This window comes from Castor canadensis, chromosome 2, assembly GCF_047511655.1.
Source record: "Castor canadensis chromosome 2, mCasCan1.hap1v2, whole genome shotgun sequence".
Classification (NCBI taxonomy): Eukaryota; Metazoa; Chordata; class Mammalia; order Rodentia; family Castoridae; genus Castor; species Castor canadensis.
The window spans coordinates 67,278,198-67,422,376 of NC_133387.1; the positions used below are offsets into that span (position 1 = coordinate 67,278,198).

The 144,179-nt window shown below is 44.3% G+C and overlaps 1 protein-coding gene across 1 annotated transcript; it reads left to right on the top strand.

Annotated features, from left to right (window-relative positions):
* The first annotated feature begins 30,626 nt into the window (after positions 1-30,626).
* Positions 30,627-94,019, top strand: Cdhr3 (cadherin related family member 3). Its single transcript, XM_074064966.1, has 19 exons — positions 30,627-30,733; positions 37,656-37,858; positions 44,464-44,626; positions 46,112-46,209; positions 56,772-56,866; positions 57,674-57,778; positions 63,016-63,164; positions 65,330-65,519; positions 72,673-72,844; positions 74,024-74,126; positions 74,878-74,976; positions 77,164-77,390; positions 79,739-79,910; positions 81,379-81,629; positions 84,170-84,351; positions 86,160-86,173; positions 88,032-88,063; positions 89,713-89,761; positions 91,265-94,019. Exons 1-19 carry the CDS (start codon positions 30,631-30,633, stop codon positions 91,573-91,575), a joined length of 2,718 nt encoding a protein of 905 aa, XP_073921067.1. The 5' UTR covers positions 30,627-30,630; the 3' UTR covers positions 91,576-94,019.
* The last annotated feature ends 50,160 nt before the right edge of the window (positions 94,020-144,179 follow it).

The following is a 144,179-nucleotide window of genomic DNA, read 5'->3' on the forward strand; positions in this document are numbered from 1 at the left end:
ACTTAAAAAAAAAAAAGACATAGACTTTTAGGTTTTAGCCTCACAGCAAAATTGAACAAAAAAGTAGAGAGTTTCTACACAATCCTCTCTACCCCACGTACAACCCTTCCCAGCACTGACATCTCTCACCAAACTGGCCCATTAGTTCTAAGTGGTGAACCTACATTGATACATCATCATTACCCAGTGTCCTGTTTACATCAGGGAGAGTTCTTTATGTTATATGTCTATAGGTTTTGCCAAGTGTATGACACTTGTATGACACGTGTCCACCATTATATAGTATGGGACAGAATAGTTTCACTGGCTTATAAATCCACTGCTCTGCCTATTTATCTTTCCCCCCACCCCAATTCCTGACATCCACTGAGATTTTTATTATCTCTGGTTTTGCCTTTTCCAAAATGTCCTACAGTTGGACCTATACTTTATGCAGTCTTTTCTTTCACTTGGTAATATTTACTCAAGATTACTCTTTTCATGGCTTGGCATAATATTTCACAAATGGGACACATTTTAAAATTCATCAGCCAGCTCTTAACTTTTAATCCAGTGCTTTTTGAACTGGGGATTTTGTATCTCTGTTTGGGCTGAAAGTGGACTCTGGAGGGCTCAAGAGCTTTACAATATGAGAGACAGTCCAGCACAAGAAGGTACTCAGTAAAGGTAATAATTAGTGTCAGAATTATGATGAATTTAAGAGAAGCTAAAAGTACAGTGAAGCAGGACTGGACTGAGGCCTGTGTCCATGGGATTCATCCCAGACAGGGGAATCGTGTCAACTGGACTTGCAATCAAAGCTGTTTTTTTTTTGCGTAGGGCAGATTTGAGCTTCCTACGCAGCTGCCTGGACAGTGCCCAGCATTCAAGGGACACGTCTCTTGTGCAGGCGCTGGGCACTGCTGTGACCTGACAATTTCTGACAGCCCCGTTTTTGAAACGTGGACCATTTTCTCATCTTGGGTTTTCTGATATTCTTCTCTTGCTCTGTAATTTTCAGAGATCAGTGTGATTCCTCACTTACCCCTGTGATGGCTTCCTGTCCCTGGGTGTAATTCATGGGGCCTGGAGACCTGGACTCATTTAGAGCAGCTAGGGGCTCCCTGACTATCACACCATCCATCTTTAGCTTCTGCTGCCTCTTAACCATCTGTGTTCTGCTCTACCAGCGCTGGAGACTCTGCTTCCAGATGGCCAGGGCGGCGGAAATTGCAGCTGGGCACTGCTGTCATCTGTTCCACCATCGACCCAAGCCATTGCCTTTCTTTGTTCATCTTTGTGCAGTTTTACAGGTGAGCACACAGCCTTTTCTGTCCTGTCCTTCTTAAGTGCTCCTCTCTCTCCCTACACATTGGAGTGTTCCCAGTGCAGACGCAGATGGTTGCAAGAATTTCCTTTGTGTTCGTATGGATTAGGCTTGCCTGTATTTTCACACTCTCATTTTCTACAGCCCTCTATTTTTCAAGTCCTGTTTCCTTGTAGTGCAGTCTTCTCAACCCTGACTGCACATTAGCATGATTGCAGTAGGGTCCCCAGATGATCAAAAATAAAAAAAGTGTTAAATGGACTGCATTGAATTAAAAACTTTCTTTTCCTTCCTTCCTTCCTTCCTTCCTTCCTTCCTTCCTTCCTTCCTTCCTTCCTTCCTTCCTTCCTTCCTTCCTTCCTTCCTTCCTTCCTTCCTTCCTTCCTTCCTTCCTTCACTTTTTGGTGATGGGCTCAAACGCAAGCCTCATGCTTGCTAAGCACATGCTTTAACACTGAGCTACTGGGGGTTTTCTATTAACCCCCGGTTAATATTAAAAACTGCTAGGAGCTGGAAGCATGGCTCAAGCAGTTGAGTACCTGTCTCGCAAGTGCAAAGCCCTGAGTTCAAACCCCAATACTGGGCTAGTGGAGTGGCTCAAGAAGTAGAGCGTCTAGCTGGTAAGCATGAAGTCCTGGGTTCAAACCCTAGTACCACAAAAACAAACAAACCCCAGTACTGCTAAAAAAATACATACATACAAGAATTGTCAAGATTTGTCCACATTGTTAAGTCCTTTGTCAGATATATGTGTGGCAAATAATTTTCTCCAATCTGTGAATTATTTCTTCTTTTTCTTTTTTGGTAATACTGGGAGTTTGAGTGTAGGGCCTCAGGCTTACTAGGCTGGCATTCTACCCCTTGAATCACACCTCCAGCCCTATCTTTGCAATTCTTAACTCAGTAGTCAAATGACAATTAGCGCAATTAAAAAATTCGCCAAAAAGTTTGGCTACACCTTTCATGAAGGAAAGTATGTAAATGTAAATGATTAATAAATATGTGAAAAAGTACTTAACATCATTAGTCATAAGGGAAGAAAAACAAATGGAGATACCTGCTAAAGTGGCTAAAATTTAAAAAAACAAAATAACAACAACAACAAAAAAACAGACAACACCACTGTTGGCAAGGACACAGAGCAATTGGGACTCCAGTCATTTCTGGTAGGAGTATGAAATGGTATAATCACTTTGGAAACTGATCGGGCAGTTTCTCATAAAGTGAAACATATACCTATCAATGATCAAAAATACTGCTTCCAGGTGTTTACCCAAGAGCAATGAAAATAGACAAATACTAAACGACTTCATATTAATAGCCCCAACCTGAAACAATCCAAATGTCCTTCAGTTAGAGTGGACACTTGAATTGTGTTGTAGCTATACAATAAACTACCAGTCAGTAACAGAGAAGGAGCAACCTATTGACTCACGTGACAACGTGGCTGAATGAAAGAGAGCACACACAAAAACGTGCCATTCATAGAAGGTTCTGGAATAGGTAAACTAAACTATTAAGGGAATTAGAACAGAGTTGTCTTGAAGGTGATGGGGGCAGGGAGACTATGAGTGACTGGGGAACTCAGAGGAGAGTTCCCAGAGGAAAGTTCTCAGATGAGAACTTTCTGGAATGATGGATGTGTCCATATCTTGATAGTGGTATGAGTTACAAAGCATATTCGCTTTTATCAGAACTCATTTTCAAAATGGGATTTTATGTGTTGTATATTTACTATCTATACATTCAACTTATGTAAATTAAAGAACTACAAGGAAAATTGAATTTGAAGAAAAGTTTCCCAGGTGATTTTGATGCACAGTGAGGGTTGAGTGTCAGTCAGTACAATGCTGTCCAGTTTGTAAAATGTCTCCTGTCTTTACCTTGCTGGTTGAAAACCTTCCCTAACTATCCAGGCCACTGTCTGCCACCCAGCCTGCCTCCCAGTCTCTTGGAATTAGAACTGCAGAATAGTGTACTCACTCCCTGAGACTCCTCTCACCTCCAACACCAATCACGCCTCTCTGTTGGACGAAGTGAAGTTGAACACACCATGTCTCCTTTCTGAGCAAGGGACTTGCAGGAAGGTGACTGGCAGTGTCAGCCTGCTCTTCTGCTGGGAGAGGGAGAGCTGTGGCAGAACCTGGAGCTGAGGCCACTTGGTGCTCCTTGGTCTTGGGCAAGGCTGATGTTGCCATACCGAATTTCAGGAAAGCTCCTTTCACCTGCTTCGTCACATGAGCATCTTCCTGCTGCTAGACCTACTGATTTTGATGCGGTTGAATGTGTTCCTATTTAAAAGTGAAGTTCTGTGCCTCTTTTTGTTTGACATACTCCTTTTGAATAAAACATACTTTTAAAAGTTACTATTTCTGCTCTAAATTCCCTCTTGCCAAGACCCAGGGATATCTAGGGGAATGTTTAACCATGAAATGCCTGTATTTTCTGGCTACTTACCACCCATCGCCTCTGCCTTGCCTTATTTTCTGATCTGTGGGAGATGTGGAGATTTGCCTTAGCTTCTATTTTGACGAACTTGTGTCAAATACCTGTGACCAATACAGAAGTAATATATCCTCCACTCAGCAGATTTAACTGTTTAGGGCCCAGCAATTAACTAAAAAGCAAGAAGGAGGCTCAAAGACCCAAAAGCAGTATCAAATCCATTTAGAGATGAGCCATAGCCAATGTACTCTTATTTGGGATGCAGGTGTGATACCTTCACAGCCTGGCTAGAAGCACCAATACAGAAGACAGAAGATAGGTGATCTGTTGGGGGGAGGTGGGGATTAAGGGGGATTGATTGAACTCATGGCCTCTTGTTTGCTGTACAAGTGCACTACCACTTAAGCCATGCCCCCAGTCCTTTTTTCTCTCGTTTGTTTTTCAGATAGGGTCTCATGCTTTTGCCCAGGCTGGTCTTGGACCTTGATCCTCCACCTCTGCCTCTCACATAACTGAGATTACAGTGTGTAATGCCATACGCTGATAACAGAGGCAGGTCTTACAGTCAGATATGTTAATAACTATAAAAGGGCAGCCCACAGGAGAGAAGAGAGAACTCCTTCAATCTTCACCTTATCCTATTAAAATAACAAAGAACTTGGTGGCCACTTGTTTCAGGAACACGCATGTAAAATCATTCTTAATAGTACATTGGAGGTTGGCACCAATGTGCCATTGATAGCAATGCCTTTAAGCCATCAAGAAAAGTCTATCATTAAAGAGATTGCAAAATCTACTGTTAAATTTATATGGAAACACAAGAGGCCACGAATAGCCAAGGCAATACTCAGTCAAAAGAACAATGCAGGAGGTATCACGATACTCGACTTCAAACTATATTACAAAGCAGTAACAATAAAAACAGCATGGTACTGGCACAAAAACAGACATGAAGACCAGTGGAACAGAATAGAGGACCCAGATATGAAGCCACACAACTATAAGCAACTTATCTTTGACAAAGGAGCTAAAAATATACGATGGAGAAATAGCAGCCTCTTCAACAAAAACTGCTGGGAAAACTGGTTAGCAGTCTGCAAAAAACTGAAACTAGATCCATGTATATCACCCTATACCAAGATTAACTCAAAATGGATCAAGGATCTTAATATCAGACCCCAAACTCTTAAGTTGATACAAGAAAGAGTAGGAAATACTCTGGAGTTAGTAGGTATAGGTAAGAACTTTCTCAATGAAACCCCAGCAGCACAGCAACTAAGAGATAGCATAGATAAATGGGACCTCATAAAACTAAAAAGTTTTTGTTCATCAAAAGAAATGGTCTCTAAACTGAAAAGAACACCCACAGAGTGGGAGAAAATATTTGCCAACTATACATCAGACAAAGGACTGATAACCAGAATATACAGGGAACTTAAAAAACTAAATTCTCCCAAAACTAATGAACCAATAAAGAAATGAGCAAGTGAACTAAACAAAACTTTCTCAAAAGAAGAAATTCAAATGGCCAGAAAACACATGAAAAAATGCTCATCATCTCTAGCAATAAAGGAAATGCAAATTAAAACCACACTAAGATTCCACCTCACCCCTGTTAGAATAGCCATCATCAGCAACACCACCAACAACAGGTGTTGGCGAGGATGCGGGGAAAAAGGAACCCTCTTACACTGTTGGTGGGAATGTAGACTAGTACAACCACTCTGGAAAAAAATTTGGAGGTTACTTAAAAAGCTAGACATTAATCTACCATTTCATCCAGCAATACCACTCTTGGGGATGTACCCAAAAGACTGTTACTCCAGAGGCACCTGCACACCCATGTTTATTGCAGCACTATTCACAATAGCCAAGTTATGGAAACAGCCAAGATGCCCCAGCACTGACGAATGGATTAAGAAAATGTGGTATCTATACACAATGGAATTTTATGCAGCCATGAAGAAGAATGAAATGTTATCATTCGCTGGTAAATGGATGGAATTGGAGAACATCATTCTGAGTGAGGTTAGCCTGGCCCAAAAGACCAAAAATCGTATGTTCTCCCTCATATGTGGACATTAGATCAAGGGCAAACACAACAAGGGGATTGGACTATGAGCACATGATAAAAGCGAGAGCACACAAGGAAGGGGTGAGGATAGGTAAGACACCTGAAAAACTAGCTAGCATTTGTTGCCCTTAACGCAGAGAAACTAAAGCAGATACCTTAAAGCAACTGAGGCCAATAGGAGAAGGGGACCAGGATCTAGAGAAAAGGTTAGATCAAAAAGAATTAACCTAGAAGGTAACACACACGCACAGGAAATCAATGTGAGTCAATGCCCTGTATAGCTATCCTTATCTCAACCAGCAAAAACCCTTGTTCCTTCCTATTATTGCTTATACTCTCTCTACAACAAAATTAGAAATAAGGGCAAAATAGTTTCTGCTGGGTATTGAGGGGGGGGAGAGGGAGGGGGGAGTGGGTGGTAAGGGAGGGGGTGGGGCAGGGGGGAGAAATGAACCAAGCCTTGTATGCACATATGAATAATAAAAGAAAAATGAAAAAAAAAAAAAAAGAAAAGTCTAAATGTTCCCTACACCACTCTCCCTACGAAAGCAGAGAGCTATGTAACATAGTTTAGAAAGGTTTCTATCAAATTGTGCTCAAGCGAGGAAGTTGTGGTATCTCAAACTTTGATGGTCCTGGTGCAGTGCCCCTGAGGACAGGTCTGGGGTGATGGCACGACACAGACCTTCTCTGTTATACTTCATAATTAGCCCCTTCCCCTTTGAGGATAGGGAGGTCCTCACTTTATAACTGCAGCCATTCACGTGTGGTTCTGGGTTTCTGATCTGCCCTCTGTTTACTCAGATCTGCTGCATTTCTTTCTTACAGGCTCTGTCAACTGCTTTCCCTGTCTCCTCTTCTACCTCCAAATCTGATTCTGGCTATCTTCGGGTAGACACTACAAATCTGTTTGAGACTCATCTCTTAATCCCACGAATCTGAAACTAAAAGCAGCAATGCATACAGAAGAAATATTGGTGATGTTTGGGGGTGGGGAAGGAAAGGCATAGATGAAACAAGATGGCCACCCTCAGCTGCTGGAGTTGTCAGATGGGTGTCATGGGAAGGAACCACACACACACTCTTTTTTTGTTTGACAGAAAATGTTCATTAAAAAGTTATGTAGAAAATGTGACATCAAGCTACCTCACTTAAAGTTCTTACTGTTATTTTCATGAGATGCTGGAGAGTGTATATTCACTTTACCATTAACCTGAGATCACTTAACATTGTATCCTCAATAATTTCATCCAAGAAATAAAACATCTTCCTTCCTTCTTTCCTTCCTTCCTTCCTTCCTCCCTCTATCCCTCTTCCCTCTCCTCTTCTCCCTCCCCCTCCTTTTCCTCCTCCTTCTCCTTCTCTTTCTTCTTTGTGGTACTGGGGATCAAACCCAGGGCCTTGTGTATTTTAAAGCAAGCACTCAACTACTGAGCTACACCCCCATCCCAATTCAGTAGTACTTCTAAGAGATAAGGTCTTTCTTTAAAAAAAAAATCCTAATTATTTCTTTTACTTCTTTCCTTCCTTCCTTCCTTCCTTTCTGTGGTGCTGGTAATTGAACTCAGAGCCTTACACATACCAGGCAAGTGCTTACCACTGAGCTACATCTTTAGCCCAAAGTCTGTCTTTTAAAAAAAGTAATCATAATACCATCATCACATCTAAAAAATAACAATAGCTTTTTAAGATTATGAGATAATTAGTTGGTGCTCAAATTTCCCTGATCGTCTCACAATATCTTTTTAGTCTTTAGTTTTGGCAGTATGGGGTTTGAACTGAGAGCCTCACACTTGTTAGGTGGATTCTCTACTGCTTGAGCCATGCCTTCAGCTCTTTTTGCCTTTGCTATTTTTTTAGCTTGGGACTGGCTTTGGCCAGTGATCCTCCTCCCTAGGTCTCCTGAATAGTTGGGATTGCTGACATGAACCACCATGTCTGGCTGGTTAGTGTTTTGGTTTTTTTTTTTTTAGGTACTGGAGCAGAGCCTGGCCCTTGCTAGGTAGGTGCTCTACCACTTGATCCGTGCCCCCAGTCCTTTCATTTTATTCTTGGTTTCTTCAAACCAAGATCCAAGTAGAGTCTACACATTGCATTCAGTTGAAATGGCTCGTCTTTTGTAATCTAGAGGCCTCCTTGCCCTCTTTTTTAATTTGGCATTTATTTATTGAAGAAACTGGGCTATTTGTCTTGTCAACATTCTTGATTGCATCCTCATGGTATTGTTTAGCATGTCTCTCTGTCACCTGTTAGCTGATGCTTTATATCTAGAGTCTTATCATTATTCATCATATCAAAGACTTCTAAGACTGGCAATTTCCATATCCTACCATCTGGCCACCATGAGTAAGGTAGGCTTCCAAATTCTTCTAAGGCAACAACAATAAAGAAAAGTTAAGTCTTTGCAGGAAGGTCAAGTCTAGTCTCTCTTCACGTTACAAAAAAAAGTCCCACGATGACTGTGAACTAGAATGTGTTAGGTCTCCCCTCTGGGTGTGGGAATGAGCAGGGCCAGGTGGAAGGAATATGAACTCGGGAGTCAGATAGCTCTTGATATGAATTTTGACTTCACCTTTAATTAATTACACCTTTTCTAGTTATTTGTTTTGTCTCTCAGTCCTCCTACATGAGGATATTGTCTATTTCACCAGGCTGCTGAGAGGCACCTGCCATGGACTGTGAGTTCAGTAATTGCTTGCTTCTTTTCCAGCTTAGGTTAAAAATGGGAATTGTCAAAATCCCCATGAATCCACAGTCTGTTTAGATCCAAACACAAATGTGACGAGTTTGATAAACAATAGAGAAAGTCTTCAAATAAGCTTCAGGAAAGCACACTCAGAAGGGGGAAGGAATGTGGGAACAGGAAATATCACCCTCTTTCCCGCTTTGTAATTAGAACATTCAGGAAATTCTTCCCAAAGAAAGCATGACCCATTTTAGCTTAAAAATGTGCCATTCTCTGGACTGTGCTGGCTTGGGAATGTATTTCTCTTACCAAAAGATGAGTTCACAGTAAATGACTCAGAAACATATGGACGAAATTTCCCTGAAGCCACTCAGGGGATTAGAAATTAAGGGAAAGAGGGTTGGCAAAACATGGTTGGGGTTGTGCCAAGCCTAAACCAACTGAGAAATAGTTAAGACACAAGGCAGCCCTTGAATGCTGCCAACTCTACCCATCTTAGTGGGACAGGGATTTATAATTAGAGTTACTCAGAAAAGCACAGCCTCACGGGATGGCAGAGGACAATAAAGCCTTTGTCCTCAATGTTTCAACGTGGCCGCTGTTTCCCAGATGGACTCTTTACAGTGTGCATCCCCTCTTAACTGTCAGGGTCCTCAAACCACTGCTCTTATGGGAAGATGTGACAAAGCAGTTTCCTTCCCTAATGCACACTTTCCCCTCTCTGTCTCACCTGTGTTACCGTCCACAATGGTCTGCCTTCTGGGAGTTTCTTTTTCTGTAAACTGTAGGAATTGGAGCCACTGTCTTCAAACTATGTTACCTAGAACCACTTAAGGGCCTGGCTGGGCCCAGTGGAAGGTGGGTGCTAGGGAGACTCTGTGAGAAGGGCTGTCTTTAAAAAGCAGGGGGGCTCAAGTGCAAGATTTTGAGTGAACCAAGGGCTCTGGAGTTGACCAATTAGAAAACTCTGAGTCTGGATTGAGCCTCGTGTTCCTTCTGGGTCAACAGTGCCAGTGTTTTCTGCTGTCCTCTCAGCCTCCACCCAGCAAGCCAAGTTTCCCCACTAGCGTGCACCTGTGTTTCTCTCTAGTGCTCATCCGGGGCTCCTACGCACCAGGCATGGTCTAAGAACTGGGCAGGGCAGGTGCAGTGAACAGAACAGATGCAGTCCCCGCCCCCATGGAGCTTACAGACTAGTGGCATTTGAATATGTAAATCCAAATTGAGATTCATGCTCTGTGAAAGACAAGGGCAGGCTCAAGGTGGAGTAGGCCTGGGGTTTGAGACACAGTACTGCAAGTTTCCTGTCCAAAGCATCCTCCCACCTCCAGCCAGACTTGCTACCTGTCGCTCCATGGAATTGCTAATTACTAAGTCATTGAAGGTTTCCCTTCAAAATACACCACATGTACTTGACTGGAGAGGGTCAAGAAACCTGGAGCACCAATTCGCTGATGGATTTAGCACTTGTAACAGCAGAAAGCAGAGGATGGGCCTGAGAGCACCCACCAGGGGCTAGAGATGGGGACTGGAAAAGTTTACAGCTGGGTGGGATGGGAGCAAAGTCAGGTAGGTCACTCAGGAGGGGATGAACGGTCCAGAAAGGAGGTGACCCAAAGTGTAAATGCCAATGACATACCAGACTTATTTCACTGTGGTATCTAGAGCTGTCTTTAATTCTTGTCCCCCTTCCCCACTGAGTGTAATATGCTACACACAGTAATGTATATAGTGTAGATGTTAGCTCTTTATGAGATCTTAATCCTACTGCCACTGCTTTGCCTCAGACTGGCTCTTTTTCTTTTGGTACATTTTGTACAGAGGAAAGGAATTAAAACAGAATCAGAAACAACTTTTGGAGACACTTCCTGGTTCCTACTGTAGGTAAGGTTGTTGGCCTGGCTTCTCCTCCCACAGTGTGGTGAGGGGAGCAGGGCAAATTGAGACAGGCTCTCTGTTTAGAGTTAAGACTCCTGTGGGGCACTAGATGGCAACATTTCCCCAAATCTAAAGACAGCAGAGGCAATGACCTTTGTGGTCAGGTCAACCCTGCACAGCTGCCCATCCCAACACAGTCTATGGAACCCAAGCCTGTTGGAAAGAGGACCGAAACTAGAACTCAGGGAAGGGGATCCAACAGTTCATTGCTTAAGGCCTGGCCCATGGCAAGGGCCCAGTAGTTATCTACTACCACTACCAAGACCCAGCACCACCACTATCATTCTGACCATTACCACCCACAGCCCCGCCATCACCTCCATTGCCATCATTACTACCACCACTGCTCATTGAGTCACTGATACTGCTTTTGTTTTTGTCGATGCATAAAATGAAAACTTATTCAAACTAATTTTGGAAGGAGAGACCCAGTTAGAGATACATATCTTTTTTAATTTTTTTTTTTGCCAATATATGCTACAATTAGATTGACAAACTGCTGCTTGGTATAGAAACTTAGAATTGCTATAATGAATAGATAAGAATGATTTGTATTTGCATATATTTTTTGGTAGATAAGTAGTTGCTTTGTATCTAGTTAAGCAATCTTTGAAAACAGAGTATTCTGCGTGGACTGAAAGTCTCTTCTGGAGCTGTGTTTGCAGTATTGATTCATTTAGCATACTCTTTCTGCTTAGCAACCACTCCACTCTCTATGCCCTGTCCTTTTAATTAGTTACCTGCCACTGTACTTCAGCATTCCTGTTGAGGTACAACTGACCCATGGAGAGTCAGAACATAGCACTTGATACACAAACAAATATTTGCTAAACTTCTCATTTAATTGGGTTGGTCAGGTGAGCTTTTTCTTGTAGAACAGAAATTGAACTTATGTGAAAGAAGGGATCAGGATGTTTGAGAGGGTGGCAATGACAAGAACAGGAGAATGCCAAAGCACAGTGATGGGGCCAAAAGTTGACTCCTGGCCACTTGTCACAGACCAACTCTTTTTGTGCCTTAAAGCCCCTATGCCTCCACCCCCAAAGTCCCTATGCTCCATAGCTGACAGGTTTTTAATAAATAATGATTACAGTCTAACATTGCCCAGCATAGTTTCCCAGTCTCTAGGGATTCAACAGCAAGCAAGGAATCTGCTGCCCTAATGATGCTCCATACTGGTGAAGGAGAAAAACGAATAAACAAATTACAAAATGTAATTCAGGTTTGATGAGTACCAATGAAAAACTAATAGTAACAGGTAATATGGTGTGTGTGTGTGTGTGTGTGTGTGTGTGTGTGTGTGTATGTTTCACTTGGCTAATTTAGATTCATCAAGGAAGGCTACTTGATGATATGGGAACAGACAGACCTAAATGAAAGGAGTGGGGAGAGTCACCTATCATGATTACTGAGAATGGACCTAAGTCAATTTGTCATGATGCACAACTCTGATGAACAGAACCCATGCTCCCTGTGTGCTAAGTGTGTGCTCTACGACTGAGCTACACTCCCAGCCTCACTTAGGTTCTGTTTTGTTGGCAGTAGTTACTGGAAAAGAGATTGAGATAAATAAGTGCTGTACCAAAATTCATGTGTTGGTACCTGAACCTCTAGCTGACGGCTTTAAGAGGTGAGGCCTTTGAGGAAGTGTCAAGTCATAAGGACCCTATCCTCATGACTGGAGTTAAGACCCTCGTATAAGAGGCTTCAGAGAGCTGATTGGCCCTTCCATCCTTCTGTCATGTGAGGCACAGCAAGAAGTGCCAATATGGAAGCAAAGAGCAGACCTCGCCAGCTACTGAAGCTACCGGGGCCTTGATCGTGGACTTCCTGGCCAGTTGGGTTATGTGGAAGCAGGTGCTGAGACTGAGTTTTGGGTGAAAAGTGTTTATCAGGGATTGAGCCCTATCACTGGAAAGAACCATTATTTGAAACAAATGCAAATGACATGAAATCAGTTAATATGCATGACTAGCTACGTCTGCCTTTTAAAAAAGCTGAAAGTAATTGAATATCAAAAGAATAGAGATGATCTTCAAACTTTATTTATGTTCATTACACTTATTTCTCTTACCGGTTTATTAAGAGCACAATATGATTAGGAGTTTATTTATAACCTACAAATTGAAGGGAATTATTAATGGCAAATAATTGCTGTATTTGAATCTGCTTTTGCTAGAAGAATTTAAGTTCAATTAAATTGAAGGCAAATTTTAAAAGAGAGAAAGGGAAAGAATCCAGATTGGGCAGAAGGAAAATTTGAATAATACACGTGACAAATGTATTATTGTGACAAAATACACTGCAGTGAATATTGCCCATCAGTGCCTACCAGGGCTGTCTTGCACTGGGTAAACATGGGTGGTTCTTTTATCCTTCACCTGGCTCAGCCACTAGATAAGGGCTGGGGGCACCTTGTTCTCTGCCACTGAAGCAGATCTTAAAGGAGTGGGCAGCTGGAGATGTCTACAGATACTCCCAAAGCTGGGTAGCAAGTCCTTCCATGAAGGGGGATCTGGGCCATGCATTTGTGTGTCTGCACACTGCTCAGGGACATAAATGGTAAGGAATTAACATATCAGAAACATTTTAGCTAATCCACACATCTTGAATACCTTTAATTTCACCAATGAGTCCATTCCTAATAGTCATCATACTTATTAATGACTAATTTCAACAATAAGAGTCAATTTCTGACATTTGGTATGCTAATTAACAAAGCCTCAGGTATTCAGTGAGACATGGATCACAGGAGCACTTGCCTGGCTGCCTCTGGAGGGGGCTTTTCTGAGAAAATACCAGCACACTACCCTGGAGTAGAATTTTCCATTAGAGCAGCTGACTGCCCTTAGAGCAAAAGCTTAAATGAACCAGTGTGCACATAATATCCTGTCTGTACCTAGCTGAAGTATTTTAGAGTAAATTAGACACCCAATACCCTTGTTAGATATGCTTGTCTTTAAGGTCGTAGATGTTTACTCTCCAATCTTGTCCAATCATACTGCCTTGGGGACTATTTGGTTGGTAGGAACACAAAGCCACATAAACCAGTTGAAATTTAATGGGGTTACTGTGCAGATGCAAGGCTTGGACAGACAACCTCTAGACACTGAGGTCCAAGGAAGGCTCTTTAGACCATTCAGAGTATAGCTGCTGTGTTAAGGTCTCAAACTTTGCCTGTCACTCTCACAGGGCCTCAGGCTCCCTCCCTCTCCTATTTCTCTCTGCCTTTTCTTTTTCTAGTCCTGATTCTACATAATGTTGAGCAGAAGCACGTACCATTATTTGAACACTTCCATGTCTGTTCGGTCAATGTCCTGAGAAAAAAAAGAAAGGTCATCTGTGGCTGTGGGTATGGTATGAGCAGGGTGAAGCTCCTCCTAAAGGCTGTAGAGGACAAGTTCCCCAAGAGGATGAAGATGGGGAGGCTCTGGCCAGTGTCACACCCTGCCCTAGTTATGGTCGTATCGTGTCTTTCCAGAAAGCTCTCTGATATGGATATGCATGCTCCTCTGTGTGTACAAATATATTCAGGCACACTATGTGTAGTTGATTAAGCCAATCCAAGAGCTACTGCTAAGGCTGTATATTTACATTCTGATAGTCAAATGCACACATAACATTGCTTTTCCAACTCAGCTCATAAAGAACTGTCTTCTTGTTACCTTTCTTAGAGGCTTCTTCTGCTACACATTCCGCCTTCTCAGTTGTTACTCAAAGAGGACTGAATGGACTCTCTCAGTGATGGCTACTTCTATCTACCAGCCTGCAGGCCACCGAGCAGCCACTAGACCACCTAGAGTCTCCCTCCTGGACCACACACTGTCAAAGGTCACTGTCAAAGGTCCAATAGTTCACCACCAAACCTACTCTGCAGTGAGCTCTCCAAGGAAACTGCCTCCATTCCAACTAACAACTTATCTCAGTGTAAGCTATCAGCCAGGGATTTGATTCATGAAAGCGAGGCTGTGTGCTGGCCTGAGTGCACAGAAGCCTCATATTGTTCTCGATGCTTCCTTTCATGCTTGTTTGCATCACTCAGGATTTCCCAGGGACATTGTCAACTAATCTAGCCAGTCACACATCCTTCAGCGGGCATGACAATGAATTAAACAGATCCCTGCGTCCAGCTTGCTGGAGCAGGTCCCTTCTGCCCAGGGCAGAGACAGGGTAGCCCTTGCCCAGGCCTGGGTTGGTTCTCTCAGCTTCCAGAGTCCTTTCCTGCCACCTCTATCCCCAGATGGAGGAAACGCAGAAAGGCTCAGGCAGAGAAGACCTCAGCAGGTGGAAAACCTCAGAAATGCTAAGGAGAAAGGCCTGTTGCTTCTCTGCAGATCCCCCCTCGTTAGCAGTAGAAGGGGAGACCTGAGTACAGACCTACATTTAGCCCCCCGCTCCCCTACAAGTTCACATGCCTAGAGAATGCACTGACTTCAATAGTAATGACAATGTGTTTGCTAGAGTACTCTCTCCTGACAGCCTGCTGCAGAAATGTCCACACCTGAGGACACTGAATAACTCTTCCTTCATTTCTATTTGCCTGGCAAGTGTTTTTCAGGCCTGTATCCTGCCCTGGTCCTGTGTGCAGACACCTACCTTCTGCTCACAGCCTCCACCCAAACCCTTGCTCTGACCCTCCCTCTCCTTTTCCTCACCTGCTTCTGATTTCCTGGGGCCCAGGCCTGTTACCAGTTATTTATGGCTTCACTTCCTTCTCCAAGTCTGCAGGCCTCTCCGTCTCTGAGCTCTGCACTGCTCCTTGGCTTGGATTTACTCTCTCCCTTTCTGTCACACACTCTGCCCTGCTTTGTTCCTGGAACTTCTAATCCAACACAGGACTCTGGCTGGCAACCTCCCAGATGCTCAGATCAGGTCAGGAAATCTGTATCTATGAGCCTCTGAAACACAGGAAGCAGATAGGCATGGGAGCCACAATTGAGCATGGTAGGAAGAGGCGCTCTCACCATTCTTGTCTCCATGCACTCCTTCTGTGGACAGCCAGGCTGCTTGGCAGTGGGCCTTTGACTGGTGGGATTCTTAACCTCCTCTTGGTCGGGTGGCTCAGGAAAATGACTCGTGGCTATACTTGTTTTTCTCAGGGGAGACAATAGGCAGCCCTTACTGGTTTGGGGAAATGTGTGTTGACGACCCGACATATCCCCCAGGGACATTAGAGGCAGTGCTCAGCTGACCAGGCCCACAGGGGATAGTGGGGGTTCTTGATTTGGCCCTTCTACTGAAAGTGAAGTGGCAAGTGGGACCATTTGCATGTTCCAGGTGTGAATAGCTCCATGACACTTAGGGTGTAGTAATGTCACCTACGACTGGCTTGAGTTAACCACACACTTGCTGCTCTCCTACCAGCCATCATCCAAGATTTTCTGGGATGCCTCAGAGCTGAGGAGGAGGAAAGGGGACCCACTACAGTGGTGCCCTGCTAGAGAGCCAGGGGCTCTCAGTTCTGCTGTCCCACTGCCACCACAGCACTGTCTCTTGTTCCCAGGTGTCTGTCTAGGTGGGTGGGTGATTCCATACACCAGTCTTACCAGACAGCCAGCCCCTCACTTGGGCTTGTGGGAGTGCAATAGGGTCCATGACTCAGGCCAACCTTTTCCCTCTGCATCCTCTTGTCCCAGAGGGACTAGTAAGGGCTGACTCAGTCATCTGCCTGTGCAGTCTCTCTCCCCAGAACTTTCCTAGGGGTGTACCAGAGGCTGGGGCTCTCTCATCTCCCAAAAAAGCCCACAAAGCATTCATTCACTCTTCCCCTTTCCACAGTCATCTTGGATGGTCCATTAGCAAGTGCTGAGTGGCCCATGAGAGGAGTCCCTGGGCTTAACACACTCAAGAGCCAGGAGCACCCTGACCCAGGAAACGCCTTGCACTCTGCCCTGGTGACCAAATCCTCCCTATCCACCTGCTCAGTGCCTGACAATGGGACAGAGCAGCAAAGAACAAGCAGAAGAAAAACACAGCTTTCATTCTCAGTCCTACAGGTTCTTTCTTCACCCCTGCCACACGCAGTGATTACGGGGATTGGAATGAGGGAACATGGTGGTAGAAGGCGGGGCATAGCCCACATCTGAGGACAAGGGTGCTATGGATGTGTACAGCTGGCTTGGAAATCCTCCAGGGACAGAGGTTGCTGGTATAGTAGCTCAGAAGCCTAGTTTCCTGGGTCTGAATCCTGATTCTATCAATTCCTAGATTGAAAATCTTGGGCAAGTTTCTCGACTTCCTGTGCCTCAATTTTCCCGTCTGCAAAATGGGATATAGTAGAAACATTAGGAAGGTAGTCTCCAAGTGTTGTGAGAATTAGAGAGTCACTGAAGTGCAGTGTCTGGCACACAGAAAGCACCGCGAATAAATGCTTGCTGTTATTATGATAGATCGCTATGACACCGTGTTTTTGTTCCTGTCATTAAATACTTTGTTTTCACAGCTTATAATGACATGTAGGGGGGCAAGTCTAATTTGTAATTTATTTATAATGGGTGCCCACGTACTTTCAAAAAAGATTTAAAGTGAGTGAACAATGACAGAGACTAGAAAGGTCATCAGTTAGAGTCCTGTTAGTAGTTCTTTTGTAAAGGATAATAATTTTTAATTCAAAGTGAAGCAGTTCATTTTTTTCTGTTTGTTTCCACTTGTGATGTAGTGAACCGGGAACCAGACCTTGACGGTAATTAGAACACTGTAGGCACCCAGTGACTCTTTCCAGAATGCAAGAACACCATTTGGAGCACCTATTGTGTGCCAGGACTTTATAAAGATCAATTCTGCAATGGAGAGGCACTCACTGCTTTTATCACTTTTCAGGTGAGAAAGCACTCATTATCAGAGAGGTTAATTAACCTGCCCACAGTCACAAAGCATGAGCTTAGGGAAGCAGGGCTCAAGGCTAAGCCCAACACCAAAGCACACACTTCCTACTCTACCACCACCTACCTTGCCTGGATGAGATGCTGACCACCTCCTGACCACCTGAGTCCCAGGTTCTGCAGAAGAAAATGAAAGTAACTGAACCCTTCTAACTCTTTCACATCTGGATGAGGAAGGATGGGTCTCCTTCTATGGTATCAAGCAATTTAACCCAGATATTCAGTCATTTAAGCATGTAGAGTTCGTATCAATTTTTAACAAGCAGTATGGCTGGTAAACAATGAGCCTGACCTTAATTCAAATACTAAGTGATTATGTTTGACAAAGAGATGTAAACACGGTGCTGATTGATTCATGGCTCACAATTGGCAGTTCATTTGGAATTGTCTCCTCTGTCACAGTCTCCAGATGCCTCCAGGGTCATCCAGACACTCCTGCAGCAGCTGCCACATTGAGCTCAGGCATTCCTTCATTGGTTCCTGCTGTGGTATATGCTGGCCCCCATGCGTGAGCACGCCATATGGGAGTCCTGCCTTCATGGTGCTCATAGTTGGATGGGCTGAAAACAAATGACCTCACAAAGAAAATCATATTGAAAATGTATTGAAGAAACCAGTAATGAAGGAAAGGAGGTGCTCAGAGGGAGAATGACCAGGAGTGGATGGTCAAAGAAGGCCTATCTGAAAAGGATCTGCAAGGTGAAAAGGAGAGAGTCACAGGGAAAGTGCGGGGTGGGGGGAGAGGTTCCAGACAGAAGAAACAGTATGTGCAAAGGCCCTGGGCTAGAAGGGCCCTTAAAGAGACACAGGTCAGTGGGACTGGAGGGAGTGGGGGTGTGATTTATTTAGAAGTTGACAGGAAACACAGGGAAAAGGCAATTATTTTAAACAATATATGGGGATATAATTATTAAAATACAGGTTGTGAAAATAGTCGTAGGGAAAATGAGCCAGGTTAACAGTAAGTAACAAATGCTTGACAAGTGACAGAAAGGTAGAGGGAAATCTATAGCTGAGAGAATTATGAAGTCGTTCAAAGGATGTGGACAAATTGAAAGCCCCTCCATTGCTGGCGGGAATGTAGAATGGTGCGTACTGACCACGATAGGGGCACAATTGTGCTGTGTTAATGGATGTGACCCACCACACACCATCCCCATGTCCACTGTTCACATGTACCCTGGACGGTTTCTGGTGTGGAACAAATTGTGTCTCCCCAAAAGATGTGTTGAAATCTTAATCCCTAGTACCCCCCCTTCAGAATATAACTGTCTTAGTCAGGGCTCTCCAGAGAAATAGAACCAACAGAAGATCAAATGGGTCAAACTGTGGAGACTTGGCAACCTGCAGAGTGGGCAGGAGGCTAGAGACCCAGGGAAGAGCCGGTGTTAGCTCAAGTCCAAAGCACCTACCGCACAGCTCCCTCTTTCTCAGGGGTGGGTTTAATATAGTGGAGACTTTTCTTTCTTCTTTCCTTCCTTCCTTCCTTCCCGTTTCATTTATTTATATTTTATTTATTTTCACTGTACTGCAGATTGAACCCAGGGTCTTGAGCTTGAAGCACTCTATCATGTAAACCATGTCACCAGCCTACTGGAGACTTTTTTTTTTTTTGGTGGGCCAGGAGTTTGAACTCTGGGCTTTGCACTTGCAAAGCAGGTACTCTATCTCTTGAGCCACACCCCCAGTTCATTTTGCTCTGTTTTTTTTTTTTTTTGAGATGGGATCTCACAAACTTTTTTCCTGGGCTGGCCTCAAACTGAGATTCTCCCACTCTCAGCCTCCCAAGAAGCTAGGATTATAAGCATGAGTCACTGGTGCCAGCCAGTGGAGACATTAAATACAGGGTATTGAGGGCCCACAGAGGCCCCAAAGGTTGTTTAAATTCAGCTGCTTGAATTGAAACTTATTTTTAAATGTGATTATCCACCATACAACTGGGCCAGCAAACATATCCACATATAAGAATCTCATATTAAGAGATAATAAGTTCCTGAAAAGATACATATTAAATGATATTTTTGTGGTCTGGAAGTGTGGTTCAAATGGTAGAGCACCTGCCTAGCAAGCATGAGGTCCTAAGTTCAAACTCCAGTTTTAAAAAAAAAGAACAGAAAAAGCCATGTTTTTGTGAGTTGAAATATTTTGATTACACAAAGAGAGAGTACTATTCTTTTTTTTTTTTTTAAAGGAAAAAAAATCTAGGGCTGGAAGCATGGGTTAGTGATACAGCCCGTGCCTCACCAGCACAAGGCCCTGAGTTCAAAACCTAGTACCACCAAACAACAACCTGAAAGCTAGGCAAAGCCAAACTAAACAAATATAAGTAAATTTTTGTCTTGAAAGAACTCATATTATTATTTATTTGCTTTGACAATTAAGGTTCTTTTTCTTTGGAAAACTAGTTTTTAAATATAACATACCTGTAAAGGTTTATGATGAAATAATAAAATGATTTCCTTATGTTAATTGTGAAATTTTAAGTTATTGTTAATATGCAGTGTTTGTGGTTGTATGACACTAGTTAGCATGAGTCCTGATTTACGGGGCTTCTATAAAATCTATTTATGTTTGTGGCTTTGAAAACACAACAGCAGAGAAACTTTGATAATGATGTCACCATCGAGTCAGTGAAGATGCTTCTCATTTGGACACAGACATTTGAGCTTTAAAAACAGAAATTTACAAATTTGTAATAGATCTTCAAGAACAGCTAATCTTATAATCTTAAGACAAAATTAGCATTTTGTAGGACATTAAAGATAAAATGAAAACCTTAAAAGTTGTCAGAAAGATAAGTTTCAAAACTAAAACCAATGTCAGACTAACAGAAAACTCAGGGGTAGGAATAGATATCAAAAGATAAGGACAAAATGTCTTCAAGGAGTGCAGCCTAGGCTTCTATCCCCAGCTGAACTACTTATAAGTGAGGGTGCAATGAAGATTTTTCCAGACACACACAGAGTAAAACACTTATTGCCCATGGACTCTGTCTGGTATAACTACTAAACAATGTAAAGAAGAAGAATAAGTCTAGAAGAAATGACTGAGGTGCAAGAAGCAAAGACATGCAAAGAAATCTGTAAAATATCTTGATTGTACTGACAATATTGCTGGTTAAAAACACATCTTATTGTATGCAAAACTAAACAAGGAGGTAGTAAATTCTAGATAGAAAACAGAAAGTGGGAGAGTTTAAGGGATAAGCTTAAAACTGGCAAAGATCATTGTTTTGAGAGGAAGAAAATAAAAATAAAAAATAGCCCAAATTGCTTACTAGAGGGCTACAGGTGTCCAAAGGACCCTCAGCCTGCCATCGGACTCTCTCAGTGTTAACCTGAGGTCAGGTAAGTGAGGACAGAGCTTTAGGCAAAGGTGGTGAAGGAGGGAGAACACGCAACACTTCATCCTGAAGAATCAGACTTGCCTTTTGCAACCACACAGAGGTAGTGACTGCTGTAGTTCTCTATCTACTCAGTTGGATGCTTTGTGCAGGATGGAATTTACTGTGTAATTCCACAGTAATTGGACTAATATGCATAGAATACCCAGTCACCCTCACCCTTGCAAATGAGGGGACCCAGGGCAGGAAAAACAGCCTGGATTTGATTCTTTTAACGCAGAAGAAAAGTCCCAACTCTTGAATGGCCCTCTCTGGACTGGGGAAAACTTTCCTCCTTTCTTCTAGGTACACTATGGAATGAACTGAACACAGATTTTTTTTTTCCAGTTTAATAGTGCTATCCATGTTTAACTACCCTTTGAATAAGACGAAAAAAATATTTCAATATCCACAATTCTAAGAAGATTACGGAGGGTGCTGGCTAGTATGGTTAAAGAGAACTCTGAGAGTTGTGGGAGGAGATCCATCTGGACCCTACCTCACACAGGACAAACTATTCCAAAGAAGTCAGAAAATAAAGTCATAGATATACTAGAAGAAAGGAGGAAAATATATGTGTTTTTAATGTCAGAGAGAAGTCCTTAATAAGAGGCACACAAAACTTACAACTGTAGGACACAAGATGGTAAGTTCGATTACATAAAAATTTAAAACAATTAAATAGCAGAAATCTCTAGGAACAAAGTTAAAACTCAAAGGTAAACTGGGAAAAATATCTGCAATGCATATTACAAAGTCCTAATTTCCTTAACATGCCAAGATTTCCAGTACACATATACCAACAACCAGTAGAAAAATGGTAGAAATGACTAGAAAGCTCACAGAAAAGAAAACACAGCTGGTTCCTTTATTTCAAACTTTTCAGACTTTTTATTTTGAAATAACTTTAGACTTATTGAATAGTTACAAAAATTGTAGAACAAGTTCCATCTTTTCCTTCATACACTTTACCCATTAATTTTAACTTTACCATGGTCCTTGCCTGGGAAATTACACTCATTTTTACTAATGACATTTTTTTCTATTTCTCTCATTCCTTTTACATTAATTAATTAGTATTTTAATTTATATTTTAGCTGACACATAAAAATATAAAAATTATACACACTAAGGGGACAACATGTAATGTTTTGATACATGTTATATATATGTTGTATAATGTTTAAATCATGTTAAACAAATTTGTCTCCTCAAACAGTTATCATTTCTTTATGGTAAAAACTTCCCAAATCCTTTTTCTAGCTTTTCAAAATGTACAGTTCATTGTTGTTCTTGGGCATCACCCTACCATGCAAGAGCACACCAGAACTCTGACCCCTGTCTAACTGTAACTCAGTATCCATTGATCAACCTGTCCCCTGCTCTGCCCCGACAGTACACTCCTCACGAGGTCCCTGGTCACCACCGTTCTATTCCCACCTTCTGTGAGAACAACTTTGCCTATGAGTGAGATCTTGCTGTGTTGTCCTTTGTGCCTGGCTGATTTGATTTTTACTTAATATAATGACCTCCAGTTCTACTCATGTCTCTCACACAAATGACAGGATTTTGTTCTTTTTTTTTTTCTTTTAATGACTGACCATCATTCCTCTATGCAAATGTACCACATTTTCTTTATCCATTCACCAGGTGAAGAACACCTAGATAGTTTGTGTCTCTTGGCTATTGTGGACATGCTGCAAAGAACATGGGGGAGGTGTGTGTGGCAGATTTCTCTTCCACTTTCTGGTCATTCATTTCCTTTGGATAGATACATAGGAGTTGGATTGTTGAATCATATGGCAGCTCTAGTTCTAACTTTTTTTTGGCTGTACTGAGGTTTGGATTCAGGGCTTCACACTTGCTAGGCAGGTACTGTATCACTTGAGCCTCTCCTCTAGCTCTTTTTGTTCTAAGTTATTTTTGAGATAAAGTCCTTCTTTTTGTCTGGGATGGCCTAGACTGAGGTCCTCTTATTTTAAGCTTCCTCTGTCATTGAGATGACATGTGTGTGCCACTATGCTCAGCTTTTTTCTGTTGAGGTGGAGTCTTACAAACTTTTTTTACCTGAATGGATCTAAAACTATGATCATTCTGATCTCTGCCTCCCAAGTAGCTAGGATTACAGGTGTAAGCCACTGGCACCCAGCTTTCTCTGTGTTTTCTTTACTCTCATTTATTTTCCTCAAAACTGCTGTCTTTAATTCTCTGAGAGTTCTTCCATAATGATTACGTTCTGGTCAATTTCTAGCACTTTGGTAGGCAAGGTCATGGTTTCATAAAAGCTCTTAATGCTTACTGCATGTGATGCTGTCTGGGCACTGAAGGATTAGATATTTATTCCAGTCTTTTAATCTGGCTTTGTTTGTGCTTGTCTTTCCAGGAATTCTAAACTGGCTGCTTATTTTCTGTGAGTCTGTAGTTACTGTCACTGTTTCAGCATTGGATGACACCTGTATCCAGATTTTCCGGGAATCAATTGTTGCTGTGTTCTCACTGTTTCAGTACGAGAGGGCAATCCAAGCCTAGGTGTGTCTCAAATACACTGTTGGTATGTTGTTCAGAAAGAGTAAAGGGAATACCTAGAAAGTGTACTCTGTCCCCAAAAGCCTTTACTTGGGGACAAAGTAGTTCCAGATGCATCATCCACAGTTACTGGTTGTGATCAGGCACTACAGGATTCTGCCTGGCTCTGGGCAGAGTTGTCACAGATGGACCAACCCTAGGTTCCAATGTCATACCTTATGGCTACCAGTGCGGCCAAGGTGTATTATACCCGGAGCCCATGACCTGCCAAGACTACAACAGCACTAGCGTAGGACCAAGGCCCACACTATTATGGGCTGCATATTGCTGAGTTGGACTCATGGCCCAAGACTATTGTGATGCTAGCTGGGAGAGAATTATAATAGACCAGGGCCACCTGTCTTTCCATGGTACCAGAGCTATTTCAAGAGGCTCTGCCTATGGGCAGGTCTGGGGATGGGGGCCACTAGGATCTGCCAAGTGTTAGGTTTCACCAGTCTGACATTAAGCTCCATGGCAAAGATTTTGCTTAGAACCAGCCCTACATCCAGAAAATTGGGTCATGTACCACCTGAGGTTGGGATAGTGTTGGTAAAGCAGTACCTTGATCATCTAGGCTGACACTAAGCTGGGTCACACCTGACTCTCACAACACATAGACCTGCAAAATGTCAGGGTGTATTGAAGCCCATACCAAGGCTGGAGGTGATGCCAGCCAAAACACAAGTCTGTCCTACTGGGACAAAAATCTCTGTTTGGTGCCAGGGAAGTTCTAGATCTTTATCTGTGAGCACTGGCCTGGTGAGAGCTGTGCTGCCTGAGGTTGGAGAAAGAGGGTGGAAACAGTCCCTTGGCCACCTAGACTAATGCTAAGCTGGACTGCACCTGAGTCTCACTACCACAGTGACCTTCCCAGTCTTGGGAGTAGGGTGGGTATTCCCCAGGCCCACTCCAAGGTTGGAAATAATGTCCCAAAACTTGAACCTGTTCCACCAGCACTCAGGTCTCTTCCTGATGCCAGGGTGGGTTTAGAGTCTCTATTTGTGAGCTCTGGCCTACATACAGGGCCTTTGGTTTCTGCTGGGTGCTGGGTATCACCTCAGTGAGGCAAAGTCCTGTGCTTGCTTTCATGACCTGCTCCCCAATGGGTGGAGTCCTGCTCCTTGCTCTGCCACCTGAGGATAGAGGAGGGGTGGTGAGGCCCTCACCTGCCTCCTATTGTGGTTCCAGAGGCTCAGTCTGTGAGTATGACCTGGTGGTAAGGGTCTTGGGGCTTGGCTCTGCATTAGATATCACCATGGTAGGTCCAGTGCTGGGTTTCAGGTCTAAAGTCTGGATTTAATTCTCTCCCTCCTGCAATGCGGAGTTCATCTCTCTCTTCGTGCTAGGCTGCTTGGGGTTGGGGAGAGGCAGTGCAGGCAACTTTTTCTCTCCTGCCTTCTTCAATAGGGCTTTTCAACTTTTTTTTGCTTGTTTGTTTCACTAAAAGTAGACACTGCAACCTCTCACTTGATTTCCTCAGTCTTGTGAAGGTCATTTGGTGGGCGAATAGGTGTCCAACTTGACTTGTCTATGAGAAGATGACCACCAGAGGGTCTTGCTTAGCCACTATCTACTGCACCTCTAGTTCTTTCTCTTTCTTTCTTTTTGATTTTCTGGGATGCTGAGGATCAAACCCAGGGCCTCTAAAATGTTGTAAAATTTCATTCCTGAGAAAAGAAATGCAAATTGAAATGAGATACCTTTTTTTTTTTAACCTAACAGAGTGACAAAAAGTAAAATATTTGATAGTACTGTATTTTTCAGGTTTTGGGGACTCTTCCACACTGTGACATCATTAGTAGGAGTACAAATAGGAGCAACAACTTTGAGAAATATTTTAGCAGCATCCATCAAAAAGTTAAATGCACATTTTCTTCTATTCAACAATTCCATTTTGAGGAGTTTAATCAACAAATATACTCTTACATGTTCATTACATACATTCGAGGACATTTATTGCAGCATTATTTGTAATAAAAAAGGATTGGAAACAAAGTAAACATCCTTTGATAGGAAACTGTATAAATAATATGTGACACAATTATACAATGGACTTCTATACTGTTATTAAAAAGAAAGTGTTGCTCTAATGCACTTATATGTTAGCATTTCCATGATATATTACAACAAGAAACCTAGGTGAAGTACAGAGTATTGAATCAGTTCCTATTTGTATGAAAACAATAAGTGTGTGTTTCTATATGCATAGACCGTCTCCATGAGGATCACAAGACTGTGACAATAATAGTTGTCTCTGAGAGAGAAGAGGAGGACAGGAAGACTTACTTTTCATTGTTGATGCTTTTGAACACTTGAGTTTTGTATTGCATGCATATATTAGCTAGTCAAAAACATAACTTTTTTTCCTTAAAAATGGAGCTCTTTCTGGGTTAAATCACTTGGCAGAATATCTTAGGGTAAACCATGCTGTTTCACACCTTTACACTCTTGCTTCCTTCGGTCAAATGGCATTTGCCTTGCATTTCCCCAGCTCACTCCTGCACTTGGAAACTTGCTCTGACAGCCCCACTCCCAGTCTGGAGTTGATTCTTCTACCCTCCATCAGGCTCTCACAGCCCCACACATACCGTGGACCACTTGATTACAAATGTGGGCTTACTAGTTTGTCTTGGACTAAGTTTGAAGTCCTTGGTGGGAGAACATGTCACAGCAGACTTACAGTCCTGGTACCCAATATAGTGGCTGGCACAGAGTGGGGCTGAACAGGGGGTATGGCTGGCGGAATGTGTGGATGGACAGAGTGATGCCTTTGGTGCAGCTGTTTGGGCTGCCAGGGAGCTTTTGTCTGTTTTGTTCTCTGCTCTATCCTTAGCATGTGTGACAGGGCTTGGTACACAGTAGGTAATCAATATAGGCTGAATGAATAAATGAATGCCACATGGAGGGAGAAAGGAGAAATGATTTGCTGTCATCAAAGTGTTTGAACAAAGTGGCAAATAGGACAATGCCCACAGCTTGGGGTAGGGATTCTAGGAAGGCTGTGGAAGGACACCAGAGAAGGAGCTGGCTTCAAAGCCAAGTTAGACATGAGCCCACAACACTGATCTGGTACAGTTATTATGTGACCTGGCAATTACACTCCTAGGTATTTTCCCAAGAGAAATGAAAACCAATCTCCCTGCATAAACTTGTAGATAAATGTTTGGCTATTATTCATAATAGTCAAAAAATAGAAATAAGTGAAATGTCTATTAATGGACGAATGAACAAATTAAATGTGGGTTATCCATATAATGGAATATTATTTGGCAACAAAAAGGAACAAAGTGTTTATTTGGCTACAACATGGATGAGCTTTGAAAACAGTGAGCTAAGTGAAAAAGCTAATTACAAAAGGCCTCGGATTGTATGATTCATTCACGTGAAATGTCCAGAATAAGGAAGTCTACAGAGGCAGAAGGTATATCAGAGGTCGCCAGGGCTTGGAGGATAAATATGAGACTGTGTGCTAAGGGGTAAAGAGTTTCTTTTGGGGGTGAAGAAAATGCTCTAAAATTGATTGTAGTGGTGGTCGCCCAACTCTGTGACTATACAAAACACAGAGAGTTATACACTTTTGATGTGCACATAGGCCTTTATAAAAAAAAAAAAAACAAACAAGAATGATCTGTGATTTCCAGGAGGCATCTGAAGCCACTGAGTTCCATTCCCTGAGCTCCAGGGAAGTCCTTCTCACCACTCTTCCACACTTGAAGCCAGGGCAGGAGTCCTGCTCCCTCCCCTAGACCTCAGGGCCAGTCAAGGAACGACTCTGGGTTCTGGGGGTGAGGAGGGCAGTGAAATTTCATTACTTCCTTCCCCACAATAGCTAAGAGGACCTAATTGGGTGGGTGACTGGCTGGGGATAGAATAAAGGCTGGCACAGGATTATAAAGTAAATTCAGTAATTCCATAATTTGGGGGGTTTTGTCTTTTTCAGATGAGGTCTCACTATGTAGCCCAGGCTGTCCTCGAACTCTTGATCCTCCTGCCTCTACCTCCTGAATACTATAGCACTGGGATTAAAGTTGTGTGCCACCATGTCCAGCTTTAATTTTTTTCCTGCTTTTTAAAAAGAATTTTTGTTGTGTTTTCCAGTGAACCTAAGGCCTTACACATGCTAGGCAAGTGCTGTACCCTAACCTATACCCCCCAGTCTGGTAATTTGACAATTTTTAGACACTAAATATGCATTTAGCACAGAATGTGAAGCAGTTGGGATTTCTAGAAGTTGTAAGCACTTCCTTGGTCTAGAAAAGCTTGCCAAGGCTGGCTGAAGGTACATGTGGAAGAGCCATAGGGGTGCCGAGCAATGCAGTATGGGTGTTAGGACAGTGGTCCACAAAGAAGATGTGAGAAGCTGGGTGCTGGTGGATCACACCTGTAATCCCAGCTACTTAGGAGGCTGAGATGGAGAGGATCACTGTTTGAAGACAACCTGGGCAAAGAGTTCTTGAGATCCCCATCTCAACCAATAGCTAGGGAGTAACCTGCACCCATCATCCCAACTACAGTGGTGAGCAAAAAATAGTATGATTGCCATCCAAGCCAGTCTGATCTTATCTCCAAAACAACTAGAGCAAAAAAGGGCTGGAGGCGTGGCTCAAGTGGTAGAGCACCTGCCTAGCAAATGCAAAGACCTGAGTTCAAACTCCAGTATTGCCAGAATAATCAAGAAGTGGGAGAAGGGTGCACTTCCATTTCTGCAAGAAGCCTTGTGCTATTAGTGTGACAGCCATTGCTGGCCTGGTTCTAAGGAGGTCATGGGACACAGAGGTGCTTGGATGACAGAACCTAGACGTCATGTCCTGTGGCTCAGATTCTTGGAATCCCACGGTTCCAGGCTGGATAAATAGGACTATGGCCAGAACTGCCTCTTAGATACAAAGGTGATGAGGTTCACTGCCAGCCCCCCAATAACCATGGAACTGCTAAAGGAGCAGAACATCAAACACTCATAGCACAGCTTTCATTACTCATTTGAAGTCTACATTGTTTCAAGTACCCTATAGATTATGCAAGGGTTCATAGGCTACAAACAATCCATCCATTGGAAAGTGTGTTCCAAGTTCTAAGACAACAAATGTTTGGAACACAACTCCTTTGCTAGCATATCAGTTTTAGCACTTGCAAAAACTGATTCCCAGGGGAGTTATCTGAAATACACTGGGGGTCTGGCCATTGCTGGCCAGCCAGGCCTTAGGAAAGGCTTCCTAGATCTTTCAACAAAAGCTGGAGGGGGGCTCCCCCATTCCTCTTCTCTGCCAAGAGCCTGGTGACTGGGACAGCTCAGCATGCTGGAAGTCAGGGGGACAAGAGAACATGGGGCCTCAGGGTCCCTTTCAGCCTCTGTGCAATTCTAACCCATTGGGCTCCCCAGTGCCAGAAACATGTGCTTTTGGAAAGAGATGGGAATTGGCAAATGGGAAACAACCCATCACCATGGTAGAAACAATCTCAGGGCTATAATTACAAGAGAAAAAAAACCAAAACCAAAGCCAAACAAAAAAAGTAACACATTCCAAAATATGACCCGTGTGCTCCCTAGAAGCAGGAAGGGCAAGGGAACGGAGCCTCACTCAATCCCAGTGAAAACTGGGCAATGTGAAAATAACTGTGTAGTCAGGCTGAAAATGAAACAGATGTGAGTTTCTTTAATTCAAAGCCTTAATTATTCTGACGTTTTCCATAACTTAATCTGAGCCATCGCCTCAGCTTTAATTGTGCATAATGAAATGGATTATTTACAGTAACTAATATGACAGGAAAACTGAGGGGTGAGAATCGGTAACTTGGCAACTGTTGTTTATTCCTGGTTTTCCTCAGTCGGTATATTGGGAGTACCTACTATGTTTCAGCCCTTACAGGGACCTGTAGATGCTCCCCTGGGAGAAAACAGCATTGCTAGAGGACATGCTGGGGGCTGGTTTCTTGCACTGAATTATCTCATTGTAAAAATATTGCATGGTAGGCTTTATTTGCTCTGATTTATAGACATGAATAGAACTGAGATTCTGAAAATTAGGTAATTTGCCTAAAATCACAGAGCAAAACATATGATTTTTGCCATCTACCTACTTCAGACAGAAAGCATATAGACTCACATTCCAAATTTTATTACTGTTCCCTGTAAATCTCATTTCCTGCCACTCTCCTGCCCCTAGACTGGCACAGCTGGGGCTGGGACTCATGAGGCATGGGATAGGGATGGCTTCCAGCTGTCTCCTCCCGCTTTGCCTTGGAGTGAAAGACTGGGGAAGGGGAGAGGAAGAGGGACAAGGCTCTACTTAGCTGGCCCTTGCTGTCCTTCTGTGATTCCTTGTAGCTCCTTTGGCTCCACTTACTGACTGGCAGGTGTGGTGTGTTGGTTCACTTGGGGGGCATAGATACAGTTCTTCAGAGCACTGTGGGTTCTCTCCGTTGCTCACATCCCTGATAGGGTGGTTCTGGCTCAACACCTCCCCCACTCCATCCCTGCCTCCTTCTTTGGGCTTCTGGTCTCCCTCCTCCCCCCCTGAGCAGCCAGTTGTCCCATGAGAGGAAGGGGAGAGATGGTTCCTTCCACTGTGTCCACTGCTGTTCTTACTGCTCCTAGTAGAGGAGACAGGCTGTCTGCCACCATCTTCCTTCAGGCCTGCCATTGTCCCTTTTCTGAGTGGAGACTGGAACCCAGCCTGTGATAATTCATTTGTTACTGCTTGTGTCCTGACACAGGGCTACATAAGGCACAAAAGTGTTGTAATGGCCAAACCTGCTCCTAAGGGACAGTCCATAACACTCCCCAGTGGGCAGAAGCCTCCTGACCCAATAATCTTCATCCATGCCTCTGGGAGGTCTGGAGGGGCTGTGGTGATGGATAGAGTCAAAGGGCAGCATCTGCCAGCACATGTCTACCTCAAGGAGGTGTCTGTTCCCACTCAGCTCTTGGCTTCTCTCATTAGAATGAACTCCAGTTTATTCCCAAATCTGAGCCTTATTCATTAGTTCAGGGCAGCAGAAAAAAGTCCCACTTCAGCCTCGCTGTGGGGATGATAACAAGCTTGGCTACAGGGCTACTGAGACCATAATGGGCACGCCACACCTATGTCTAGCTTTTACAATCATCTCAGCATCTTCGCTCTTTTGACTTCTCTTCTGGAGCTCTCTGTAGAGACACATGGTAGATGAGCACTTTAAAGATGGACACTGGGCTGACGAGGCCTGGTTGGCTGGCCTCTTGGGTACCATGCTGTCACAAGAACAGGTGATCAAGGAACAAACAGTCCTGCAGTGTTTAGAGTCTCCCTTAGTTACCACCGAAGCCTTTAGTTGATTTCTTACATGGCAACAAAGCTAGGAGAGGAAGACAGCATGTCTGGAATGGACTCTGGGCCTAAGGTGGATTCAGATCCTGGATGTGAGCCAAGTCTGCAGGGAGCAGTCACTCTCCTGGCTTTCCTGGGGACCCTGACAGGTGGGAACTCTCTTTGCTTTGGAACCTTGCTGGGCCTACTTAGTTTGCAGGATACAAGAAGAAATTGCCACCAAGAGGACTTGTTCCACTGTGGGCTTATCTGCAAAGATGACTGAGAGATAGCAGCTCCAGGGAGGCCTGGGGTTGGGGTGGGGTGTCCTGGAGAAGAGAGATGGTTAGAGAACCAAACAGAGTCCAGGTTGTTTAGACTTCACGTGCCCTCTTGGTTAGCTAGCCTGTGTTGGAAGTCCTTCTGAGACTTAAGGTTGGAAAAATGCTTTTCGTAGCTGAGCTTTGTGAGTGTGTCACGTCAGTGTTTCTGGAGATCATGGGCCTTCTCTGGAGCCTTGTGAGCAACTTGAGGTTGTGAATCATCCTTTGGGGGAGACTCAGATCCTGAAGGGGCTATTGTCTGTGCGCAGAGCAAAGAGAATGCTTTCTGATAGAAGGCATTTATCCTCCCTCATCTTCCTTCAAGAGCTTCAAGAATCTTGGATGATCTTTTTAATATTGTCATCTGGATTATTGAAATGAAGCTTTTTAAATTAAATTTTATTTAGAATAAGTAGTATATGCATAATGTATGGATTCAATCATGTTAATTTGCAGGTTAATTTAGGGCTAATTTAAATCTTTGATGAGTTATGTAGTAACTTACAGGAGTGTGTGGAACACAGTAAATGCTTAATAAATGTTAGTGATGCCTATTTATGGTTTTGAGTGTTCCTAATAAGAGAGCAGGGTTGAGACACTTGTCCAAGTCTTCCCTTGTTTTCTTCAGGAGTATTTTAAAGTTTCCCTCATACCGATATTGCACATTCTGATCGTGGTATTTCTACTTCTTTTACTTTTTCTATTTTTTTTTTTTACATTTGTAAATTAAATCTTTTAACTTACTGTTGTATGATGTATGGAAGTGTATTAATGAATTATTTTACTGTTTATATTTTTTCAGTTATTTTTCATGCATTTCTAGTATTGAAAAGAATGAACATTTTTACTACTCCTCTTCTATTTTCATATCCATTTCTAGGAAGTCTTTTCTGTTGGCCAATTAACCCTTCATGTGGCATCCAAAGAATGGTGTAAAAGGTTTTTACTCTGCTGGTACTAGGTTTAAACTCAGTCTCACGCTTGCTAGGTGCTCTACCATTTGAGCCAAATCCCCAGCCCAATTTTTACTCTTTCTACCATATCACTTTTCTGTCCCTAGTTGGCCTCAGCTCTCCCTCTCTCTTCTTGCCAGTGGTGACCTATTGGTGTCACTCCCAGCTGAAGCCTTCACTTATGTCCTTGGAATTCATCTACTTTTCACTCTGTGGAGTTGGAAAAGTCTTGAAAAAAACCAGCCCTTCTCAGACCAGCATCAGAGTAATGATTCAAGGCAAACACACCTTTCCCTTGCTAAGTATAACCTAGTAAAATGTACAAAATCATTATAGAGTCACCTTTTCTCTGTGTCCTATTAAAGGCTCCCTTCTATTAGTCTTGCCTGGCATGGATCAGCTCCTGCAAAAGGGGCTGGGAGAGCTTCCCATTCAGGAAGGTATCCACGGTGGAAATTAAAGGAATAGGAGGAAGTGACAGAAATTTTGCAAGCATATGCATTTTCCTGTGTGGTACCTGTGCAGGAAGAGAGAGTTCTAGTGGGTCTGGTATTCACCTGCATTGTTTTGCTGAAGCTTTTGCTCCATGCCGACCCCTGGTCAAGGCGTGAAGCACGCGGACTGGTAACGTTGCTTTGTAACCATGCGTCCCAGGAGGTAGAGCTTGCACCAGCTTGTAAGCATTGTTTGTTGATAGCAGCGCGATGGATGACTTGCACTTGGTCTCCATGAAGACCCCGGAGAGCTGTGCTGTTGAGTGTGGCTGTGTAGCAAAAATGTGCCTACAGCAAAATAGAAAAAAAACCCTCCAGCATAGATTCTGTTTTGGGCATGATGGTTCCAAGGTGTTTGCGATTATTCTAATGTGTCCCCCAAAATTCAGGTCTTGGACACTTAATCCCCATTGTAATGCTGTTGAAAGGTGGAACCTTTAAGAGGTGATAAGTGGTGAAGGCTACACCATCATGAAGAATGAGTCATGTCATTTCCATGGGAGTGGGTTTGTTATAAAAACAAGTTTGGCTTTCTCACACCATGTGATGCCTTCCTCTGTGGTATGACACAGCAAGAAGGCCATCACCAGACACTTGATTTGAACGTCTCAGCCTCCAGAATTGTGAATCAAATAACCTTCTATTGTTTATAATGTATCCATACTGTGATATTCTGTTATTGCAATACCAAATGGATTAAGACAGTAGCTAAGCATACACTGGGGTTCCTGATCCAAGAAAGTACATCCAGGCATGGCCCTTAGAGAGGAGGGGACAACAGGAGCCTGCCTCTGCCCCCCCTGGATTTCTTGCTACCAAGCACCCTTCAGCTGTGATGGGTCCTGACTTTAATATTCTTGCTGTACTGTGTCTTTTGTGTGTAATAAAACTATGTTTATAGGCATTGTCATTTGGTCCTGTGAAGTTTCATTAGTAACAGAGCCCTGATTAGCAGCCACTGTTGGGGTGGCACATAGCCCTGAGAGAGCTTCCCTGGGAGCCCCAGCCCAGGGTCACAAAGTCAAGCTGTGGCAAAGGTAAAGCTTGAAACAAGTGCTCTGATTCCAAGTCCTTTGCCCTTTTCACAATACTGATTCCTTTCACCACCCGTGACTGGTTCTGGAGAAAATAAAGGAGAATTTATTGAGTGGTGGTCTCAGGCAAGCACTGCCCTGTGTTCTGAAAGCAGAGCTGTAAGTTAGGCCAGCTGCATCCATAAGGTGAAAAGGGGATCACCCCCCAGCCTGGGCCCACATGGTCACTTTTGGTGTTAGAGACCCAGGGTTGTCAGCTTTCTCCCCCTGAGGCTGGAGAGGCCTTAACTGTCTCAACACTGGCTCCTGGGAGGAGGCCCCAGCAGTTCATTTCTGGAAAAGTTTGTGATTCAGAGGAAACAAGTGAACACACCATGCCCCCAGACCTCATCCCCATGTAAGATGTTGCTATGAGCTTGTGACTGACAAAAGATCTGCTGCAGGCCTTTGCTTCCACAATGTAAGCTTCCAGCAATTCTAATCCAATCCCTAATTAAGACACATATGGAAAGGCCTGCCTCTTTTGTGCTCTCCAGTGTTCAGGCCACAAGAAAGCCTTTTGGAAGTCCAGCCTTGGAGGAAGGCACAGTGCTTAGGAAGAGCTGGCCCTGGCCTCTAACCTTCTGGTGCTCAGCTGGGCTCTGCAGGCTTCTTTTGGGTACAGGCTCAAGTTCATCTGCATAGCGAATGGGTTGAACGTTTGTGAGCATCGTATCTTACTGATTGCTCTATTTTTACTACTATTTTTTTGACAGCAAGGGAGCTAGAGAAACTGGGAATTGAGACCCTGACATGGCCATCCTTCCTTTTAGAGCATCTGCCTCAAAATTTTGGATTCAATTGTATGATCCTGTACATATGACCTTGCCCTGAGAAGAGAGGTTACCAGCAGGGTAAGAACATCTCCAGCAAGAGTATCAGCAGAAAGGTTAAATCCAAGGACAGCTTGGCTTTATCCACAGTCAGACAGGCACTTCCCAATACAAATTGCTTGATCGATCCACTTCCCCTTCCAAAATATCCCCTTCACTGCCATTCAAAACAGGAACATTCGAGGACTATGCAGAGCTCTACAACAGGCAGGTGCCTTGTGTTGGAATGCAGGTTCTTTCATGAAGTTAGTCTCTCAGACCCAGGTCTTATGAAAGTTATGGTCAAGGAAAACAAAATCAGTGGATATGCTCCAAGGAAAACACCAGCGGCTGTTTGCAGGCAATATTCACAGAGCACAAAGTTCCCCCAAAGAAGATGCACAAAGATGGGTGGCCACAGTTTTTGGTCCATTTGGGGTGACGCTATGGAAAATCCTCAGGGTAGTTTAGCAAGCCTGTTATAGCTGAACCTCCATCAAACTCAGATTCCAGCACAGTTCTTTATGTTGTACCCAAAATAGCCTCTTTCAGACCACATCGTCCAGATTTAGCATTTAGGTTGAAGGTCAGATGTCTTAACCAGTCCCCAGAGCCATGTGGCTGCAGTGTTCCCAGCTTCAGTGCATCCCATGTACATGGCTGTGTCACACTACAGAGCAACCAACTCAACAGGTGCTGCCTGTTCTCTGCAAGATCCAGATGCAGTGAAGGCGGGCCCACCTCAGCCGCTTCCTGAGTGTGTGATCTCAGGTGTGTGAAGTGGTGGCAGTGATACCTATACCCCAAGCATGTGTCAAGAGTGGATGCTATTGGACAGGGAAGCCTGTGCACAAAGCCTGGTGAGTAGGAACTTGGACAATGCAAATGGTTACTTGTTTTAGTCTATTCATTTGGGCTTGGCACTACCTTACCTCCAGGCTATTCTTGAGAAAAAAATTCAGCAAATCTTTATTCCTTTTATATCTTTATTTCTTGAGTGGGCAAAAGTCCCTAGGAAGAGTTGGGTGAGAAGGTGGGGGTCCTATGGGACAGATTGCCAACCTTTCATTTTGCTATGGATATCCTTGTCATGCTGAACAGTGAGGAAACACTGTCGTGAACAGCTCAGGGGATGCTCTGGTGATTTTCAGCCGCGAGACAAGATGCTATGAGGGAATTAGGCCTAAAAAATTTGACCAACCAAAGCAATCAATTACTTTGCTCATCCGAAAAGCTGTTTTTTGTAAGCATTTCGCCTCCAAATACCCTAAGCATACTGTTTTGCTCCTGGTTTTTATTGCAAGAATGCTATAATGTTAGTCAATTTTAATAGATGGAAAAAAATCCATTCAGACTCACCTCCCCACTAAACTTCAGCTGTTTGGATATTGAGACCTTGCATAGTCCTTCTTCGTAAAACTCGATAATTTTGTGAGCAACAATAACTTAAGTATTTTTCATTTTAGTCTCTAAACTGAAAGCTTGTATCATGAATGGGCTGATGTTCCCATTTTTCTCACAATTCTAATTATTCTTCTGCAACCCCACCCTCCCTACTAAAAGAAAAAACGTCCTCTTACAAAACTCATCGGTTCCCATGGCTTGTTGGTTGCTAGAAATGTTAAACTTTTGAGTGGGGCCAATCCTTCTACTGTTCCTCTTCACCCTGCTCCTCCAACTGTTCCAAGATTTTCTCAGTGGCTGATGGGGGCCAAGACTGGGAAATAAGACCTCGGTGAAAATGTTGGCTTTGTTAGTTAGTGTTTGCAATGTGTCTTTCAGTTTCTTCATTTTGTTTTTGGCAGTATCGGGGGTTTTTTAACTTGGGATCTCACACTTGCTAGGCAGATGCTCGACCACTTGAGTCACTCTGCCAGCACTTTAATGTGTTGGGTATTTTTGAAATAGGGTCTCAAGAACTATTTGCCCTGGGGTGACTTTGACCCTTGCTCCTCTGGATCTCTGCCTCTTGAGTAGCTAGGATTACAGGCCACCAGTGCCCTGCTCAGTTTCCTCATTTGTAAAATAATGCCATTAATACCTACCTGAGTTAGTATTTTGAGAAGTAAATGAAATAAAGGATTTTACATTATATGCTTACCTGCAGCATTGGAAAAATGGTAATTGTATTCCTTTCCTAGGGCTACCATTGACAAACTAGGTGGCTTAAAACAATACTAATGTATTCTCTGACCTGGCTCAGGAGACCAAAATCAAGGTGTCGGGGCTGATTCCTTGTGGGAGTTCACAGGGAAAATTTGTTCTGTGCCTACCTCCTAGCTTCTGGTGATTGCTTTTTTTTTTTTTTTTTCTCGCAGTACTGGGGTTTGAACTCAGAGCTTCATGCTGGGTTAGGCAGACACTCTACCACTTGAGCCACTCCACTAGCCCAAGTGATTGCTCTTTATTCCTTGGCTATAGCTGCACCATTCTAATCTCTGCCTCTATCATTTCACAGCCTTTTTTCCTCTTTGTGTGTCACTGTGTCCTGCCTTCTTATAATAACCCTTGTTGGTAAATCAGGACCCACCCTGATTTAGTACAACTTCCTCTCAACTAAGTACACCCCAGAAGGCTCTATTTCCAAATAGGGTACACTTTGAGGTTCTGGGTGGACATGAACCTTTGGGGGACACTCTCTATTCAGCCCATAACAGTAACCAGCATTGTGAAAGCATGAGAGAGGGTGGCATCTGGTTTCTCTCCTTTCTAGTGGCCAAGTCTCCCAGAGCATCATGGGAACCTTAGATTGGTCCATAGGCTTTTCTGGAAGAAACACACGTTCTCTTAAATTGTAAAATTCCCTGTTAGTAAGTCCAAGACAATTCAAGTGCCCTCTCCGAGACTTTCATTTTCTCTTCTGTGACATGGGAGTTTATCAATCACTCAAGAAGTATTGATTGACCCTCTCCATGTTGCTCAATAACACAGCATAAACAATAGCTGGTAATTGTCCTCAACTGGCAAGGGACTTCGGAGTTCTTTAGTCACATACACTCAGTTCCCAGGTGACTTCATGAATCAAATATTGCTGCAGAGAAGTTTATTGACTAAAACTTCTGAGCCCTTGCAAGAGAGGGTGTCATTACCAAACTAGGGCTTCCCAGTGGGCATCTGTCTCTCTAGGTATCACATTTCTCTGTCCCTGGCTCTTCACAGAGGCTGGGAGAAGGAGGAGGGAAGCCAGAGGCAGAGAAAAGCAGTGGTTTTATACTGAATGACAGAGCAGGTGTTGTGGTTGGTTGGTGCGGTTGTTTCCCTGGCTATCAGAACACACATTTTCACTTCCAGCACTTAGCAAGAAAGAGTATTGAGTCCTGAGGAGTGACCAGGTCCCATCATTGAAATGAACTGAAGCTACAAACCGGGCCATTAAGTCCCTGTTCTCAGCAAACAGCTTTGTGTTCATGTCTTTTTGCATCTTTTTAATGTCACAGGAGGAGACGCACTGAACCTGATCCACTTGCCGGCTACCAGCAACGTGGCAGAGAACTCTCCACCTGCGACTCTGGTGCACAAGTTTTCTGTGAACTTGTCAGTATCACTGTCACCCGTGATCCCAGGATTTCCCCTGATAATCAACTCAAGTCCCTTCACTGAAGCCTTCAGAGTGAACAGGCTGTCAGGCACTGACTTCGAGGTAAGCAACATCTCACCCTCAGCCCCAGTGACAGCCGAGGCTGGCCTGAAGATGGGATACCTGGGCTAGACCAGCGGTCCTTTCCTCCTCTCTCCCGTTTAATTTCTCCTCGTGGATGATCCAGCAGTCCTGTTCCCAGCATCCTCCAGCCTACTGTGCTAGGTGCCCCTGTAGCCCTTCTACCTTCCCTCCACAAAATACAGTCCCATGAAAGTGATGCTCAATTGCTACAAATGGAAGACTTGTTCCTCGATGCCGACAATGTGCATGTGAAATCAGGTGTCAGGTGTATGTTCGCTAACTAAATTCTTTCAGTGGGATAGGTCGGTTATTGATCTTACTAAGAGTGTTGGTCTTGTATGTGCTGATTCTGCTTTTCTATGATTCTGTTATTTTTTCAGAAGCAAATCTGAGTAGGCTTATTTAAGATAAATACCTTTTAAGGAGAGCTCAAGTGGTAGAGCACCTGCCTCACGAGGGCAAAGCCCTGAGTTCAAACTCAAAAAAGAAAAAAAAAAAGATAGATACCCTTTTATAAAAATATAAGTTTAAATGCCAGTCCCTACTGTGTGAACATTTCCTCTTGGATAATTCAGATCCAATAATTCACATTCAAGAGCCATGTCATCATTGCTCTGTTTTCTAGATTGTCATTTGCATCTTTCTCAAAGTTGTCCCTTCCCCATAGGAAGGGTCAACCTGCTCTTTGCATGTTTTCCCGGGTCACCTCAGAGGTGTTCTAAGGATGTCTTTAGGGCTGGGGTGTCTGGATTTATCTGTACTTTGGTATTCTTTACCCCATCCCTTCCTTACCTGGCCTTGGGTCCTTAATGGACCCAGGGGCCTCCGGTTGGCCTGGCCTGGGCTGGGCTGCTTCTGTGAGTTCCATCCCAGGTGTTCTTGAACCCAGCTCATCATTAGTGTTGGTAGGGGAGCCTTTACAAAATGTGCAGACCTGGGCTTATAGCAAATCTGCAGAACCCATGGAGGAGGCCAGCAGCCAGGCATCTGGTGTTCTTATCACCAGGGCTAGGCCTTCTAGGTAAGGAGCACACTTTCAGTCAGTCTTCACCTCAGCATCTGGGGCACATTCCTAGGCCCCAGGTTCTGCCTTAGGGACTTACCTGCCCTCTCTACCTACTCCTTTGACTTCCTGGCTGGTTTTTACCAGCTGCTGCTTACACTTACAGAGCTCCTTATATGTGTCAGAGACTGCTGAAAGTGCTTTATACATGTCTGCTCTTGTAATCCTCAAAACAACTTAGAATTGTATTTTTAGTATTCTCTCCTTTTCAGAGATGAGGAAAATGAAGCACAGAGAAATTAAGCAATTTGTCCTAGGCTGCACAGCTGGTAGGTAGTAGAGCTCAGATGAAAGCCAGGCAGTCTGGCAGAACTCTCATTTTTTAAAATAGCTTTACTGAGTTGTTAATTCACCTAGCATATTCTCTACCCATTAAAATTGTACAAGTCGGTGGTTTTAGTATATTCATAGATGCAACCATCACCATAATCTAATTTTAGAAAATTTTCTTTACCCCAACATGAAAACTTGTTCTCAGTTGTAGTCACTCCATTTTCCTACCTCCCAAGACCTTGTAAACACTAATCTTTGTCTCTATGGACTTGTCTGTTTTGGACATTTCATATGAGTAGAATCATCTAGTATGTGGTGTTAAATGACTGGCTTCTTTCATGTAGCATAAAGTTTCAAGGGTCACTCGTGTTGTAGCATGTATCCATACTTCACTCTTTTTTTATGGCTGAATAATATTCCACCATATTTGCCACATTTTTTGTATCTGTCCATCAGTTGACAGACATTTGGTTGTTTCCACTTGAAAGCACTCATTCTTAGCCTCTATAGTCCACTGCCTTTAAGGGTGATGATAATTCTTCAAATTTGCATAGAGGTTCTAAAACACATTTTCATACCTGATCTCCTCACTGCTATAACTAACACTAATATCACCACTATTTCAAGAGTTTTAATTCCTACTTTACACATAACTGAGAGACAGCAAGGTTAAACGTTTGTCCAAGATCACATAGCCGTAAAGATGAAATAAGTACTTAGCTCAGTTTTCTGATTTCAGCCCAGGCTCTTTCCCCTTTGTGCACATTGATGGCTGTTTAGTTGAGTTTCCGAATTCATCTTCATGGGACCTGCCCTTCCCACATTCTTTGTGATTCAAGCTGGGCTGTCAGTTAAGGAAGCATTCTTTCCTAACCTCTTGACATGGCAAATTTTTTACCCCCACCCCCAACCCTGCCAGCTACTCTAGGCTAAATTGTTCAGTGTCTTTCCAATCCTGTGCACTCCTGTCCCCAGGCTCTATAGCTGCCCTGGCCCCTGTGCTGTTACAAGGAAGGGCCACAGGCTCACAAGTCCTGAGGCTATTCTTAAGAACTGATGGTTTTTCCTGGGCACTGGTGGCCCACTCCAGTAATCCTAGCTACTTAGGAGGCTGAGATTGGGAGAATAGTGGTTCAAGGCCAGTTGGGCAAATAGTTCGTGAGACCTCATCTCCAAAATATCCAGAACAAAATGGGCTGAAATTGTAGCTCAAATGGGTGAGTACCTGCTTTGTGAGTTTAAACCCCAGTCCCACCAAAAAAAAAAAAAAAAGGATTGGTGGCATTTCCCCATAAATTACCCCATATCATCAACCATTCCTCCAAAGAAGATCTCCAACCTGAAGAGCTCACAAAAGCCATTCCTACCACCTCACAATGCCATCTCTGTGGCAGAACCTGGATCCTCCTTGGGTCGTCTTGATGGATTGGAGGATGATGAGTCTAGAGATGATGACATTTTGGGTTCTAGCCCAGAGGTCTGCTCACAGTTGGCCTTGAGACTCAGTTGTTCTTCCTGGGGGTGAGCGCTGAATCTCGACAGGGGCCAGGCTTCCCTGCTTGGGACACAGCTGCCAAGACTCCTGGGATGGGGGAGGTAAGGAGGATTATAGATGATGAGAGCAAGTCACAGTTGTGGGGCATTTACCATATGCCAGGAGTTTCTGTAAACAAGTTGTGACTTCATTTACCTTTCATAATGATGCTAGGAAGTAGTTTGCTGTTTTATTTGTAGGTCAAAGGTAGGAAAGCTGAGGTGTAAATAGACGAGCAGCTTGTTCAAGTTCACATGGTTAGCAGTGGCAGACTTGAGATCTGGGATCAGGCAGGCTGACCCCAACAGTCCTTGTGGCCCCCATGTTATGCAGCTCACCAGTGACCTGCAAGAGAGATGTCAGAGCCTCATTCAGCCCCACGTGGCTGGTCGTGGTTAGGGATTTTTCTCCTAGAGCAGCACAACGAAGCCAGGGAGAGTGACCACTGGTAGAGCCCAGCAGCTGTGAAGACAGGAGCTCTCCAAGGTCCTGTGAAGGCCACTGCTTGCCCCTCTCTCAGTTCACTTCTGAGCCTGACTCCCCTCTTTTCCTTCCACTGTTGTCCTAAAAATACGCTCAGCCTTATCCAGGATAACTTCAAACTTAACATGCTGAAAGCCAAACTTACTGTATCGTACCAAAACTCTGCAGCTAGATCATCTACGCCAATCGAGGTCCCCCACTCCCAGCTGTGACCTTGGGGGAGTCCCTACCCCTCTGGGTCCTAGTCTTCTCCTATGTGAAATGGAAGGGACGTTTTACCGACCCATGGTTGTGATAATTAAATGCAATACTCCACAAAATGGCCTTGCAAGGGGCAGACACGAAATCATTTAATAAATGCTGATAACAGCAAAACAATTTCTTCCATTTGTATTGATAACAACCCAACTGTCCTGGTTCCAAGATAAAACATTTTGGGCCCTTTTTACTGAGTGGTCTGTTTGCTTCTTCTGGGGTGTTAGAGCTAGTTCTTAAGGAGAAGGTGCTAGCAATATTTAGGGCAAGGGTTTATCTAAACTTGGGGCTCAGAAGAGGGCTCCAGAAAGCTAGCAGGAAGCTAGAGTATAAGTCAGAATCAGGGCAGACCATTGTGACAGAGGGTCTTGCTCTGGTGGACGTGTATTCCTGCAGAATTTGTTCAGCGCCAGGTGGTGTTCTAAATAATTCCTACAGATCAGCTCATTCAGTTCTCACGTCAATCCTGTAAGGCATATGCTATCTTTAGACCCATTTTACAGGTGGGAAAGCTAAGGCACAGACAGGTTATGAAACGGGAGGCTGAGCTTTGAAATCCATCAGTCTGGCTCCAGAGTCGGTGCTTGTGACCGTTGTGTTCTGCTGTCTCACTTTCCACATGTGGAACATAGAGACGATGTACATACGTGTGTATGTAAGCTCTTTCTGCAGAGCCTCTCCACAAAATAACCTCTCTTCTCCCTCAGTCCTCTGTACATTCTTCCTCCACTCACACACATTAACACCTGTGGCTGTCTTCCCTTAGCCAGTGTAGATCTTGCAAATTTACCATACCCACCACCTCCTCCATGTAAGACTGTTCTCTGACTAATCACAGCTCACGATGAGCTCTTCTCCTGATCTTCCACAGTACCTCGACCTTGATCTTTGTTATGGTATGTCAGCTCTTTAACTAGGTTAGGAATTATTTCCCTAATTGTAATCACATGGAAGCTACGATAAAGAGTATCCCCAATAAGAGAGGGGTGGGGGAAATCCTCAGTTTAGCTCCTAATTTCCACATGACTCACAGGCTCTTGAAATCCACAGTGAAAAGCATTTCAAAGAAATAAAGGAAACTCACAGGTAGAAGGGTAGCAGAGATTTATTTATTCAGTATAGCAGGACAAAGTAGGGAGAAACAGAAAGGGAAAGAGGAGCACCACTCACATGCAAGAGGTGGAGTCAAAGAGGCTTGAAATGGCAGTCTTTCCCTTTCCCCCCCCTCCCCAGAATATTTATACCTTCTGAGCTGGGGGATTTCAGTTTGAACTTTCACCTGGGTAAATCAATCATTTTGCTAAATTCCCTTTTTTTGTTGTTAATTGAACATGGAGACAATGGGTCTAGGATGAGTTGGTTTATTATTACCCAAATGTGGAGACAATGTGTGTAACCTTTTGGGGACTTCCTTTCTGGCCAAAGAATTACCTTCTATTTGCAGATTGATTACTCATCTAGAGAGATTGCAACTCTGTACCTAAGGGAGAGAGGGTGCTGAAGAGGCAGGTGATAACTCAATTCCTTGCTCCTGCAGTGATTTGGGATTTAGTTTCTGATTTTTGTCCCACCTCCTGAATCTAGCTTACTTTTTGTATTCATATTTATCTATTTTTTCTAATTACCCTATCCTTTATCCTATCTATCCTGCCTCAGAAAAGATAAAGGGACTTTCTCAAGGTCACTCAGACGTTCAGCAGTGGAAATGGAGAAGGAATCAAGTGTGCTCTCACTACAGCATCCTAAATGTCTTACCACCCGCTCCAAGTGTATTAGTAACCAAAAGTTCTATTAGGACATAGTAAGGGTATGTAAAAAATGTAGTCCTGTTGTCTGCCGTAGTCTGGTTTCTGTTGCTGTAACAGAATACCGCAGAGTAGGTAGTGTATTAAGAAAAGCAGTTTGTTCCTGATCATTCCAGAGGCTGGGAAATCCCGTGTCAAGGTGCTGACATCTGGTGAGGGCCTCCTGCTGCACCAAAACATGGCAAAAACCATTACATGTAAGAGAGCACTCAGGAAAGCAAACAGATGGGAACAAGAAAGAGCCAAGAAGTCACGCTTGCTTTTGTGACAAGTCACTCTCACAATAAGGGCATTATGCTCTTCATGAGAGTGGCGCCTCATGGCCTCGTCACCTCTGAAAAGTCCTACCTCCCGCTCCATCACAGCAGTACTTAGATTTCAGCATGACTGTTTGAGGGGATATTTGAACCATAGCAGTGTCCCAAGGGGTGCTGGGCCTTCTAGAAGTTCCATGGGTGAAGCTGCAGGCAGGATGTGCCTATAGATGTGAGAGGTCACAGGCTGGCACCAGTTAGACTCCACGGGGCGCTCTCACCACGGGAGATGCTGGTGTTATGCTTAGGCTCCATGATGGCTCTCTGGCCCCGAATCTTGGTGTCCCTCTCACCTTTCCAAAATCCTCATGGTGCAGAGGACAAAAGTTCCTGACAGGAGAAGAATGTGGAGAAAGGACCAAAAAAGTGAACAGCATGTTGACTAAGTAAATAGTCCTTGTTTATGGAAATGTGGCCTTAGGAAAATTAGAGAGGATTGACGAGTCAAGATAACTCAGCAGTTCCAGGGAAGTTTATCATCCTTTCTTAATGACGAGAAAATCCCACTGTCTTCACAGTAACTAAGGACCTGTCTAGGGGACTCATGCCAAGTTGTGACATTTTTTTTTTTTTTTAATTCTGAGGCTTTCCATCTCCAGTCTGTTATAGCAGGATGTCTCCTGAATATTTTTCTTTCCGATGAAAGGCAACATCACACACAGGAGTCTCCTTTGTGACGTGTCATGGACTTCCATTGGAAGGATTAAGGCAAAACAATCAGTTCTTGTGACATGGAATGAAAAACAGTCTCCAGGAGGCGAATTGCTGCCTTCCTTGTAAGATTCCTTTGCAAAATGCTTGCCTATAAAGCAGACCTTCTTTTTCATGCTTGCTAAGAATTTTGCATTTTGTTATAGGTTGTCACCGCTGGGGAAGAACTAGATTTTGAAACAGGACCACAAATATTTGATTTGCAGATTTATGTTAAGGATGAGGTGGGTGTCACAGACCTGCAGGTCCTGACTGTTCAGGTGACAGATGTGAATGAGCCGCCTCAGTTTCAAGGCAACTTGGCAGGAGGTAAGACACACTGGGATGTGCAATGCAGCCCAGACGGTGGTATTAGGGAGGACCCTAGGGGACGGAGCAAAACAGGAAAAGTAAATAAACAAGCAGCTGTTTCCCTGGAAAAGGCAGCTGCTTAATGAGCAGGGGATAAATGAAAAGTCCTCCGGCTCAGCACGCCAATCACGCTATCCAGCCGTATGCAAAGCCTCACATCTGTGGCTTCTCTTGGTCCACTCTCAGTTCTAGGGAGGACTCTGATCTCCCGTGGATCATTCTAGAGGAAAATGGGCCCCTCCCATCACAGGCTTATCACTGTTTTGCAGTCATTGACTGACTTGTGTGATCTCCCCATGCATGGATTGTGACTCCTTGAGGACACCTGTGCACAGGATCTGCCACAGCATAGGGACAATAGAAGGAACTGGAACCTAGGGGAACTTCCTACGTGATCTCATTGGGATCCTGGCTTTGAACACCATCTGTACACTGACAACCCCCAAGTCTATTGTTTCAGTCCAGGTTCTCCCCTGAACTTCCCTCTCAAACAGCCACCTGTCCTACTAAACATCACTTGAATGTCTAATGGACTTCCCAAACTTAGTGCACCCCATACCAAGCTCTTGATGCCCACTCCACCCCAATCTGCCTCTCCATTGGCTTTCCCATTTAGTCAATGGCAACTCCAAGTTCAGGTCTAAGATGGTCTGTGTCAGAATTCTGACTCTACCACCCATTAGCTGAAACAGCTCTGTAGCTTGTCTGAGCTTCAGTTTCCTTATTTGTAAAGTGCTAATTGGACTAAAAGAATAATTACAGTATCTTCTTTGTATAGTTGCTATGAAGCTAAAGGAGAAAATGTATGTTAAGTCCTCAGCACAGGGTCCCCAAAAAATGTTCCTTTGACTATTCTCAGAAATGGCAATGCCAGCAAGAGGGTGGTGTCCCCTCAGGCACTGCTGGTGGTATTCAGTGGGGCTGCCTGCTTTTCTCTGTCCCTGATTCCAAGAAGAACTCTGACACAGATGAAACCAGGTTTGGGCCCTCTCCCTGAGCCTGTGTGACCCACCCCCACCTTCTTCTCTCTCCTCTCTGCTCTAAGGCCCCTCATTGCAATGCTAAGTGCTAAGTGCACCTCAAGGGGTGACCTTGGCACAATTTGGGAGCAATTTTCATAGTAAGTGGATCTGGAACATGGAGCAGTCATACAGTGGAGGCACCTGAGGTTGCTTCCTGCCCCTTTGCCCTCCTCATCACCCTCTTTCCCCGCAAATAACAGCACCCAAGGTCACCTCTCCACGGAGGAGATAAATGGAGACGACACCCTAGCACTTCATTCATTGCCATAAATGGATCCATTTGTGAGTGGGCTGCTGCTCTAACTCCTGGCCTCTATTGTTGCTGCTGTCTGTCCCATGACGCCAATATACTTGGTTCCCTTCGGTGGCATTCACTTTATCTAATAAAATGTTTCTTATTTCCCTTTGGACACTGACACAGGCTTAGAACTCTATATAACAGAACGAGAAAACCCTGGATTCATTTACCAGGTTGAAGCCTTTGATCCAGAAGATACGAGACGGAACATAGCTCTCAGCGTAAGTCTCCTTGTCAAATGGAAGATGGGCTTGTCACATGGGCTTTGGCACAGGATGGTGTCCAAGCCTTGGTGAGCTGGGTGTGAGTAGTGGCAGCCACTTGATGCCCTCTTTCAGAGCACAGAGGATCAGGATGGTTGCAATGGGTCGGGGAGCTCTAGAGACAAACCTCCCAGCCTGGATTCATGGCTGTGTGATCTTGGAAAGTTCTTTACCTCTCTGGGCTTCAGTTCCTTCATAAGTAACACAGGAAGGATAATAGCACATAGCACAGGATTCTGAGTGTTAGAGCATAGAAAGCCACTTAGCACATGCCAGGCGTCTCAACACTGATCAGTATTGTTTTCTTCTAGCAGTACTGTATCTGAACTCAGGGCCTTATGCTTGCTAGGCAGGTGCTCTACCACTTGAGCCATGCTCCCAGTCCTTTTTGCTTGCTATTTTTTCATATAGGGCCTGGCTTTCCTGCCCCAGCTGACTTGGACTTCAGTCCTCCTACTTATACTTCCTGTGTAGCTGGCATGACAAAGGTGTGCACCTCCATACCCAGTTTTTATTGGTTGAGATGGGACCTCATGAACTCTTTCTCCCAGGACAGCCTTGAACCACAACCCTAATCTCTACCTCTCTAGTAGCTAGTATTAAAGGCATGAGCTACCACTCCTGGCTACCATCCATCAGCCAATCTGCTTGGAGCCAAATTGGAAAAAAAAAGAAAAGAAAGGGTCCCAGGGATTTTTGGGTATAGAACTAAGGACGAGGTGGGCCCTGGAGAGCTCCTTCACAGTTCAGTCTGCGGCAGATGATGTCACTTCTCTCCCTTTTAAAATCAGTTTCCTTAATTGAGATCCTAGGGGCTCATGTAAAGCTAAGGCTTCCCAGGAGAAGCCTTAGCTGTTCTGCCCCTAGGACCCTGCAAACACACCACGCCAGGCAGCCCAGGCTGGAGGGAGAAATCGAAGCTAACTCTACCCAGCTAACCTTGGAGCAGGCAGCACTGCTGCCAGCTGCCTTACAGAAAAGAGAGCACTTGAATATGGTCCACGAGGAGCTGGCAACACCAGGAGGTGCTTCTGCTGCTTGCTGCGGGATTTGCAGCAACAGGCCCCCCTTCTCTAACAGGAAGAAGCCAGCCTTGGGAATGAACTCCAGGTAGTCTGCAGGGTCTATCACAAAGCTATCACAAGATTACGGGCCACATCTTAAACTTAGGAAATCATCTGTTTTTATTAGAAAATGATCTTTCTGTCCAAAAGTTATTAATTTATTCATTCAAGATTCGTTCATGTCAACATTTGCATGAATATGTGAATGAATATGCGAACACATAATGGGTGTCTACTATGTGCTAAAAACAATGCATGCTTTCAGTGTCAGGCAGTAATGAGCTGGTCTGCAAATAACGGGACTTGAGCTACAGGATCATGACTCGAGGCAGGCAGGCAGGCAGTCCAGGGCTTTTGTGGCTACTACAGCAGGAACCTGGGCTCTTTCTATGCTTCTGCTCTTCCATCCAGAGCGTGCTTATTGGCTTTGTCCTCTTTTTCTTACCTCATGATTGCAAGGTGGTTGATGCACCTCCAGGCTTTACCTCTGAATTCCACGCAGGAAGAAAAACAAAGGAAGTAGAAGACATACAGGGTGAAGGCACAGGTCTGTCCCTTTTGGGGGCAGGAAGACAATAACCCTCATGGAGCCTCTACCTGTTGCTTCTCACTGACCAGAACTGTGTCCTATGGCCACTATTTCATGATGGTGATTGGGGAAAAAGAGATTCTGGATGGAGATTATGTTGGTATCCTAAAGTACAGTACCTCCTTATGTATTTAGATCATTTGTGTATTTACCAAGAACTACTATGTGGCAGGCATTCCATTAGCTGCTTTGGATATAAGCATGAGTAACACACAGTCTGGATGGGAGACACACATGAGCAGGGAAAAAAAGTAGTAGTGTCTTTTCCTCCCTTATCACAAGAGTCATGGCTGACGCCCTATGAACAAAAGACATATTCACAAGAGAAAAGCACAAGTTTATTTAATTAAAGTTTTGCCGAACACAGGAAGCTTCAGAAATGAAGACCCAAATTCCCAGGGAAAACTATGTTATTTTACACATAGGTTCCACAAAGCATGGATAGTCATGTAAAAGTATGATTGGTCAGAAAGGGGGTGTGGCAGAGCGGGTACTAACCTAGGGGACTGTAGTGAGGGCTGTCTGTTCAGATTCTTTTTGGCCTCTGGGTAGAGGGCAGGAGGCCTCTGGAAGGAGGGTCTTAGGACCTACTTTAGGAAGGTCAGAGAATTCCAATATGACCTTGCTTTAGGGGAGAAAAGAGGGCCAAGGTCAGAGACACCTTCTTGCTTCTGTGGTTTTCTCAACTGTCAACATGACATATATTGGGGTACTATGTTCTGAGGCCTAATACACCTACCCCAAATAATTACAATTCAATATGATAATTACTGTAAAATTTGTGCAAGATTCTGTAGGGGACCAAGTAGAAGGAATCTCAGTTGTGAAGACAAACATTTATTCTTAAATCCTCATTTTAACACATCTCCAAACTGTGCAGCTGGCATAAGGTCCTGGCCCTCTTAGCGACACCTCATAGGTAGGGTTGTTACCCTCGAAGAGGAAGGGAGGTGATCCAGGTGGAAAGCACTGCCCTAGGGTTGCTTGCTGCCATCGAAAGGATTCTGAGAGGACCTGGAAAACCTGGAGTCTGGTGGCCAGGATTGTGGCCACTACAGTGAGTTTACAAGTCACTAGGGGAAGAGCAGTCTGAGTCTGCAGCAAGTGTTAATGAAATATTTAATGCCTGCACACCTGCCTCGCCCCACAGCTGCACAGCCAGCCTGCAGGAACAGCTAACACAGTCTAGAAAGAACCCTTCTCAGACTAGAAAAGAGTGACAGTTTGTACTTATTCTGGGCACTTGGGCATACGAGGTGGCACGGTTTGCTCTGTAAAAGTAGAAAAGAGATGGGTTGACTTGCAGTAGACCAAGCCTGTGGCTGTTAATGGTAATTCCACAAGGGAACTTTCAAAACATTCTGGGGACTGCAGAGCTGCCTGCTTGCAAGTGCAAAGGCCAGAGCTCAAACTCCAGTTCCGACAAAAACAAACAAATAACAAAAACAAAACACTCCCATTCTGGGTCCTCCTGGAAAGGCTGATGAATTGGCCTTGGGCATGGCATAGACATCAGGAGCTTGAAGCTCCAGGTGATCTAATGGCATAGCCAGGATTGAGAAGGGTTGCAGCTGTGTTAAGACACTGCCTCCCAGATTGCCCCGCCCCCTCTGTGGAGCTTTGGATTCTGTGGGTCTGGGTTGGATCTGGGAATCTAAACAGTTTCCAGCCATCCTGGTGACTCCTGTGGTCAGAAAGACTTGGGTGGACACTGGCTTGGGAGCATTTCTTAGTGTGTGTTCAGGGATGGGAACATACTTAGGTTCTTTAAAGAATGCAGATTCTTGGAATCTGCAGGAGAATGCTGAATGAGAATGAAAACTTCCAGTGATTCTGATGTACTTTACACTTCAGAACCACTGAGCTGAACAAGCAAGAACAAACTTTAGTAAAACACCAAAGCATGAGCTGGAAGCAACCAAGGCTTGGTTTGTGCCTGTCATCTTGCCTGGTGGTCACCTTGCTGGTGAAAGTAAATAGAAAGTGAAGAATGAATTTTTTTTTAATTTCTTTTTCTGTTTTATTAGCATAAATTAATTGTACAAAGGGGTTTCATTGTGAATATGTTTAGGCTTTACAGAGTGTCTAATTTGGTTAGTCTTAAAAAATTTTTTTTTTGGCAGTACTGGAGTTTGAACTTGGTCTTTGATCTTGCTAGGCAGGAGCTCCACCACCCAAGCCACGCACACCTCCAATCCTACTTGGTTAAAATGAGAATTGTAAAGAAAAAGGATGAATTTTGAACTAGATCTAGGACAGGTCCTGAAACCTAAATCCTTTAAGATGACAAATATTATTACCCTTATCCAGCTTAATGAGGTGAAATTGTCACAGATAACGTAAAACAGGGGCTTATTCAGAAACCACTGATATTTACTCCCTCCTTTTATCCTTTTAAAAGAAATTTTTAAAGTATGTGGTTATACATTGTTTGGACCAACAGTGTTAAGTATTGGACCAGCACTGACCAATGGAGACAGAGATGAGTGCTGTGTATATAATTTTAAGTGTTCTAGTAGCCATAGTAAAAGTACAAAAAAAAGGTTGACATTAAGTTCAATAGAGTTTAACTCAATATATCCAATGTATTATCATTTTAACACATAATCAAAATAAAAGTGATTATATTAACATTTTTTCATATCAGTTTAAAACTTGGTATGTATTTTACACATTCAGACTAGCCACATTTCACATGAACCCAGGCTAGTGGCTGGAATGGGACACGTAGGCTTGGTCTAGTGACACTTCTTCTCCCTGGGCACCTTCTGTGCAGTGATGAGGGTGCAGGTGGAGCAGGGGCTCAGAGGTTGGCCTCAATAGTGTGCTCAAAGCATGAAGAAGGATGATCTGCATGTGAATAATTCAATGTCCTGGCATTTCTTCTCCTGGTGCCCCATCCCACACCTTCTCCAATTCCAGGCTCAGTGAGACCCTTCCCTCCTACCCAACTCCCTCACCCTTCCACCCCCTCTGCCTGGGAAGGGTCCTGTGACTGCAGCAGAGCCTCCTTGGAGACTCAGGATGTTAATGGGTTTCACAGCTGGAGGCAAAGTGATGTAGTGTAGCAGCCTCTCCATTAAGGGGCTTTCTCTGGCCCTTCCATTAAGGAAGAGCTTTTGCATAAAATGAAGTGTGCTTTGTCTTTACAGGGCAGACAAAGGCTTAAATTAAAAGAGCAATAACCTTGCTACTGTCTGGGCTACTGCAAAGGCGACAGAGAAAGTCATTCTCTCTGATTCATCTTCCTCATGGCTCTGAGAACCGGCAACCAGTCTAGACTTTGGGTCTTCCCAGGAGTACAGTGATCATCATAGGCCTGGCCCCATCAAGGTCTTGGAAGGATAGGTCTTTTATTTGTTTTTTGGCATGTGTATGTGTGTGTGGGGGGGTTAGGGGGTTAGACAGGGTATCACTATGTAGCCCAAGCTGGCCTCAAACTTGAGATCCTCTTGCCTCAGTCTCCCCGGTGCTGGGACTGCAGGCATGCACCACCAATGCCTGGCCTCTGGGTAGAGTTTCTCTGGTCCATGAAGCAGGCCTTTCTTCCTGCATGAGGGAAGGAACTGAGGTTTTTGACTGTGCCAGGTGTCTGCAGTGACAGGTCTCCTGACCTGACTCCTGCTCATCCCCTTCTGTCTGAAATTCTGCGATTGGTGTCCCATCCATCCTTTCCTTCCTGACTGACAGCACCCTCACTATACACCTGCACGTGCCCTACTCCTTCAGCTCCCCGGCATCTGCCTGTGAACTCCAGAGTCACAGTCACAACTGAAAGTCTTTGCAAAAGGTGCTCTACTCCAGGTTCTTGTTAAGATGCTTAAAAAAGGAAAAGGCAGTGGGACTGGATAATTCCCACTCCAAATACATGATGGTTGCTTCTGATACTTTGGGAGAGACACTCAGGTGGGGATCATTGTCTTTAAGATTATCGAAGCCTGAGTCATACTCTACAGGATCTAGGCTGCTTAGGGCAAAGGAATGACAGAATGTGACGGAATGGATTTGCTGCCTTATCATGAAGGGATTACATTATCAAAAGCACTTTGCATCTGTCAACATTTCTTAAAAAAACATTCAAGTACTTGCCTGCAACCCACTTAGCTCATCCTCAGAGTGACACCACACAGGCAGGTACTGGGTTTGAGCTGGCGGTGGGTAGGTTTCTAATGGTGGTTTTTCTTTCTCTCTCCTGTCCCCCACCTGCCACTTCTGAGCTGAGCTGGGGATAGATGAGGAAAAAGAGAGAAAGAGAAATTGAAGCTTTTGCAAAATAGCCAGCTTAAACTAAGAAATATAATAGGAGTGCAACGCTGGATTTGTAACTTGCCACAGTCCATGTGGGTGATCCTGCAGGGTGCTGTTGGCCCTCTGGGGTGGCTTGGGGTCCTGGACTTGGGAAGAAAAAGGGCTCTTCCCTCCCTCTGGAAACTTGGCCTAGGGTGGCCTGGATGTTGACTCCCTGTTCTATAGGAGAGGAGAGGCTGAATTCTTGTTGCTTGTATGCACTGCAGGCCTGGAAAAAAGGGATGGTTGAAAGTGCCATAGGTTGAATCACCGGCTTGTAAAGCTCACTGCAGCAGGGAGCCACCAGGTGGTGGCGTGTCCCTGGGGGAGCTGACATTTCTGGAAACTGGGCCAGCTCCCTCTCTCTCACCTTCCTTTCTCCCTACACCAAAGGCACAGTAGAGAGTGAATGGGGTTGGAAGAATGGTCTCCTTGTGTTCTGCACGGAGGCATCCGTGTCCAAGAGCAACCACGAGCTGCAGAGGGGCTGCACACAAGGAACCTGGGAGGTGGGAGAGGAGTACTCCCAGCAGGAAAGCAGGGAGCTTGTCTGACAAGCGTTTGTTAATGGAATTGATCTGATTACTCAGGACTTTACTCAGCCAGGACTGGGGCAGAGAGGGGCTGCACTTGCTTTTCATTCTATTTAATTTCTGTTTTTCAAGAATGAATATCAGGGGAGCAGCTTTGATTAAACAAGTCTTTGAAAAGGAGGAGAGAATGCCAGGTTTTACAGAAAGCCTTCCTGAGCCACTGGCAAGTGGCCATAGGACACAATATTTTTAGTCCATGGATATTGTCTCCTTTCTAAGTACAACAGTGTGAACAAAGTGTGGAGGTTCAGGGGAAAAAAAATTAGTCTATAGCACACACACACACACACACACACACACACACACACACAAATCCAAGATTCCAGGAAATCAGCTTCTTCATAGAAATTAAGAAAATTCTCACATCTCTAGCCTGTGATTCTCTACACCATTTCTATCTGTTGCTCTTCCCTCTCTGCTTTTTTTTTTCTCCCATAGAAGTTATTGAGACTGAACTGGAGGAGATTTCATATCCAAATCTACACATCCAAACAGAGGTTTATGGAATGTTTGGCATGATGGCTTCTGTCCATCATGATTTTCTAGGATGAAAACGTTGGTTTCCCATTGGGAAGGGAACAAGAAGAAAGCTCTGATACTTAACACAGAACAAGTATTTTTTGAGCATCTATTATGTGCTAGCCCCCACTGTGTACTGAGAAGTAGCAGTGAATAAAATGAAGCCTTTTCCCTCAGGATCTTACTTTTTTTTTTAAAGACAGTGTCTCACTTGTAGCCCTGGCTGGCCTTGAACTTATGACCTTCCTGTCTGTGCCTCCCAAGTGCTAGGATTACAGGCAAGTGCCACCATGTCCAGCTACTTTTTTTTTTTTTTTTTAAGATGCTGGGGATCAAACACAGAGCTTTGCATAAGCTAGACAAGTGCTTTACACTAACTGCACCTTCTGTGGCAGGACTTCCCATTCTAACCAGACAGTTGTGGTTAATGTTTGCTGTGGGCTTACCTGTGCCAGGCACTATTCTAGCACCTTTCATGACAACACCATGAGCTAGGTCCCATTATTATTATGACCCTTTGCACAAACTCACAGAGCTGCAAAGTAGTGGACCCACAGTTCAAATCTAGGAAATCTGGCTCCAGAATCACCAAACTTAATTTATCATCCCGATTGATTTGTGGCTCTGGTATTCCAGCTGGCTCTGCATCCTCCTTCACACCCGTCATTCCTCGTGGAGCCTATGTCCCACATCTTCTTTGGTACCTCGGTTGACCATAAGTTTTTGGAGGGCAGAGCCTTTCATCGCTGTATCCTAAAGCCCGACACTGCTTGAGGACAACCAGGATGCAAACCAATCTCCTTGAGTTTTTCAAAATACACATGGAAAGACATCTGATTCAAGTGCATATAGCAAATGCCCCCAAGGGTCTCTAAACCCCTGTCCCCATCACATCCAGCTAGGGTCTCTAAATTATAGATGTGTGAGGATTTCCTGCAGGCAAGGATCAGCTCAGAAACACAGTTCTGCTCTGTGTGTGGGCAGCTGCAGGCCCAGGCAATTGCTGAGCAGGCAGGAAACCAAAGCATTGGTGGGGAGCTTGGAATTAAATACCACACGTTGGACTGCTGCCAAGGCGCCTGCACAACTTGAGGGGTTGGGAGAAGGATGCTCTTTGGCAATGCTCAAATAGTTCCTCTTAAAAATGACCCAGATGACAATCCGGAAAGACTTCGTAAAATCAAAACCTAAGGTCAAAATGCTGTGCCATCGTTCACTAACTAGGCTATAAAATAAGATTTAAGAATCTGGAGAAATGCTTAAGATGTGAATGAAAAGAATCAGATGTTACCATTTTGATTAGAACATCACTTTAAGATTTTGGAAGGGCCGGGTGCTGGTGGCTCACACCTATAATCCTAGCTACTCAGGAGGCAGAGATCAGGAGCATTGAGTTTTGAAGCCAGCCCGGGCAAATAGTTTGAGAGACTCTATCTCCAAAATACCCATCATAAAAAGGGCTGGTGGTGTGGCTTAAGGTGAAGGCCCTGAGTTCAAGCCCCAGTAGCACAAAAAAAAAAAAAAAAAAAAAGAAGGTATAGTTTGCCCAGAAAAGAATAGAAGGCTTTCTTTCACCTAGCTGGTAAGACTCTACAGGTGACTTACATTTAGTGTCTTTAATATTTTTCTGCCTTTCCCAATTGTTGCATAAAAATATGTTCATTACAACCAGAAAGTGAGTATTAAATAGAAACAGTAAACACTTTTAAAAATGGTTTAAAGACCTTATATTGGCCCCAAAGGAGACCTTTAATCTGTTTTCTGTGCTCTCTCTTCTGGTACCAGGAATTTAGTGACAATTGCATAGCAAATCACTGGGTTAGAAACCTGGGCCGGTATTTCTTTGATGATAAACTTCAGGGGATGAGGCTGTGGTTACAAAACCTCCACTGATTATCTGATCCAGAGATCTAAGGCCTTCAGGATAGATAGTCCCTCATCCTAGCAGGAAATAATGAAACCTTCTAACCTTAAAGCACTTTGGAACACATGGATACAAACATCTAAGTCTTAAGTGTTGTTATGGCCCTTCCTGATTTAAGGCCTATGGCCTCCAGTGATGGAGGACAGTTGATGCTCTCATCCTTAAGTTACAGGCAAGAAAGGGATTTGTTCTGGATCATGTGGTGGAACCAGAACTTGGACCCAGCTCTTCTGATCCAGCCCTTTCCCTGCTTATTCAACCCACCATGGGGGGAAGGAAACAATTTCCATGTGTGCTTGTGGATAGCATAGCACAGGCCTCCTGTGGACTGGCCCTTAGTCCACACGCATAGCCTGTGTGTTTATCAGACCAAGAGGTTCTGGCAGGTGATCCTTGAGAAAGCTGGGGTGAGAATTGAGAGTCAAGGACTCTCAACTACCCAGAGATATGGGAAGGACATTCTCAGTGGCCTTGTAACAGTAAACCCTTGGTATCCATGGGTCTATGGTTCCAAGGAAACCGCTGGTGAGGAAAAGCTGAAATGCTCAGGATGCGTGTAGAGTTCAGAGCTGTACTGGAGACACCTGATTCATTTTCCCTCAGTGCTACCCGGCTTCCATTAAAGATGTACCACCTTTCAAAAAGTCTCAGATTTTCACTGTATCACTTACATTAAGTACATTAACTTACCCTGCTTCCTGGTGCCATTTTCTTTTTTGAGAAGCAAGTTTCCACAAAATTAGGCAAGGAAACGCTCAGCAGATCACACAATGATTTAAACGCAACTGATGATAACGACGGACTGACTGAGAGCTTCTTTGCAATCCACTGAGCTGTGTAATGTGCACACCAGAATTCAAAATCTCTGTTTTTGAAATTACTTTTGTTTTTCATTATTTTAATTTTTTTACTGTGCTTAGTCAAAACCATGTGTAATAAATCTGCAAGTAAGGAGGACTTACTGTACCTGGGATGAGATTTAAAAATAGCTCTTCTGTGTCCCCAACCCAGGATCCAACCTGTCCTCTCAGCCCTGCTGTGTGTTTCATTCTCTGGTCTCTTTGCTGTCCCCTCCATCATTTTTGTACCCCTTTATACTGTGAAACATTTTAAGGGTAGAAACAAGATCTCATTCACTTTGGCACAGTCCTAATATTTAATGTGTGTCAGGTGTGTTTTATTAGTGTTGGTTAAAGCCAGGACATAGAGTCAAAGCCAGAAGTTGTCTGGGATCAGAAGTGAGGCCACAGTGACAGGGACGAGGAGAATGGATGCAGAGGCAGAGCCTTCCTGAGCAAGCGCCCTTCTGCACACTTTCCGTAGCTGAAGCAGGATCCAAATACCAGCATCTCAGGGTGTGGTAATCAGAGGCAGTGGCTCATACCAGCTGATCTGGAGGGTTTTTTGCTCAGCAGCCATTAAGTCTGAAGACTGCCCATTTGGACTTCATCCTGACTCATCAAAGGGTTTCATGGGACCTGAACAAATACATCTGGGGAAAGGTGTGTGTGCTGATTTAATTTTATTTTCCCCTTGTTTTTTAGTATTTCTTGATTTCTCCCTCAAAGAACTTCGGAATGTCTGCTAATGGCACCCTCTTCTCCACAACAGAGTTGGACTTTGAAGCGGGTGACAAAAGGTACTTTTGTCAATGACTTTACCTGAAGAATGGTTTAACTGGGGGGTAAAGAAAAGTGAGGGAACACCCATACAGAACCTGAGGGCAGTTGGGACCATGAATGGCTTGCGCCTTGCTGTAAGTTCTGAACCCAGGGAAGAACAGGAAAGAGTCAATTTCCTGGATGGTGTCTTCCTGCTCTAAAGCATTCTCTCCAGATGGCAAGAGTGACAGTGTGGGAGAGGGCCCCACCAGAGGAATGAAGGGCTCACAGCCCTGTGTGGCTTGGGGGCGGCAATACCCATGGGGGTGTTTGAGGGGCATGAGGACAGTGAGTGGGATGAGCAGGCCTCTGAGGAGAGGCCAGGCTTTGAACTGAAAGCCACTGGCCTTGGGTGAGCCAGGTGTGGCCCCTGGCTCTGTACTAGTCAAGAACTAGGGTAGTTACTGGTGCTGGGGACGTAGCTCAGTGGTAGATCACTTGCCTAGTATATGCCAGGTTCTAGGTTCCATCTCTAGCACTGCCATGACCACCAAAAAAAAAAGCCTCATTTCCTTTCCTGAAAGACAGGCACTTTGCAGGGATAGTGTGAGGTGCCAGGAGGCAGAGGGTGTGACTTGCCTGTCCTGGGAGGTGAAGAACAGCTACAGAGTGGGCTTTAGGGTCAGGGAGGGAAGGTGGGCACAGCAGATCTGACTGCTGTAGTAGCGTAAGGAGAGGTGGCTAGAAAGGGGAACCTCTCTGCCTTACTCTTCCCGTCTGTCTTTCCTTTTACTTGAGTCGGCCCAGCAAAGCTTGATTCTGTCCTTGGAATGTTTCCCTGACAGCTTCCAACTTGTCGTGGGAGTGCAGGATAGCAGAGGTCTCAAAGCCTCCACGGTGCTTCAGGTGACTGTTGTGAACATCAATGATGAGATCCCTCGCTTCACCAGGTAGGCTGGAGGGCACACAGGGCTCCCTGGGTCCTCTGACATATTTATGACAAGACGGAGGTATGCCCTTTGCTCTGACCTAGAGGTGAGACAAGAGGTGCCAGCTCTTGTCCTTTCCCTGGGTCTCTGGACCTCCCTTTTCCACCTTTGCCCCCTTCGCCTCCTGTACCCTCACATTCACATGCACCATGGGGTTATGGTATGGTAGGAAAAGGAATGGGGGCTGGGCATGAGGCCTGTGGTGTATGGCTTGTCACTGTTCATGCACAGATTGATGTAAGGCAGGTAGCTGTATAATGAAGTACATCGTGCTAATTGTAGTGGAATTCTAAAGAGAATACTCTCAGACAAGACTCTATAAGGCCACTTTTAGAGGTCATCCTCCAGTTGGGGAGAAGTCTGTCTGAATGGTCTAATACCCTTGCCCATTACTGGATGTGCCAGTTTCTTCCTGCCCTGGTGAATCCAGAAAGACATCTGGCTGTGTCTGCAGTTCCACATGCAGCAGAGGTGAGGAAGGTAAGGCTTTGGGTCTCTGCCACCTGTGAGAGGTGGCTTGGCACCATCTCAGGCCCAGAGGGAGAGTCTAGCCTGCTGTAGATAGTGATTCAGGGGGCAATATGGGATTCTGAGCTAGCAAATGACCCTTCAAATAGCCTGGCTTTCTGATTTCTGCCTGTCCCAGCCTGGCACAATCACCTGCCTGGGTGTTAGCACACTAATGGCTGTGAATAAATTCAGCATGGGATACTCTGACAGTGACAAGTCATTAGGGTGCAAGTATTATTTGTTAGTTTAAAAAATTGAAATTTATTTAAAAATACTATTAGGTTGAGCCAGGTGTGGTGACCCATCATGACTGTGATCCCAGCACTTGGGAGCTGATACAGGAAGACTGAGAGTTTGAGGCCAGCCTGGGCTATGTAGTTAGACCTTGCCTCAGAAAACAAGAACAAACAAGAACAAAAAGCCACTAGGCTTGAAAGCTAGGTAGAGCGCTTGCAAAAATATTCCAAGATTGGGAGGTATGAAGGCCACCCCATCCCCAGACTAACCTGGTGCCTCTTCACAAACACACAAGGATCCAGAAACTTCTGAATATTGACACTGTCTATAGCCCAGTTTCGGGTTATCAATGTGGAGGCAACAGCAGCAAATTCCCACGAAACGCTTGGTCAGCACCTGTTGCCAGGTTAGGCTCAGGAGGGCACCGGGTGTTTCTGCTGACCAATTGTTCCAGAAGCACAGGCGGTTTATAAATAGCTGTGACATCCCAGCCTGGACGCAGGCTCAGGTATTTGCCCACGAGGCTCTGTGGATTCATGAGTAACTCCTAGCAAGATGTTGGCTGTGGGGCTCCCTAGGCTCAGAACTCGCAAACCATCTGGTTTCTCCTATCTTCTAAACCACAGCAATTGACCTGAGAAAGAGAGAACATGACCTCGGTGGTTTGGGGGCCACCCAGAGGTCAGCCTGAATCTCCCTGCTTCTCACTTTTGGTTTGAGAGATGACCCCCACCACACCAACAGCATGGCCTGTGTGATGGTCTGACTTTTTTTTTTTTTAACCAGTACACTTTATTTCAAACAGCATTCCATGGATGGTGGCGAGGGTGGGTCTGCACCAGCCTGTGCTCCCAAAACAGGGCTTGGGGCAGGACGCTGTCTGATTTTGCCCAGGCTGTTCAATCGTAGGCATCCTCATTCCTCAGTCACCCACAATGTCAAAGGACCTGGTGCTGTGAACTGAGGGCCTTTGTGACTCCCTTGGGTTTCTAACCTTCCCCCAAACTAGTGCTAGTACCAACCACAAATTGTTTCATTCGGAAAGCATAAAATGAAATCTTCAAACAGACTCAAGTGTACTGCATCTGACTAGGGCATAGCAATGTAAGATGTAGAAACAGCCCTTCTGTTTTTCCTGAAGTTAATACAACCACAGTAACTACTATTTCTGTTGTTGAAAATGTCTCCCCATGTCATCCTGGATGGTGACACATGTCTGGTGCTTTGTGGGTACATGATATATACCTAGAGAATCTGCTGTTATTAAAGTTGAGCACTTTATTGTAAAAGTACCTGGCATATTCACTCTTTACCTGTGCACAGTGCTTGCTATTTTTACAGAGCACTTTATTTTAAATGTCAGCAAGTGGTGCTCCCTCGCTCTTGCCCATTACTTTGTATTTTCTGGAAGCCCTCTTTCACCTGGGGCCTAGCAGTGTCATGCATACTTTAAGCCCTTACGTAGTACTCACTCACAGGGATGAAGCTATGCCTGGTCCCTCAGAATTCTTACCTTTTCCTGACTGTGACCTTTTGCCCGCCACCTGCTTCTTGCCTGGGTTCCGGTGACCAGTTGTGATGGGGAGAAGGTCATGGGAATATGAGTTATATTAGAGCTTCCTCCTATTGGCTTTAGGTAGGTCTTCACTTGATCAGACTTTTATGTTGAACCATATTTTATAAAGATCCAGATCTCAGATCCTGAAATCAAATAGACCAAAGATTTCCTCTTTTGCCAGACTCACTATCAGGGTAGCCGAGGAGAGGTTGTTTGAGCTGAAGTGCCATGACATCACAGATAGCCTGACCAGTCCCCTTCACAGGGGCCTGGTCTCCTGGCACACCCAGCACAGACTAAAGGAACCTTCAAGCAGTTTCAGCAGCACACCACTGACAGTCTGAGCTGGGTACTTCTTTGTGCTGGGGCTGTTCGTACATTGTAGGATATTTAGCGGTGTCTCCAGCTGCTACCCCTATACCTCAAGAGTCGCTCTCTCCTCAACTTGTGACTACCAAAAATGTGTCCAGATATAATCGCCCCCAGCTGAGAACCACTTCCTAGAAGGAAGAGCACAGGTGAGAGGAAGGGAATTTTCCCTTCAAGGTTGTCCCTTTCTGTTCTAGGGAGGCTGGAAGCCTATAGTGCCCACCTATGGCACCACATTATCCTGATAGTCCTTCTCAAGCTTTTAAGGGCATGCAAATCCCTGGACATCTTATCAACACACAGCTCTTCCTTCAGTGCTCAGGGGTGGATGGGCCTGAAATCTGCATTTCTGAGGGGTTTCATGGGAACACTGGTGCTGTTGGTTGGGGAGTAGCCAGGAGAGCCAGGGCAAGGCTGTGTAAGTAGTAAGGTGTCTTTGTGATCCTTTATCTGGAAGTTAACAGAATCATTCACAGTGCAAAAAAAAAAGCATCCCATGTTAGAACAGGGGCTCTCACCTAGTGGACAAAGGAGACAAGTGGCCATAAGAGATAGGGCCTCTTGCCTTTCTCCTTTGGCTCTGGTTTTGGTCCTTGTCACCCCTGTCTATTTGGCCTCATTCTCTTTGGCTACTCCCGGACCCATCAGTGGTCGGTGTTATGGACCCCTTGAGAAGGAATGTGGTGGGAAAGTGAAAGGAAGAAGAGGCCTGCTCAGCCAGGACACTGGCATGGAGGCCCTGAGCATTGGAGTGACCTCTTGGCAAATCCCCCAGGATGGGGTGCACCCACAGAAGTTCCCACATGGATGGGGTGGGGGTCAGGATCCAGGGGACAACCTGATAAGAAGGGATAGGTGAGAGTCTGGCTCTAGCCTTACTGTACCTGGCCCGACTCTAGGCAGAGGCTCCCTGCTTGCTGGCTAAGAATAGTGAGATAGGGTTGCCCAATCTAAACCCCCTACAACCCTCCCCCCACAATGCAGACATTTCTTTTTTTTCTTTTTTTTATTATATTCATAGGTGCATACAATGTTTGGGTCATTTCTTCCCCCTTCCCCCACCCCCTCCCTTACTCCCCAACCCCTTGCTACCAGGCAGAAACTATTTTGCCCTTATCTCTAATTTTGTTGAAGAGAGAGTATAAGCAATAATAGGAAGGACCAAGGCTTTTTGCTAGTTGAGATAAGGATAGCTGTATAGGGAGTTGACTCACATTGATTTCCTGTGCATGTGTGTTACCTTCTAAGTTAATTCTTCTTGAACTAACTTTTTCTCTAGTTCCTGGTCCCCTTCTCCCAGTTGGCCTCAGTTGCTTTTAAGGTATCTGCTTTGGTTTATCTGCGTTGAGGGCAACAAATGCTAGCTAGTTTTTTGGGTGTCTTACTTATCCTCACCCCTCCCTTGTGTGCTCTCGCTTTTATCATGTGCTCAAAGTCCAATCCCCTTGTTGTGTTTGCCCTTGATCTAATGTCCACATATGAGGGAGAACATACGATTTTTGGTCTTTTGGGCCAGGCTAACCTCACTCAGAATGAAATTCTCCAGTTCCATCCATTTACCTCCAATGCAGACATTTAGATTGAGGCAAAATATACTTCCCCTCAAGGAGGAGCCAATTTAGGGCACTGGGAAAGAGGTGACTATTTGCCCCACTGAAAAGCTTTTGTCTCAGCAAAGGACTTCCTGCAGAGTAATTTTTTAAAGCTAATCTCCCTTTGGTGCATGCATGCTACCCGGTTCACTCAGTTGTAGAGTTAGAACTTCCAGCTTGACTGTCTTATCACTGGCATTTTCTGAAGGCATCAGTGGTCTGAGAAGGATGGGTAAGTTGGAGATTTGGGGTTATCTGGTAGGCAGTGACCTTGGAAAACAGGACTCTGACCTTGTCTGATGCCAGAGGGACTTATTTCTCAGTTCAGAGAGCTGACCTCATGATTAATGCAACTCTGAAAGGTGCTCCAGTTCCATGTGTAAATCCCACATCCTCAGGCAAAAGATAAAAGACAAGGAAGAAAGAAAGAGTGAGAAAAGGTGATAGAACAGAGAATGCTTCTGGCTTCTGGTGGCATCCATGGGGTAGGAGTCAGGCATGAGGGAGGAAACCTGCAGTTCTGAAAATTGTGTCCGGATGGCTTTTTAAAAAAATCCAAACAACTTTTGCACAAAAATTGAGAGAAGGAGGTAAGATAGCTGGATAGGTCAGCCATTTTATTTTATTTAAAAAGATGCTAATGCTAAGCTGATCTGCAAAGGCATTGGGCTGGCGTGCCTAGAGTCAGAGACTGTGGCCCGTGTAAACTGCTGCAGTAGCAGCCTGGCACTGCCTTGCATCCACAAGGATGTGATTAGTGGAAATACGGAAGTCAGTCACCCCTCCTCTCAGCCACTCTGTTCTCCCTCCATGCGTGTTGATGCAACTTAAACAGCTCAGTGCTATATTTAGCACTCACCAAAATACCAACTGCCCAGACTGCACCCTTCCTTGCCCGTACAATGTAGCTGTGTCTGCTGTTTCTGCTCCAGTGCAAGGAAAGTGTACTCCATTCCTGAGGAACTGGGTCCAGGCACCATTGTGGCCAATGTCACGGCAGAGGATCCTGATGATGGGGGCTTGCCCGGCCGCCTCCTCTACAGCATCACTACTGCTAGCAACTATTTTGTGATGAACCAGTGTAAGTCACACATAGCCATCCTCTAGTCCTGCCACTGGGTTGTTTTGCAGTATTTGCCTTCTGATGTGGGGCCCACCTTTCTGTCGAGGCTCATGCTTAGTTACCAGGGAATAAATGTGTTAAAAGCACATTTATTTGTAAAGAGTTACAAAGGTAACTCTTTACCTTTGAAGGAGTAAAGAGCTTTCTTTTCTCACCCATCATAAGGATCATGGTTGAGACCCCCCAAAATCTGGCTGTATTTATAAAAAGCAAATTAAGTCAGGTGTGGTAGTACAGGAAGGAGAATCTCGAGTTTGAAGCTAGCCTGGGCTATGTCAAAGGCAGATTAACAAGAAAAAGGTGTATAAATTTACTTGAGTTTTATGTGACACAGGAGACTTCAGAAATGAAGGCTCAAAATACAGAGAAGTCTGAGTACAGTGGTGCACACCTGTGATTCCAGGTATTCAGGAGGCAGAGGTAGCAGTATCTAGGTCCAAGGCTGGACCAGGGCAAAAGTGAGACCCTACCTGAAAAATGAACTGAAGCAAAAAGGGCCAGGGATGTGGCTCAAGTGGTAGAGTGCCTGCCTAGCCAACACATGGCCCTGAGTTCAAACCCCAGCAGCACCAAAGAAAAAAGATACAGGGGAAAGTGTATTTTATGCTAACTCTGATGAAGATATGAATAGTTATGAAATATGACTGTAGACAAAAGGAGTGTAATAGAATGGTAATTAGCGGGGTGGGGGTGAGGGAGGTGAGGGTGGGGAGAGACTCAGCAAGGCCTGTGTGTTCAGGTTCTTGGTGTTTCTAGGTCTTCCTAGATGACGCTGTTCCTCTCCTCTGGGCACAGGTAGGGCATCCCTGCAATGAAGGGCTAATGATCTTTTTGGGAAAAAGGGAATTCTCCTACGACCTGCTTCAGGGAAAAAGGACAGAAGAAGGGCAGAGAGGCTTTCCTTCTTCTGCTGTTTTCCAATACCAAGGTGCCATATTGTGGGGTGGCATTCCCTGAGCCCCATCACCTTTAAGGAGGGTGGCTCTGAGAGGACACCCTAGGTCTTAGGAAGAGAGGATGTGTACTAGTGCTGAAATAGAATGAAGTTAAATAAGTAATTTCAAAGTCTCTCCTAGTCATTTTTAAAAAGAAACAAGTGAAATGAGCCTTAAGATCCAAAATATTATAATTGAAACATACAATCAATATTTAAAGGATATTGAGATGACTTTCATTGTTTCTTCTTTTTTTGCAGTGCTGGGGCTTGAACTCAGGGCTTTGCGCTTGCTTGCTAGTCAGGTGCTCTACCCCTTGAGCCATGCCCCGGCCCCTTTTGCGTTAGGTTTTTTTTGAATAGGGTCAACATGAACTGTGTGATCCTCCTATTTACACTTCCCAAGTAGCTGAAGCATGTACCACCATGCACAGCTTTTATTGGTTGAGATGGGCGTCTTAAGAACTTTTTTGCCTGAACTAGCCTTAAGCCTCAATTCTCCTGACCTCCTGCCTCTTGAGTAGTCCAGGTGTGAGGCACTGCACCAGGCAATGTTTTACATTATTTTCTTTGATATCAAGTCTTGGAATCATGATTTTATGCTTAAAGCTCATCTCAATTCAGCTTTCAAGTGATTAATAGCTACATGTGGCTAGTAGTAATATATTGGACAGTATCACTCTAGATCAACCTGCTGGCTTGTTGGGAGTTATTTTCCCATCTGAGGATCTCAGTGTAGAGAAAGAACTTCACCCTTCTGCAAAGACCACCTTCACTGGAGACTTCACACCCTGCAAACTTTAAGTTTGAGTGATCCACACACTTCCACCCAAATTACCCAACACAGCCCAATGAACTAACAAAATCCTCATTTTACAGAAGAGGAAACTGAGCTTTAGGGAGAGACCAGGACAGGTTAAGTGATTTGTACAAGCTCCCACAGCTCATAGGTTGTGAAACAGCGATACCAGTCCAAGCCAGCTGATCCCAGAGCCTGTCTTCTTAGCCTCTACTAGATATTTACAGGAACAATCTAAGTTTTATTAAAGGATGTATTTCTATACAAACTATTCTCTGCCTAAGCCAGTTCTTGTGTTAGGATGGTATTCCCAGTTTTCTCCAAGCTTCCCTATACCTTTAGTCTTCATTTGTCTTCAAAAAAGTCATGTTCTAACCTTTGCCTTCTTAGTGACTGGTACAATCCAAGTGGCCCAGCGGATAGACCGAGATGCGGGTGAATTAAGACTAAATCCCACCATTTCTCTGGAAGTGCTGGTGAAGGACAGACCCTCTGGGGGTCAGGAGAATCGCATCCAGATAACCTTCATCGTGGAAGACATCAACGACAACCCTGCTATGTGTAAAAAGCTCACCTTCAGGTATTCACATGTTGAAAGTGGTGCTGGACCTGTCACCTGTGGGTGGTTCTTGAGCCTTTGGCTTCTCAGTATATTCTTAGGAGAAACTAAAGAATTATGGGTATTTGGAGAAAAAGCTCACTACAGTAAGTAGATTTGCACTGTCCGATTTTGTACAGAGGTTTTCTTTTCATCATCCTTTTTCCTTCCCTCTTTTCCATTTTTGTTCCTCTTCGTTATTTCCCTTCTCCACTGTCTAACTCTATTAAGAGTTATTTTTTGCTGTGCTCTGTTGGTAAAAAGTACCACGGGGACTTGTTAGGCCCTCTCTGGACTGTGCCTTTTCTTTATTTATTGCCACTAGCAGCAAGATGGTGCTGTTAGTTAGCAGTGATAATAAATGCTTGAGACTTAGGATTAGTAACTAGGAACTCCCAAAGAAATGTACTACTAGTAAGATGAATAAATGAAACCAAGTACTTAAGAGTAAAACAAAACAAAGCATCTAATTCACCTTATACAACTTAATTGCAGACAAATAAAGGGGGGAAATGTAGATACAAGTGGAACATGAGTTATTATGTACATTTTGACCTGTTCTTTGTCTTACAATCTATTCAATCATTTTAAGATGAAGTCCTTGGTGATTCTGGGTTAATATGCCTTTTTTAACAAGAGCATTGTCTTTCCTACTAGTTATTTTGTCAAAAAGACACAATATTAGTAATTTCTTGGGTTAACTTCAGCTCTGTGGTTTCCTGAAATTCTAAAGGGGACTCTTGGGAGTGAGAAGGGGGAAGAGTCTCAACAGTGACCCTTGTACCTTGCAAAGAGATCACCCAGAAGCACAATCTTCAAGGCTGAAGACCAGAGCAGCTCTATTTTGATGTCCCCATGGGGAAAATCTCTTGAGCTTAACTTTGGACAAAAGACAAAGGACCTAGGCAAAGATTGTCTGGGGTAAGCAATAACAATATAATTTCCCTTGTTATACTTACAACTGTTTTCCTATTTTCCCAACTGACAAGCCCAGCACAGTGTAAGGGATCAGTGTGGCCTTGAGCTTGACAGCCAAACAGTTTTCCTCTGTTCTGGACACATCCTTGATCTTCCTGTTCACATCTCCATCCTACCCTGTACCCCAGGAGGCTGACCTCCGTAGATACCAACTAGCTTCCTTGCCCTCCAGCTTCTGTGGGCCAGTGGGAATCCAGGAAGAAGGGAGAGTGAGATCAGGGTACTTATCCCCCAGGCTTCCTCCTTACACCAGCTGAAGGGCTCAGATCTTATAAGGCAGCTCTGCGCCATTTGGGGGAATGCTTCCTTTGTTGGCTCCTCTGGGTCTGGGGGTAGTAAGCATGATCCACTCTTATTAACACTGAGCTATTGCACCATCCCTTGAGATTTCCAAATCCCCAGTGTGCACCTTTGTAACAATCCCTTTGCTAAATATCCTAGAATTATCCTAATTTGCCACCTGCTCCTGGTGAGACCCTGGTAAGCACAGTCTCAGGTCAGACCATGTGATAGGCTCCTATCGCAACTTAAGGTGCACCTGAGTCTCTCAGATGAGTAGGGATAGTTGTCATTGGTGGTTAGGACTGAGCCTTCAGCACCATTTGTGTATAAATCAAAGCCACCTTCTGCACAGAGAAGTCCAGACCAAGAGGAGGAGCAGAGATGATTTGCAGAGTCACACTTCTACTTTCCTTGAAAATCTAAATCTATGCCAGTACTCTTGGGTGGTCCCGGTGCATCCTTGGAAATTCCTGTCTTTGGATCCTGTTCTCCTAAACCCTCCTGTTTTTCCTTGTTCCCCTGCTCTGAGAAGTAGGGGCTGTGGATGAGGAGTAAGAACTCTGGGCATCAGTTTCCAGGGGGAACTGTGCTGTCTCAAGCTTCTCTTGTCCTTTTTTTCCTCTTGGTGCATCTCTGTTCATTGAGTCTTCTAGCTTCCTGTGGTCTTGAGTCCCCTGAGGAGGCAGAAGGACAGTTTGCAGACTGTGTTCCATGTTAGCTGGTGAAATCACATTTTCAATGACCTAGATTATCCAGGCAGCACATAGAGTCCTGTTCTTGCCCTTCTCTCCAAATTAGCCCTGAAGGCCAACACTAAGTCAGTAACTGGACTAATTGTGTCTATTACTGAAACTAATTCTGAACAATACTCATCTCTCCTCTGGGCTTTTCCAGTGAGGGTAACTCCCAGCCATACTGTAGGAGCCAAGATAGGAGGCAGGGCAATGAAAGGGCTCCTCCCACTGAGGTCAAGAGCTCAGCCCACGCATCAGCCCATGCATCCGTGACTCCTATGCATGCAGGACAGGCAGAGCAGAAAACCCCTGGTCCCGCAAAGCCACTAGCCTCCTGTCGGTAATCCCTCTCCATCCCAACCATGGCAAAGCCTAGTACGTAAGCAGAACAAAAGGCCAACAGAAATGGCTCTGCCACCGTCTCTGACATTTGTCCCTGAATCCTGTGATGTTTGAAGTTTGGGCGAGCTGGCAGAAGAGCGGCAGGCTGGGCGCCAGCACCCAATGACAGCAGCTGGGCGATTGGAGGCCGCGTGGCTGTGAGTGGAGGAGCGAGGGCAGCCTGGAGGAGGCGGGCGCCCCCTGCTGTCCCCCGCGGGTTACTGCAGGGTCCCAGCCCTTCGCACCGAGGCCGCAGCAGCTTTCCCAGGCTGGTGATGAATGAGCCCAGGGCCCCAGTGGAGGCATAGGAGGCGCAGAGACAGCCCTCCCTCGGGTTGTAAATAGTCAGGCGCTTGGCTGAAAGCGCTTCGCCAGCTCTTTGTGAGCAAGGGGCGGAGAAGGCTGGCGATCCGGACTGCAGCTGAGCGCAGTCACCTTTGCATGGAGAGGGATCCATGGTCAGATGACTGGGAGTGAGGGCAACTGGCTTTTGAGTCAAGGATTGATGAATGAGTGGGCGTGGCTTTCCAAGTCACACGTTTAGGGGAAAAAAAATACCAAGTGTCAGAGAAGAATGAAAGTGCCCGGGAGGAGGGGAGTGGGGAGGACAAGGGGGTAGGCTCAGAGCACTTGCCTAGCATGCACGAAGCCCTGGATTAGATTTCCCAGCTCCAAAATAAATAAATAAATAAATAAATAAAAAGAGAAAACATTTATCAGCCAGTGCCAAACGTGAACTGTTCTTTTGGAGGCTGAAATGTCTGCAGAGTTGTAATGAAAGCTCAGGTCTCCACATGTCAGTGACCTGGGTGTTCATTGATGGAATTCAAGATTCACAGTGACTAACACAACCAAGAGAGAGTAGTGACTTGGAGGCATTAACTTCTTAGACAGCCCTTGAAACCACTCTGAATCATTCTTTCCTCCTCTGTAAAATGAGGACCAGAGTACAAGCCTCAGTACAAGAGGAAGGAATTAGAGACAGTGTTTTCAAAGTGCTTGGTATGATATAACATGCAGTTGGGGTTTAATTAGTGCCTATTCTAAGTACTTATGAATAAAACTGTGACATTGTGAGATCAAGGCAGGAATGAGAGTGCTCAGACTCCAGTGCTGCTGAAACACAGATGTGCCCTTTGCCAACTAGGCATTGTGGGGACTCAGGCACACCTGCTTTCTCTCCATCAAACAGACATCAGTTACCCTCAGCTACCCAAGACCATCCTTGCTGTCAGAACTTGCTCTGCAGTAGCTGGTCCCGGAATCCATTTTATCTGCCATTAGGAGAGGCTGTGGAATATAGAAAGGGCATAATTTGGTTGCAGAGAGAGGTATAGAGGATTAAAGAATTTAATACATGTTTGTTTGGGTGTTCTGAAAACCAGATGCCAAGACAGGATTAAATGTACAAGGCTTTTATTAGGGGAAACACCTGTGGTACCAAGTGGGTCAGACCTTGGCAAGGCTGGGGACCATGATGCAACTCTGACCTGAAGGAGGAAAAGAGGGAGGTAAAGTGATTTAAAATGTTCTAAAGTGGGTGCAGTCTAAGGATCCTTCAGTGAAGGCATCAAAACTCCTGGAGTAGAAGTCGGAGGTCATAGGACAGAATAAGCCTGTCTTAGTATCTCTGCCACACTCAGTCATTGGTACATTGTTTTGCTACAAACCCAGTGATGAATTTCAGAGCACAGAAGCCATGCCAGTGATCAGCTAAAAGCTGAGATTTGAAGGTCTTCCACATTCTCATGACAGGTGTAATATGTTTTTTTTAATTGTTTTATTATTCATATGTGCATACAAGGCTTGGGTCATTTCTCCCCCCTGCCCCCACCCCCTCCCTTACTACCCACTCCGCCCCCTCCCTCTCCCCCCCACCCCCTCAATACCCAGCAGAAAGTATTTTGCCCTTATTTCTAATTTTGTTGTAAAGAGAGTATAAGCAATAATAGGAAGGAACAAGTGTTCCTGGTTGAGATAAGGATAGCTACACAGGGAGTTGACTCACATTGATTTCCTGTGCGTGTGTGTTACCTTCTAGGTTAATTCTTTTTGATCTAACCTTTTCTCTAGATCCTGGTCCCCTTCTCCTATTGGCCTCAGTTGCTTTTAAGGTATCTGCTTTAGTTTCTCTGCGTTAAGGACAACAAATGCTAGCTAATTTTTTAGGTGTCTTACCTATCCTCACCCCTCCCTTGTGTGCTCTTGCCTTTATCATGTGCTCAAAGTCCAATCCCATTGTTGTGTTTGCCCTTGATCTAATGTCCGCATATGAGGGAGAACATACGATTTTTGGTCTTTTGGGCCAGGCTAACCTCACTCAGAATGATGTTCTCCAATTCCATCCATTTACCAGCGAATGATAACATTTCATTCTTCTTCATGGCTGCATAAAATTCCATTGTGTATAGATACCACATTTTCTTAATCCATTCATCAGTGGTGGGGCATCTTGGCTGTTTCCATAACTTGGCTATTGTGAATAGTGCCGCAATAAACATGGGTGTGCAGGTGCCTCTGGAGTAACCTGTGTCACAGACTTTTGGGTATATCCCCAAGAGTGGTATTGCTGGATCAAATGGTAGATCAATGTTTAGTGTTTTAAGTAGCCTCCAAATTTTTTTCCAGAGTGGTTGTACTAGTTTACATTCCCACCAACAGTGTAAGAGGGTTCCTTTTTCCCCGCATCCTCGCCAACACCTGTTGTTGGTGGTGTTGCTAATGATGGCTATTCTAACAGGGGTGAGGTGGAATCTTAGTGTAGTTTTAATTTGCATTTCCTTTATTGCTAGAGATGGTGAGCATTTTTTCATGTGTTTTTTGGCCATTTGAATTTCTTCTTTTGAGAAAGTTCTGTTTAGTTCACTTGCCCATTTCTTTATTGGTTCATTAGTTTTGGGAGAATTTAGTTTTTTAAGTTCCCTATATATTCTGGTTCAGGTGTGATATGTTTTTGTAAGAAACTCTGCCAAGGCAAAATATGATTGAGGTAGACAGGAAAACAAAACAAAACAAACAAACAAACAAAAAAAACAGCCACAAATTCTTCCCCATCTGTGTGATATCTCTTTGTAATATGATTTTGCTAGTCTTCCCTTTCTAATTGAGTCTGGGCTTGACCCTGTGAATTTCTTTGGCCTCTGGAACGTTCCAAATCTCAACACAATAGGGGCTTGCAGAGCACTTGTGCATCGACTTTGGTGCTCTTGCTACTTTTGGAGCCCTGAGATCTCCATGTGAAGAGCCTCCTGGAAGATGAGAGGTAGAGATCAACCACTTTCCCACCACGAGCCATGTGAGTGAAGCCATCCTAGTCCGGCAGCCCCAGTTGAACTGTCAGTGACCACCGAGACCAATCAAGTCCAACTGGAGTCAAAAGAACTTCCAGAGAGCCCATAAGGTCATAAGAAATAATAAATGATTGAGTTAAGTCACCATGTTGTGGGATGGCTTGTTTTGTAGCAAAAGCTAACTGACATGACCTATGCCCATTGTGTAGATGGAGAAACTGGAACCTGGAGACAGGATAAAGGCCCTCAATGCATTGAGGCTTACAGATCTTGGTCTTTCTCAGTCTTCCACACCAAGCTGTGCTTGATCAGAGACTTGAGTTTAGGGTAGCTTTACCAATTTGGTTTTTTTGCCTAGACTGTGGGTCAACTGAGATAAATACTTATTGAGTGTGCCAAGAACAAAGCAAAGACCCCTGTCTTCCTGGAGTTTATATTCAAGGGGAGAAACAGACAATAAACAGAATAAATAAAATGCATAGTATGTTGGATAATGCTAAATGCTAAGAATTACAAATAAAGAAGGGAACAGGAGAGGAAATGACAGGTAAGGATCATTCATATTTTAGATAGGGCAGCCTTCTCAGTAAGGCTTACTGAGAAGGTGACATTAAGTTAGAGGCTAAAGAAAGCATAGAAGGAAATCATCAGTCAGCTTTCCAGAACTGTAACAAATAGCTGAGACAATAAGCTTTTAAGAAAAGGTTTATTTGGACTGTGGTTTCAGAGATTTCGGTCTATGATTGGTTGGCACCATTGCTTTGGGCCTGTGGTGAGGTAACACATCATGACAAGAGCTTTCGGTACAGCAAAACCACTCACTTGATGGCCAGGAAGCAAAGAGAGCAAGGAAAGGGCTGAGGTCTCACTGTTTCTTTCAAGAGCCCCAACCAATAACCTAACTTCCTCCTACTAGACCTCACCTCTTAAAGGTTCCACCACCTCCCAATAGCACTACCGTGGGGATCAGGCTTTCAATACATGGGCCATTGGGGGACACTCAACATCTAACCTATCTCTATAGTAGGGAACCCCTGAGTATTTGTGGGAGGAGCATTCCACAGCAAGTGCAATGAAACCAGAGAGCCTGGTAGCAAGTGCAAGGAGCACCAGGAGACTAGAGTGGTGGGAAGAGTGTAAACAAAGAGGAGAAGTAGGAGATGAGTCAGAGAGGTCAGGCGGGTCCTGAAGATCAAGTTAGGACTTTGAGTGAAATGAAGAGACATTCAGGACTCAGAAGCAGAGATAGAATCTTACAACATCTTAACAGGATGCCTCTGGCTGCTGTGTTAAAAATAGTCTGAGGAGGCAAGGGCAGAAGCAGGAAGACCAGTAGGGAGGTTGCTGCAATAACCAAGAGCTTGGTTTGAGTTGAAAACTGAAGTAGAAGTGTCTAGCCTGGGGCCTCGGTTAGAAAGAACACTCCATCACCATTTGCTGGGAAAATATTGAATTGTGTCTTTTCGGCAGCATTATGGTGACTGAAAGTGCAGCCAACGGGACGTTGCTTCTGGACCTGAACAAGTTCTGCTTTGATAATGACAGTGAAGCACCAAACAATGAATTCAACTTCACCACGCCATCTGGAATGGGGAGCAGCCACAGATTTTCACAGGATCCAGCTGGCTCTGGGAAAATTGTGGTCAGTTTATGGTCATTGCATCATTAAAAGGGCATTGGGGAAGCCGGTCCAGCATGCATAGTGCTTTTGCTGCCCCACAGAGAGAAATTTCCAAAGTAACCCCCTCTCAGAGCCACTGTAACCAACAACCTTAATAGTGGGTCTGTGTTCCCATCTGCTCTTTATTTCACCCGGGTCCCGTAATCTTTCATTACGCAGAGCTGTGCTGGGGGCACTAAGGACTGGATTCCTCCTTGTGTAGCTTGCATTTGTGTACCTGCTTCATGTGTCTTTATAGATGCATTAGTGCCCTCTGCGCTCTGGCTCTTTTGTTTATTTGAGTGCTCATTCCTCAAATGAGGTGTGAGGGAGAGAAAGCAGGGCCTGGGGCATGAGTGTGTCTCATCATAGAACCACCAGAAACCTGAAGTGCAATGAGACAAGGAGGGTGTGCACACACAGGGGCAAAAACAGAATTGGAGGGATGGGGATGGTGGGTCTCAGTGAGCCACGGGAGGCCCTTGATTACAGGGCTCCTGCTGGAGGGTGGTAGGAAGGAGACAAGAAGATAAGGGCAAAAGTGGGTGGGTTGCTCTAGGGCCATTATCAGGGAGGAGAGCAAGCAGGCCATCACCGCCCCCACCACCTACCTCCTGCCCCACCTCCCATCCCGGGCCCTTCTTCAGTTCCTAAGCAAGTCTTACCGACCTTATTCACAGTGTCATATAAGAAATAATTTCTGGGCTCTTCTCTTTAGGAAATTAATCCATGGTCACTGTAGCAAATAGAGAAAGTACAGGAAAGCATCACCATGCAAGGATAAACACTGCCAATATTATGATATGTTTCCTTACCTCTTTTCTGCTCATGTATCTTATTCATATGTGAATAAGTAGGTTAAATAATGCAAAATATTCCTGCACAAAAGATTCAATATTGTGCTTTTCTTCAACTAATCTGACGTGGGGAGCCTATGTTTTTTGGGCAATAGTGCTGGATGAATGTCTTTGTACAAAGATTCTCCTGGTAAGGTTTTTGTCTCTAGCAGTGCACAAAGATATGGTCATGGTGTTTTAAAGCTCCTCCAACGCACAAGAAAAATGCTTTACAGATCCACTACCAGTGTATGAAGATATCTTTGTCAGTTCATTCATAGGACTGCTTGTTTCCATATAATTTAATATTTCTGTTTTAATCTAGTTGATTGGTGACCTGGATTATGAAAATCCAAGTAACCTAGCAGACGGCAATAAGTACACTGTGATAATCCAGGTGCAAGATGCTGCTCCTCCTTACTACAAGAGCAAGTATCATTCTAGTTTATTTCGCACAGCATCTCCTGAGCATCGATAACCAAACTGCACTGGGCAGCTGCAGGTGCTGACTGGATCTCCCTTCCCATTAGCAGGGCTCCAACACAGGTTCTCCTCTTGACTGAAATCACAGCAGAGTTCTGAAGCATCTCTATACCTTCTGTCTTGCTCCTTTCCAGTGCAACTTTCCCCATTTCTCTCAGTGATTCTTCAGGAAATGCAAATGTCATCATATCACTTCCTTGAGTGTGTCCTGTACCTGTTAAATTCAAGTTCAAACTCTTTGGCTTGGCAACGTAAGGACTTTTATCTCTGCTCACTGTTTAACTCTAGCTGCAGCTCTTGTCTTTTCCCTCTAAGTTCCCTCCATCTTTTTTTTTTTTTCCAACTAGACCAAATAGTTGGAAATAGTTGCCCTGAGCGAATCATGCAGTTTTATACCTTAGCATTTTTGCATGTGCTTAGACCTCCTCACCCCCACTCCCACCATCCCCACTACCCATTTGTCTTGCTCTATCCTTGCAAGGCTCAGCTCATGGCTCCTCCTCCAGGTTCCACAAAGACCTGTTCATATGCTTATCAGGGGGTGACCAACCTAAAGCGTCTTAAAGGCAAGAACCACAGTCTTATCCATCCATATCCCAGAGCCTGCACTCAGAATATGCTTTTTAAAATGTTGAATAAACAAATGAATGAGTAAGGACCGTGATTTCAATTTGCTTCTATTATTTCCTTTTTCAGATAATATCTACATTTCTATCCTAACAAGCCCAGAAAACGAATTTCCTCTCCTCTTTGCTAGCCCGTCATATGTATTTAATGTGTCAGAAAGAAGACCAGGTATGTACCAGCCAAGACACAGACCACAGCATTCTTGCTGAATTTCACCAAAATGGAGGGGCCAAAGTCCTGCCAGAGGCCCCCAGTGTTTTTCACAGCAACTCACAGCTGATTAGTGTTTATTGCACATTTCTTTCTTTCTTCCCTTTTAAAATTGTCCTTGCTGCTGTGGAGCCCTTCAGATAAAACTTGAATTTCGAAAACTGTTGATTAAACCCTGTTTCTCTGAAACCCCTGACTGTTTCCTGGTCCATTTCCCTGATTCCGCTAATCTTTTCCTTTTGTATCCCAAGTTTTCTCTTGGTCTCCACTGTGATTTTTAACCAGCGCATTCAGAGAACGGAAATTTAAAAATAGAGTAATAGTTTTCCATTTCTCTATTTCCTTCATTTAAAAACAAAATAAGCATGGTGTGGTGGTGCAGGCCTGTAATCCCAGTTTCTCGGGAGGATTGTGGTTGGAGGCTAGCCCGGGAAATAATTTAGCAAGACCCCCATCTCAACCAATAAGGTGTGGTGGCCCATTCCCAGCTGGGTGAGAAGCATAACTAGGAGAATTGCAGTCTAAGCCAGTCTGGGGTGAGGCGGGGGTGAGGGGGAGGAAGTGAGACCCTATCCAAAATAAATAAAGCAAAAAGGGTTGGAGGTGTGGCTCAAATGGTAGTAAGCTTGAGACCCTGAGTTCCTATCCCTTGCCACCTAAATAAATAAATAAATAACACAAGAAAAAAATTCTTTCTTTTTCTTGGATTCTTTAGAAGGCTTCTAGTTTACCCTTTATCACACCTTGATTTTGCAGGTAGGCTCTCCTCCCTTTAAGAAAAGACTTCCCACCTCCAGCTCCGATTTCTCCCCCATACTCTAGTGTGTAAACTCTCCAGTAGAATAGATTCCCCCACAGTCTTTGAATTTGACAGCACGACCACTTCTTTCATCCTTAAAAACCAAAGCAAACCCCAAACAGAACATTACCTCTAAAATTATCTGTTTTATTTTCTCTCTTTATGATGGTCTCCATTTCCTGACATTGTTTTAAAACAAAATATAAAAGGAAGACCCAAAGAAACTGCTTACACCTTACCCAGTGAATTACACATTCAACAGGAATAGGCATTTTATGAATTCACAACTCTTACTACAATTCTTTCTGACTACATGCTCTGGGTCACACACTTGGTACTGGGCTACAGAATTGAATGAGAAGATATCTACCCTGGAGGGGTATAATTTATGAGAAAGAACTTTTATAAAATAAGCAAGCCAGAACTCCAGCAGCCCCACCAATGTTACTTGTAAAATAAGCAAAATGGAACACTATTTAAAAACTATATTCTGTAGAGTCGTTCTTTTCTATTTATGGATTTTTTTATTTTGGAGGTACTTGGATTTGAACTCAGGGCTTTGTGCTTGCTAGGCAGGCACTCTACCGCTTGAGCCACACCCCCCAGCCCTGTAGATTCTTCTTTTTTTTTGGGGGGGGTATCAGGGTTTGAGCTCAAGACTTATACCTTGAGCCACTCCACCAACCCTTTTTTTTTGTGTGTGTTAGGTATTCTTCTTTTTATTTTATCATTTTTACATTTACTCACATGTGTATACATTGTTTGGGCCATGTTCCCCCTGCCACTCCGCCCCCCCCCACCCCCGTGTTATGTGTTTTCAAGATAGGATCTCTTGAACTAATTGCCCAGGCTGGCTTCGAACCATGATCCTCCTGATCTCTGCCTCCTGTAATAGCTAGGATTACAGGTGTGAGCCACAGGCTCCCGGCTAGATTCATTCCTAAAAAGTTATTTCTTCATCTTGTTTATAAGAGCAATTCATGTTCATTATAGAAAATTTGAAAAATACAAGACTTTAGACAGCACTGCTGCTAAGAGGTGGGTGTGTGTGTGTGAATGGATGCTCTTTGCACTGTTGTTCATGACATGACATGATTGGTGTCCTTGGTGTCTCTATAAAGGCAGGAGTTGTCTTTCACAACTTGCTGCACTGCTTGGATCATAGTTGTTACCTAGTGCGTGCTCATTAGTATAACTTGAATTTAATATAACTGAAGATATGAAACACACAATTTGAACAGAAAGGAGGCTTCCAAAAGTGTTTCTGCCCAGGACAGTGAGGACAGCTGTTAATAGATCAGCCCCTCCTCCAAATTGGACTAATCACAGGTCCTTTATTCTTCTAGCCAGAACCCGAGTTGGACAGGTTCGAGCAGCTGATAAAGACTTCCCCCAGAGCAGCGTTGTGTACTCCATTTCCACTGGGGGGGCCAGCCTCCAGTACCCAAACATATTTTGGATTAATCCCAAGACCGGAGAACTCCAGCTTGTAACTAAAGCAGACTATGAAACAACCCCCATATACGTTCTCAGAATCCAGGCCACCAATGGCGAAGACTGGAGCTCAGTCACTGTGAGTGGGGTGTTGGATCTATTCACATCCTACCAACTGGTTGCCTTAGGGTCTTCCTGGCACCCTCCGGGTGTGGCTGCAGCAATGAGAAAGCGTCACAAGCACGTCTTGCAAATGAGTAGTGAGCAGTGGTGCCCAGGGCATAAAAAGTCGCATCTTTATCTGAGGCCCAAGTTGGTGGGTGAGTAGAAGAAGTGCTAAGATTAATGGCCAGACACTGGCGTAGCTGCTGAACCCACAAAGCCACTTTGTGGGACAAGGTTCCTCTGATGGCCCTTTAAATCTTGCTTTGCTGGCGCAGTGAGCTGGTATACTGCCGGAAGTTGAGTGTGACTGTGAACTTCCTCTCCAAGAGCAGTTTTACCATGTTCCTATCCACCCCTGACACCAGATGGGGTAGTTCTTACAATGACACTGTGTTAGTCAGCTTCGTGTTACTGTAATAAAATATCTGACACAGGCTACCTACAAAGTGAAGAGAGGTTTGTTTCAGCTCATGCTTCTAGAGGTTCAGATCCATGATTAGGTGGCTCCATTTGTTTGGGCCTGTGGTGAGGGTGACACATCGTGGCAGGAGCAAGTATCTTAATGAGTGCACACATCTCCAGTCAGGAAGCAGAGAGAGAAGATAGGCCAGGGTCCCTTGTTTCTCTTGGGAGCACACCTCAATGGCCTAATGACCTCTCACAGGTTCCACCACTACCCAATAATGCCACCCTGGGGACCAAGCCTTTGACACGTAGTCCTTTGGGAGACACTCATCCAAACCATAACAGACGCTGACTCCTGTACTGCTTCTAAGCACTTGACAGCCTTGAGTGAGTAGGTGTGAGGCCAAGAGGCCGCCTCTCCATCGTGCTCCCCAGTGGTGCCAATGCTGCTGCTGGTCCAAGACCACAGCTTGAGTGGCACGTCAGGGTAACTAACACAAGGGCCTAACAAGTCTGTAGAGTCAGTGGGTATCAAGGACAACATGACTGCCACAAAGATCCAACTATTTCTAATTCTTTCCCATTAGTAAAGCAAAAAGGCACAAAGGCAAATGGATTCCTAGGTAGCATCTGGCAGCAGTGTGTGAGAGTCAGTGATTGGCTTAGCGTCAGGAGAACAAATTCACTTCTCAGCTTTGATCCCACTTTTCCAAAGGGGTCTGAGACTGAGCAAGGCCTGTCTCTGGTGTCCCTGTTGCTGTACTTCTTAAGTAGAAAGTCACCTGTTAACCAATGCCTGGATGGCTCAGTTCCTCTGGTGATTTGGTTTGAATTAGTAGGATGATGTTTTCAGTGATGTGTGAGGCTTGGCATTGCTGGCCAAGGAAAGTTGGAGATAATTGCAGTGTTTGTTAGGCTGGAGTTTTTTTGAGACAAATGAATGGATTCCACTTTGGGTGCTAACTAGTGTGAACATTACAATTTCTTCCTGGGCTCAGAAAGAGCTGAAATCCCCACGTTTCAAAAGTAGAATGAGTATGACTCAAAATTCATAAGCTTTTAAAAGGGCAATGAGCTAAATGATCACATCAGTCTCTTTCAGGGCTGACATTCTAGGGTTCTGTGCTGGCAGGCATCCCAGTCTACATGCCTATTCACCCAGCATAAAAGGCAGTGATGAAAGAGAGTAGGCTGACCCTGCTAGTGGCAGATCAGATCCCAGGCTCTGAGTGATGCTAACAACCCCAGTTATGGATGGGATCACACCTTAACCAGGCCCACTTGCTCCAGCCCAGGGCTTCTCAGCCCTAGATGCATATTAATCAGGTGGGGAACATTAAAGAAATTGCCTGGATCCTGTACTTCAGGGACTCCAATTCATTTGATTTCATGTGGGCCCAAAAAAGTGGAGCCAGTGTTGAGAACCATTGCTGTGTATGCCAGAGTTAGAGACTGAACTACCAGTTCTCAAGGGGCAGCGAACAATGAAGTATGGGTACTTATAAGTCCACAACTAGAAAAGAACTCAGTCATCTTTGGGGAGCCCATGTGTTTAGGTACACATGTGTGGAAGGGCATATGAATGTCTGTGTATCCTACATGCACATGACACACACGCATGTACACAGAATAGAAATTTACAGATAGGATCTGAAGAAGGGCAGTACTAAATTCAAATCCCAGTTCACCCACCAGCTGAATGGTCTTAGGTCAGTTATCTGCTCCCCCTCAGCTTCCTTATCCTTACTTCCAAAATGAGAATGATTATGTTATCTCTCTCTGTGACATTAAATGAGCTACTCTGTGACATTAAATGAGCTACTCTGTGACAAGTACGTACCCCAAAGAGTGCCAGGCACCCAGTAAGCCCTCCGTAAGTTTTAACTGTTAAGAATGGCTGTGTCCTCACTGCTCTAGGTTACTGTGAACATCCTCGGAGAAAATGATGAAAAGCCAGTATGTACCCCAAACTCTTATTTTCTGGCCATACCAGTGGATCTGAAAGTTGGCACAAATATTCAGAATTTCAAACTGACCTGTACTGACCTTGATTCCAGCCCCAGATCTTTTCGTTACTCCATTGGCCCAGGTAATGTATTTGGTTTCATCAGCTTTAGACCTGGCTCTGAGGACTTGGAGCAGTCCAGGGAGGACACTGGGCTCTGTGCTCACAGGCTGAGCTAATGAGCTAGGCACGGTGTCGGGGTGGGCTGGGTGTATTTTGAATAAGGAAGGAAGAATGAGGAGTCTAGTGAACGCTGTGTTTCCCTGTGCTCCTCGTGGCTTCCCATCTCACTGAAGTCTCCCAGAAACTCATACATGGCTGTCCAAAAAAAAAAAAGGGTGAATCCCAACCTCACCCAAGTTCCCAGACTGTAATATGAATCATAAATCACATTAGAGTAATTTAAAAAAATGTAGTCCAATTCTTCAACCACCTCTTCTCTTGAAATCTTGTCATGGGAGCAGGGAATCCCTGGTCTCTCTCTGAATAATAATAGATTAAATAGATTAAACGCATTTTGAAATGTGTCCCCAGCAATTCTCCTCTGCTCCATTCATTTTCTATCTTTAAAAATATACCATTGTGGGGACAAAAAGAACAGCCCTCAATGGACATTATACCAAAATAGCTCAACTAATGAAGTGCTGAGGCCAGAGACTTAAATCCAAACAAGCAGAGCAATTCCAGGCTGAAGAGCAAAGATCCATCTTGGCCACCTGCTGAGCCCTGGCAGCGCAGGAACTCAAGCAGCAGGAAGCCTCTGAGCCGCTGTGTCACAAACCCAGGGGCAGACACTGCCAGGGTGCTGCAGTTGCCGGAGATGGAAATAATCCATACTGAGAACCCCAAGGCCTTTATGGAGCACTTTGCTGCTAAGGGAGTAAAAATTGCATCATCTCCTGCTCCATTTACTGGTTTGCAGTTGGTAATGAGTGTGGAGCCACCGGAGGAATGAGCAAGAACCATGCTTATGCTGGCAGCCTTCCTGCCCCAGGCTCCCTGAGCTGTGATCCTCAACAGAGCTCAGAGTTTTGGGGAGTGAGTTCAGAAGAACCTGAGACTGCAATCCTTGCAAAGCCAGGAGGTAGTACTCCAGGGACAGCTGTAGCAAGTGTGACCAGCCAGGTCCCATGAAAGGCAAGGGGTGAACTTGGCTTATGCCTAGGGTGGTGGCCTGCTCCACCCTCTTGCTGACTACTCGTTGGTCCGAGTGTGAGTTACATATGCTGTTACCAAAGCAATGATGGATAAGCTAGCAGGAGATGCTCCAGAATCTAAATCTCTCTGCCTGGTGGCAGTAGGACAGGTATGCTGTTGTCCTTTTTGACTCATCCTCGTTTGCAGCCACACTGGTTGTAAACAAGTATTTCTTTGTACCCATGAAATCTTTTGTGTATCACTGACCCAACCCTGGTACATCAGAAACAGTCCACACCTGCTCTATGGATACTTAAAGAAATGACAAAATGCAGTTTTCTCCTAAACCTTTATTTTGTAAATAAAGGTTTTCTTTTTTCTTGTTACCAACACCCTCATGTTAAATCTCATTTAGGGAACATCAACAATCATTTCATCTTCTCTCCCAATGCTGGCTCCAACATCACACGTCTGCTACTTGCATCCCGCTTTGACTATGCTGGTGGCCTTGATAAGATCTGGGACTACAAACTACTTGTCTACATAACTGATGACAACTTGCTGTCTGGCAGGATGAAATCTAAGGCTTTTGTTGAAACAGGGACAGTGACTCTGAGTATCAAAGTCATTCCCTACCCAACCACGATTGTCACCACTGCTCCTGTGGTAAGGGCTTAGGGACCTGGAATCCCTAGCTACATGTCCTTGGGATGTATCTCAATGGAGCTCTTGATACAGAAGTGTGGGATGGACTGGAAAGAGTTGAAGTATTTGGCTAGATTGGATGGCCACTGAGTGGTAGATGAAGATCTGGGTGGGACGTTAGACTTGTAGAATCATTAACTTCCTACTCTGGTAAAGAAGAGTGTGTGTTTGCACAGAGACCTGTGATAGATCAGGCATTGACTACCTATGGTGCTTGTGATGTGGGAGCCAATTTTCATGGGCATGCGGCCAGTTGCTACCTTTACAGCCCCTTCTTTGCTTGTTCAGAAGAGTCATTACAAGTCAATGTCCATGAAAGCAGGTAGCTAGCTGCTTTCTCTAGCTCTTTTCAAGAGTCACTAAGTGACTCTTTGGGTTGGGTACTCAACCTGTACCTACTCCCCACCTCCACTCCAAAAAAACTTTATCCAATTGAGCAACATTGATGTAATGCTTGTAAATGCCAGCCACATTAGTGAACAAGCCAAACATGATCCCTGCCTCATGGAGTTTATGGTATAGGTCAGAGCTTCTCAAAGTGTGGTACCTGGACCAGCAGCATCAGCATTACTTGGGCACATGTTAGAAATGCTGATTCTCACTGGGCGTGGTGGCACACAATGGTACTCTCAGCACCTTGTAGAAATAGGAGGACTGCAGTTGGAAGCCAACCCCCCAAGCAAAAGTTGGTGAGACTCTTATCTCAAAAACAAGTTGGGTATAGTGGTGTCCATCTACAGTTCCAGCTACTCTGGAAGGTAGAGGCAGAAGGATCTATGTTTGAGGCCAGCTCAGGCCAGACCCAGTCTGAAAAGCAAAGTAAAAAAAATTTTTTTGTTTTTTTAAAGATCTGAAGTAATGGATTAAGTAGTACAGCACTTGCCTTGCAAGTGTAAGACTCTGAGTTCAAATCCGAGTATCCCCACTCCCCAAAGTAAAAAGAAAAGAAAGAACGCAGGGTCTCAAGCACTCTAGATTATTAGAGTCATATCTCACCCAACCACGATCATCATTGTAACCTCCAGAGAGGGATGTTGGAACTTGGAAGCCAGAACCTCTAGCCCTGGCTCCTGACCTCTTGGATCAGAAACTCCAGGGATGGAGTCCAGTAATTTGTGCTTTTAAGATTTCCAGGGAATTTCGATGTGCACTGAAATTTGAGAGCCACTGGCCTAGAATATAACAAGTATACTAATTAATAAAATAATTACAGATTGTGGAATGTGGTAGAAAGAAAATAAGTAACAGAATCAGTGTAGAAAAGGAGAGGAGAGCCTCGGAACCTGGCAACAGATTGCTATAAGTAACTGGCCCCTGTCCGTTTGTTCCCTTTCCTTCTCCTACCAGTAAAAGCTGCATCTGGGTCAGTGGCCCCATCCTGGTAGCATGCCAGAGTAAACTAATCAGAGCCTTAGAAAATTACCTATGAAGGTGGATGACTTCTGCTTCTCAAGAGTCTTGGCAAGAGCTGAATAATGCTCCTCTCTACTGGGCTTGAGTTAGTGTGATCCCAATGAATGGAGACATTCTGCAGTCATGTGTTAGTTACTTTTGCACAGCTGTGACCAAAATACAACTTAAAAGGAGGGAAGTTTCACTTTGGCCCACATTTTCAGAGGGTTCAGTTCATGGTTGGCTGGTCACATGCACGTGGGCAGAACATCAGGAGGTATGTGGCCGAGGAGGTTCTTCCCTCATGGCAGACAGGAAGCAGAAAGTGGGGAAGAGACTGAAGATCAAATGTAATCTTCAAAGGCGTGACCCCAGTGACCCCTACTTGCTGCAGTTAGGCCTCGCTTCCTAATGTTTCCAGGACCTCCCAAAATAGTGCCACTAGCTGGTAACCTGCAGTTCAGTACATGAGCCAATGTGGAAGACATTTCATATTCAAACCATGACAAGCCCTAGGGACTTTCAGAGTGGGAGGAGCTAGTAGGCTCCTTTGAGTAAGGAATTGCCACCTTTCTTGGGCTTGCCGCATGACCCAATTGTGACATCTCCAATCCTGAAATCTCCATACCTTGTTTGTCATCAGTCTCCCACTGTAAGAAGCAGATGCTGAACTTGAGGTTTCACTGTGATCGCAGCCCGCTCATCTGGCAGTGGCAGTGGCAGCTGCATCGAGTAAGCACTGAAAAGCCTATGACATGTTAGGAAAAAACAACTTTCATGCCCCTGCCATCTCAGTGACAGACTGGCTATATTAGTCCCGGACTTATGCTGCATTATGGTAGAAAAACAACCAATGGACTTTTTAGCTCTTGGGAAGTGGAGGACAGACAGAGAATGGAATTAGGCCAGATGAAACTTTTCAGTTCCATAATTTTTCTGGTTTTGACCTAATGTGCCCATTAGGCAGTGAACTATGAGCACACTGCAGAAGTCCAATTTGCAGAGTAGGAACAAAGAGTTAATAATAATAATAAATAATTAATAAATAAGCACTGTCAAGGACACTACTGCCCCTCCCCCACTCACCCTTCTGTTGTCTGTTGTTCAAGCCCAGAATCACCTACCAGATTCTCAGGGAAAATGTCTATTCCTCATCTGCGTGGTATGTGCCTTTTGTCATCACTGTGGGTGCCATTTTGCTTCTGGGCCTCCTGGTATCTCTGACCATCCTGTTGGCCAAAGCCAACCACAGATGCTGCCCCGGCAAGACTGGGAAGGACAAGAAACCTCTGTAAGTTGCTGGTGGTCTGGGCCGTGTCTCCCATTCCTGTCCAGGGCAGGGTGCATGGCGTGAAGGAGGGATGAGATTGTGGGGGATGAATTCCAGCTGCCCTTAGGCCTTGTGTGCTCTCTTTGATACCTGTGGGGCCAGGAAATCGTCCCTTTAACTTCCCCTGGCAGCCTCCCCTAAATGGCCCTGCTGGGACAGGAAAATTGACTCTCAACCTTTTGGTGACCTTGCCCTGGATAAAAGCTTCAGAAAAGACCCATTGTGAGTAGCAGTGAATATGGGGTGCTCTTATTTGTAGCATAATTGATGGGGGGTGAAATTTTAGAAGGATAAAAAAAAAACAGATAAGGGAATAATCTTTTGTCTCCAGTGATTTTGTTGGGCTTTCGTGTGACTAAACCCTTATTGTTCTTTTGCATGTAGCTCTGATCCCCACTCCCAGGGAAACACAGGGTAAACACAAGCTGAGGCTCTCTCCTTCCTGTTCTCACCTGCTTGCACATATGCCTCTTGTTGTGGCAAACTGTGTAGTGTCCTTTCCTGGCTAAAGTGAAGTAGTGGCATGAAGTGAACAGAATACAGAATTGGCACCAGCATCTCCCAGAGTCAGCTTTCTTGATTTTCAGCAGCTCTTACAGCTTCAGCATGATGGCTCTGAGCTGGGGTTTTAGAGCTAGACAAGGCCTGGGTTCAATTCTTAGGACAAGTAAGAACCTCTATAAGCTTCAACTTCCTTATTTGCAAAACTAACCAATTAAATAAGCAAATGCAAAGAAAGCGCTTGGTACCATTCCTGACAAGGAGCAAATGCTACAACATCACAGCCAGCACTTTTAGATTTTGTTGCATTATTCTCCAGAGTTCAGACTCAGTGAGTTTAGGATTCTAGATTCCAAGTTCAGCTCTATGCCCAAGTATCTTGGGGTGTTGAAACCTCTGAGATTGGGGATTTTCCAATGGCAAAAAGGAGTGATAAGACTCATATGCCTTTTAAAGGTTGTTTTGAAGATTAGCTATTAACTATCAAATAAAAAAATGTATGGATGAAAGATTGTTTGAAAGTAGAAAGCATTAGCAGAAATATGTGCATTGCATTTTGCCATATTTATTGGGGAAGTTTGTTGCTATTGGCAACCTTCACTTCAAGGTAAGAAATCCTGGAGCATCTGCGGAAATTAAAAAAGGCATTTTTGTTTGGACTCTGCTTGCAAATTGACTTTTTAAAACCCTGATCCTAAAAGAGTGGCACATAAGCTTGTGCCATAAGGCTGTGTCCTGTAATGGGATTTGGGTAGAAGTTATTGAAGGACTTACAGCAATCCAAAAGACAGTAAAATTCATATGAAATTTATGGCTAACTATTAAATATGCACCTTGAATCTGGTTGTTTCTACTTATATTTTAAATATTGTTTTCAGCATGGTCAACTTAGAAAAACTAGCCAGAAATTCAGTCTCAGATCTGGTTTTTCTGTAAGTCACCCCATGTGGCAGTCAATATTTGGCAAATAGCAAGGAATAAGATTAGAGTCGCAGAATTATAGAATCCAAGGTTATCATGGGAGGGGTCTTAGTGTCCAAGTCTAGCTCTTCATGTTTTAGAAAGCCAAATTGAGCTGCCATCCCTCAATCCTCCCTGCTGTGAGCCAAGCCCCGTACTCTGCTGGCTACTGGGGAGAAAAATGGAATAGGAAGAATCATCTGGCAGTCCAACTGGGCTGGTCATGCCCTCACCAGGTGTACTTGTCAGAGACACCATGTTCCCTTTAGTTCTATAAGGCAATAGGTTAAAATTCATCAAACTCCCAGGACCTCCAAAGCCGGTAGTGATAGGGGCACTTTGTTTAGAGCAGGGTTTGTAGCCAAGCCTTCCTTTTTGGTCCCCATCTTTGATTCAACCACAGAATCCCAAGAAACATAGTTGCTCAAAGGATCCCATGTTATCATGTGTGCACCTGTACAGAATACTTTCAGGTTAATTTATACTCATTCCTTTTTCTCCCCACAGGGCAAAGGAGGAAGGTACGTACAGGGCCTATTCTCTTTGTTGATTTTTTGCTTGTTGGTTGTACTCCATAAACAGGCCTCCAACTCAGAACCAGCCAGAGCACAATCATGTCTTCATGGGTTCTTAGCTGTATCACTGTGGGTAGAAGAAAGCAGAGGCCGATGTTGCTGAAGCAAGGAAGGGACAAGTGCATGGTGCTTTTAGCCCACTCTGATCACTCATGTTGGTCCTACCTGCTTCCTATCCAGGGTCAGCTCCAGTCAGCTCAGCTTAACCACCTAGATCCCACTGAGTAGGACTGGCATAAAGAGTTGTCTGTGGGGAGTAGGCATAGCAGTTCATGACTGTAATACCAACTACTCTGGAGGCAAAGGTAGGAGGATCATGGTCCAAAGCTAGGCCTGGGCAAAAACAAGAGACCCTATCTGAAAATAACTAGAGCAAAAAGGCTGGGGGCATGAATCAAGTGGTAGAGCATCTGCCTATGAAGCAGAAGATCCTGAGTTCAATCCCCAGTATCATGAAACAAAACAAAAACCAAACAAATATAAGCTCTCTGTGTGTTATGCACAGACAGTATCTACTTGTTGCTGCATACAGAGAGGTAGAACCCCTTCTGACAGCACACACCTCTTCTGAAAGAACAAGTGGTTCTTTAATTTCAGGTTGTAATGGATTTGGTCATTTTCACAAGTTATTACAAAGGGGGACCAAGGACAGTCAGATGAGCCAGAAATTAAAATTGAGCAAGGTCTATCTGAGAGCTCCAAGCCCAAATAAGGGTCTCATCCTGTCCCTGAGTTGTTGCCCCTGAGTTGTTGCTCCAAGGTGACTCCAGGTTATGGGGAGAGATAGGACAAAGGATTGAGAAGTGTTGTTTAACAATGTTTGCATTGCTCATTCCATCTGCAGATGTGTGGGTCCAATAGGAACAAGACTAGGGCTATACAGGGTTCAAATTCTGATTGTAATCCTTATTGATCATATGGAGTGAAGATGATCTTAAAGAAATCTTCTCAAACTCTCTCCATTCAGTTATTTATTTATTTATTCATTTATTTGGCAGCACTGGAGTTTGAACTCAGCACCTCATGCTGGCTAGGCAGAAGCTCTTACTGCTTGAACCATTCCACCTGCCTTTTTGTAATGAGTTTATTCCAGACAGAGCCTCTGTGAACTATTTGACTGGGCTTGGCTTCAAACCAGCGTCCTCCTGATCTCTGCCTCTGCTCATAACTAGGATAACAGTGGTGAGCCACTGACGCCTGACTCCAGTTACTTTTTTAAACGGAATTTAGGGAACTGATGCAAAAAAAAAAAAAAAAATCCCTCTGCTACGAACAAAGTTATCAATTCAATCTTTTTTTTTATCTTGCAAGCCACCCAAAAGCTAATTTCCTAATTTCCTAGGTCTTGTAATAAAGCTAAACTGGAAAAAGTTTTTTCTAATTTAAATTTTGTATGTATTGCATATATGTATGTATAGGTACTTTTTTCTGAGAAAATAGAAATCTGTCAACTAACATGTCTACAGATGGAAAAATTCTTTGCCTTGTCTGTAAGACGGAGTTCATAGCCTGATTTGGGGAAATCCCATTGTGAGGGTGGAATTTTAAGGTCAATTTAGTGCCCAAGAAGCTGCTTGTTCACTGCTGCCTGTTTTCTCCCTGCAGACATGAAGGATATGAAGCGAGAGGCTGCGGTGGTGAGTGTTCAGCCGTGGGCATCAGTCCTGGGTGTTGGGTGGTGGCTTCATAGAGATATTTATTATTCAGGAAGATATGTGTGTTTGGCCACTGGCACAGCTTGCCGTGTGATGAGCTCCTGATGGAATTCCTTCCCTCCACTGAACATGTCTGCAGATGTGTTTGCAGAAGCACTGGGTTTCATAAATATTGAACAGTGGTGTTTATTATCTACACCAGCTCTCCAGCAGAGTGCATTGGGGGAGTGGAGCTTAAAGACCAGAACGGGCGCTTTAGCTTTCAATGGGATTTAATTTTTTGCTTTTCCAAAACCTTGCAGAAAAGTGATAGAGAAAGAGCACTGGTTGGGTCTGGCCTTGGCACTATTGCTTATCCATATGACCTTGGAGATTCCTGGCCTCTCTGAGCCTTTCTCATTTGTGAAATAGAAGTGAGTACCCCTGCCCCGAGATAGTGGGTGGGGAGATATTTTGAAAATTTTTAAATGCCACACCAATGCAAAGCTCACAGGACAGTTGGAGAGTTCCCTTGCCACCTCCTCTTCATTTTCTTTCTCTTACTGAGCCTGATGACTTGAAGGTGATTCCCCAGCTCTTCCCACTCCCCCATAATGAAACTCTGTGGTAATCCAACACACACTTGGTGAATATGCACAAAGAGGAGGTCAAAGCCATGCACTGGAATTTTTGGTTTAAGCCCACCATCTTAGTGCTTATACCTTCCAGCCAGTCTACAAACATTGCAGGGGCAATGCTTGATCTCTGAGGCCTCATTGTCCAGGGAAGTATCTTTGGGGTGCCCCTCAGAGATGGCTTTAGAACTGTGCAATATTAATCAACTAACTAAATAAATCCTTGTGACCGTAAAAAGTGGAGCTGCCTAGGTGATTCGATGGATGAAACCCATGTGCCCATTACCTCTGGCTTCAGAGTTGGGAGCTATGGGGAAGTGCACAGGTGATCACGCACAGGAAGGAAACTCATTAAACTCTGCATGCTGTTCTCATTAGTGTGCTGAAGACCCTGACCTTTTGAGGGCATTATGTGAGAGAAGGGGGTTGGTGTCCACGGGGTCAGGGACAGATACATTAGGTAAAGGACAGGTACTGGAGGGTGGCACAGAGTACATGGACCACAGAACTTAGATGTGACATTGCATGGCTTAGGCAGCTGGAGAAGGTAGGAGTGACGGAGCTGGCGTGGGAGCTCCTGAGGGCTCACCTATGTCTGCTGTGCAAGTCTGCCTGGCAATGGCCCCACCAAGGCAATGTAGGTCTTAACTGGTGTCACGTGTCATTTCAACTTTTCCTTCTACACAGTTTAGACGTCACTTGCTCAGGGTGCTTTCTTAAACCCCTAGTCTGGGTTCGTTGTCTCACTCTTACCTATACCCCACAGAGTCCAATATCTCTCCTGTCGTAGCCTGTGACTACATTGTAGCTTGTTTTTCAGTGGCAAGCATTGTGTGGCAGTGACCACACCTGCCTTGTTCACCAAAGTGTCCCCAGCACCTAGCACAGGGCCTGTTGAATAAATCAATGTCAAGAATCTGACATTGATTTGGGAAAGGACTCAGACTTGTGAGGATGAATGGCCTTGCCTGGGGAGGACTATAGGGCTGTGCTTGAAGTTGTCTCTCTCCCCCTTAGGAAACGATCCAGATGAACACTGTCTTTGATGGAGAAGTTGTAGACCCAGGTAACTAAGTGGCAATGCCACCCATAAGAATGCTTTTCTTTTTCCAGTGAGGACCTGTCCAATTTCTTGCTCTTAACTCGGTTTGTTGATCCATTTGGCCGTGTTGCCTATAACACAGGGCTGACCCTTCTGGGCTAAAATACAATGTGAGATCAGCTCTGAGCACAGCTAGCTTGCAGATGTGCAGGCATGGATCCTGAGTGAGCCCTCACCAGGCTCCACCTGCAACTCCCACTCATGGACTGCACCTCTTTCTTCTTCCCTATTTACAAACCAATTTAGGGATTTGGTGAATTCAAGAACACACACTTTTTCCTACTCATTAGTACTCCCTCACCTATCCTACCTGAATGCTTCTAGGGATGTCCTATTAGTAGTGGAAGAAATGGCAAGTTTGGCTTTTTTTTTTTAACTAGATCAGGGCCAAGAATTTCTTCTTGGTTGGTGCAATGAACATAGATAAAGCTGGCCTCCAGAGCTCTTATCACCCCCATGGAATCAGTTCCAAATTTAGCTCCTTCACACACATCCCTTCACTTACAAAGGCTCAATTATAGACGTGAATAAAGGGAAGGAAACCAAATTCAGGAGGCAAGTGTGTTGGCTCACTGCCACCCTCATATGCAAACTGCTCTGGTCCTTGGAAGGAGGATGGCTCCTCTCCAGTGCAAAGCTGCTGCTGTTGGAATTAAATTTCTCTCTATTATTAGGTACTTGTTACCATAATGTGCCCACATTAGCATAAGTGCTGGTGGGATCCTGAGCCGAGAGGCCACTCATGCTGTATGGAAATGACAGGAGCAGGGGTTTGCTTCAAACCCAAGCTCCCAAAGCAAAAGCCAGGGAGGACGTTTGCAGTTTTTGTGTGTTTGAGAGAAGAAAAAAAGGAAGAAATGAGCCAACTGGCCTAATGTGAACAAACACATCAATTAGTGTCTGCTGGCTCCGACACAATAAAAATGGCTCCCTTACGTCTTCTCCAGTGGGGCCAGGCCTCTGTGTCTGTGTCTACAAATCTCTGTCAACCAAACATAAATAAAAATCAAAGGCTTCTCCTCCTTACTTGGTGAATTCCTCTTTATAGCAGGGATTCAGGGGTCTTTTAAAACAAACAAAATAAATCAGAACCTAATGGGTAACCTCATTAAAAATCGAACCTAATTTAGTCCATGCCCACAGGAGTTTCAGAATTATATTGCCTCTCATCTTGCACATGAGATGCCCTTGCGGCTGCTCCTCCCCCACAAACCTTCCTGTCCAGAGAGAAGAGCTAGGTGGTCCACCCCATCCCACCCCCAGGACTGGAGCCTCAGCCTGTGGAAAGTCAGGCTGGAGGAAGATTTTTGTGCTGCTCACAAGCCTGCTGTCTGTGGCAGTGATTCATACCTTCCAGCATTGCTTCATCCCTCCTTGGCAGTGAGAACAGAGCAGGGCAGAGGTACGGCTAAGCAGAATTACGTGAATCCTTGCTTTATATGATTGCTGTATTTTTTTTCCCTCTAGTGACCGGAGAAATATATGAATTCAACTCCAAGACGGGAGCCAGAAAGTGGAAAGATCCACTAACCCAAATGCCAAAATTGACTGAGCCCAGTCCCCAGGGACCTGCAGCTGGCCCACAAAGAATTGTTGCTGGTGAAGGGCCTGGGCCACTAAGGAGAACCCACAAGGAAGGAAATGGATCAAGTGGTCCAGTGCTGGCAGAAGATGGAGGCCGGGTTTCCAGAAGTGAGGGTGGCAAGCTGGGCACCTCAAAGAACAGAAACCCAGCCCTCACAAGCAGGATGTCCTCCAAACCACACGCAGGAAAATAAATGGTATATAGTTGCCAGGCCCACTCTGAAGGGCAGGAGAGGGGCCTGTCAGCCAGGGCCACCTTACCTTAAATTCCATGGGGGCAGGAGTGGGCATGGCACAGGAGAAGTGTGGGCTGAAGGGATTCAGGCCTCCAGGATACCAAATGGGATGTTTGACAAAAGCTTAAAAAATAAAAGGGTGTGATCACATGGTTGCCTTTTCCTGAGATGGCACAGGAAAATTTTTTCTCAGAGTTCAGAACTAACTAAACTGCCTGTGGTTCTGACCAGCCAGGAGCTGGTTAAAATGACCCTCGAAGTGAAATCACTTTCACAAAGTTGAAACAACAGCAACCTTCCAAGCACCTGCCCTGCTTCCAGCCACTGGAGGCCCTAGAGGACTCTGAGTGGAGACACATGGGAAGATCTACCCAGCCGTACGCCTCAGACTTTCCCTGTGGGCCTGAGCTCTGAACTGAGAGTAGATGGTACCATGGTGGGATACAAAATGAAACGTTCCAACATAGTCCTTGCAGAATACACAAGCCTCAGTTTACCTTGGTATCCTGTTTCCCAGCTGGTAGGGCCCTATCCCCCAACAACCACAAGAAAGATCATGGCAAGGATCCATCAGAGTAGCATCCCTTTCTGGCTGGGGAGGCTGATGAGAACCCACCAGGCCCACAGCAGCCTGGCGAAGGCAGGCAGAATCCACCCTGCAAACCAAGACTCTGGGCAGCGCAGCTGGGAGGGAGTTTACTGAGTGCCTGAGCCAGTGTGACGTCTCAAAATGAGACATTTGTAAAATGCCCTGGCCTAGACCAGACATGATTTATTAACAAGGGTGGGTATCCAGGGAACTCCCATGAGTGGATTTAAATTTTGCAAAAGAAGGCTGAACTGTTCCCTCATGGAGATTAGAGTGAGTAAAGTGGCTGATTACCCATTTAAGACTTTGCAAGTCCGTGGGGTCCTGACTGAAATGAATAACTTCCTCAGAAGTGTTAGCTTCTGTGCAAGTAAAATGAGGCTCTGTGAAAGCTGAGGGACCTTCAGAACTGCTTCCAAGTCCATGGCAGATGATTAGGGGAGTGCCTACCTGCGGTCTGTCCTTCTTCATTGATGACTTGGCAAGAGGAGAAAGTGCTGACCGACCAGGAGAGATTTCAGTTAGGCTCAAGAGTGACTTCCCCAAGGCCTGGCTCTGTGTGAAGAGCTCAGAGTCCTCCTGGTGCTAGCTGGAATAGCTAATTGTCCTCCAGGCCCCATGGTGGGCCCAGAGGTACCTGTGGAGGGGAGGGAGTCTTAGAGGAGAAAACACAGGCCCTCCCCACTTTCTTTTGTATATTGGCAATGTGATGACAGAAGTCCAGAAGTCTGGAAGGCTGAGTTTATGTGATTTCTAACATTTACCAGGTTAGAAAAAATAAAAAGTTATCTGAAGGAAATGAAGCCAGCAACCAGGGTAGACCTTGTGTTTTCTTCATTGCTCTCAAAAGGCCTTGGCCACATATGAGTGGGTCATAGTCAGTGTTTACTTTCCCCAGTCTGATTCATGAGAAAGTCAGGGCACACAGGTTCAGAGGTTAGATTGTGTATGGTTTGTCATTGTTGAGAGACTCAAAGCTATGTTGTCAGGTCTGAGGTTCGAGCTTTTCTGTGCTCCTTAGGAAGCAGAATCCACATCTCAGTGGGCCTGGGTTGGGAGCACAAGTGGTTCCCAAACAGAAACTATGAGATGACACTTCTCTTTTTCAGAGCTTTCTTTTACTCTGTAGCTCTATTGTTTGCCTTTTATTTAGTGTATCTTGTGACAGCTGAGCAAATTAAGTGACAAAATGAGTGAACATTGAAAATGATTGCTATTGCAATGTGGCATTTCTCATTTCAAGATTAGAGTGTGTGGCAATGTCACAGAAACTTAAACTGCTTTCATTGAAAAGAACTGGTTCCTTACTTAGGCCCATGAATTGACTGAAAGCAGGAGAAAAGACTGGCATCCTTGCCTCCTTTTTTGTATCTGTCTTTGTTCTAAGTTATTTAAGTTGAAGTCCACCTTGGAATCCAGGAAGGACAGGACTGATCGATAGCACGTTTACATGGAGGAATGAGGAAGCTACCCCTCCACCCCCAAAAAGGAACAGTACAGCCTCCTCAAGTCAGACCACTGCCAGGCAACAATGACTTCCTTATTTTTATTTTTATTTATTTATTTTTTGCTCCCTTCAAGTGATGACAACAATTGACAACTTCTCCAGAACCCCTCCCAAAACAAAGCCTGAAATGATGATCAACCAGGCCATACCTGACCAGGATTGTGTAATGATTACGTGCACCTTTCACCCCCATCCAATTTCTTGTCTACTTAAACGTAAAGCTCACGTCTGAACCCCGAAGATGGCTGAAAATAAACTGAAGTGCTTACTGTGCCTCTTCCTGTGGCTGTGATGGGTAATAAATCTCCTTTCTCTGCTCTTTGCAATCACTTGTCTTTGTTTGGTGCATTGGAACCTGACATGGGGAGACCCTGGAGTTTGGTCCTGGCACCAAAACTCCAGTTTCTGCCGTACCTCAGTAAACACTTAAGAAGCAACTACTGTGTGCTAGATGTTTTGTTGTTGTTTTGTTTTTTTCAAGGTAGGGTCTTGTTTTATAATCCAGACTGTCCTGGAACTTCGGACCCTCCTTCCTCAGTCTCCCAAGTGCTGGGATTACAGGCCCCAACAACCCTACATCCCTGACCATTAGCGCTTCCATTCCATCTCCAATGGCTGAGTGCAGTCCACTGGTGAGCAGTCTCAGTTCTATTTCTTTCTTGGTTCCTTGAGTAAAGTAAATTAACCCAAGCATGGATTCTTCTTTGCAGAGGAACAGGCAACTCACAAGTCTATATATGTAAAAAACTTAATGGACAACCTTTATCAGAAAGTAGTTGAGATGCCCAAGTGGGAGTCCAGCTTTGGGTGACCAAGCCACCATGCTGCCAGTACATCTTCAATTGGCAGTCCTGAGCCAGGTATGACTTCTGTGTAGAAGGTGGATGAATCCTTAGGTCAGTGCGATATCTCATCTGGATCCCAGTGAAAGGGTCAAATGTGGGAGGTGAGGGAGACATCTATCTCCAGACCCTGTTATGTGTCACCTTTACCAGGGACAAGACATACTTCCAGACTCAGAGGATAACTACCTCATTAAAACACAACTAAGAGCTGGGTGGGTGGTGTGTGCCTATTGTCCCAGCTACCAAGGAGGCTGAAAGGAGAGGATTCCTTGAGTCCAGGAGTTCAAAGTCAGGCTGGGTAACATAGTCAGACCTTGTCTCAGGAGACAAAAAAAAAAAAAAAAGGTGTTGTAGTGGTGCATGTCTGCAATCCCAGCATGTGAGGGAGGCTGAGGCAAAAGGATCTTGAGATCTTGAGTTCAAGGCCGGCCTGGGCTACATAGTGAGGCCCTGTCTCCAAAAACAAAACCAAACAAAGGCAACCAGCTATCACACAGGCACTTTTGAGAACTAAATGAGTGCTAGAGGAAGTAGATACAGGCCAGAGCAGCCTCTGAAAATATAATGAAGACTTGAAACCTGAAATGGTCTTATAGGTAGAGATAAACCAAAATGAGAGAGAAGTTTTGAGCACAGGCCAAAGCATTCAGCATTTGGTCTTCAATCTGTTTTCAGCCCATAATGCTTATCTTGTGTAACCTGGAGTGTCCTCTAGGCCATGCAGCAAGCACTCAACAAACATTTGTAGGACTGGATTGAATCAAGTAGACTTGTGGTTGGTTTTTTACACGGGTGTAGGAGAGCCACAACTTTTCTAACTAGATCTAGATAGATATCATAATCAACCACTAACAGCTAAGAGTGCCAACTACAGAACTGCACTATTCTAGACTCTGGAAATACAGAAGTAAGTAGAAGAGTGTTCTTTATATTCTAGTGGGGAGCAGAGACTAAATACCCAAATGGATGATGTACAGAAATAGAACTGAAATCCGCAACCTGCAGTACCTGCCCAGGAAACCACTTTGTTCACCTACAATAACCAGCCCAGGTCAGACTTGCAGAGCCAAGTGGCAACTCTAACAGCGTGGGATACCACACAATAACTCTGGAGCAACAGGCCCCAGATGCCAGGCCTTGATTCATGACTGATAGCTTCCCTATTTTTTCCCAACTTAACCAACCAGAGAAAACCAAAGATGCACCCATCCCACAAGGTGCTTCCAGGGTGCCTTCAGGGGCAGCCCAGGGCGTCCCTGAAGTTACCTTCTCTTTTTCCTGCTATAAAGTTTTCTGTCTCCTCTCCCTGCCCATGAGTCACTTTTGATTTTTCTCTTGGAATTGGTCTTTGTTTATTTCTACCGGGATGATAGAGAAACATTGGTGTGTTATAAATAAGTCATATAAAAATAACACATCCACCTGGGTAGAAAAACCAATCACAAGCCCACTTGAGTCAATCCAGTTATATATATGATGGTTAATGGTGGTAAATAACTGTGAGAAAAACAGGCAGGGGTTAGAGAGGGTGGGACAACCCCTTCAAACAGGTGGTCAGGGAAGGCTACCCCTGGGGAGTGAGAATCTAGCAGTGGAAGTGTGGGAAGAGCCTTCCAGGCAGAAAGCACAAGGGCAAGGTTAAGTGGAGGAACAGCAGTGAGTATGAGGACGAGAGGAGGTGACGTCAGCCAGGGTGTGTGGGAGGCGGGACATGTGTAATCCATGCAGTACTGAGGATGTGTGGTTTGCACACAATGTGGACCTTGTGGACCTACTCAGATTTTACTCTGAGCGTGATGGGAGCCATTGCAGGCTTCTGAGCAGAGGATGACAGAACTCATGTTCTGAAAGCATCTCTCTGATTGCTGATGTGACTTGACTTAAAGAAGGCAGGGGCCTGAGTGGAAGGAGAGTGGCCGATGAGGTAGCTATTGGATTAATCTAGATAGGAGATGGTGACTCAGGCCAGGCAGCAGAAGTGGGGATGGATGGAAACTTGCAGCCCCTCTTTGAAGTGAGGTCTCAGATAAGAAAGCAGTTTCCTATTCCCGCATCAGATAAAGGTTCTGCAGCAGGCTTTTGTCACTCGCTTAGAGGAAGCTTCCAGATACAGTTACTTTAGATAACACGGCCAGTTGCTATTGGGGGATGTGCTGGCAGAGTAAGAGGAAGTCTCCATGTTTCTGCCACACTGAACTTCCTGCCAAGATTCCCAAAAATGTTCCCAGGAACCAGAAGTAGAAGGCGTGGAGGGGGCTTCTTGTCTCGATTCTGTGCCTTGCTGTGGTAAATGCTGCAGGCTCCTTAACTCTACCTGAGCAAGCAGCGCGTTGGATCGGTTCAGCCTGAACCGATGGTGTGTCTTGGAAAACTGGAGCCTTCTGCTCAGAGTTTTGGAGACACACCCTACTTATAACTGTGTATCTCAGTGTCCATGGCTACAGGATGTGATGATCTTTCCTGGGTTGGGGTTTGGAAAGCACGGCCCCTGCAAGTCGTGAGACCTAGGCTAGGCATGTTCCAGAGCTCAGGGCAGCCTCTTCTGGGCAGGGCCTGCTGGGCAGGGCAGGCTGGAGTCTGGAGCATGGTCACCTGTTGCCCACCTGCCAGCCTCCCCAGACTCAGAAACTTCTGTTTCTGAAACAGCCTGTGGCTCTGTACACCTTCAGAACTGAACAACTCAGGGAGGGAAGCTGGTTAACCTGACTTACAGGTGGAACTCACCGAGCTCTACTCCACACTGCCCCTCTCATTTGTTCATCCATAGTTAGCATACACTCCAGCTGGCCTGCTTAGGGTCTTTTTTTTTAATCAAGATTTAATTTGTATATCACAGAATCTAGTGGGTTTTGGTATTTTCACAGAGTTGTGCAACTATCATCATAATAATTCCCATTTTCATTACCTCCAAAATAAGCCTTAGGCCCCATCCCCAGGCACTGGCACCTGCTAATCTACTTTCTGCCTCTATGGATTTGCCTATTCTGGACATTTCATTTAAACAAAACCATACAATATTTATTCTTTTTGTGTCTTGCTTACTTCCTTTTGCAAAATGTGTTCAAGATTCATCCACCTTAGTGTGCAGTAGTACTTCATTCCTTTTTTACAACTGCATAATAGTTCATTGCACAGATATATGACATGTTATTTATCCATACATCAGTTGATGGATATTTATTTGAGTTCCATCTTTTGGCTATTATGAATAATGTTGCAATGAACATTCACACACAGCTTCTTGTGTGGGCATATGGTCTCATTTCTTTGGATAGATACCTACAAAAGGAGTTGCTGGGTCACATGGTAACTCCATAGTTATGTTTTGAGAAGTCAGTAGAATATTTCCCGCAGTGGCTGTACCCTTTTACATTCTCGCCAGCAATGCACACGACTTCCATAAGCTTTTCAAACAGAGAAGTGAACACCATGGTCTGAGCACTCATTTACCTTGCTGAGAGTCACAGCAACAACTTTGCTTGCACTGAGCAGTGTGCAGAAAGGTCTCTGTGAAGCCCTGGAGCTGAGCCTGCATCTTGAGGATTATCTCCGTTTTACAAATGAGGAACCTGAAGGTTGGAGAGGTTAGGGAGTGTGCCCAGGGTCACAGAGCCTGGACACCAGCCTGGTGTGTCTCCTTCTAGCCTAGGTGGGAAGGGCTCGGCTCCAGCCTGTGATTTGTGCTCTGATGGGGAAAGGAGCCCAATGTCTGGACCCCCACGTGGATCTTCTGGCTGAAAGCTCCATGCCCTGACAATCCAAGGCTTCTTGTGTGTGCAGCGCCAGTACAGTTTCTGAACCACACGTTGCAAGAGCATCTTTTCCTGCAGGGCTTGGGTGGGGTTCAAAACAGCCACTGGGATCCTGTGGCTCTGCCAAGCCGGCCCACCTCTTTGAGCAGTGTAAAAGAAAACTGGATTCTTTTCTCTACCTATCTGCTGCTCAATAAAAGCAGTCTCATCTAGCTCAGTATTCACTGTGCCTACCAGGCCAAGAGGATGTCACTCAGAAACAGCTTCTTCCCAAAGGCTGGAGGGCTGCAGTTACTCATTTTTGCTTGCAGGGCACTGCCTCTCTTTTGCCACTGAGCTTCCAGTGAGCAATCAGGACAGGCCTCTGGGAAGAGATCATCTCTTCCTTCTTTACACCTTTGCCCAACCCTTCCAGGTTGCACAGACCAGCTTCAGGGAGTCTAAGAGGATTGTGGTTTGTGGCCACCCTCCAAAAACCACAGCAGCAGTGTGGTAGCTGGAAACCAGGGAATGCCATGCCAAACCTTCTGGAGGAGGGAGTTGAGGGGCCAGCTCCACACATAAATAGCCATTTGCAGGAAGGCCCCAGGACAGCTATCATTGTTATTGACCAAGACAGCTCCCAGCTGGGCTCTGAACGGGTTTATCACTACTGACACAGCAGAGAGGGTTTCAGTCAGCTGTGGAGCTCTAAAGACACACCTGAATTTTGCTTCCTTGACACTCCAGTTTGCTACAGGGTCAGAATGAAGGTCTGTTTAGCTGAAGGTTTGTTTAGCTGAGTGTGTCTGTGTGAGTGTCCCTGTGTTAATAATTAAAACTGTTTTGTGTTTATAAAATGCCTGCTATGTGCCAGACCACCCGGGTGGGGGGGTTGAATTCATTCTTGCATTTAATGTATTTATCTGTAGGTATTGTCTAGTTTACACATGAAGAATTGAGGCTCAGAAAGTGACCTGCCAAAGGTCTCACAGTTAGTGGCAGGGGAAGGTAGGATCTGAAGGCACTTTTAAGGTCCTGTATACCAAGGCTAGGGTCCAAAAAGCCCAGTGAGAGCTTGGTCTGTCCTTGCTCTCATCCTGCCTTCACCTTGCTGCAAGGAGGTGCAAGACTGGGGGTTGAAGCAGAGGGGAATTTGCAAGCTAGTTTATCTGGGGGCTGTGGTGGGTACCTTGAAATTTATAAGGGTTGAAGAAGGCTTCCAGGATGGGGACTTGGCACTGAGTAGTTCACTGGTGTGGCTGGGCACCAGAAGAAAAAGATAAAAAGGAGAATGAAGAGGAAGAAAAGGAAAGGCAGAGACAGGGGATGGGGCTGGTGGTGGCCTGAAGTCTCCTACCAGGGAGCTTCTTGACTGGGGGCTGGCAGGAGCAAGCACAGCCTTCATTCTCACCAGCAGGGCCAACAAAGGGCAGCTGAATCACAGGCTTTCTCAAGAAATAAAAATTCCTAGCACACCCCTGGGGCCTCGGGGAGAAAAACTGACAACGTGTTGATTGAAAACAGACCGAGCTGAAGCACGAGCCGCGGACGGCCGCGCTCTTGCAGGTTCACAGCGACACCTAGTGGCCTTCTGGAGCACTTGCCGCCTGCGCGGAAATGGTGAAGCCGGTGGGCCACAGGACGATTGATACTGGTCCTTGGGGTTTAGGTTTTAGAGAGGACATTTCCTCTTTGCCTTGCGGTCAAAGCCCATGTTCTGCACATGTGTCCGCCCTCCCCATTGTAGAACATGTTGATAATGTAAGGAATATGTCACAATCCTCCAGCGTGGGGGCGGGGCGCCACCGGTCCAAGACTGGGCTTCCCAATGCTTACCCCCGGAGTAATGGGTTGTCCAGCAGATAGCACTATCGAGATTTTCTGAAGCGGTCATTATTTCCTCTGACCTTATTCTTTTCACTTATTAAGTATGACTAAATGCATTTAATGGCAGTGCCTTTCGATGACTTTTACACAAATGAATTCTCCAAGTGAGAGACATTTCTTTGTGGGATTATGTGTTCAGAAAATATAATGATTATACTTCTATATTAGGGCAGAGACCTCAGCTTCCATAGTGACCCTGATCAGTAAGTCTTCTTAAAAATGAAAACTGCCTCTCTTCCAGGGGAAGAACATTTTTGTTCATTTTTGTTCACGGCCTTGTCTCTCCCTGCTCCATTTAAGCTGTGGCTTATTTATTTGTCTGGAGGTTCCGTGGGGGCTGAGCATGTCCAGTGTTAGCTCAATGACTGGACATAGTTGAGACTCCAAAATGATTTCTTCACTGAGTCTTTGGCTCCTGATTGAGCAGTAGACAGCAACAGGGAGAAAGCCAGATAATTCATTCTCCTGGGAAGACCCTTAAGGAACTTTATCAGTCCAGGGAGAACCTCTCCAGGAGCCCCCACTCAATAACTTGAGTCTTGATAATGGCTGGGAGATGGTTTGTGGGTACATAGCAGCACAGTGTGGCATTTGGAGAGCCTATGAAATATCTGTGGGTTGGCACTCCTGGGATAGCTCCGTGGCCTCCCTCAAGAGCCCCACTAGGGACTTTCCTTTTGAAGAAACCATGACCTATTGTGAGCCAATCTTGCTGGGAGCTAAACTACTATTCCCAAGTAAATTTTATCCAAATTATGTTGAACAAATTGTGTTATGTTAACTGCGTTCCTTTTGTTGCAATAAACAGAGATTTGCAGACTTACCAAAGGCCACATGTGGAAGTCAAGAGCCTTGGCTCAACTGTCTGTGCCAACTGCTGTAGCACAGAAGCCAGAAGAGGCAAAATACTGCCCACTTGAGGCACAGTAGCGTGGATGTAGCTCTTAGGGGTGCCAATTCAGCATCATTTGAATGACTTCCTAAGTTTGGGAAATATGTCATCGCTAGGCTTGGATAAGTGTCACCCAAAGATTCAAGGCTTGGTACCCAGGTGGTGGTGGAACAATTGGGAAGTGGAGCCCAGTGGGAGGTCTTTAGGTCGTTGCAGATGTGTCTTTGAAGGGATTGTGGAACCTGGGCTCTTCCTCTTTGTTTTTCCTTTCTGGCCATGAGGTGAGAAGTTTGCTATGCCATGTGCTCCCCACCATTGTCACCTGGCACCCCACCAGAGGCCCAAAACAATGGATCTTCCAGTCTTGGGCTGGACACTTCAAAACTGTAAGCCAAAATAAGCTTTTTATCTTTACATGTTAATTATCTCAGGTATTTCATTCAAGTGACAGAAAGTTGGCTAACACACCCATATTAGGAGCGTCACCTCACAAGGGTAGAGGTTGGAACTCAGTTGCAGCTAGAACACAGGCATGTGGCTTAGGCTGTGCCAGTTGATACAGCATCGTGGAAGAGTGAAAATCAAGGGACAGTTTCAGCATGGGATTGCATCATGGCGTTGGGGGTGGGGCATGGCAGAAGGACATAGAACCCTGGCTACGGAAGGGATAGAGCTGCTCACAGTAACATGCACCAAAGGCAGTGGGGATCAAGCCTGTGACCAGAGAGGTGGAAGTTGAGGCTAGTTCATGGCTGCCCCTATTTCTCTTTTGCTCGGACCTTGCCAGAGACTCTGTGAGCTACTAACATGCTTTAATAATTAATTTCCATTTATAGATAAGAATTCTAATTGATAAACCCATCATGAAAGTATAGTTAGGCCACACACTGATTGAGATCAGAAAGTAATTCAGGCCGGGTGCTGGTGGCTCATGCCTGTAATCCTAGCTACTCAGGAATCAGAGATCAGGAGGATTGAGGTTCAAAGCCAGCCTGGGCAAATTCAGAGGATGGGAATGTAGTTCACAGATAGAGCATTTGCCTATTTGCATGAAGTCCTGGATTTGAGTCTCAGCACAAAAGTGAAGGAAGGAAGGAAGGAAGGAAGGAAGGAAGGAAGGAAGGAAGGAAGGAAAGAAGGAAGGAAAGAAGGAAGGAAAAGCAATTTGGCATTCAAGTTAGCTATAAGAGGTCAAAGTCAGTTCAAGATCTTTGCTCCACAGAAGTTGTACTCAACTGTTTTGGGGGCTGAGTCTATTTTCACCACCTGTTTACTATCCCTATAGCAACAACCATTTTCTATGGTCAAGCTCTGTTCTGGTGGGGCTGATACCATACCCTGGATCTAGAACTAGGTTCATGACCCCAGTCGGGTCGATCAGATTGCTGCTTCTCCCTGCTCTGATGATTGATACAGGGATGAATACATGTCCCAAGGTACACCAAAGAGGGCTGGGGATGTGACTCAAGTGGTAGAGCACCTACCTAGCAAGCATGAGTTCAAACCCCAGTACCCTCTCCCACCAAGAAAAATCAGTTCTACCAAGGTGGACCAATGAGAGTTCTCTGAGACTTGTTCTACTGATCTGGGGAATTACTCTTTTTCTACTGAAGCTGCTAAGCTGGAAGGTCAGCTTGAAACATGAAGCCAACAGTGGCCACCTTGTTGAGCGTGAGAAGAGCCTGCCTACTAACGAGTAACACCAGCGGAGGCAAAGCAGAGTAAGAAATAAATACTAGCTCCTGATATGACGTTGAGCGTTTGTATCCAGCCATAACTGAAGTCAGTTCTATCCTTAGATTTTTCTATGATGTGAATCATCAAATTCCTTCATGAGTTCATTCAAGTAGGGTTTCTGTTACTTGAAACCAGAAGGGTCCTGACTAATATATAATGGCGTCTGTTCAAATACTAAAATGTTGACAAGCCTTTAAAGGGATTACATTCTATCCTGCTTATAACATTCACTTGGCTACTCTTCCAGCCCATGTCTTTATTTGAGGGTAGCTATCATGACCCTACTGTGGTTTGAATATGCTTTGTCCTCTCTGAAACTCATGTAGAAGTTCGATTGCTACTGTGACAGTGCTAGAAGGTGGGAGCTTCTGGAGGTATTTGGGTCATGGAGACAAAGACCTCATGAGTGATTTTTTTTTTTTTTTTGGCAGTACTGGGGTTTGAACTCAGGCCTACACCTTGAGCCACTGCACCAGCCGTTTTTGTGAAGGGTTTTTTTGAGATAGGGTCTCGAGAACTATTTGCCTGAGCTGGCTTTGAACCGTGATCCTCCTGATCTCTGCCAACTGAGTAGCTAAGATTACAGGCGTGAGCCACCAGCACCTGACATGAGTGGATTTTTGCTTTTCTTACAGAAGTGATTTAACTATGGTGGGAAATTGGCCCACTTTTTCTGTCTTCTGCAAATGCCCACTTGCCCTCTGCTCCTGCCATGAGCTGAAGCTGTATGAAGCCTTCACCAGAAGCCAAGAGGATCATGGCACTCTATCTTGAACTTTCCAACCTCCAGAACTGTGGACTAAATGAACCTCTTTTCTTTCTAAATTTCCCAGCTTCAGTATTCTGTTACAGCAACAAAAAATGAATTAAGATGGGGCCCAACTGTGCTCTCTTCTGTACTAAGGACACCAAGTTTTCACACCTCCTGGGAAACACGTGGTTGTGTTAGTACACATTTGTCCTATATCCTAACTCTTCTCTCCAGTGCATGTCGGGATTCTCCATTCTCCATAAAGTACTCCTCCCAACATTCTGTCTGACGCAGATACTGTTGTAACGTACATATCCTCAGTTGCCACAACAGAACATTTTCCACCTTGAGCACAATGTGGTGCCCACCTGGGAGAGCTATGCTTCCCACCGTGTACCGAGGCATTTGGGGCAGAACCACTGGTTCTGAAGCTATGGCTTCAGTATGACTCAGTGACTACTCTCTTCACTTACCTCTTTCCAGTATTTCTTTATGAATCTTATTTGCTCCCGATTGGCTCATTTTCTCATTATTTCTAAAATCAATTTCCTGAGAGGGAGAGATGATTTGATTGATCTAATTGCTAATTCTAATTCTCACGTAGGCAGAATTGATTAAGACAAAACCAGCCTGTTTCTAGGCAGGAGGTCCTGGGCAAGGTGCCCATCCCTCCCATCACACGTGGCCGGGAGGGGTGTGGGTCACATGATAAAAACACAATAAGGTCTGGATGAGGAACAGCTTGGGAACACTTCCCTCCTTGGTTGCTGTGACTGGGACCATTTCTTTTAACCATGATTGATGGGTTTGGAAAATTCTCCTGTCCTGTAATGACAGAATAAAATGGTGCTGATGGTAGGCGTGGGGAAGATAATGTCAGGGCTGGTTTCCCCTTCAACACTTCTCTTCTTCCTGGCTGTTGTTGTGAATGTTACCAGTTTTTATCTTCCCAGAAGCCAAAGGGCTGACTTGGTTCATGACCCTTTAGGGATTGGTGTGGGAAGAGTAAGTGCTAAGAATTGATTTAAGTACTTTTTCCTGACTCAGAGCAGCTGCAGCCCTCAGCAGGGGATGAGTGGTCTTTATGTGGCCACTGGGCATAGAGTTGAGAGTTGAGCACCCTGACTCCTTTCCCCAAGCCAGACAAGGGCACATTTGCCCTATAACTTTGGCTGTGACTACTGCTGTTCACTGGTGGGTTCCCAGTTTATTCCATAGTGTCACACCTGTCTAAAGTGAGTCTAGGACCTCCAGCTTCAAGCCACAGTGCTTTCAAAAGAACCAGGATGCTCCACCTGGGAGGTTTCTCCCAGGGATCCACAGCCCCTGTGGAAGTGTTGGAAGCTCTGCCATTAAACCAATGAGTGATCTTTTGTGATGCCTTTTTTTTTTTTGATGTTACTGGGGATGAACTCAACCTTGTACGTGCTATGCAGGTGCTCTACCACTTGAGCCACACCCCTAGCCCTTTTATTTTGTTATTGGTTATTTTTGAGATAGGGTCTTGCTTTAACACCTGGACTGGCTTCAACCACTATCCTACTATTTATGCTTTTCTGAGTAGATGAGATGGTAGGTGTGCACTACTGGCACCCAGCCATTGGTTGAGAAGGGGTCTCATGATCTTTACCCCTTCCCCCACTCTGGCCTCACCTCTACAGTAGCCAGGATTACAGGCTTGAGCCACCACACCCATCTGATGTGGTGAGATAAAATCCCCACCACCTGGGTTGGCAGTAGGGGGGAATCTAGTGAGGAAGTTGGCTTGTATAAAGAATTCCTTTTGCCTGGTTTGGATGTTCCTGACTGGTCAGATTATTAATATGAAGCAGCTCCATCTTCCCGTGTTGATTCTGCTAAGGCCAGAATGTTATCACTAAAATTCAGCTCCTTTTTTGTTGTTGTTGTTGTTGCTGTACTAGGAATTGAACCCATTGTCTCATGCTTGCTAGGCAGGCACTCTACCATTTGAGCCATACCCTAGTTCTTTTGCTTTTAGTTTTTTTTTTTTCAAACTAAAAGCCTCATGTTTTTTCCTGGGTTGGCCTCAGATTGGACCCAGATTCTCCCATCTCTGCCTTTGGAGTAGCTAGAATTATAGGCATGCACCACCATCCTCTGTTCTTTTTTGTACTTAAAGGCTCCTGTAATCCTAGAGTTATAATTTCCCAGATCTTGGTAATTCACTTCTCTAAAGTTGTAAGGTCTTTGTTTGGGGTTGATTTGTTTAATCTACCAGGTTCTGGGGACTGTTTTTTAACTTTCTCCATTAAATGAGTCTTTCAAGCAAAAGATGGCCTCTAGTCAAGGTGACTAACACCAGGTAACCTGTTTCCACTCTGGAAAAGAAGGGTGTGGACTTTGCTGTTCCTTGGTGCATTTGGGTTCAAATATTGACTTGCCATTGTAAACTTTGTGACCTGGAGTAAGTCATTTATCATCTTTGAGTCTGTCTCTTCCTGGTAAAGTGGGATGGTGATGACACTCAATCTTCCCCACAGTATCGTCTGTACTTCTAATAGACTCCTGTGTGTAGGAAGTACTCAGGAAGTAGCTGCTGTTTTTCTCTGGCTAGAAGGGGTTTCCCACAGGAGTTATCAGACCTTTTCCCCAGAAACCTGGAGCTGCCTACACTTTGGAGCTCTTCCAGATGAGGGTGACAAGAACATTCCAACTGGGCACCATGGGATTCTCCTCCAGCTCTGTTCCGCCCTGCTTCTAGGTACATTGGGCCAAATGTCATGGTTTTAGACAAGATGGTCAAAGCAACAGCTGACTTGGAATATGTAAGCCTGGACTTGAGCCACTCATTGAATTCAAACCATGTTGAGCAATGACAAGCAGAAATGACACACCACTGTCTGGTTCAGAGTTTTCTCTTAGGGCATGTTGCTGCTTGGTGTCACTGGGCACAGGACTTTCAGCCCAGGGGATGGGCATGGGGGAAGATCCACCTCTGCCCATTCACCCTGGTCTGTGAATGTCACCTGGCCCTGAGAAGGTGGCTTAACAGGACAGTCTCCAAGTCCAGGCTCCAGGAGAACTCAACTGGGCTCAGCAGGTTTTTGTTAAATCAGTGATCTAAGGAGCTGGCAAATCCATTAAGAACAGTGTCTGGGAGGTGACAGCCAGGCAGATCCAGGGCTTATGAACTCCTTGTCATTCACCGTGAGGGCTGATGTGTAGTGCTTTGCAGTTTTCGAGGGGTTCATAGCCCTCATCTAATTTAATCCTTAAAATAATCCTGTAGGTTGGGCACAGTTTAGGAAGAGAAAATTCCCCATGGAGTTTTAAATCTATAAGGAACTTTGGGGACATTTGCTTCACCCCCTTGTTATGTATGTTAGGAAAGGAAAGCCAGAGAGGGCCAGGTCACCCACTTACTAGGAGCATTGCCAGAGCCAAGATCTGGAACAGTTGTTCTTACACATTGTCTACTACAGGGGAGCCTCCAGCTTGCTTGGGGAGATAAGTGGGCTAAAAGCCCAGCACATAGCCTGATGGGAGCCTTAGCCCATGTCCCTGTTATCCATGCAGCTCCAGGAATGGTCCTTGGCCCAGGGAAGGGATGAAGGCAGGTGGGGTGACTATTTCATCTTTCAGTAGCCCAAGGAACCTCTTACAGTCTTTGCAAGTATCAAATTGGGACTCTCTGCCATCAGATGGGAACTCTTCAACCCTGGGGAAGAGTCAACACAGGCTCAGTTGAGTGTCCCTTGGTTTGTCCTGTTTTCTCCAGAATCTGCCAAATGTTGGAACTTGGTGAGGTAGGACTTGAAAGTCTTGGGTCTGTTTTTAATCCATTAGAATAGTGGAGCACAGACTAGGTTCCCACATCAGACCGATCAGTGTCTTAAAGGACTTGAAGGACTCTCCCTTTCCTTAGCCCAGTGCGTTGGCAGGCACACCATAGGAAGGAGGAGAACACTTTATGAAGAGGCGGATTCTGAAGGGAGGTGGGTGGCCTCCCTGAAAAAGCAGCTCCCCTGTGCTGTCCTCCAGACATTGTGCCAGCTGACTGTGCTTGGGGATTTCTTTTGGGATTCCTGTAGATATGAGGGTGCTTCTGGTAGGAGCTTTTTGAGAGACATGGCCCACAAATGCTTATTTCCTCAGAAACACATCTGCTCAGATGCACTACAAAGTTATTTGGTGTCCATTAGTTCATATTCACATTAACATGCAGGATGGAAGAGAGACGGGGTTATAGCACCCGAAGGGAGTTAGAGAGTCATTGAAAATGTATGAAGCTCTGGGTATGAGATGTTTGTTTCACCTAAATAAATTCAATAGGATAAAATAATAATAATAATAAAAAAAAAAGCAGGAAAGACTGCACCAAAAACTCTATCACTGAGAGCAGGGAAGGAAAGTTTGGTGTCTCTCCACTCTTTCTCAGATGCTCAGGGTCACATTGGAAGGTCACTGCCAATCTTGTGGTGGGTACTAGATAGCCTTGGAATCCCGGTTCTTTGGAATTAGACAGCAGTCATGAAGATCAGTGCACACACAATAGACCCTTCAAAATCTTGCACATGGAGGGCCTTGGATGATCCACTTGCTGCCCCAAGAGCCATGTCAGAGGTGGAGCTCAATGCTGAGGGCACACAGCCCTCCTGGACTGGCAGGGCAAAGGGTGGGACATCTAAGAGAGGCCTTGAGTGCTCTCTGCATTGTTCACACAGTGAGGCAGCTGGCTTCAGGCCCCCTCCCTGCAGGGGATGCTCCAAAGTTCACTTTCTTATGAGACGGGAGGTGTCTTCTCCATCCCCATCCCCATGCCTGCCCAGGAGCAGCACAGTGCCCTTCGCAGGCCTGAATACATCCTCTGCCTACAGCCAGGTGGCAGGCATGTCCCTCTTGCACTGGGAAAGTGTCCTCTACTGGAATCCAGGCCCACACTGCAGGCCTGCTCATCCCAACCCTGGGAATGAGGATAAATGGGAGACACAGGCCTGCTTAATTTCTTGCTCTCCTTTGGCTCTATGAGTGCCATCCACTCACCAAAGTCTATTCCTTAACCCATGCTGGGTAATATGGCATTTTCTTCAATCTTGGAGAAATCCAAAATGAATCTACCATGCAGACCATCTGGATCAGAGATTCTTCTGGACCAGTAATCTGCTAGTGACTATGAGGAGCACCATTTATGCCACCATCAAGCCCAGAGGCTCAAGGCCAGGGGAGAGCAGGAATTGTGGAGAACTGGCATTTCCCACTCTGTAATATACTTGTCCCTCACTCATGCAAGTGAGGGACAAACATTAGCATGTAGCTTGTGCACCTGGGAAAATAAGTCCCTTCACCCCCTGACAAAGTGGAGATGAGAATGCTCTGCCTAAAATCCTAACCAGGCCCTAAGTAGACATCATGTGTAAGCCAATGCTGGGTGTTGGTAGTTGGGAGAAGGAGAATTAAGAGTCTCTCAGTTTCTTTCAGTTCCACAATTGTGCTATGTACCTTCACATCCCAGGGCCTTTGTACCTGCAACTGAACTGTCTGGAATTTGGTCTTTCATTCACTCAGCACAAAGTGGACAAGCATCTTTACATATCAAATCAGTTACCAGGTGCTGGTGAACAGTAAGAACAGGGTGGTGCAGAGATTGAAGGTGAGGTGTGGCCTGGCCCATCTTCCTTTCTCTCTGGTACCTTGTCTACCACCAACATCACTGCGATGACATCTGGCCAGTGGTTCTCAGGATCAATCACAAAGAAACCACAGGGGAGTAGGGGTGGAGATGGGACAGTTCAGGAAGGTTGGAGATGCACCCCTTCTTCCTCAATATTCATCAGAGCAGTGCCTCTCAAACTTTCTGACCATAAGAAATATGTCTTACATATAACCCAGCCTACACATAAGTGTACACAGGAAAATACACACACCTGGCAAATTTTTGTGACATTTTTTTGTGCAATATATTCTATTTTTTAATTCTATTCACTCCAAAATTATGCTTATCAATTTTATATCCCATTAATGGATAGTGAATGTCACTTTGAAAAACTTTTAAGGTAAAAAAAGGAAAGAAAGGGAACACTAAAGAAAGAAAGTTCATTTTAACTGCATTCAGAGAACTGTCTGTTCAGACCCCTAGGTAAACCCTTCCATAAAGCAAACCCATCTACTCTTATTTACCCAATATTTTGCTTTTGGGTGTTTAAAGTCAAGTCCCACCTGCTGCCTGTTTCTACATGGCCTTTGAACTGGAAATGATTTTAAATGAGAAAACAATGAAGAATGAGATAATTTCAGAACACATGCAAGTCATATGAAATGCAGATTTCCATGTCTATACATATTGGCTCACAGGCACACTTGTTCGTTTGCATGTTGTCTGTGGTTGTTTAACGGCTGAGTTGAATTGTGGCATTTGAGACAGGAAGTCTGCAAAGCCTAAAATATTTACTGTCTGGCCCTACACAGAAAGAGTTTGCTGACCCCCTGGCATTTCTTATGCTGGAATGCAGTGACTCCAAAACAAACAGTTTTGTTGGTATGGGACCTTTCAAGGGCTGGCTGAATGAGGACATCTGGCTTCTGGAACCTTTCTTCTGGCCAGCAAGCTCATCTGCCAGTGCTGCTGTGTGGTGAGCTTATCCAACCACAGGGATGGTCAAGCATCCCACCTACCACCAGCTACATCAGAGACCCCTGCCTGATTCTCAGGCACTGTGTGGCCTGGCCCAGGGCACTGGAGTGGGCAGAAGCTCAGAGGGTGCAGCCCTTCACAAATTCACCATTGTTGGACTTTGACTTCTCCACTTGACCTTTTCTTCCCTCCGGGTCTTGCTGGCAACACTTTTATCTTTTGTCTTTCTTAGGTTTATTTGAACGGGCTTGTTATTTTTCAGCAAAGTACAGGGCAAAGTAATATTAATGAACAACTTTTTTAATTCCCTGGTCCTTCCCTCCCCCCTTTCTCTTCCTCTCCTCAAATTCCCTTCCATCCTGATGAAACAGCTAGACTGTTCTGGGCTCTTGTTTCAGGGAATAAAAGAGGTGAAGGGCAGGGTTTAACTTTAGGAAAATGGAGGCCCTGAGGACTCTAACTAGTAATGGTTTCAGGAGGACATCAAAGTAGAAAACAAGATTGAAGGTGGTGTGGGGGATGGACAACAGAGACAGATGCCAAACGCCTCATTGAAGGAGGGAGGCAGATGAGGCCCCTGAAGACAGGGAGCCCAGACTCAGGAAGGACATCTCAACAAAAGGTCCATCGTCCACTGTCATTGAAGTAAGCCCGGCTAGGGCTACAGGCAGCCAGGTGGTCCCTATAAGGCATGATCACTCCAGCCCCCAGCCTTGTCTGTTCCCATTTGACCCGCCCTGGGAACTCACTGCCCTCCGAGTTCTCTGAGATCTGAATGAAGCCAAGCATAGAGACAGGGGCTGCATGTTTAGTGAATGCCTTGCCTGACAGCATCCTAGATTTGCACTGCTAGATTGGCCCTGGGCAGCCAGGCTGGCAGTAGCCCCTAGGTGGTGCATGTCCTGTGTGCTCACATATGTTTGAGGCTATAGGATGGGATTTGGGATTTGGTGGAGGATGAGAATGAGTGGGCAGAGAGCTAAGTAGCCAGGTAGAAGTCAGGCGTTGGGCAGGACAGAAAATACCCACCTTCACGCAAGTGTGTGTCCCAGTGCTCCACACCTGGAGTGTGTGACTCACCTTCTACACAAGTGTCTCATCTACCATACATGGGAGAGGCTGCACCCAATGCTGGGAGAGTCAGCTACGCCACGCTGACTCTGGGAGCTCTGGTCCTAGTTATTGGGTCTTCCTAAGAGGGCCACATAGGGAAGGAGGAGCGGAATCCAGAGGTGGCATTTCCTGATCTCCCCACTCGTCTGGCCGGGGACCCTCAGGTGATTTCTCTAACTTGAGAGGTAGACAGAGGCTTTCTGCAGCCTCCGTCTTGCTAAGGAACAGTGGCCCATTTCCTTCCTCGCTATGCCAGGGCTTAAAGGCCTGACTTGTATGTCACAGAAGTCAGCACCACAGGCTTCAGCTCAATTACAGCACATTGCTTGATCTCATTTATTTTCTCCCATATACTTGAAGTTAGGACAGCTTTAATTTGAAATGGAAATTTATGCAAATACTATGTAAATTAGGTCATTCCCAGATTAACTGGGGGAAAAATCTGGTCGCCTTAGCAGGCGCCATCTGTTTCCTCCTCATTCTTTCCCTATTTGCACCCCTCCTCCCCTTTCCCAATCAAATTCGAAACTTGTTTTCCTGGGTCTGAGAAAAGAGGTCTTTCAAGGAAAGGAAACAAGTCACCTATCAGTTTCCAGGTGGGCTGCTCAACTGTCTATTCTGCCCAGGAAGAGGCTCAGGTGACAGGATGGGAAAGAGGTTTAGGGTTAACTCTGGGTTAATGGTTTGGCGTGAGCTGCACATCCCACCTCCTTCTTTTCCTCCTTTTCTTCACTTTTGCCTGAAGTCTTCTGAAGGCACTCAGAAGCTCTCTTACTTCCTCTTGTGGAGTAGGAAAGTTTGGGGGTACTGCAATCTCCCCAAAATTTGGGGGAACTTTGGGTTGGCATGTGTATGCCTGGGTATGCATGTTGGTTGGGAGTTCAGTGCCTGGTGAGAGCTCCTGTCCCTCCCCTATGACTGTAGCCCACTCCTGCTTGGGGGTGGTGACAGCTTCAGTCCTGCTCTGTGACATCCAGAGAACCTAGGATTTCTGTAGCACTGCACACATTAGCCTCCCTTTCCTCATAAACGCTCTCCATGTGACTCAAGCAGGGGGCTCCTGGCTCCTTCCTTCATTGTCACTTTCTTTTTTAAGGGAAGAAAAGTGAGAAGACTCCTGGCAATTCATACTCTATCCTGCAATGAAACAGAGCCACAGCTGGGCCATGACTGTAAGTGCCTTGAATAGTAAATGCTTTTGTTGCTGTTAGCCACTGAGATTTTGAGGCTGTTTGTTATTGCAGCAAGGCTTATGAGAGCTGATTAATATGCCTCTATCATCTTTATCAATTGCTCCCAAAGCTACCTCAACATTTTATTTGTTGTGTTTTTCATTTTATTTTATCATTTTTACATTTACTCACATGTGTATACATTGTTGAGCCACCTCTACCCGCCCCCTCCTCAACTTTAAAAAAAAAAATTCATTCACATACTCTTGTGTTATTTTCTCAATTTTAGACCAATAAAAGTGTCTTTAAAAAAATTGCTGTTTTCTTGATTCATGACTGTACAAACCAGACTTGTGTAGCCAGCTTCAGAGGGAACAATCGATGTCAAGGTCATGAGGTAGGAATATAAGGAGCGTCAGGTGGCTGGATCAGAGTACGAAAGTTGGGAGCAGGGTAGGAGATGAGCTTAGAGATTGGGGCCCACAGAAGTTGCAATTTTAGGATAGAAGCACAAGGTGGCACCATGACATTCTTCACAGAATGCTAGTGGTAGAGAAGACACATTTTCTCTCCCTCCAAAATGGCTCTGACGGGAGCAAAGCAAAGCATAAACCACAGACTCTTATTACTGGAAGAACTTTGGAGATTTCTTAATGCAAGAAGTCCGAAATATCTGCTTACTGACTCAGGACTCTCGAATCCCCTGAATTGCAAAACATGCTTTTCACAGGAAGCCTCCAAAGCTTTCACTCCAAGGGGTCTCAGACCCCAAAATGGTAAAGAACTTGACTCCAACAGTCTTCCCATCCAGGCCACACTTGTGCTTCCTCAGCAGCAGGCATCCTTGGCTACCCCCACATTACCAGGGGCCTTTTCTCTGTGGAGGAGTTCAGGGAGTGCCCTGGACCACTGGGCCTGAAGACACTGGGGTCCCCCTTCAGGAAATCAGAACTTTGGTTCTGGGCCTGCAAATCCACGTGCACATTTTCTACTGCCTTCAAACTGAACAATGAACACACCTTGCACGTCTATATTCTGGTGGCTCTCAAGGGTGCCTAGATGAGCCTGCATACAATATACTTTCATTTCCTTTGGTTACTAAGCTCATACTTACTTTGATCAGTACATAGTTTCTCACCCACTGGATATTTTATGTAAATCCAAGATATAATTAGTCTATAAACCTAATATATATTAACATCTTTATCTGTCTAATACAATGGATGGGATGAGGAGTCTGTCGAATAGTTTGAGCTAAATGGGAAACTTTATGCTCAAAATAGCTGGAATCACTGTGTGGTAAGAAGAAAGGGAAGAAGTGGTGTGAAGTTTGCTTCCCTACAGGTTAATAGGGGAGAAGTACCGGGCAGGAAACCAAGTGGGGCAAGCCAGCAGAGTGAGCAGGAAGGCAGAAGTGAAAGCCTGGGGTTCTGCTCAAGTGGAACGCAGAGGAGACCAAGACCATCTCCTCAGTTGAGGGAAGATGCAAATTTATAACTCTAAAACAAACAAGAAAGCCCCTGAAATGACTCTACTTGCATTTTTTAAATACCCATTAAATACCGCATTGGCCAGTGTAACTTCTCTCCTCCCTAGCAGCCTGACTTCCCCCTCCTCCTCCTTCTCTGGGAACTAGGCTCAGACCCAAGTAGCGAGCTCAGGTGGTTAAACCTCAGGTGGCCTGTTTCCCTGGGCCCTCCAAAACCAAACCACAGCTGAGGTTTGGGGTTCCTTTAAAGGCCTCCTCCCAGATTTTCTTCAGTCCACTGCTTCAGAGAATGTCCTCCAGACATGGGCTCAGAGGCCAGAGCTCTTGAATATTTATCAAACACCTCCTGGTAGACGTGGGAGACTGAGAACAGGAAAATCAGGCCCAGACAGGTATTTGTGGAGCATGCCTGGGAGCTGGCCAGCCTTTGCAAGCTTCAAGCTACCTAGTTTACTGGACTGAATCCTGCCCTGTCCTGCCTTCCCCCCATCAGAAGGCAGGTGTGGACCTGGTTGCTGTCAGGGAGGTGGTGTCTTCTTGCCATTCTCCATGCTGATTTCCACTGTGAGCCCAGACCCGACTGTAGCTCCATTGTCCACAGTGTTCTGGGCTGACCATCTCAGCCTGGAGCCTGACCCTGAGAGGATATGCACTAAGAGTGCCACAATGCCCTGCTTTGTGGCCCAACAGGAGGATCTGTCATGAGCTGGGAGATGGTCCCTGGCAGATCCTGGCATGTGGTGAGCAGACAGCTGTGTGCTGGTCACAGTATTCAGGGTACCTCCCATTGGATGCTATATCCTGGATCCTGAAATCAATCCAGGATGTGCTGCCTCTACCTCCACTTGAAGCCCTATGGCCTCAAGCTCACTGGTCCCTTGTGTGCTGACCCCAAGCAGGGGTAAGAGGGGGATTAGAAGCACTGGTTTGCCCCCTGAGGCTGGAGCCAGGGGCTAACATCCAGACCACAGCTAACAATACTGCCAGTTTGCTGGACTGGTACCCCAAAGCTGGGCAGGGTATTTACATGGCGGTCCCCAGGCATCTTGGGAGAGCATGGCATGTTTGGAGCCTGCCCATCCCTGCCTCGGAGCACAGGTCCCTAAACAACGGCAGCAGCATCCTTGTGGGTGGGACAGCCAGGCAGAAGAAAATGGAAGTGACTATCCTCTGGTCTTGGGTAGGGAATTTCTTTTTTATTTTTTTGATGGCCTGGGATTTGAACTCAGGGCTTCACTCTTGCAAAGCAGGTGCTCTGCCACTTGAGCCACACCTCTAGTCAGTTTTCCTCTGGTTGTTTTGGAGATGGAGGTCTCATGAACTTTTTGCCTGGGTGGGCCTCAAACTGCAATCCTTCTGATCTTAGCCTCTCAAGTATCTAGGATTATAGGCATGAGCCACTGGTGCCAGGCTGGGATAGGGAATTTCTTAAACAAAAACCAAATACATACAAGTCATAAAATAAACAATTCATAATTTCAACTACATTAAATTTAAGAACCTTGGTTCATTGCAGGTACTTTAAAACCCTTAAAAGATAAGCCATAAACTGGAAAAAACAGATATGTGTAAGACATAAATGACAAAGGGACTAGAATCAAGAATATACAGAGTCCTGATAGGCCAAGTGAGGAGTCTCACACCTATATTAGCAAGCTTGGGAACCAGAGATGGGAGGATTACAGTTTAAGGGCAGCCTGGGTAAAAAAAAAGGTGCCATGCTTCCATCTCAAAGAACAAGTCATGCATGCAGCTCGCACTGTAATCCCAGCTATGAGGGAGTCCTAAGTAGGAGGATGGAGGTCATAGGCCACACAGGGCAAAGTATGAGACCCTATTTAAAATAACTAAAGCAAAGGGGCTGGAGGCTTGGCTCAAAGTGGTAGAGCACCTGCCTAGCAAGCACAAGGCCCTGAGTTCAAACCCCAGTACTGCCCCTCCCCCCACCAAAGAAAATATGGAGTCCTGTATTCCTGGTGGGATAGAGAGAGTCAGTGGTAAAGGGCCTGCCTAGTAAGTACAAGGTCAAGTTCAAATCCCAGTACCACCAAAAAAAAAAAAAAAAAGCCAGTGAACTTTATTGTATGCTAATAATACCTCAATAACGCTTATCTTATTATTTATTTTAAAAAATAAGCACCAAAGCAGGCAGCTGAACGTGTATTCCAAAATGAGGGAACCCTCACTAGGAATGAGAACCAAACCTAGTTTAGCATACGGTGAGTCTTTAGACTGGTGTGGCCAAAGGACCACTTCGTCACTGTGGCCTTGATAACACTGCCCTCTTAAGTCTCCCCACTGTGGGTCTCACCTTTGTGTCTCAGCCTGTCCAGGCACAAAGGTTACCAGTTTTTTCTATGACCTTATAAAAACAGCAGGCTGAGCAGGTGTCCGCGTAGTCCTTGTCAAGTGCGGTTATAAGGAGATTTTGCTTCTTTTCCTCAGTCTTTCTCCCTTTCTCTGCTTCTTCCTGACTTTCTGAAGATCCAGTCCTCATTATGCACCAGTCTTGCAATGAGGCAGTGAGGATATGTCAAAGAATAAAAGTCTCAAAGCCTTGCCCTTATGGAGATTGTATTCCAATTGGGGAGGCAGGACAAAGAATAAAAACTGAAACCCAGGACATGTTAAGAGTGATAAGCAATCCTGAGAATAACTTCTCAGTATCTGAATGGTTACAGCTGTAAAAATAGGTCATTTTACTGACCATTTACTAATAACGAACGCTGATGGAGCAATTGCTACAGCCTGAGGATTGCGTTCAGTGACGCATATAAATTGCACTACAGCCCGTGTGGTAGGTGTTATTTTTATTCTCTGGTTACAAAAGAGGAAAGCTGCACAAGTGACTTCCCAAAATCACCCAGCTGCTAAGAAATCAAGTCAGATTTGAATGTAAAACTATAGGACTCTGAAATCTTCTTAGTTGCTGTCTGTGCTATAGTTTGAATGTACTCATTAAATGCATATTGAAATTGAATCACCCTGTGAAGCATTAAAGGGTGGACACTTTTTTTTTCTTTTATTATTCATATGTGCATACAAGGCTTGGGTCATTTCTCCCCCCTGCCCCCACCTCCTCCCTTACCACCCACCCCACCCCCTCCATCTCCCCCCTACCCCCTCAATACCCAGAAGAAACTATTTTGCCCTTATTTCTAATTTTGTTGTAGAGAGAGTATAAGCAATAATAGGCAGGAACAAGGGTTTTTGCTGGTTGAGATAAGGATAGCAATGCAGAGCATTGACTCACATTGATTTCCTGTGCGTGTGTGTTACCTTCTATGTTATTCTTTTTGATCTCACCTTTTCTCTAGTTCCTGGTCCCCTTTTCCTATTGGCCTCAGTTGCTTTTAAGGTATCTGCTTTAGTTTCTCTGCATTAAGGGCAACAAATGCTAGCTAATTTGTTAGGTGTCTTACCTATCCTCACCCCTCCTAAAGGGTGGACACTTAATTCAGTTGTGGTATTTGGATAGCCACTGAATTTGAGGGTGCCACTGAACACAGGGTGACGAAAGGGGTCTTTTTGGTGGGTCTGAAGTGATCACTGTCCTCATTCCACGTAGAAGGCGTTGCTTGTCCTGCATAGCCACAGCTGCCTGGCAGTGGCCTTTAGCTGTTACAGCCCCTGTTACAGCCTGACATAGGGCACTGGATCAGAGGTGCCACTGGTGACTTCACTGCACAGAGCTTCAAGGAGCAGGGCCTCAGGCAATCCCCTGGGTCTTTGGAGGCAGCCTGAATGCACTGAGGGGAGACTAAGGGTGGGCTCAGAACACAGAAAGCCAGTCACCTCAGCCTGCAGCCCCTGCGCACTTTTCTCCCAAAGCTGGGTCTACAGAATGGGCAGAGGGTGCGCTCCATGTCCCTTCTCTGCTGATAGGGAAGGAAAGACAGACTGTATGTGCATGTAAGCAAAGTGTCTTATCAAGACTCAAGACAGGAGGCCAAACAATGGCGGTTGTTCCTCCCTGGTGTTTAACGGGATGACCAGCAAGTCTTCCGGGGAGTGAGTATCTGTCTTTCCAATATTAAGCTGTGTGACCTTGGGCATGTTGCCCAACCTCTCACTCAATGTCTTTGTCTGTAAAATGGGGCTAAGGATTCCTCCTTTCATGCCTGTCTCTGGAATTCTGGTGAGGATCACAGGAAAAAATGTCCCTGACTATACTATGTAAACCATAAGGTGGCACAGAGGTATGCATACCCGTTATCCTTGCAGTGACTGAAACTTGGGGCTCCCACCAGAAGGGACCACCATGAACTTGTTTAGATATGGGACAAGTAGGAGTTAAAATTCCTGCTCAGCCGAACAGTTCACATCCATTAAAAACCTTCTGCTCTGCTCCAGGAACACTGTGTCAGGTTAATTTGTTCCATGAGATGTTTCTGTGATGACCCATCCACCCCTCCCATGACTCCCTCCCATAGGTGCGAGGCTGGGGAGCCAGGAAGAGCTGGGGAGCGAGTGAAGAGAGCAGGGGTCTTCAGGATTGGGGCTACAGAGTCAGGCTTAAGCCATGGTGTGCTTAAACAAGGCCCTCACACACATGGCCCTGTGGGTCAGGGCAACAGCCACAGCAGAAGGCCTCTCCCCAGGATCAGTGTGGAACCCAGCAGATGTGCCAATTCACCCTCCACAGTGACAGCTGTGACCCTAAAACCAGCAAGGTCCCTGTCCTGACAGGCTCAATCCCCTAGAGGAGCGATCAAGGATTCCAGTTTATGGAGCCCCCTCCTGCTAGCCATATGCTACTTTGCTTAATCCTCCCATCAGCTCCATGGGAGGATTTTATATCCAGCAAAGCTGAGACTCAGAGAGGCCCAGCATTCATCTTGGCCTCACAGACAGCAGGTGGTACAACTCAAATCAGAACTCAGATTTGTTGGACCCCAAATCATGGGCTCTGACAAGGCTCATTATTAACCAGGCCATAAATTCTTGCTAAGTATCTCTTTGGGCCCCCAAACTGCTGGAGGTATGAAAGACACAGGAGGCAAAAGCCTGGGCTCAAGTGGTTGTGGTAAACCTGCAGAGTATGTGAACAGGTTCCATACAGCTGGAGTTCTCCACTCTTCGTCACACTCCAAGGCCAGGAGAGAGCCTGAAGGGAGAGCTGTGAGGACTGCAGCTGCTTAGGATGGGAGGGGTAGCCCAAGGAGAGCCAGAAGGACTCTGTGAGCCATCCCTCCCACCCTCCTAAGCCCCTCAGTAGTTGCAGAAGGCTAGTTGGAGCTCAGCTAGGACTTAAACTCCCCACCCTGGGCTCTTTCTACTCCCACATGGCTGAGCTGAACCCTTAAGGACTGGGTGGGTGACTCTGGCCAGCTAAGAGCCAGAGCTGAGCCCTTGAGGGTGGGGTGGGCACAGAGCCTGGGCTCTGCCTCTTCCTCCAGAGTTAGTGCAGGCCTGGCCTTTCCCAGCCCAGTGGTCATGGTGAGCAGCTGTTTCCACTCTCCTTGCAGCCTCCACTCTTGGCACCAGGCCAGAATTCAGAGCCTTTCCTCTCCTTTTCCTTTCTGTAAAAGAGAAAACTGCTTGGGGCTGCCAGAAGCCAGCAGCTTGCTGGGCTGTGTTGCCTGCATTTGCTGTACTGGAGGGTGGACCTCCTGGGAGTCCTTTTCCCCTGGTTGGCCATCTTGAGCCTCCCCCTCTTCTGTAGCAGCTGGAAATCAACACTCTCTGGGCCAGCTGTATTTGTGGTGCAGTCTCCACCTCCCAGTGCCCTTTGTTCCATAAAAGGAGCAGCTTTTTGTCCCTCCAGCACCTCCAGAGATGTAGGACCTCACTTAGAGTGTGCTGGGAGAGGCTTTTATCAGCTAGAGTGTCTCGAGTCCCCTTAAGATGGGTGCAGTCCAACACTGGCTTAGAGACCACTTGGCCTGAGATGTTTTGAGGTATATCTAAGGGCTGAGTCTGAAGCCAGGGGAGGGGATGCCTTTGTTCACCTTTGGTTCCAGACCCCTTTCCTGTGTCTAGGGTTTGTTGTTTAAACTTGAAGTCCAGTGTTTGGGATGAGTGGAGCTCTTTCCAGAATGATCTGTGGCATGCTTGCTCACTCCTCTGGACAGCTTCTCCCTACCTGAGTGCCCCATGCTGACTTCAAATTATTTCATTGGACACACAGAATATTCCAGAATATTCACTTACAACCTCTTGTTTTCCTTTCTCTCTTGAGACAGCATCTTGCTATGTTAGTGCAAGTTGGCCTCAAACTCATGATCCTCCTGCTTCAGTCTCCTGATGCTGGATTACAGGCATGTATCACCATGCCAGGTCAAGACTCTTGTTTTCTTAAATGATTTTCTATGACTGTTTCCCTGCAGGTTTTAAAATCTAAATAAGCTCCTCTTCTATTCAGGACAGGACAGGAGATTAATCTGCTCTCCTCAGAAGTAAGTGCTACCAAAGAAGACGAGCAGGGCTTTGTGCATGGCTGCCGTGGTTAACTGCAGAGGTTGGGAGGCGAGGAGGGGTGAGACTGCTACTTCCAAAATCTCCTGACTGCCCTGTGAGTTGGAGCTGCGGTCTTCAGCACCTTCCTTCAGGCAGCAGCTCAGACATGCACGGGGCTACAGGCCAAAGAGCCAACAGTACATGAGATCTGCTGTGTGGCTTTGGGCACATTCAGCAACCTCTCTGCACTTCTGAGTCTTCACCTGTCAAAGGGGAATGATAAAACTTGCCTCGCTGTGTTGCCGTAAAGTCAAATGAGGAAATGGATGTGAACCCTTCACACGGTATCTGGTACATGTCCAGTTCTGAGCAGTGAGAATTCTCTTTCTCTTCTAAAACCTGGGATGCCTGAGAGGAGTCCAGCATTAGGAATCTCTGAGTACTTGCTGGTCGAGGTTGCCTCAGATATCAGCAATGTTTGGGAAAGGAGTTAGAGGGGAGATGGGGACAATGAAAATGTCATGTGGTTGTCACAATCAACAATATCAGAAGCCCTTTCTTTGATAGAACTTGCAATCATGTATGAAATACAAACAACAAATAAATATATGAAATAGCACGTGGTGTAAGTGTAAAGGGTAGAAAATCAAGATGAAGGGTCAGAGGTGCTAAGTGGATGCTCTGTGAGACTGGATGATTAGGGAAGGCCACTGAAATGAGGTGACACGTGAACAGAAGCCTGGAGGAAGGAACGGTTTGCCACCTCCATGCCAAGTGTGTGCCATATCATTCTGCTCTCCCGGCAGTCCCCAGAGCAGCCTGTGTCCCTGTGGGTCTTTGGGTGTTTGCACACATTGCTTTATCTGCAATGCCCCATCCTGTCAAGAACTGGGAAGGGTCTGAGATTTTACCTGACTGCCAGGTTTCATGGATGTTGCTGGAAGACATGAGACTCCTGAGTCAGAGGAGGAGGGCGGGTTGTCACTCTTAGAACAGTAGCAGCCAGAGTATCAGCATTTTTGCACGTTTTTTTCCTAACCCCAGATGACCCAACACCACCATTGACAAGTTCGAAATAAGAAAGCTGAGGTCACAAAATGAAGATAAGAATAGCTGAGAAAAAGTCCCTGGAACCATGGCAACGTTTACAGAAACTTCGGTATCAACTGAAGCCTTGATGTTAGCTGATGGAAGCCCCACGCTGTACAGAATCCGATCAGAGCCTGGTGGGAAATATTAGTGTCAACAAATAAATTGCGAGGTTGTGCTCTTAAGCTGTAGCAGAGATGTGGCTAAGGATTTTGGAAGCCCACAGGATGAGTAGGAGGCTGCCACTGAAGTAAAATCTTAAAGACAGGCAAGAATTCATCAGAAAACCAAATATTGGTCTTGAAAGTAGCACTGTGTAGAAGTCAAGGACAAGTGTATCTCACAGTGCATCTCTGAGGCAGGCATCTCTTAAGGTCACATTCACACAAAATGGTGTGTGGTATCTAGTGAGGAAGGAGGAGGTAAAATCCCCTACAGAGGAGGTCACCCATGCTGGCTTCACCCATGCAGGATGAGGTAACATTTCTTTCAGGTAGCATCTAAGCACTGAACAGAAGAGAAGGCTGTGGGGCAGGAATGCTGCAAAATGTTCTCTAGAGTGGGGCTGGCTGTGGTGCTCACCATCCTGGTACAGAACACACAGTGGGCAAATCTCCAGCACTTTTGCCACAGCCAGAATCCGCTCTGGCTCCTCTGGTGAGAACATGCCTGGAATTCTACCTAGCTTGCTCGTGGTGTCCACTTGGCAGGATTCAACACCAATGCTGCCAATGGACTCCACCCGCCCTTACACCACCCCCCACAAACTTACCAAACAATGGATGTAACCCTTGGGCTAGTAATGGCTGATTTGGTTCCTGAAGTCAGGAGCAGTCTGACATACCCAACTCCAATACATACCACATGTCCAGAAGCTAGACTTTGTGTGAAGTGATGCTGGGCCACAGGGAGCCAGTGAAGGTTTAGAGTGATCTTAACTCAACCATCTGGCAAGAAGACAAGAAGGCCTGGAAAGGCAGGGGTGTGTCTGGGACTCGTGACTGCTCAGATGAGCTGTCTCCTTACCCAATCCAGTTGCTCAACGCCCTCTCTCCAGCTTCACCCAGGCTGGGTCAGGGGCCTTTCTTCCATTGTTCCCTGGTTCCCTGGGTCAGAAGCCTTTCTTCCCTGGTTCCCTGGTGACCCCTGTCAGAGCCCCAGCTTTTCACATCAAAGGCCCTCATTGACTTGTTTCCTCCTAGCTGGACAGAGAGCTCCTGGGAGGGAACAGTATGTTTTCCAGCTGCCACAAGGCAGGAGCTCCAAGAATGCTGCTGGTGGACTGGAAAACAAATGACTGCCAGCTGTAAGCCTAGGAGAGAGTGGCTAGTGCTCTCTGGAACCATTACTTCTTAAACACACACAATGCAGGCTTAGCTGGGTCCAACTTCAAAAAAGAAAGGCTCATCTTAATAGAAACTGTTTCACTGACACTTTAAAGTTAAAAAATGAATTCTTTCCAAATCTGAGTAGAATGAAGGATATTATGTCATTTTGCTTCTGTGGCTCCTCTTACCATCTCACCCTGCCTCAGTCACACAGCACGACTTCCTGGATACTTGTACCCCAATATGAGAAGCGAGATTTGGGGAGGCTGGGCTGAGCAGGTAACTTATCCTCTCCCTGTCTCTGTCTTGGCTGAGCCTGTCCATTTTGGCTTGAGGGGCCGGGGGCAAGTAGAGGGCCATCCTAACATGTGTCCAGCCTTCATGAGCCATCTGCTTTGTGCATTTACCTGAGGAGTTAGGATTACCTGCTTTTCTACTCCTGAGGAAGTAGCTCTCCTGGGGGGAAGGTGGAGGAAGATGAAGGTGGAGAAGAGGTCCCTCATCCAGTAACAATGCCACTTGCCATGCTGTCCCCCTTCCATGCCTGAACTTCTACTAACCTCTGGCCCTTCAGCACTACTGAGCTAATTCTACAAGAAACAGAAAACATGGTTTAATAGATATCCCCAGAGCCGCTGGGCTGTAGCTGGTATGTGCCAGAGTGAAGTATTGCATCATGAATAAATAGGAAATTCCACCAAAGAGCTCTGGCTGCAGAGATTCCCATGGCTGGCAGCCACAGGTACATTGTAGCATGAAGAAATTCTACTGGCCTCTTACAAAATTACCTTTGGAGGTGTTAAAAACACAAGTGCTTCAGGTCCCCTTACTGAGCCTCCTGGGGGGCATGAAAAGCCTATCAGTGCCAGGAGTGGAGACTGGTAGGGATATTCTCCTCACGAGAGATCAGCCCTGTCACGTGCGCCCAAATGGCAGTCACACAGGTTCTGTTTGAAGGAGCAAAGAATCAACTCTGAACGGCTCTGGGCCCGTGCAAGGCATGGTGTTCTTATTTAAGCACAAAGGTAAACAGAGCAGAGCAGTGGGCTGGAGGGATCGTTTAGCTTTTTCCTGATGACAGACATGAGCTTTGGCCCAGGCCCAAACTTCTTATCCTTGAAAAACACATTTTACAGATTGCTGGCAAAGGCAGCCAACCCAGATTAAGCTGCCAGACTTAACTATTTTAGATCCTCCTCCTACTCCTCCTAAAAAATACAAGATGAAGATTTTGGGGGGTGCTTCTTCCCTGCGTCCTCAAAGCCAATGCCAGGAACTCTGGGAGAGCAGGAGCTGGGCTCCTACAATTTCAGGCCAGCTTACTCAAAGCACTGTTCACATTTTAGATGGACTCTACTAGGATTCCTTCAAATGGTAGATTCCCGAGGACATTTAAGGATTTATTTATAGATTGTTAACTTATCAGAGAAGCTGAAGGGCAGAAAAATTCCTAGCTGACATTTTGGGAGAGCCACCCTCAAAGGGCGCCAACCAGAAGTGAAGATAAAACGCCTTTGGAATGATAATGAGAAGTAAAGGGGACGATCAGGTGCTTCACAGGCCCTGGTCATAAACCACCTGTGGTGTAAAGCAAAGCCCACATGTGTATTTCACTTGCTCTGCACTGACTGTGCAATTCATATTTCAATGACTGGCAAACCTATGTTACCACCATGACATTTTTCTAGAAAGCCGCATGTAAATTGGTTCCTAAATAGTTTTCTGCAAAATGGATTATATATATAAATATATATATATATATATATTTGAGGGGGACAGTATAGAGTTTGAACTCAGGGCCTTGTGCTTGCTAGGCAAGTGCACTACCACTTGAGCCATGCTCTCAGCTCTTTGTGCTTTAATATTTTTCACTTTTAAGTTTTCGCCCAGGGATGGCCTATGATAGGCACCCTCCTACTTATGCCTTCCTTGTAGCTGGGATTATATATGGGAAGCACCAGCTATTTGTTGAGATGGGGTCTCTCTTTTTGCCTAGGGTGGCCCTGAACCATGATCTTCCTGATCTCCACCTCCTGAGTAACTGGGATTATAGGTGTGAGTCACCATTCACTGCCAAAATAGATTATATTTTTAATTATGAGTATAAAGTAAGTTTGGAGTTACATTCCTGATTAGAGACTTGACATCAAACACATCAGGTATGATGATTTCTGTCAGAAATGCAAAAATACAAAGTGGGAGGAAACCTACTGTGTGCATCCAATGGCCTTCTGTTGCGACCCACAACCTGGGGACTCTCACATGACCTTGGGATGCTGACCGTTGGCAGCTATCATGATATCACCCTCACCCTGAGCTGGGGAAGGCAGGTCTTGGTTCCCAAGTCAACAGATGACGAAACAGAAGTTCATGAGTGTATGGCTAGTTGGAAGCACAGGAAAGACGAACAGAATAGATTTTCTTTCCTTCTTAAACCTGGCTACCTTCCATAGTGCCAAGTGACCATCTATGAAGCCCTGCTCTTGAGATGGTGGACATTGTGTACTTGTTTGTCTCGGGATACTGCTCTAGAAGCACTTGCACACATTGGGTGTGGCAGCACACTTTTAATCCCAGCACTTGTGAGGCAGAGGCAGAAGGATCAAAACTGTGAGACCAGCCTGGCTACATAGCAAGACCCTGTCTGAAAAAAACAAAACAACAAAAAAGCACAGACACTCTAGTCTCCTAAAAATTTAATATTTGCTACTTGCCTTTCCATGTTGCTATGTGGAAACTGAGGGCTGTATAAAGTTATAAAGAAACTTCAGTGAGGAATCATGCGGGAGTGTGAGGCTGCTACAATCCCAATGGGATCTAAGCAGGCGCTTTGCACTTGAGTAAACAGTTAAGCAAATGCAATACCTTTGCTTGTCTTGTTTTTAAAGGAGACTTTTGGAACTAGGTTTTAATGAAAATTGTCCTTAGAAGGTTTAGTGGACACCTTGTTTGTTTCCTTCCTCGTTCCCAGCCCAGCTTTTCAGAATCTTTCTGGAAGAGCACTGCTGGCTTGACAGTTTGTTGACAAGAACTATGACACTGTGACACTTCTTTGCACTTCACTGGAAAGCCGTAGAGCGAGCTCTGGCTGCTGGTGTGACTTTTAAGAGGAGCTGCTTGCACTGGAGCGCAGTGGGATTAAGAAATTTTCTTTCACGGTTCTCACAGATTTCATTTTTTAAGTGGATTTTAAGTGCACAGACTGCCATGAATAATTCTCCCTCCCCCCACCCCTTTTCTTTTGTGGTACTGGGGTTTGAACTCAGGGCCTACACCTTGAGCCACCCTACTAGCCCTTTTTTGTGAAGGGTTTTTTTGAGATAGGATCTTGCAAACTATTTGCCTGGGCTGGCTTTGAACCGTGATCCTCCTGATCTCTGTCTCCTGAGTAGCTGGGATTACAGGCATGATCCACATACACCTAGCAATAAAAACTCTTGATTCATGCACAGTGTAATCATTAGTCCATGAAAGCCTGTTTTACCTTACATTACTTTTATTTAATAATGAACACCAATGCCTAACCCAGAACCACACTATCACCACCCTCCTATCTGGACCTAAGGAAAAGGCAAGGTCCCTCCTCTGTCTCTTACCTAGGACACTCTTCTCCTAACTCTGGTGTTTCTTACTCCGTTGCTTTTCTTTTTCCTTTTTTGAGCCCAGGTTGGCCTCAAACTTGTCATTCTCCTTCCTCAGCCTCTCAAGTGCTGGGATTATAGGCATATACCATCCTGGCACTAGTCCCTCTTCCTTTTTAAAAACGAATTTACCAAATGCATTTGACCACCAAAATCACATATAACTGGGTAAAAGTGAGTTAGTTTTCTATCACTTCTTTTCATTCAACAGAGTTTCTGGGACATCCATGCTGTCTGCAAAACTATAGTTCAGTAATTTTCACCTCTATTTAGTTCATTGTGTGACTCTACTAAAATACATTTCTATTGGTATTTGGGTTGTTTCTATTTCTCTTTAAGAAAATACCTGCTGCGAGGGACACCCATCTTCTTAGTTCATGTTGCACAGGTGCTGGTAGTTCTCTTGTGTAACACCTACACGTGGAATTATTGGGTCTTGAACAGCAAAAACAATTTTACAAGGTAATGACAAATGGTTTTTCAAAATTTACACTGTTACCAGTTACATTGATTCACATTCCTCTCAAACTTTCATGTCAGTTTCTTACTTTGTGTAAATAGATGTAAATTGGTATCTTGGTGTGGTTTTGATTTACATTGTCCCAATAGTGAGCTCAGCCAGTGCTTCGCCTACATTAGCAGTCTAGCTCCCTCTGCGAAATGCCTGTTGGGATCTTTCACAATTTTCTACTGGATTTTTTTTTTTATTATTAGTTTGTAGGAATCTTTATATATTCTGCATGCCAATCCTTTGTGCTGTAACAATTTCTCCTAGTTAAAAAATTTTCTATTTTCTTTACAGTGTCTTCTGATGACACATTTTGTGTGTGTGTGTGTGTGTGTGTGTGTGTGTATGGCAGAACTAGGGTTTGAACTCAGGGCCTTGTGCTTGCTAGGCAAGTGCTCTACCACTTGAGCTATACTCTCAGCCCTTTTTTGCTTTATTTTTCAGATAGGGACTTGCATTTTTTGTCCAGGACCAACCTCAGCCATGAAACTCCTACCTACCTATCCTCCTTAACTAGCTGGAATTGCAAGGGTATGCTACCCACCTGGTCCCTGATGGGTGATACATTTTGGTGACTAATTTTGATGTGTCTGAAATTGTGAATATTGTCTCTTCATGTACAGTATCTTTTTGTGTCATGTTTAGGAAATCCTTCCCTATGCTAAAATCAGAAAGATATAGCTAGGCGCCAGTGACTCATGCCTGTAATCCTAGCTACTCAGGAGGCAGAGATCAGGACAATTGCAGTTCTAAGCCAGTCCAGGTAAATAGTTCAAGAGACCCTATCTCAAAAAAACCCATCACAAAAAAGGACTGGTGGAGTGGCTCAAGTGGTAGAGGGCTTGCTTAGCAAGCATGAAGTCTTGAGTTCCAACCCTAGTGACACCAAAAGAAGAAAAAAAGACACTCATTAGGTTTTCCTTTAAAGGTTAGTTTGCTCTTGGCATTTAGGCGCTTAACCCTTTGTATATGGTGTAAAGTAAGATCTGGTTTCATTTTTCACACGGATAACCAGTTTTGCAGCCCCACTTGTTACTCAGTTTTTCTTCTCCCCAGTTCTCTCCTTCTGGCCTGTCTTAAAATTTCAGATATGCATGGATATAATTCTGGATTCTCTATTCTGCCTACTGGGCGATTTGTCTATTTCTGCACTTAATCATTCTATCTTAGTCACCACAAATTTATTTATAATCATTATGTCTGCTAGGAAAAGTTATCTTTCTTCTTAAAAAATATGTTGCATGTGATCCTGGGCCATTTGCTCCTCCATATATATTAGAATCCACCTCTTATGCTCTATGAAACAACTTTCCTGGGATTTTGACTGCAACTGATTGTATCTGTAGACCAATTTGGAGAAAATGGATAGTTGTTCATGATAGTGGAGCTACACTATGGAACTCTGGGGAGGAGGGAAAGGAAAAGAGAATGACAGCCAACAATATTGGAATACTTCACATCTGTGCAGGAAGAGGACAAAATGACATGTACTGAAAGCTACCAAATAATGGGAGGAGGGGGTGGGAGGGAAAGGGTGAGTAACAGAGAGGAGTGTGACCAAAGTATAGTTACAGCCAGGACACACTGAGAAACCCCTTTAAACATTGACTTAGGAATTAATAATGAAAGACAGGACTGTAAAATGGGTGCAGTGTGTGTGGGTTCTTGTGGGAAGGGAGGGAGGGTGAATGCAAGAGATGAAGGTGAAGGAATAGGGTTGATGAGCTTCAAGGAAATAGAACAAGGAAACCTCTTGTAATTGCTTTAAGTGGGTTGGGGAAGGGGCTGGAGGGAGAGTTGGAGGGGGTGATCTAACCAATGTATAATGTAAGGCTTTTCAAAAGTGTCACAACAAATCCCTCTGTACAATAAATATTTGCTAATAAAAAAATGGGAAAAAAAAGATTAAAGGCAGTAGCTCCTTCTAACATGTTAGATCAAGAATGTGGGACAAACATAAAAAAATTGACAGGTTTGTGGTACTTATCTGTTCATAAAGATGGGGTATTTCTCCATTTAGATGTTGTTTAATTTTTTTGCTAAAATTTTGTAATATTTAATGTAAAGATTTTATATATCTTTTATTACAGTTTTCCTTAGAGCTTTTACAGTTTGTGATATTCCAAGTCAATAATATTAGAGTTTATTTTTAATAATAAATCATGTGTTTTCATAGTATATGGAAATGAAATTTAATTTTTATATTGATATCAAAATCTTCTGTTTTATAAGTTATTTTTAGATTTTTGGGGGGATTTCTTTGACAATCATATCCACAAATAATGTTTTGTTGTCTTTAGTTCTTATGTTTCGTTTCTTGGATTGACTTACCATACTGCATAACACATCTCTTCAAAATACTAACTAGAAACTATGAGGGTGGGCTTCTTTACTTGGTCCTGATTTGCAAAGAAAAACTTCCAATGTTTTCCTATTTACTGTGATTTTTGTTGTAGGGAATTTTATCTGTGCTGTTCCGACTGTGATTTTAAGGCATGTCAACTTGCTAAGCTTGGACTACATTTCCCAGACTTCCTGGCTCTTGCTCTTGGCAATGGCCTTGAGAGAACTTAGTGTGAGCTGTGGATGACACCAGGGAAGCAGCTACCAGAATGCTGTGCAGGTCACTTAAGGGCGCCAGGCTCTGTGGCAGCTCATTTGTGTTGCCTTCTGATCTGTTTGTTCTCCTTGTGGATATGAGGCAGCTGCCAGGCTCTGAGGCTTCTGCCACTGCTACCAGAGCCTGGCACGTGCTGTGCTGCCACAAAGGGCACGTGAAGCTCTGCAGTTCCCTGTGCAGTGAGGGGGAGCAGAGGGACAGGGTGGGGTCTGGTTGGCTTCCCAGGTTCCAGTTTGTTCCCCTGGTTTCTGTTCAGCCTTGCCTCCTCGCTGTTAGTCCTGTTGGTCGTGATGCCCTGATCCATCGTGAAAGGCACAGGCGAGCTCCCCGCTCCTGTGCACCAGGCCTCATCCTTTTGGTAAATGGCTATTCGTTATCACTCACAGAGCTTCTGCCTTCCCGACTGAACTCCGACACACCTGGCTCACCTCTGCACATCCACCTTGCTTCTCCCTCTGCCTAGACGTTGGCTCTCAGATGTGGTCAAGGCTAACACCCCCATGCCTCCCTCAGGTGTTCACTTTGTCTTGTCAAACAGGCTTGTTCAAGAGGCTTGTCTTGACCACCCAGACCAAAACCTGAAAGGTGAAGCACTTCTGGTCTTAAGCATTTTGAATTACAGACTCTTAACTCATAATTTCAATCCCTCTCTCCTAACCTCCCTCACTCTCTTGCACCCACTCTCTCTCCTCTTTTGCTTCTGTCATGAAACATTATATAAGACATTTGCAACACATTTTTAATTTACTGAAATTATGCTTGGACTTTTTTTCCTTTCTCTACAAAGTAAGTACTGTACTGCGGGGTGCGGCGTTTGTCTCGTTCATGGACGAATCCCTGGCACAAAGTGTACTTAACACAGCACTTGTTTCTCCACGCTTCTGGCTTGCACATCATTTTCTAGCAGAAGTATGATTGCCAGCTTTGGTTGTCTTCTTTCTGGACACATAAAGGGCTCAAACCGCAACTATATTGTAAGGAAGGGATTTTCTTTTTTATCTCCAAAGTAAATTACAATGTGTGTGAGGTGGCTGACGTGTAGGGGAGGTGGTGGGAATGGAGTGCTGTGAAACTTCACTCCCGAAAGTAGAATTCAACCCTAGAGAGGGGAATGTGTGTATATCTGAGGGGAAGAAGGCAGAACAGAGCTTCTGCTATCTCTAGGGCAGCCAGAGAACAACAGTAACATCCCTGTGTCAGGGATGAAAGTGGTTTTGGTAGTAATGGCGAGGTTGGGATGGAGGTGGCAGAGAATCGTGGAAGACGGAAGACAGCTAGCACCTTGCCTTTAACAAGAGCAGAGCGCCACAGAGAGCTGAAGGGGTAATGTGACGGTGGCCGATGACTTACATGGAGAACAGCCATAGTGGGCATAGCCTCCACCTGCAGCAGCTGTCAACACATCTTATGTGGCATATGTTACCATAATTTCATTAAAAGGCCTCACTATGTCATAGTTGGCACATTACAAAGACTTTCTTTACCATCTTTTATTATGAATTACAATAATACATCAACACACATGAACCCACCACTGAATTATAGACTAGAATACTCCCAGTGCTTTTTGAAGCCCCTGTGTGCTCTGTCAGACTCATTCAACTGAGGCAAGCACATTTTTAATTAAAAAAAATGTTTTTGTAGTACTGGGTTTTGAACTCAGGGATTCCCACTTGCTAGGCAGGCACTCTAGCACTTGAGCCACACCTCCAGCCCTTGAATTTTATTCTCTTTCTTTTTAAGAAAGGCTTTAAAAACAAATATGAATGTATACCTGAACAATATATAGTTTGCTTTTGTTTCTTTTGAGTTTAATGAAAGTAGTATCATATTGTAGTCTTCTGTAATCTACTCTTTTCATTTAGTAATCTAAGGTACACCCTGTTGTTGCATCCAGACATAAACTTTATTTTTACAGTACTGAAGTTCTACTTGGTTGAGCATATCAATAATCTCATTTATAGTGAAGATTTCCTCTGTTTAAAGGAATATCTTCTGGTCAAGAAGATATTGCTCCATCGTCTGTTACAACAATTTTAAAGTTTTACTTTTTAAATTTGAGGTTTTAATTTATCTGAAGTTGATTTTAATTATGGTCTAAGGAAGAGATTTAACTTTTTAAAGGTATAGTCAGTTGTCCCAGCATTAAGCATTTCAAGAGGTCACTATTTTTTCCCACTCATGTATTTACCTGAAAACTAATTTTAAAAATGCACACTGAGCACTTATTATGCATTGGGCATGCTCTAGGTGTTGAATCTGCACTGTAGTTCATGTCATGTCGACTTCGCACATATGTTCCTTTCTTGAATATTTTTTATTCCATTGCTTAAATTGTCTCTCCTTTACACATATCATGCTAAGTGCAATAGCTTTATAAGTAAGAGCTACTATTTAGTAACATACTCTGTGACTATATTGGTTATTTGGGGGGGCTTTACTCTTTAGTAACAATTTTAGAATCAGCTTAAAAGATTTTCCAAAAACTTTGGAATTTATATTGGAATTCACATAGATCAGGTAAGAGACTTAAGCAACTATATCTATATCTATATCTATCTATCTATCTATCTATCTATCTATCTATATATTCTTTCTTTTTCACTGGACTGGGGCTTGAACTCAGCCCCAGTAAGATCCCCATTTCAACAACACTAACAATAAGCCTGTATGGTTGTGCTGGAGCATTGCTCAAATGGTAGAATAAGGCCCTGAGTTCAAACCCCAGTCCCACAACAAACAAACAACAACAAAAAAACTGTTTTCTCTCACTAAGATCAATCTTTCCTTTTGGGTACCATATTCTTTCCCCTTGCAAGGACATGACTCTGTAATCATCCCTTCCTCCTGGCACCAGCACCATTTTCTCTTCTGAAGTGAATCAGTCCTTCTGGTTTATAAAAGTCCTCTCAGCTATTAATATTCAACAGCTTAAATTTTAAGCACCCAAAAATGCCTCCTTTCATCTATACCTTCCTTCAGCTGTTCCAATTCTCTGCTCCCTTTTATAGCAAAGCACCTCAAAAGAATCACCCATACTTGCTAGTTTTTACCTTCTAACTTCAAATAGTAATTTGAGATAATCTGTGCTGGATTATTCTAATTAGGCTGTTTCCCTAGAATTCTTTGACTTGTCCTTGTTTTATCAGATGACAACAATTGTCAAATGCAATAGCTCTCCCACTTTATCTTAATCTCTGAGCAGCAGATCACAGACTTGGCATCTGGGCACATGTGTAAGCTGTGTAAATGCCTGGGGTGTGTTTATTGGTTTGTTTTTTCAAAGAGGTAAGGCATTTGGCTGTATGATCCAGGTAAAACTCTATCTAAACCACTAGAGGATTTTTCTGTTACTAGAAACCAAATGCCTTCCTTGCTGGCTTACAAATTTGCAGTCTTCTGAAAAATCTCAACCAAATAAACTGTGTTATTAGAAGTAATACAGTGGGAGGGGGAGCTGCACTGGGAATCAGATGCACTTCCCTTTGGAACTAGCGTGGATGCTATTTTCACTCTCAAGTTTACTGCACTTCAGGTACTGTTTATAAAGTGAAGATGTCACATCTCTAATACAGATGTTCTATGGTTTAAAATTTTTCTACTTATTTCCTTTCAGGTCATGCATAAAATCAGGAGCATAAACACAGCTTCTGACTTAAAATTAAACTACATATTGAATATTTTGGCTTGAGATCCTAGAAAAGAGAAAATTGGTGTTAAACTATTTCCACACTGATGATCATGCTGGACCTATGGTTCTTGTGTTAAGCAGGAGGAAAACAGGGACCAAGATGGAGGGAACAGTGTATTTTCCTTACTAATTCTTCTCTCATCTTAACATAAAATGAAATTTGCAGGGAATGGATGAAACTGGAACTCATCATGTTAAGTGAAATAAGCCAGACTGAGAAAGACAAATGGCTCATGTGCTCTCTTGTGTGCGGAATCTAGACCTAAAGCAACAACAACAACAAAGAATGACAGGAGTGCAGAAGGGGCGGGGGGTGCATCTCAGTGAGAGGGTGAATGCAAATAGTGTAGGGGGTATGAAAATAGAATAATTAAACTCATTAAAAATTGTTTTAAAAAGTGGGGAGGGGGAAGAGAGTAATAGAGGGAGTAAATTTGATCTAAGTACAGTATATGCATGTATGGAACTATATCACAAGGAAACGACTTTGAATAATCAACACACACTAATAAAAAAGAAAAATAAAAAAAGAACAATCCAGTTAATCAATGGGCAAATGAATTGAGCACACAGTACTCAAAAGAAGTATGGATCTCAATAAACACATGAAGAAAGGTTCAACATCCTTTGCTATAAAGGAAATGAAAATCAAAACAATACTGAGATTTCATCTCATCCCAGTCAGAAAGACTATCATCAAGAAAACAAATAACAACAAATGCTGCCTAGGATGCAGGGAAAAAGAAACCCTTAGACACTGTTGCTGGGAATGTAAATTAGTTTAGTCACTATGGAAATCAGTATGGGGATTCCTAAAAAAACTAAAAATAGAACAACATTACGATACTACTCTACCACTCCTGGGCATAGATCTGAAGGAACGTAAGTCTGCTTACGAGCAAGACACCTGCATACCCATGTATAGCAGCACTACTCACAATAGCCAAGCTATCGAATCAGCCAAGGTGAGTGGATAAAGAAAATGTCACACACACACACACACACACACACAGAGGAGTATTATTCTACCACAAAGAAGAATGAAATTATGTTGTTCACAGGAAAAATGGATAGAACTGGAAATCATCAATGTTAAGTGAAACAAGTCACACTGAGACATATGTTCTGTCACATACAGAATCTAGACCTAAAAATAAATGAATGACATGAGTATTAAATGGGAGGGGGGAGGAGAAACTCAGGGGGAGGGAGTTTCTCAGGGGAAAAAATAAGGTGTTGGGGGGGTGAATATGATGTAAGTATTTCACACAAATGTATAAAAATAGAATAATGAAACCCATTAAAGTTGTTTAAAAGGGGAGAGGGGATAAGAAATAAAGGTATGAATTTGACCTAAGTACATTATATGCATGTCTGGAAACCCTTTTGTACAATTAATATATGCTAATAAAAATAAAAAAGAACTAATGGCCGGAAATCCTAAATTTGGCAGGGGACATAAATCTCCAATCCAAGAAGCTAAGCAAAATCAAAACAGCCAGCCTGACTTGCTTGATACATTTTGTTTTCATTTTTTATTTTCAACTTATTGCTCCCTTGTTATATATGTGCTTTAGTAAACACATACAAGACTTAAACAATTAAATTAGTAACGTGAGATGCAGGGCCACCAGGCTCAACAGAACATACTCTCCAGCACATGCGACGGTCGGACAGCACTCGATGATCAGGACACATTCTGAAAAACGCATCATTAGGTGATTTCCTCATCATGCCGACATCACAGAGTAGACTTTGCACACCTACATGTTAGGCCTACTACACACCTAGACTATATGTGATCATACATGTGATCTGCTGTCGACTGAAACATCAGTCAGGCGATATGTGATGGTAATTAAATTTTGTGACCATAAACTAGGCCAAAAAGCTTCAGGAAATTTCAAGGGATTAAATATTGCAGTGACCACAGTGTAGTTTCCTTAGTATTCAATTTAAAGAGTTAGAAAATCCCATGTGCTTGGAAGTATATTTCTAAGTAACCAGTGGATCAAGGAAGAATTATGATGGGAAATTTGAACACATTTAGGAGTATGATTAAATATTGCATATCCAAAACTTGTGGAGAAGGGCACTGGTGGCTCACACTGTAGTCCTAGGTACTCGGGAGGCTGAGATTAGGAGAATTATGGTTCGAGGCCAGACCAGACAAATAGTTCAGGAGACCCTATTTCCAAAATAGCCAGAGCAAAATGGACTGGAGGTGTGGCTCAAGTGTGCCTGCTTTGTAAGTGTGAAGCCCTGAGTTCAAACCCCAGTACTGTAAAACAAACAAACAAAACAAACAAAAAATGTGTATAGTAGAGGAAAAGACAGGTCAAATTAAAGGCAGGGGGAGGGAGCAGCCAAACAAACTCAAAGTAGAAGGAAAGAGATATTGAAGACAAGAAATTAAGGAAAGAAAACAAATGAAATAGCAAAGATAAAGTCAAACTTGATCCTTTGAAATGATGGATCAAATTGATAAATCTCTGCAATAATGGATCAAAATAAAAATGTAAGACCCAAAATAACAGGAATAAAAGGGACATGACTGCAGATAGTACAGACATAAGAAATATAATTTACAGGATAATAGGAACTTTATGCTAATAAACTTGAACACTCAGATAAAATAGAAAATTTCTGAAAAAAATACAACTGAGTCAAGAAGAATAAAAATCTGAACAGTCCTATGCTCACAAACAAGACTGAATCAGTAGTTTCAAAACAATCTTCCCACAAAAAGAATTCTAGGCCTCAATGGTGTAGTGGTGAATTCTATTAAATATTCAAGGAATGAATATTATAAAAATTATTTGAGAGTATAGAAAAAGGGCAAACATTTCTCAGGGTATGGGCCTAGGAGAAGATATTTGTGACATACATAACCAAAGGAACAGATAGTTTCCAGACTTTTATGGAACTATAATTTTAAAAAAGTAAAAACAAAAAACTGATTTCATAAAAAGAGAATATGAACATTAAGAAATGATGTTTAGGCTCAAATGATCTTTGTACAAGATGGGAGATTGCAGACCCACATTCATGTGTCTCCATGAACCAGAAACAAAACCTCAAGTAGTGCCTATAGGGAAAGTGGGCAAGCTAGTAAGTCACGGGCAGGCACCAGTAAAAAATTAGACAGTGGCTTGAGAAAATGAAAAAATATCAAACTTTAGATCTGCAAAAGACACAAAGAGAAAACTTGGCATCGGCAGAGCTCAGAGCAGCCTGCAGAAGTAGGAAATGATTGGCTGGGTCCCTAGACCATTGTAGCCCCATGTATTGGTGGCAAGAGCCACCCTGCAAAACACAACTGCCTTGCCATGGGACTAAGCACAGGTGGGCAAGCCTTAACTCAGACAATGAATGCCACCTGGTGACTGTGTCTCTGCTGCCCAGGACAAAAGGTAGGCACTGGAATGAGCAAGTCCAGCAGAGTTCCTTCTAACCAGCTACATCCCTAGACCCATTGTACAACCAAGCATCTATACATACAAAACTTCCCATGAACCTCTCTGCAAAAAGGGTTGACTAGAGGTTGCTAAATCTTGCTTCTATTAAGGGAAAGATACTGGATGCCTGGGACCCTGCCCAGGGCAAAAGATGGGCACAGAAGTGAAGTAACCGACTACAGTTCAAACACACCGCCCAGCTCATCATATATATGAGGCCCATCACTCTGAAAACTGAAGGCAAATGTAAAAAAGGGAAATCTTGATATACAGACAAGCTGAAGCTGCCATCAGATCTCCTGCGCAGGGTGAGGTGAAGGCTGAGAGTGAGTGCACTTGGCAGAGTGCTCTCTAACCACTAGTTGTTCTTGAAGTCTCTCTAGCCTGTCTCCAACTTCTACTACACATGCCTAGATCTGCTCAAACCCTACACTCACCAGAACCCCTGCAGTGGGACATGGCTGCTCCACCCCCAGAGCACACAGTCTCTGGGAATTCCTGCTACTCCACAGAACCTTCCCTGAGTCACTCAGGCTGCTGCCTCTGGTCCAGAACCTTAACCAACTATGGAATACCATACCAAGGCTGCACCCAGAGAAGAATCCAGGGTAATTCTTGGCCTAGAAGGAATAGATGAGTTAAACACAATAGGAGAACCAGATCAGAATGCTGAGGGGCAGAGATTGGAGAAGAAAACCCACTGCACTGATGGAGCCCAGCTGGCAAACACTCTCCTCCTTAAGAAGAAAGACTTTTATTTTTAATGTATTTTCTATTTGTAGTTTATTCTATCTCCTTTTTTGTTATTATTAATTTTTCCTCCTTTTATAATCCCTGGCTATAGCATTGTTCTCTGCAATAATCAAACTCTATTCATGTGCACTATTATTTTGTTAACTTGACCCTACACACTTCACCCAACTTCTCCCAATCTTTAGTCTCCCATTTTCTTTCCCTCACTCCCTTATTTTAAAGCCCTATACCTATGACATTTTTAAATCCCCTAGTATACCACATAAGAACACTACTCCCTTCCATATATAATGTTATTGGTGATGTAAATGATGTTGTTAATTGTTTTTTATTTCACAAAAATATCTGGTTTGGTTTTGAATTGGTGAATTTGTTATTGCTGTTATACCCCTAGGTCAGTGATGAGAAACAGCCTATTGACTCTGCCACCACCTACTTCCAACACATAGAGAATAATTCAACAGAAAGACTTCAGCTGATTAAAACTTCAAACTAATGACTTGACTTCAGATGAGTAAATCTCAATGGAGAGATGCAAAATAATATAAAAATAACGCACCATGACACCTCAAAAAGTCAACAATCACACAATAAAGGATTTAAATGACAGTGAAGATGATAAAATCTCAAATATTGAACTCCAAAGAATGTATAAGAATAACCAATGAAATTAAAGAGGACATGTATAAACACCTCAATACATTCAAAGAGAATGCAAATAAACAGCTAAATGAATTCAAAGAGGATACAAATAGCTGAATGAAATAAGGATGAAATGTAAGATATGAAAGGGGAAGTAAGTAAAGATAAAGAAATCCTAAAAAAAAGAAATTAAAATTCTGGAAGTGAAAAGCTCAGTAAGTCAAATAAAAAGCTCAGTTGAAAACCTCTCCAGTAGACTGGAACAAATGGAAAACAATGTCAGGGCTTGAAGACAAGGCATAGGTATTAGAAAAATCAGATGAAGATAAAGAAAAAAGAATGAAGAAGTATGAATGGAACATGTAAGACCTCTCAGACACCATTAAAAGAGCAACCTATGAATCATGAGCATGGAAGAAGAAGAGATACAAGCTAAAGGCATAGAAAACATATTCAATAAAGTAATAGCAAAAAACTTTCCAAAGTTTGAGAAAGAGGTGGCCATCCAGGTACAAGATGCTTTAGGGCTCCAAATAGACAAGATCACAATAGATTCTCTCCATGTCATATCATAGTTAAAACAAAATATACAGAACAAGGAAAGAATATTGAAAGCTGTAAGAGAGAAGTGCCAAGTCAGCTATAAAGGCAAACCCATCAGAATAACAGATTTCTCAACAGAAATGTTAAAAGGAAGGAGGGCATGGAATGATGTATTTCAAGTCCTGAAAGAGAATAACTGCCAACCTAGATTACTCTATCCAGCAAAGCTGTCCTTCATAATTGAAGGAGAAATGAAACCTTTGATGATAAATAAAAACTTAAGCAATTTATGGCCACAAAACCAGCACTGCAGAAGACATTTAAAGGAATCCTACATGCAGAAGATGAAGATAAATTCAACCATGAAAATACAGAGTAAATGAGCAAATGAGGAATATGGGAGAATTAAACACTACAAAAAACTGTGGGACTTACCACATACCTTTCAATAATAACTCTCAATGTTAGTGGTTTTATATCACAAATCAAAAGACAGACTGGGGCACTGTATTAAAAAACAAGAACTAGCCTTTTGTTGCTTACAAGACGTGTACTTCCCTTTAAAAAATAACACAGACTGAACATGAAGGATGGAAAAAGATTTTCCAAAAGGCAGCTGAAATCAGGCAGGAGTAGCTATATTCATATCTGACAAAGCAGACTTCAGTGCAAAATTAGTCAGAAGAGACAAAGATGGTCACTTCATATTGATTAAGGGAACAATCCATTAAAAGGAAATGATTATAAACATATATGCACTGAATGTTGGTGCACCCAATTTCATAAAGCAAACACTACTGGACATAAGGACACAGATATATCGCAACACAATAATACTGGATGACTTTAATATCCACTCTCACCAATAAATAGTTCATCCAGACCAAAAATGAACAAGGAAACTTCAGAATTAAATGACACTATAGATCAAACGGACTTCTACTCCAGACATCTATAGAATATTCCAGACAACATCTATAGAATACACAGTCTTCTCAGCAGCCCAGGTACTCTTTTCAAAATAGATCATATTGTAAGGGAAAAACATGTCAACAAATATAAGAAAATTGAAATAATTTCTTACATTTTATCAGACTTCAATTGACTAAAGCTAGAAATTATTAAAAAGAGAAACTATAGTGGAGGCTAAAAATTCACTTCTGAATGATCACTGAAGAAATAAGGGGGAAAATGAAAAATTCTTAGAATCAAGTGAAAATGAAAACTCAGCTTATCAGAACCTTTGGGACACAGTAAAGGCAGCGCTCAGAGAAAAGCTTTTAGCTATGAGTGCCGAGATTAAAAAAACCACATAGCCCGAATAAACAATTTAACAATGTGCCACTGGCTCACACTTGTAATCCTAGCTATTTGGGAGACTGAGATCAGGAGTATTGCAGTTTGAGATCAGCCTGGGCAAACAGTTCTATATAACCAGAGCAAAGTGGACAGGTAGTATGGCTCAAGTGGTAGAGTATCAGCTTTACAAGCACCAAGTCCTGAGTTTAAACCCTTGTTTCACCCTCCCCCAAGATATATATATATATAACAATGCACATCAAGCTTTTAGAAAAACAATAACAAGCCAAACTCATTCTATGAGAACAATATTGCCTTGATAGTGAAACCAGATAAGGACATAACAAAAAACCCCAAAAATTATAGACCAATTTCCTTAATGAACATACACACAAAATTTTTAATAAGCTACTTATAAACTGAATTCATCAAAACATTAAACATCAACACATCATACATCATGACCAAGATCATCTTATTCCAGAGATGTAGGATAGTTCAACATGTGCAAATCAATAACTGTAATACCGTATATAAACAGAATCAAGTACAAAAAACACATGATCAGCTGAAAAGGCCTTTGATAAAACTTAACATACCTTTATAACAAAAGCCCTGAAGAAACTACCAATGGAGGAACATACCTCAATATAATAAATATACGATAAACCCATAGCCAACATTGTCTTAAATGGAGAAAACCCAAAACCATTTCCTCTAAAGTCAGGAATGAGACAAGAGTGTCCCCCGACTCCACTATTATTCAATATAGTGCTTGAATTCTTAGCCAAGAAATAAGGCAAGAGAAAGAAATAAAAGGGATACAAATAGGAAAGGAAGCAAATTATCCTTATTTGCAGATGATATATTACACTTAATAGACCCTAAAAATTCTACCAAAAAACTCTTGAGATCAGATAAACACTTTGGCAAAGTAGTAGGATACAAAATCAACAGCATTCAAAAATCAGTAGCTTTTCTATATTCCAATAGTGAACAGGCTGAAAAAGAAATAAGGAAAACATTTCCATCCACAATAACCTCTAAAAACTTAAATACCTCAGAATAAACCTAACTTAGGAGGTGAAAGATCTTTACAATGAAAACCCTAAGATCTTGAAGACAGAAACTGAACAAGACACTGGAAGATGGAAAGATCTCTCATGTTCATGGACTGGCAGAATTAATATTGTGAAAATAGCTAAAGTCCTGAAAGCAATCAATAGATTCAATGCAATTCTATCAAAATTCCAATGTCATTTCACACAGAAATGAAAAAAAATCAATTCTGAAATTCATTTGGAAGCACAAAAGACCCCAAACAGCAAAACAAATCTTGAGCAAAAAGAGCAATGCTAGAGATATCATAGTACCTGACTTCAAATTATACCACAGAGCCACAGTAATAAAAACTGCATGGTGCCTTGGCACAAAAACAGACACAAAGATCAGTGGAACAGAAGATCCAGAAAATAAGCCCACATAGCTACAGCCATCTGATTTTTGACAAAAACCTACTTTGGAGAAAAGACAGGCTCTTCAACAAATGGTGGGGGAAATTGGATATTCACACATACAAGACTGAAAGTAGATTCCTATTTCTCACCCTGTACAAAAATTAATTCAAAATGGATCTAAAGTTCTTCTTCTTCTTCTTCTTCTTTTTTTGGTGGTATAACTCAGGGCCTCACATTTGCTAGGCAGGCACTATAACACTTGAGCCCCTCCACCAGCCCATTTTTATGTTATTTATTTTTGATAGGGTCTTGTGAACTATTTGGTTGGGCTGGATTTGAACCATAATCCTCCTGATCTCTGCCTCCTGAATAGCTAGGTGTGAGCCAAGTATGAGCCACTGGTGCCTGGCTGGATCAAAGTTCTTAATGTTAAGGCCTGAAACTTTGAAATTGCTAGAGGAAAACACAGGGAAACCCTTGAACATATAGGCATATGTCACACTTTTCTGAGTAGGATCCCAGTAGCTTAGGCAGTAAGAGAAAGAATTGACAGACTGGACTGCATCAAATTAAGTCTTGTGCACAGCAAAGGAAACAATCTCCAGAATCAAGAGACAGCCTACAGAATGGGAGAAAATTTTTGCCAGCTATACATTGGATAAAAGATTAATATCCAGAATATATAAGGACCTCCAAAAATTGAATAGCAAAAGAACAAATAATTCAATTGATAAATGAATAGATGAATTCAACAGATAATTCTGTAAAGATGAAACGCAAATAGCTAATATATACATGAAGAAACGTTCAGCATCCTCAGCCATAAATCAATGTGAATCAAGACGATACTGAAAGTCCATCTCACATGTCAGAATGGCTATCATCAAGAAAGCTAATAATTACAAATGTTGGCAAAAATTACAAATGTTGGGGATGCTTTGTTGGTAGGAATGCAAATTAGCGTAGCCACTGTGGAAATCAGTAAAAATAGAACTACCATAGGATCCTGTTGTACCACTCCTGGACATGTACCCAAAGAAATGTGAGTCAGAGTACAATGGAGGTAGCTGCACACTCATGTTTATCACAGCATTACTCATAACGGCCAAACTATGGAATCAGCCCGGGTGTCCATCAACACGTGAATGGATAAAGAAAATGTGATACACACACACACGAGTATTATTCAGTTATAAAGAATAAAATTATGTAGTTTTCAGGAAAATGATGAAACTAGAGATCGCCATGTTCAGTGAAATAAGCCATACTAAGAAAGACAAATATCACATGTTCTCTCTCATGTATGAAATCTAGACCTTAAAAAAATGAATGACAGGAGTGTAGAATGGTGACTGGGAGTTGGAACCAATGGGAGGTGGAAGTCTGAAAAGAGAGAATGAAGGGGTGGGGCAGCGAATATGATCAAAGCACTTTGTATATGTGTATTAATAAGTAATATGAGACTTGCTAAATGTTTGAAAAGGGGGAAGAGGTACTAGAGGGGTAAATTTGATCAAAGTACATTATATGCATCTATGGGAAAATCACAATGAAATCCCTTTATACAATTAATGTACACAGGTACAAAATCATGCATACTTTCATCAAAACAGAAAAAAAAATCTGTGTGTGATGGCTCACACCTATAATCCTAGCTACTAAGGAGGCAGAGATCAGGAGGATTGTGGTTTGAGGCCAACTGGGGTAAAAATTCATGAAACCTCATTTTAATCAATAAAAGCTGTGCACAGTGGTGTGCACCTGTCATCTAGCTATGCAGGAAACATAAATAGGAGGGGCACAGTCCAGGCCTGCCCTGGCATAAATGCAAAACCTTATTTGAAAAATAACTATAACAAAAAGGGCTAGGAATGAGGCTCAAATGGTAGAGCATCTGCCTAGCAAGCACAAAGTTCTGAGATCAAATCTAGCACCACCAAAAAAGGGAAAGACATGATATTCTTACAAGGGCTGGAGATGTAGCTCCACAGATCACTTGCCTAACATGCATAAGGCCCTACATTCAGACCCCAGCACTACCTCCCCGCAATGTTTAAGATTATTCATTCACTCATAATCAGGAAAATTAAAAACAGAATGAAACATTTTATGTTCACCAAATTGGCAAAAATTAAACAGTGAAACAATGCTAAGTGTTGACAAGACTATAAAACAATGGACTCACTTGTCCACTACTGAAGGAACTGTAAACTGGAATAACTATTTTGAGAACTGGTTTGGTAGTCCCAAAGTTGAACATGCCTATATGATCTATTTCCCAGCAATCCCACTGTGTCGCTTCATAACAGAAAAAGCACCAAATAACCCAAATGCTCATCCATAAAATAGATACATGAATTATGGCATATTAACACAATGAAACTACAGCTGTGAAGAGTAACAAACTACAGCTAAATCCATCACCAACGATAAACAACAAAATAGCAAGGAAAATAAACAAAGAACACAATTTCAGTTTTACAAAATTCAAAAGCCTATAATCACAACCAGACATAATTTAAGATAGTAAAAGCTAGAAAAAGGAAGAGATTAGCACAATATTTAGAATTGTGAGCCAATCAGGACAGGGCAATTGAGAAGACTTTGAGGGTCACTGGTGATGTTATTAGTCTGAGAACAGTATGCACACACACACACGCTACATTTAATAAAATAATTATTTTGGATAGTACAATGGGACATTTGGCCACCCAAAATACCAAATGCTTATCCTTGTAATTTATAAATGTTGCTTTATTTGGAAATGAGGTCTTTGTAGATGTGATTAAGGATCTTAATTATTCTGGATTATCTAGTGGGCCCTAG

Excerpts from the sequence above, each read along its gene's own strand:
- Cdhr3 (XM_074064966.1), top strand. The coding sequence starts at position 30,631 with ATGTCTGGAATGGACTCTGGGCCTAAGGTGGATTCAGATCCTGGATGT. Across the intron at positions 77,391-79,738 it reads AAGACTGGAGCTCAGTCACT|GTTACTGTGAACATCCTCGG; the intron begins GTGAGTGGGGTG and ends TCACTGCTCTAG. Across the intron at positions 89,762-91,264 it reads TGGAGAAGTTGTAGACCCAG|TGACCGGAGAAATATATGAA; the intron begins GTAACTAAGTGG and ends TTTTCCCTCTAG.